The sequence below is a fragment of the Centruroides vittatus genome, unplaced genomic scaffold, assembly GCF_030686945.1.
Source record: "Centruroides vittatus isolate TY-2023 unplaced genomic scaffold, ASM3068694v2 contig_4, whole genome shotgun sequence".
Classification (NCBI taxonomy): Eukaryota; Metazoa; Arthropoda; class Arachnida; order Scorpiones; family Buthidae; genus Centruroides; species Centruroides vittatus.
In genome coordinates this window covers 1,306,356-1,435,406 of record NW_027122214.1, presented here as the reverse complement: position 1 = coordinate 1,435,406, position 129,051 = coordinate 1,306,356, and the positions used below count along the sequence as shown (strand labels likewise).

The following is a 129,051-nucleotide window of genomic DNA, read 5'->3' as shown; positions in this document are numbered from 1 at the left end:
TAAACTGTCACTTGATTATGCAGTTTGAGATGATGCTCTATCTTGCATAAAAGTGATTCTTTACAAGCATCCTCACTGTCATAATTTCAGACTAATGAAGCTAAAGAGCATACTATGTTGCTTCTTTGCAATAACAAAACAAAAAGAACTGTTGTAAAGATTTTTGTGAAACTACACCAACTTGTAACTAGATGTGTACAGTGGAATATGCTGCACATTTCAGATTGCATCTAAGATTCAAATTTGATAGTTCTGTGTGTTTACTATTAACCTTTAAAAAGTAACAATTCTAATAAATCTGTCAATCTGACATGTTTGGAGTACATAATCAAGCCACTTTAAGAAAAAATTCTTTCAACAGTAGCTGAGGTCGTTGGAATGCAAAATATACAAGAGATAAGTTTCTTCTCATGTGCTCAGCATGCTCCAAAATTAACATTAAAACAGTGTTGCCAGAATACTTTTAGCACTGCTCCAATGTGTAACATAAAATTATTTATTATTTTAAATTTTCCTAATGTTTTCACTATGGAAACTGAGACAAAGCCAAAATTTTCACTTTATGAGATGACACCAAGGTACTCCATTTCAATCTCAAGTTTTCACAAGACTATATTTAGATTAATAATATCTCAGCCCATCAGCTAGCTCAGCAGAGAAACTAGAATTAATATTTAGTGAAGTGCTTTTACATTCTCAAAATTATTCATATGCTACCCACTTTGTGCTGTTGACTGTATGGCTAACACAATTAAAGTGTTAGCCTATTGCTCTGGAGACCCAGGTTCAAACCTGTGACTCCACAGGTCAAAAAACCCAGGAATTTTTCTGGATATGTCAGGTCTCGGTTAGGTTAGGCAAGGCATGTTATCATCCATAAAACAAAACTTTTCACCGACAACACCTCAGAAAAATCGAACATGTGGGAACGGAACTTCATCATTGTACTGTTGGCCAGTCATGGTCCCTCGAGCAACCACATACAAGTCTGTATGACCATTGACCATGATGCCTGCTCACACCATGATACTACAAGTTGGATATTGATCACTTTCCTGAATATTTTTGGGACAATAAGCACTGCTAACCTCACGCCATATCAATTGCTGTCTAGAATCAGATGATAGACTGAATCTACTCTCATCTTAGAAGAGCATGGTAGCCCAGTCATTAGTCCAATTGTGATGCCGATGGCACCATTGCAAATGGGCGCTTCAGTGAACTCTTGAGAGTGGGACACACACAACAGGTTTTCAGGCATATAGTCCTTTCTTTCACAAACATCTTGCAACAGTTTTATGGCATATCTTAGTTCCTGTGGCTGCCTGTAAATGACTTGCCAGTTCACCAGCTGTGCTGTGTCAGTTCCTATTCACTGAAAGAACAATATACTGATCTTCTTGGGGTGTCTTACTGCTAGGATGACCTCTCCCATTGTGCCTGCTGCACATTCCGTTAGTTTGAAATGCTGCCCATAGTCTAGAAACGATACTGTGCGCAATGTTAAATTCACGCGCAACATCTGTTACATTCTGCCCTTCTTCCAGCTTTCTGATTATTCTTCCATGAGTAAAATCATCTAAATGATGCCTGGAAGACATGTCCAGAATTTTATTATTGTAACTTAACTTCTTCCCATTCAAATTTCACATCCAACAAAAACTGACTGTGTGTGCAGATTGCCTGAAATTTCTTATCTGTGCTGTCATGTGACTGACACATGTGGAACTCAAACATTTGCATAAGCTTTACTTAACAAAGTACATCACGAGTTCAAGCATATTTCAACAGGCTGCTGCGGTTCAGTTTCTAACTGTAATTGTTGAAAATAGCATTCGTCCTTAGGTTTTGTCTGCCAGTGTATAATTTGCAAGTACAAATAAAAAATTAGTAAACTAAAACTGATAGTAAGTACAATTGCTTCAATTAAAATTTAATTATGGCTAGTTATTGGGTAATCAGAAAAGGAGCCAAAATTTATCTTTGTGCCTAGGGTCTGACACACTGTTAAAATGTCTCTGCATGCAGTGATAAAACCAACATTAGTCAAGGCAATTGACAATAACTCCTGCAACTTCTGTAACTCAGAACAAATTTCCATCTTTCCAGATCTAACTGGCAAATAGTATGTTAAACTCCAGTCAAATATTATATAATATTGACAATAACTCCTGCAACTTCTGTAACTCAGAACAAATTTCCATCTTTCCAGATCTAACTGGCAAATAGTATGTTAAACTCCAGTCAAATATTATATAATATTAGATACACACACTGTCAGACGGCATTAAAACCCTTTTTAAAATGCAAGTACTTTCAACAATACAAAAATTGTCATCATCATCTAGTGAACATCTTGAATTTGGAACACGATGTTTAAATGTTGAGAATAAGTGGTGCTCCTTAGGTCCACTTCTTGTCAAATTTTGAAACCAAAGGTTTTTATGAATCCTTTTTCCAAGCCTTGAATAGTATGACTACATTCTGGTTGATAGATGAAGCACATGAAAACCCAGAATACTGTAGAAGTTTAATTATGGCCACCTACTGTAGTACATTTAATACTAAGACATCACGTGACTTTGTCGTATTGTGAAAGAATTGAAAACAAAGACATAAACCCCCATTTTTTATTGCATTTTTGGATTTTGCATCACAATTAATGGAAAATGATAAAGTTTAATCAAAATCAATTGAACGGATTTTGGGAATGAACACAATTCTGTAAGTCTCACAGAAGAAATTTTGCTAATGTTCTTCTTTAATAAATTTGATTATGGTAAGCTATTAGCATCATTATTTGAAAATAAGAAATAATAAAGCAATCACTTGTACAGTACAATCAACTTAAAATATTCCTATAAACAAAATTATGACATCTCAATGAAAACTTTTTATTTTCATTTAACTGTATAAGTCTTGTTGTATACAACTATGTAACAGGATTTGAATCTGCATTACCATTTATAATTTTTTCATTAATAAATATTTTTCTTATTTTTTCACAGATTGCAAAATATTAGTTTGAGTTTTAGTCTAAAGTTAAATTTTTAATCAAGAGGAAAAGTACCAACATGAATTTGAATGCAGTTTTAAAAATTATCTTAAATATTAAAAAGTGACTATCTGATTTTATGCAGAATTATTGATATGAAATTGAAATAATCAGTACCAACACAATAATATAGTTTTTGTTATTTTCAGATTAATGAATCAAATGCATGTTCATTTTATCAGTTTACTAATAATTAAAATTAATACAGGATTTTCCAAAAGAATACTACTATTTTAAATTATTGTAATTATTTAAATTATTATCTGAGAATGTTGTAATGTACATTAAAACATTGGAAAACTGTCCCAAGTTTTAATTTGACCATTACGATTTCTCAATGTGTGCACTTTGTGTCACATAGTACACATCCAACCAATACTCAAATTCTTCCTACACTCATTACAACATATCTGTTGTCATTCCTTCCAAAGTGGCCACAATGCAACAGCTCCTTCAGATTTTTCATGTTACACAATGTTGCAAAACTTTTCTGTTGTGGAGTCATCATTTTTGTTTACAGTAATTCCTAGAGGTAGTAAACAATAAGACATTTGAATGCAGATGGGAGATGAAATTGAGACAGTTACTCTATTGATTGATGTAGAATGAACACTTTTCAGATAATAATCAACATAATTATTAATTTAAAATGGTAGCATTCATTTTGGAAGACCCTGTATATATGATACAGGATGGTCTTAAAGTTTAACAGCAGTTTTCTATTTCAATAACTAAAGATGTACAAATGGTAAAATTATGCAGTAAATAATATTCGAGAACCTAACTTTTGAATTTTTGTATGTAATTATTTTATCAATGTAAATCTAATTTAATGTACTAGTACATTAATAAATTAGATCTTTACTGTTTTTTAGAAGTATTCTAATATATGTAAACTTCTACCTAAACAGTAATTAGGACACTCCCGAAAAGCGTTAAATATCTAATTTATTAATTTATGAAGGGGTGATCTATAATTTATTTTATTTACAGAATCTATTAGTTATTCCCAAATGATGACAGTCGAAGAAAAAGTAAACTGTATGCCAAAGCATGCAGTTTATTTTATTTTTTTTTTTTGACTATCATCATTTTGGGGTTACTAAGATTTAGCAGAATTTGAATTTGTAAAACAGGACAAGCGACAAATGAAACTACACAACTTTATTGCAAAAAACAAGAATTTCAGAAGAGCCAGGATCTTCATCACAAAAAAATGAATGTTACATTTCTGTGTGCATATGTTTATATGTATTTTAACATATTATTATTATGCAAATTAATATAAAAACAACTTAAAATTAAAGTAAAATTTGTTTATTTTTGGTCGTGTGTTTCCCTATCTCTATTTACTCTATGTTAAAATGACCCTGTTTAATGCTGTTTCACTTAGCGCTTTGTTGTCTAGGAACGCATTCCCCGCGTTAAGCAGGATCTTACTATACTTGAAGTATAAAACTGCACACACACTTTAGGACCACCCTGTATATTTATGTGATTTTTAATTCATAGTTTCTTATTAGGCATGTTTTCAAACTAAGGTTTTCTTTTTAAAATAAGAAAAAACATAAAAAATGAAAATAATTTATTATAGCCCAAAAAAAGTACACATTTTTGTTATTTTTTTACATAGTCACCATTGATTTGCATACGTTTTTGATATTGTGTCACCAGGATTCTTATATCATTGTCAAAGAAGTCCTCCATCAATGTGTCTTGATCCATTCAGTAACGTATTTTTCAGTTCATCATCTAAAAATGATGAACTGAAAAGTGACATTAAACAGAATGTGCTCAGCAAATAATTAATTTATTACACTACATCTTTTGTGTTGCCGAGATAGTTTTATTGAAAAACTAACATTTTCAGCCTACTCTATAGGCCGAAATAGAGGCTCTCAGGCTTAACAAGAGAAATGGAACATATCTCGGCCACACAAAAGGTGTAGTGTGATAAACTGAAAAATGACACTACAAGCCAACCAATGTCATAGTTATGTGTACATCTCTTTTGGCTATAATAAATTATTTTTATCTTTCATGCTTTTTTTTTCTTATTTCAAAGCAGGTCTTACTTTAAACACATGCTTTGTATATTATAAATCAGTTGTTATAAATGATCTGTGAAATAAATAAGAAACTATCTATATTATAAAATGAGAATCTTTAATTAATAATGTATTGAAAATCTTTAACTAATAATAATTTTACAGACTTTGTAGGAACACCTTTAAAAGGAGTTAAAGTTCGTATTGTTAAGGATAATCCTTCAAAAGTTGGCTATGATGTTATTGTAGAAGGTGATTATAAGAAGACTAATATTATTAAAAATCCAAGTGATGAAATTGGAGAACTTCAAGTTATGAGTGGAAGTGTATTTAAAGAATACTGGAATAAACCAGATGAGACAAAGAAAACTTTTACGTCCGATGGCTGGTTTAAGACAGGTAAATATTATTGATCTTTTTTGTGAAATATAATGCAGGATATGATGTGCTGCATAAAGTATATATTTGATAGAAAGCAATAACATTAAGAAATATGGCATAGGTAGAAAAAAATCAAATGTGAAATATTCTTGTACAAAACAAAAGTCGTATTTATATTTTTTGTGGTATTTATTAATTGTACAAAACATTTTTTTACATTTTTAAAGATATAGTTTAAGATCACTATTTTGTTACATACAAATTTTTCAACATTGCTTTAATTAAAAATAAATATTTTGTTAATTAAATGAAAAATTTATTAAATAGTTTTTATACAGAAATGCATATTCACTTATAATTCCATTGAATGTTGTATAAACAATCTTTTATATTTTTTATTTAAATATGTAATTTGATAAAGTGCATTATTAATGCAAACATTTAAATTAAGATTATCTAATATATAAAGAAGTTTGTTAGTTTGTTCTTTATGCATTTTGACATGATTTAAGCAAATGCAATGAAACTTTTTGGGAACCATGCTTTCTTCCAAGAGAAGGTCAATGATTATTTCTGCTCAGATTAACTTTAACTCCCCTTACAACACCCACTTTCAATCTGACCAGCAGGATGATGGCATTCAAATAGAAAAATTACTTAATACAAAGTTACTGGCAACACTAAATATGTTTTTAAGGGTTTTCAAGGGTGCCAAGATTAAATATTTGGTTCATTTTTTGCAAAATTTGATTGGTTGGCAAATTACCATTTCATATTTGACTGTGAATGGTATGTTAGAGTTAACATTAGAAAAAATTTAGATGTCTTGAGTTTGTGTAGGCAGAATTTAACAGCTATTTTCTGTTTAAAAACATCAATTCTGCCTATCTAACGAGTGAAATAAATGGAGCTATTCTGTATCATCTGAGTATCACAATAAACGTGACAATGGCAAGCTAAAATAATGATAATTGTAATATTGCTTAATATTGTTTTCATTTTAATATATGTTCTTACTTTTTGCCCAGATAATGCTGGACATATCTGCTAGTACTACACACACACACATATATATATATATATATATTTTATGTTGTTATTTCAAGACAAACATTTGATTTATGTTAAATAAAACAAAAAATCACTCATAAAAGTTTGACAAGTTAAATGTTATACAAAAGAAAAGAATATTACAGTATGTTTGCTTCTGTTGCATTAGAAATAAACAAGTCTCTTTTTTAATAATAATCGCCATTGGACGAAAATTTACAAAGTCTCTTTTTGCTAGTTTTTGCAATTTCTTATGTTTAATTAGTAGAAAAACTCTTCCACTAGGAAATTATTTTAACATTTGTATTTTATTAGATGTTAACAACAAATCTATATGCTGAAAAGTTTTACTTAAGAATTAATGTTTGTTGATTAATATTATTTTTATATTTAAATTTGTATAAATGTGTCTCAATAAAAAATGCATTTCAGTTAGTATATATTATACTGGGTGATTATAATTGAAGTACTTCTACTCAAAGCTGTTTGGAGGGATATTTAGTAAATCAAATGCAACAAAATCTGGTAAGATGACATTTCAGAACATGCCAGACATTTCATTAAAAAAATTAGTACCAAAACATACCACAATGTCACTTTTTGCACTGCAAATCAACAAAAAAAAAGTTTTCTTTGCATAAGCACATGTGTTGGAGCAAAAGCTCTTGGTATAAAGTTCAACTTCTACACCAGACTGGATTGATATAAGTGATAATTAGACATCAAAAAATCTTAAATTATCAGTACTTTAATATACTTAATTTTCAAACAAACATTTTTGATCTACTACTAAGTTCATCTTCAGATCTCTTTAATGTTCCAAAATTGGATTCCAATAATTCCAATTTTGGAACATTAAAAAGACCTGAGCTTCATAGATTGGTGAAGCTGGAGATTGAAGTTTTTGACCATGTCTTAAATCTATTAAGCATAGTTAATGATAGAATGATTGCATTGGAGCAACATGTAGCTCTTCTTTATATAAGAGATATACTAAGAAATTAAGATGGATTTTTATCGAGCAAAATCCAAAAGAAAAAAAACATGCAATAGCTGTTTAGTGTGCTGGGATTATCTCTCTCCCCCTCATAGAAATAGATGAAATGATAGAAATAGAAATGATGCAATAAACAAATATGCCAAATCCGTTTCTTTTCTTTCGAAGACACAATGTAGTGACGTAAACTTAAACACTGGGCGAATTTTTCATCCTTATTATTCGGTTGGAACGCTTTTTTATTACATAACGCGTTTCAGGCCGATGCCCCTCTTCAGCCAACTAAACATTAAAAAGTAAGAGATGGCTATATACGAACATTTAAAATAAATACCGCGACGGTATACATAATTAGTTTTTAGAGGTTATTACCTTCTAAATCCTGGTGGTGAGAGCTTGTATACCATTAAAAGCTGGTCCGTACCTCGTTCGGTAGTTTAGACGGATGTAATAGTCCAAGGGTACAAATCTTTATAAAATTCGGTAAAAAAGTTGAGTATCAGTCTGTAGAAGTATACTGGGTTATTCTTCACAAATCGTATTCGTGAAACCATACCTGGAATTCGTCTACCGGTGTGTTGTCTAACGCTGATCTCGTACTCCTCCACCTCAACTGCGGAGTACGATCTGTTTCTAATTTGCATATATCTGGTCAAGCATCAGCAGGGGAATATTCCTTTTAATAGGTTTCTTTTCCAATAAAATTATTCGGGGACCTGGCGGTGATTTTTTAGAACTCATCAGTACACAGCGTGTGGCCATTGCTATTTTTTCCGCTTTTAATATTTTTAATATCTGTCGCTATGCAAATGACGTAACATCAGATCTTAAAACTGTTTTTTATTTTATAGTATATTTTATAGTAGTTTAATCCAATTTTCATTAATTTTTATGCTTAGATTAGTATTTATACAGGTCTTATTTTTATTTTTAATGATTTCCACACTTTCTTTGAATTTCCTGTTGTATGTCTTCTTTTCTCTATGTAGAATGCTTGTTTTAGTATCATCGATTTTACAGTTATTTAACACACAATGGTCATGGAATACTGAGTTTAGTCTGTTGTACTTTAAATCGGCTATATGTTCTTTCACTCTTATTTTGAGTTTTCGTTTTGTTTCTCCTATATAGAAGTTGGTATTTTCGCAAGTACATGGTATCTTATAAACTATGTTTTTCATATCGTCTTTTTTTATCTTCTGTTTCTTTTTTCTTTGTTTGGCTTTAAGTCTAGATAACAAGTTTACGTATTTTGGAGCAAGTTTTATATTATTTTTCCTCATATCTATGTCGATTTCTTCGTAAAGGTTCCTAATGTATGGGAAGCTGGCATATTTTGGTTTCGATTCGGTTTTTTTATCGATACTACAGACGTCATGATAACAAGAAATGAAAACGAATTAGATTTCGAACCTTTTAAAAAACCATGTTCAATTAACACCACAATAAAATATACTTCAAATATACCACTATATATAAAACAAAACATCTTTAACATGGAATACCGAAAAATACAGAATAGAACTAGTAAAGAAACTAATAAACTCAAATACATCATCGAATTGAAGAAAAAGTTTGCCCTAGACGGGTACCCAACCAGACTGATTCATAAATGGGAAAATAAAATTACTAATAACCAAACAAAAATAAAAGATAAAAAAACCGAATCGAAACCAAAATATGCCAGCTTCCCATACATTAGGAACCTTTACGAAGAAATCGACATAGATATGAGGAAAAATAATATAAAACTTGCTCCAAAATACGTAAACTTGTTATCTAGACTTAAAGCCAAACAAAGAAAAAAGAAACAGAAGATAAAAAAAGACGATATGAAAAACATAGTTTATAAGATACCATGTACTTGCGAAAATACCAACTTCTATATAGGAGAAACAAAACGAAAACTCAAAATAAGAGTGAAAGAACATATAGCCGATTTAAAGTACAACAGACTAAACTCAGTATTCCATGACCATTGTGTGTTAAATAACTGTAAAATCGATGATACTAAAACAAGCATTCTACATAGAGAAAAGAAGACATACAACAGGAAATTCAAAGAAAGTGTAGAAATCATTAAAAATAAAAATAAGACCTGTATAAATACTAATCTAAGCATAAAAATTAATGAAAATTGGATTAAACTACTATAAAATATACTATAAAATAAAAAACAGTTTTAAGATCTGATGTTACGTCATTTGCATAGCGACAGATATTAAAAATATTAAAAGCGGAAAAAATAGCAATGGCCACACGCTGTGTACTGATGAGTTCTAAAAAATCACCGCCAGGTCCCCGAATAATTTTATTGGAAAAGAAACCTATTAAAAGGAATATTCCCCTGCTGATGCTCGACCAGATATATGCAAATTAGAAACAGATCGTACTCCGCAGTTGAGGTGGAGGAGTACGAGATCAGCGTTAGACAACACACCGGTAGACGAATTCCAGGTATGGTTTCACGAATACGATTTGTGAAGAATAACCCAGTATACTTCTACAGACTGATACTCAACTTTTTTACCGAATTTTATAAAGATTTGTACCCTTGGACTATTACATCCGTCTAAACTACCGAACGAGGTACGGACCAGCTTTTAATGGTATACAAGCTCTCACCACCAGGATTTAGAAGGTAATAACCTCTAAAAACTAATTATGTATACCGTCGCGGTATTTATTTTAAATGTTCGTATATAGCCATCTCTTACTTTTTAATGTTTAGTTGGCTGAAGAGGGGCATCGGCCCGAAACGCGTTATGTAATAAAAAAGCGTTCCAACCGAATAAAAAGGATGAAAAATTCACCCAGTGTTTAAGTTTACGTCACTACATTGTGTCTTCGAAAGAAAAGAAACGAAAAGAAAATACAAAACACGGTTTCCTCAAGATAGAACTAAATATGCCAAAATTTTATTTCTCAATAAGATTGATGTGTAGTTTTCTAATATTTAAGAAAAGTTAATATATTTGGATATAAAATAACCTAATTTAATCTAACTCATTTTATAACATTCTAAAGTCTTAAAATATAAATTAATAGTTTTAATTTATATGTCTCTATGTCCTTATTTTCAATTTGTTATATATTTTGTCTATGGGGACTTAGCCTATTAATAGGATGTATTGCACTGGTGTTATGGCTTGGCTTTAGCAATCAAGGAAAACCTTATTCAGAGAAAACAAACAATCTTTATTGATCACCTTGTATTATACCTGCAGGTATAACATCAATGCAATGTCCTATTAACAGGCTAAGTCCTCGTAGACAAAATATATAACAAATATAAATCAATATATCTTCTTAAACCTTTAACTTTCCGGTACCAAGACGAAAAAATTAACCAACAACTAACGTTTTCGATTCTCCTCCGAGATCTTCGTCGGGTTTTTTCGTCTTGGTACCGGAAAGTTAAAGGTTTAAGAAGATATATTGGATTTTATATGTACCGGTATGAGGATTGTTTTAAATATAAATCAGTAGACTTGATTTTATGAGTTATTAGGGCTTCTTACCAGTATTAATACAAATAAAATTTCCCATGAGAATGTGTGTAATTTTGAGTAAGAGAATACATACATTTTTATTATTCAATCAGAAGCAAATTTATGGAAACAATATTCATATTCCTTTTGCATCTGGTACAGTTTTTAGTTAATAATAGTTATTGATAATAAAAAAGTACAAAACAATACTAAAATTTTATGGCTAAAATTAACATAATTTACATTAATTAATAATTTTCAAACTTGCTTTATATATAATGTCAACCAGACAACTGAAATGGTAAAAGTATCAAACTACATAAAATAATTTATATATTAAATCATATGTAAAATTAATATATATTTAACCTGAAGCATTTAATTTTTTAGTTTTGTTTTTATTAGACTAAAACTGATACTTTATTATAAGTTGTAATTTTGTAAATAAAATTTAATTATAAATAAATATTACTATATAATAAAAATATTAAATTACATTTTTAAAATTTGCAGGTGATACTAGTGTTTACAAGGATGGTGCATATAGGATTTTAGGACGTACATCTGTAGACATTATTAAAAGTGGAGGATACAAAATTAGTGCTTTGGATATAGAAAGCCATTTATTAACTCATCCCAATATTAAAGAATGTGCTGTTTTAGGTTTACCAGATATAACATGGGGTGAGAAAGTTGCAGCTGTATTAGTTACTGAAAATGGTGAGGAAATCAATACTTATGACCTAAAGGAGTGGTGCAAAGATAAACTACCTACCTATCTTATACCTTCCGAGGTGCGTTGTGTGCCTGAAATACAACGTAATGCAATGGGCAAAATAAACAAAAAAGATTTAATAAAAATAATTTTTCCAAAAGTACTAAATTAAATACTGTAATTTTAGTTTTCAAATATGTGTAGGTATTATAGATGATGATAATTTAATTTTAAAAATTGTATTAATAGTATTTTTCAAAAATGAATGGTTTATGTTCAAATGTAAATTAATTTTTAATAGTGTTTGATTAGGAAATTAATTTATTTTTTCCTCTTTTATTCAAATATAAATTCATATTTAGAAATGTAAAAAATTTTAATCAAAAACAAAAATTTATTTTGTATAAACTTTATCACATTGTTAAATTCATATTTTCAGTAAATGAGTATAGTGGATGCCAGATTGTACGTCTACTGTACAAAGATTAATAAATTTCATGTAAATTTATGAAAGTGTAAAGATGAAAATCAAGAGTTTAAAGCTTGATTTGTATGAGCAAATACAACTAAATTGGCAGTCAGTGTTTCAGATTTTTCCCCACTAGTACTCAATTGTCAACATGCAATGCTTTTTTTTTTTACCAAACACCATAATTTTTTATATGTATAAATTTGAATGTTTTGATAAATGAGAGTAATATTGCATTATAATTGTAATTTTAAATTCCATACTACAGTAATTAGGTAACTTTAAAATACTAAAAAATAATAATAGTGTAATTATATTTCTAATAAAGTCTATTTTTTTAGGAAATTAACTTTCAGATTTTAAATCAACTTATAGATTTTTTTTTACATTCTATATGGAAGAAATTATCACAAATTGCTTTCTGATTGCCACTACAAAACACCAGAAATTTTATAACATTCTAATCAGATCATTATTGTCATATGGACAATTTTCATTTGTCTTATAATTTGTTCTATTTAAACTTAAGATGTTTTTGATTACTTAGCCTACTTTTAACATGTTCCGTATATTTATCTCTAAGAAGTTTATATTTAAAGGCCAATTTTGGTAATTGATTGTTATCCATCCTTATTAGATAATTTTTTAATTTTATCTAGTATGATTTAATGGTAAATGTTTTATTTTATACTTTTAATATCAAAATTTTATAGTTGATTTAATTTAGTAATCCTGTCAAAAGTCTTACATGAATAGCTTCAGATTTTTGAACATTTCTTTATTAGAATCAAGCCACTTTCCATTTAGCCAAATGAAAGAACTGATTAGTGAAGGATAAGTCAGCATGTACTGGAAATTAAACACTATTACAATGCTGGGCTGCAATCTTTAATCATATTTTTAATTTATTTCATTTAAAATATATGCTCTCCACCTCAAATTAGTAGTGGCTTTCCCCTGTACATCATACTTTTCCTTTAACATTAGAGTCATGCTGGTCATCTATCTAACACCTTTCAGGGAAAAACATTTGAATTGAAATAACATGACTTATGGCTTGCATCAGAAGTACTTATATAGTTAATTGGGACCTCCTGCCTCTAAGGTTTCCATATCTGATCTCGTCTTTCATCTAATTCCATTCTCAAGATTAAGAAAAGACAAATGGGCGGGCAGACAGCTGGACAACAGTAAGAATTTATAGGTCTACAGTTTTTTCAAATTACAGCCTAATTATTGAAAATAGTGAGGAAATAAATATTTTTGACCTAAGGAATGGTGCAAAGATAAACTACCTACCTATCTTATACCTTCTGAGGAGCATTATATGCCTGAAATACAGAATAATGCAGTGGACAAAATAAACAAAAAATATTCAATTAGAAGAATAATTTTTCCAAAAGTACTAAAATTAAATATTTTATTCTTAGTATGCAAGTATGCATAGGTATTATAAATGATGAGAAAGATGTTATAAATGATATATTATTATAAATGATGTGTCAAACTATTTATGAAAAATTCCTGGCACTCTGCATTGGAATCAAACTCAAGCCACTCAAAATAGAAACTGACATCTGTATAACTCTGGTCATATGATCATCAAATATTGATCAATGAAAATATCTTCTCTGCAATTGTGTTTATCCTGTGCAGACACATTTCAAATTAGAGTAGAGTAATCAAATTATTCATTGCAACATTTTTTTTTCAAATATATTCTTTGCATCCTTTTATTTAGTCTCAATTTCATTAACAGTCCATTTGTTAAATTTGGAATCATCACAAAATATTTTCTAATACAGTAGAGCATCGTTTATCCGAATCAATTGGGGACTGGGTTGTTTGGATAACTGATTTTTTCGGATAACCGATTATGTACAAAAAATTATATTAACCTATCCCATGTTAAAATTTTTCTCCGTCGCGTGTCACTTCGTGTTGAATTTTCGTCGATTTTAAGCCTAACGAAAATTTTTATAATAATCGAGGCTACTGTATCGTTAAAAATTATTTCTTTGTTTTGTACAAACAAAATAAATATATTGAAAAATATAAAACAAAAAAAATTATACTTTAGAAGTTAATCTAGTATCAAAAATGTCCAATTCAGCATGACACAGTCCGACTGGAAAGCTTTCAGTTAACCGGTTTTCGGATAAACGATGCTCTACTGTAATATAATATTCTATGTCTGTATGTATGTAGCTCTTTGAGAACTGTTTTTTATTGGAAGATTGTGCATTTTTCAACAACTGCACTCAAATTCAAGTTTTTTAGAACTACGTAATAGATCTAACAAGATAGCAAATTCCAAACAGTACTTGTGGCCAGGACTTTGGAGTAGGTGTCCTGATCATAGTTCCAGTGTCTATTCCAGATGAATTTTTGAATTTTCTATCTTTAGCCAAACATTTAGTTCATAAGTGCAATTGTCTGAGATAGGAGTACATTTATCAAACTATTTTATTTTATAAATTTATTTATAATCCATTTTTATCACTTTATATAAATTTCATATAAACAATAGAAATAGATTTTTTGATCACATATAACAACAAGTAATTTTAACACTATTCTCAGATAGATCAAACTGTAATTAAAGGGCAGGAAATTATAGAAAAGAGAAATAGAAATAAACCAATAAAAAAAATGAACTAATTACCATTTACCAGTTATTTACTATTATTACCCTTGCATCTGATATAAAAGTGATACAGTTTGTTTTTACAATTGCCAACTTCAAAGGCATAACCACATGAGTGGGCTGCATTTCCAAGATGAGTGAGTCCCCCAATCGGACTTCATATTTTTTTCACGACACAGCCTAATATCTATAAAATTATAAAGTGGTAAGTAATTTATTTATTTTAAAAATAGGTCTACAGTATACTATTGTATTTCACTATTTACTTTATGATGAATATTAATTGCCCAAAATTTTTTAAAATCTTAATTACACTGCATATCCACTGCCTTGCAGTTTCTTTTTTTCTGAGTTTTCAATAGAAAGTACTGTACAGTAATGCTCAATAACATAGTCTGTCTTCTTGAACTCCTCAAGTAGTCTTTGTAATTTTGGTTATTGTGACTATTGTGGCCGTATACAACAGTAGGTTGTATAAATCGTTGGTGCACAAGAATAGTGACACAACTCAAAAAAATAGTTCCTCCAGAACAGCCACTTGAAAGTTTCTTGTTTCCTGTAAGGCTTTGTCATGATCTTGAATTTTTAAAATTTTTAAATCTATTTTGGAAATAAATATTAGTTTGTTCTTCCACATAAAAATATGGGGCGTTTGCTGTACATTTCTACAATAAACTCGAAATTGGAAATTTTTGAGTTGTGTCACTATTCTTGTGCACCAACGAAATGATAGTTACACTATCAGCCATCTTATGTTAGAAAGATTACAACTTATAACAGTACTTAGCATATTAACATAATTAATGTTGTAACATTTTAATTATTAATTAAAAGTTACTAAAATATTGTCATTACTGATTACAGTTCATATAAATGAACTTTATTCAATTCTAAAACCTAAACATGATTTGTCAGAAATATAACTTCAGTTGTAGGCCTATATCAGAAATACATTACAGTGATACCTTGTACTTTGGACGATTATCTTCAAACACAAAATTTGGCAAAAATTTGTTTGTGTTCAAACTGTGCACACTGAAAAAAATGTGCTCAAAGCATAAATTCAATCCGTTGTGTGTCCAAGTCATCTCTCGCTCTCACACTTGCATGTATTTTTTCAGTGCTTTTTTTGCTTTATTTTTGGTGTGTTTGGTTACATATTAGCGTGTCCCTCATTTTCCAACTTCAAAATTTTTGAATGCCCATCTGCCCATTTCTTCTTTTCACTCAAAAACGTGTCCATGTTTAATTTCTTGGCAATCGATGAATATTAACCTGTGCTGACTTGAGCATCAATGTATAAAAAACAAATTGGATGTGCTGTGCTTTGCTCAGGCCTGGTCTAGTCATTATATGTGGACCGCTATCAGTTTGTTTGATTTCTGACTGTGCTAGATGTATTTGTGTGCCTTTACACTAACATTACACAAATTGCTGTCAAATAGACAAGTTCTGGCTGTTTTATTTTGACATATGAGAGATTAAAGCTAACTGTATATGAGAGTGCAAATCTTGTTGTTCATGAGTGCATGAACTTTTGGAAAAAGTGAGAAGGATATACATTAAACTCAATGGATGGCAAGAGCAATTTATTCCCAAAAAATTAAGTTCTTCTAAGGTCAGAATTTAAACTATCCATTGGAGATGATGAAGCTTTACATGATATTTCTCTGTTGTTGTAACAGTTGATGTTAAATCATGACTTAAGCACAGTGTAAAAGTCCCTAATCAAGATCTCTGCTTCTTGAAGTCATTAAAATCATATGAAGTGATAGATACAACTGCTTCTAAAGCAGTTTTAAAGAAGTATAGTGTGCTATTTATCCAAAGAACTGGCAGTTCTCTCTCTCTCTCTCTGATGACGATGTTGACCATCAAACCAAAAGCAAAATGTTGGTCAATTTGGGTAGAGAACATTGATGTATGGGGAGGAAATTCATTCCTCTGAGAGAAGAAATGGATAGCAAATTATTTGGTAAGTTTAATTTCTGTTTACTGTAGTAGCATACTTTTATTTATCTTGTTTCTCATTTTAGAGAAAACAATTGATGATATTGTATCAATTCAAAGAATAGGATTCTTTTCTCGGCTACAAATTAATACATGTTTTCTCCAAGAATATCCTTCAATGTGGATAAACAATACTTTGTATTTAGCAGCCCAAGGACAGTCAAAATGTTAAGAGCTGTAAATAACTACTGAAAAAGCTGTTAAATTGTTGCAAGACTTTTACAGATTATTAACAAAAGGAGTTTGTGTTGTATTGTGTGGAAGACAATCAAAGGCTATTTCAGATTGCAAAAAAAAAAATTGAAGAGAAAGTATGCACAGTAGTTTCTAATCTTGTAATTGAATGTTACAGAGAACTACTATATCACTAACTTAATAAAATGTTATATTTCTTAGTTATTGATTTTTTACTGTTACTTAATATCCCTCACGTCAATCATTCCGTCTATTCAAGTTTCGGGCTCAGGTCAGCACGAGTTAATGTCGACCTATCGAGATGAAATTTCATATTTGAGTAATTCTGGCCGTACGCAAAAAATTTAAGGGATGGCTGCAAGCATTTTGACAAAAAAATTTCGTGAAAATTAGGGACATCCTATTATATAAACTATATTGTGCGCGAGTCGATTGTTAACAATTTCTTCCTGTAATCTTTCTTCGTCCACAGCTTTTGGACGCCCCGTATGTTTTGTATCCTTTAGTTTAAAATTTCCCAAACGGAACTTTTTAAACCATATTTGACATGTTCGAAGTTTAGGAGCATTTTCCCCATACACATTACAAATTTATTATTATTTTTACTGTTTGTACGGCGTTAAATCCTTTTCGAAATACATAAAGCCCAAAATGCTTTTTATCTGAAAACATTACAACTTGATGTTGTTCAAACAAAACATGAAGTTTAGAGCAAGCTTCTAAACGAAGAATAAAATCTCACTTCTATATGTTAAATTTTACAAGTGTTATAATTAAATCACACAACTATGTTAAGATGCCGAGGTCCACAGTGTACGATCAATAAATTAATTTTTTATTTTATTACACACTACGTATTTTATTTATGGTTTTCGTGTTTTAATCCGTTATTCGGGCATTTAATTATGTTATTTTTATCTTAAATTATATGAATTTGCTATTTTATCAAAATGGTTTTGTTCGGAATCTGGGAATTAATTCACTTTCCACTTTCTTATGGGAAAAATTGATTTGGAGTTCGAACTACCTTCAGTACTGTTGCCACCTTTACAAAATTGCTGACCCGGACAGTCCTCCACCCGATTTCCCGTTTTTTTTTTTTTTTTTTTTTTAACTCTCCGCCTTGTGGGCACTAAGAGGGCAAGCCCATTATGGGTTCGGCCAGGCCCACAATGGGACGGCCGGGTGATGAGGGACGGGACATTTTAAAATTAGGATGTTATACTTAGAAATAAAAAAAAATAGATTTTTTTATTGTGAGTAGAAATAAATATTTTTTTATTAGAAGGTAAACATGTGCTGTACATGATATATTATTAAAGTAATACAATAATCACATGGCATGTTCAAAAATAACAACAGTCCGATGTCGATATTAATTGCAAAAATAATAGATAAAAGTAAGAATAATAAACATACCAACTTAAGTTACAAAAGATACGATATATAATATAAATATAGAAATTTGAAAAGTAACATGAATAATGATTATATGTAATAATAAACTACATGAAAATAATTAAGAAAAATTATATAAATATTACATTACATTATTTTTTATTTACCGCCTTAAAAGCGTATTTTTGGTTGCTTCTAGCTGCTGCTAAGAGTTCTTTATTTTTTATTATTTTTTCGTAAAAATTTTTATATTTAAGTAGCAGTACCCGCCACACATTGCTGTGGCTCAAAATGTATCTATTATAAATGTATAACACTTCCCCCATGGGGAAATTTTAAAAAATCCCTTCTTAGTGTACAGTACATTCTCTCGACGTACCCTATCAAAAACACAATCAAAAACGCAAAAAACCGCATGTAAAATAGTAGAAATAGAAGCCGAGTTCTTCACAGTAAGCCTTAATCCTGTCCATCTCCCCCAGTGGGGGAATTTCGTTCAGCGCCGTAACTAGCCTTTTATGCGCCCGGTGCGAGCATCTGCAACTACACCCCAAAACTATGACCCAAAACTTGGTCCAGGTCATTTGTGCGCTCCCCGGGTCTACGCCCTGTGCCTGGGCACCGCTGGCACCGCCCTAGTTACGGCACTGATTTCGATATGTATATTATAAGAACACGTGCGTATTCGAATGCAACGTTGTGTCAAAATTTCAAAGGAATCGGTAGGAACAAACGAACATTATATTTTTATTTATACGAATATAGATAGATAGAAAATGATCTGCTTTAGTTCATCCTCACAGAAAAGTAACTTAGGTCGTCGTACTCGCGGAGTTAGCGCCATCTGTTGGACATAAAAGCCTTAATCCTAGATGATATCTTTTAATTTATACGAATGTTTAACGGAATAATATACAGCCTATGTTCACCCTGAAGGTCCATTCTAAATATTGGTGAAAGAATTTTTGAAATCGGATGAGTAGTTTCGGAGATTACCTGCTACATCCAAACTTACCTCTTTATAATATTAGTATAGATTTTTATGTTACTGCAAATTAGTAGTTCAGCTTTAACATTCTCCGGTGTTAATTTGTTTCTTTTATCCCACCATAAGTTATTTATTGAAGAGAAACATCTTTCAACGTACGCATTAGAAATTGAATGCTAAATATGAATTCAATTATCCTCTGAACGTTTGGAAAATTTCCTTTTAATATAAATGCCCATAACTGTGAATTATTTTTTCTGCTTTTGTCCTCCAAATTTTCTACTCTCCTTTATTGTGCAAAGTTCATTAAAAACATCGTCATCTTTTACTTTGAAGTCAATTTTGTTTATATATTTATCAAGTTCACAGCAGTCTTGTATAGTTGGAACGTTATTTTTTAAATTAAATTTTTGAACTAAAAAAGTGCATTTTCGAAATGATAGCAGTCATTTAAATATTTCAATGCTCGTGAGTACACCTTATCGGCTTCTTCTTTGAATGTTTTTTCCTTATTCTCTGGAAAATCCAAAAGAGCCTGATTAACGATGAAAAATCCTTACCAGAATTGATGTTATATTTCGTACATTCCTTTTCACATATTTTCTAAATACTGTATATTAATTTTTGAAGGAGAAAACATTGACGTCACTGAATTACATAGTGTTTTTACAGATCTTAGAAACGATATAGTGCAGAGAAAAGAACAGTGCTTTTATGGTTTTATAGTTAATACTATTTTCATGATCTTGCACAAATGTCCAGATTGTAGGATTATATTCTCCCTGATTTTATAAAATAAAAGGTAATAGCAGGCCAATTTTTCAGTAACCTATCAATAGCTTTATACAAGCTTACCCATCTAGTAGAAATATGCTTCAAGGTTTCATAGTATGACTGTTCCAGGAAATCGAAACAATTTCTTAATTCTTTGATGTTGCAGGTACTCGATGAAAATTCGCTATAGACTTTTAATACTAAACTTTGCACATCATATTTCATTGTTTTTAATTTAGGTTTTCAGGATTTATTCACTAAAAAAAGAGAACCGCAGCAGGTTGCAATTTTAAATCCAGTAGAGACCCAGGCCATTCGAAAGAGCTCTTCAAGTGAAAAGGTAGAAAAATTTTTATATACGATAAAGAGGACCTCCAAAGTTTTTCCTCAAATTTTTATTTTCTTACTAAATGCTACTATATAAAGCCACAACAACCGATTATATGAAATGGACAGAGAATAAGCTATCCTGTAGAGTGAACTCAATGTCAGTACTGCTTACGTCACATATCGACTTTTTGAAAAATTTAAATATGTAATATTGTTGTGAAAAAATATAGAGATATTGCATGTTTATGTTTTAAGTTTTCAAAAATATTGATATATACATTTGCAAAAATGCATATACTATAGCTACTGATGGAGCCGTAAAGAAATTACAAGAGGTATTTCCTCTAAATGGCAGAACATTATCAAGTACTGTACATGCTAAATTTAAAGATCTTCACAAACAGCTTGATTGATTGATTGATTGAGTTGCGGTTGGGCAGTAGCCCTCTCTAGTATTGATAGCATTTTATAATGTACGTAATTTTATTACAGTGGACCTTCGTTATAGCGCTGCTCACTATACCGCGCACTCGGTTATAGCGCGGGCGATGTTCGCGACGCGATAAGCTCAAACACGTTTATACAGTTACGTTACTGAGTTAGTGAGTAGCGCATTTTATTGAGTAGCGCATTATTGAGTAGCGCATTTATACAGCTACGTTAGTGAGTAGCGCATTTTATTGTTACTGCGTATTGAGTAATTGTGTATGTATTGAGTTCCTGCATGTATTTTGAATAGTGTTTAATTATTGTATGCATGATGAGTAAAAGAAAAATTTACAGTGTGAAAGAAAAGCTTGACATTATTGCTAAAGTAAAGAGGTGAACCGCGTTACACCGCGCCGCTCGGTATAACGCGGTTCACCTTATAACGCCGGTGTTGTTTCCCGCCCGACATGCGCGTTATATCGGGGGTCCACTGTATTTATTTTTTGGAGGAGGCAGTCACTAATAGTGTCGATGCTGTAGTATTATTAGCAGATGGAACAGCTTACATCTGAAACCTTTATTTTCAATTTGGCTCTCATAAAAGAAAACCTGTAAGAACTTGAAATACTTTCAGAAAGTATGCAGTTAGAAGACTTTTACAACAGTTAAATCTGATCAATGATTGAAGCAGACTGTTAATATTTTAAAAGAAATACAAAGAGTAACTAAGCGGAACCGTCGAGCTCCAAGTATTCCGCAGTTAGTTCAGAAAATTAGAATTTGGGTCATTTAAACAAATTCCATTAAACACTAGAAGAAATCAATCCAAAGCAGTATCACCAATTTTGAATTGACAATCTGATAAAACGGTTTCCAGAAATTGAATTTGTTGAAATGGGCAAAGACATTATATAATGAATAATGGCCAAAAGATAACCTTGTCCTATATAGAGAAGAAAATGTTTTAAAATTAGCTAAGAGTCAGCTTGGACTAGCTCAGCTTAAAACAACTCATACTTGTGTAGAGAGTTAATGGAATAATAATGTTAATTAAAATATGTGGCTAGATGCTAAAATAGCTGAAAACAAGTTCAAACATTGCCAGTGAGCACAGCGGAAAAGAAGTTCTATAAAATAGATTTAATTCTTACAGAATTTCGAAATGGATTACTCATTGAGAATGTTGATGCATGCATGTTTAAAGCATTAAATAAAGCACTTAAAAACGGAATGTAATACCATATGTAAAAGCATAGCTAAAATCTGGAAATCGTTTGGCAATGGATCCCATTAAAAAGACTATCACTACATGCACAAGAAAATAATCTTTAAAATAAAACGTTTCTAAAGATTATTTTCTGCTTTTGTAAGCTTGTTTTATCAAAGTGGCAGCCTACTGCTTTGGGAGATCCGGACGGGTCGAAAAATCGCCTGAATTTTTCGGGGGTGGTCCGTCCGAATATGTCGGGCCCCGTCCCTCACCATCCGGCCGTCTCATTGTAGGCCTGGCCGAACTCATAATGGGCTTGCTAAAAGGGCCCTCTTAGTGCCCACATGGAGAAAACAGTTAATAATAAAAAAAGCTATTGAAATAAAAAAATCGCATAAGCTTCAACCATTTTTAAATTTGAAACTGATTTCATTACAAGTGCTTAAAAGAAGTTGGAATCTTTTTTGCCTTGATAATCTAATTCCCTGAATTTCTACTCTTGCATTTATGACGTGTTTTCACTGCCTTGACACTGTTTGCTTGCCCAAACACTTTCTGCACATCAATGATACTTTCGCGTTTGAAATTTTTGCATTACATTACGTTTACACTTTAATAGCTTTTTCCTGTTTCAGAGATGCACCTGATTTCAGCAACAAATTAATTTTATAGTTTTTCGAAAAGACCAGGTTTGGTTTGGCCGCTTTTGTCCCCTTAGGTTAGGTTAGGTATATAATATTCTTGACAATATTCTTCCCTTGAAACGCATATTTATATTACGAAATATTCAAAATTATACATTTAATTATAATTATACATCGTTGTATATATTTATTTTTTATTTACAAATATTAATACAATTTATCTTCATAAAGTTATGACGTAATTCCGTTAGTCATATTTCAAAAACATCATTTCCGTTGAATCACTTTTACTCACCAGAGTTCGTAAAATCATGCACAGGGATTTGGAGTTGAGTTTGAGTCGCCATGTTGTTTTGTTGTTGCTAGCGGTTATATTAAGAAAACGGAGGAAATTGGACAGAGACCGGTCGAGGAAGTGCGGATATCCTTGCCGTAATCATGTATCCTGTAGGACAACGTATGTATTAATTTATAACTATCAGCTCCTTAAGGAAATGCATATCATATATACATATGACGGTTAGGCCTAACTTAATTTTTGTGATAATATATCGAGACTAAATTTGTTTTTAACTTTGTTTTTCTAACAGAACGATTTCTGTTTCTCTCGCTTCGATCAAATAGGATGTTGCTTTAAATAGAATAAAGCAATTATAGTTCAATTAGATGTTTATCCTATGTGCGTACTTTCAACCATTCATTCATTTGATGGAGCATTTTTCTAGTAATTAAATCGATCAATTATTAAATTTTACATTTTAAATCCTGATAAGTAAATTCGTGTAAGTGATGAATTTAATGTTAAAATTATACGATTCAAGAATAAAATTTTTTTCCATTTTTCATTAATAATAATAATAATAATAAAATAATTTCAATTTATTCAGTTTTTGAAAGAAATAATGCATTTAATTCTGAGTTTAATTTGTTAGAAAGAAAAAGTGTATTTGACTCTTAAGATAATTTATTTAATTTTTTTTTCTAATGAAAAATATTTGTAATTTATTTTATAATTTTTAACTTTTTAACACAGAAAACAATTTACAAATCATATTTGTAAAATAATCCATAAAATTGCTATTCAGAATTTAATCAACTAAAATATTTGGTAACAGAAACTTTTAATAAGTCAATAGGCTAAATTTTTACATTGTGTACTATTATTAAAGTTCTATATAAAAGTTAAAGCTATGAATAATATAATAAGTTACATAAAATAACCTGCTGTTTCTCAACCTAAATGCATTAATAGCAATTTGTGTGAGCAGTAGCTGTTCTTGGAAATAATAATATTTTTCAATAATAATTTTAATATTATAATGTTATGAATATATAAAAATCATATAAAAAGCACTTTGATTTAATTAATAAAAATTTAGTTTTAAATTTTTATTAATTTTTTATGTAAACAAATGGTCAATATGTTCTTAATGAGTGGGAGTTAGAGAAGGTGTTTAGAATATTAAGTAACTCTTAGGTTTTTCACTTCCAAATAAAATAATGATTTGAAGATCAAGTGTTTTTTTACTTAAATAAGTTTAACAAACAGATTTTGATATTTTAAAATAAATCATTCAATTTTAATATCAAAACATTATTTTTCAGCTTAAAAATTTTTCTCTGGCAGAATAAGTCCATTTGAAATCTTTTGTATTACATTAATAAAATAGGAGATTTTATGACTGTTCATATCCTAAATATTTTTTGATTCCTTTGATGTCCTGTGTTAGATGTCTAAGACCCACAATTTATTGAATATATAACAAAATATTGGTTCAGAATACAAATTGTGTTTAAAATGGAAGGTAAGTTGTTTACGTTGTTTATAAACAGTAATAAATTTGTTAATATCTTACTAACTTACCACCAAATAAAAACAAATTTTTTTAAATAATTTAATCTATTTTGATTAATTTTTATTCTTAACATTCCCTTACATTTCTATTCCATTTTATTTTACTAGCTTCAGAAATCAATAAAATAAATTTTTACATTTTATCAGTTTATTCTATAAAATTATATAAGAATCCTGAACAATCTGCCATATTATTTGGGCTATATTATGGTTGCATTTAGTAATTACATAATTTTGCCTAGATGTAGGTGATTAAGTCATTAATTATTAAATTTATTAAAGCCAAACAATTGCCAGATTATATTAGGCTATAATCCAGCAATCATTTGGCTTTAATATATAACTATTGGGTTTTATTTGTTGATATTTGTACTAAATTTATTACACAGTGGCAACTTAATTGCCTACCTCTAGGCAAAACTATGTCTAATTATTAAATGTAGCCATAATATAGCCTGATATAATCTGGCAGATCATTTGGCACTAATCAAGAATCAGGTTATTCAATGTTTATATTTGTTTATATAAGAATCATCATCAAACCAAATCAAATAAATTATCTCACAATATTAAAATGTTTAGCTATGTAAATATTCATTTGCATTAAGCAATATAGCATAGACAAAGAAATACACAAATAAAGAAACTAGAGATTCAAAAATTACTGAAATGTATTTTTGAATCTTTAATCTTAGGTTTTGCAATTACAATAAATAAGATATAGAGTAAATGGTAGTTATTGGCCACTTAAGGAAATTTTTATTTAAAAATTCAATTTATTTAATGTTATTAAACATTTTATGACATAACAGAAAGAATAAATCAGGAAATATTATATACTTACTGATGAATTTAATTTTTGTATCGTTTCTACTATCATCATCTAGAAATTACAAATTCTTTGTACAGTCAAACCTGTTTTTATGCGCTCTTTTTATGTGTGATTTTTATTTGTGCGATTTTTTTAATGCAAATTTTTAATTTGTGCGATTTTTTATTTGTGCGGTATAGTTGGCGACTAGTCTCGTGCGATTCGTCATGTCTCACGTTGACTTATTATAGCTAAATAAACTTATTATAGCATAAATGCACTTATTATAGTAATATTATTGCATGAATATGCGAAAAATGAAATAATTTATTTTTTAAGTCAACAAAACACCACCTGGACAAAAATATGTAAAACAGACGATAGACCAGACGATGCAGTCAAGTGCTGACATCTGTTGTCAATAAATTCTATTTCATACGGTTTTGAGTTATTTTCTATGTGAGACTTTTTTTATGCGGTCTCTGTTGACCGCATAAAAAAAATATTTTTTTAATTGTGTTGCGAAAACTATTTTTTACAGCCATTCGTGAAGTTTCCTGCGATTTTTTTTTATGCGTTTTTTTTAATGCGGTCCCTATCTCCCGCATAAAAACAGGTTTGACTGTACTTTGTTTTATGAACATGCAAACTATCACAATATGAAAATGCAAATAATCACATTAAATATCATTAAAAAATATTTAAACTGTAATTTATAGTAATTAACATTAACAATGTACTGAAAAGAGTGCAAAATCATTTTTTATAGAAAAATAAACAAAACTAAGTATAAAATTTATCCTTAGTTTTAGTTAGAAATAGCATTTAAAGATATGTCTTCATAAGACTAATAATTAAATTTTTTTAATATAAAAAGAGGAATATTGTCATATTTGGATTAAGAAATTTATGAAGTAATTAATATAAGCCTAGATTATCCATCAAATATTAAAAAACAGGATCTTTTAGTTATGATGAAACATTTTAATATTACAATAAACTGAACATTATCATTTGATATAAATGATCTTTAAATCCTTTGAGAGAATAATAATTACTTGAAAACTGCATAAGGAGAAAGTGCATTCTACAAAATATTACATAAACAAAATAGTTTTCACTTTCTTTACTGCTTTTGATATGAAAGTCTTATTTAATTCTTCTGCAGATATAATTTCTAGTAATTTCATCTTTATGGAAAATATATTCAACCCAAAGCAAATTATACTTAACTATAAACATCAAACATTACTGAAAATATTAATTATTGTTTTAAGTCTTGTTGAAAACCCATGCTTAAATTTAAAACAATTGTAATACCTTAATTTCTCTTAAACATTTAGTCAATCAATATTTGTGATACAAAGTATATTTTAATGTTAACAATTTAGAAAAATTTAAATAAAAAACTGAAAATTGCTAATTTTTTTTAATTATTTACTTTACATCCTATTAATGATACTGTATTTTGCATATATTTTGGTATTACTGTAAAAAGTTTAGATTCACTGTGAAAAAACAAATTTTCCTATCTTAACATGAGATTATGTAGTTTTCAGTTTAGTTCAGAGGGAAGAAAACCCCTTTTTTATAACATGCAGTACTACTTTTGTATATTTGGTTGTTAGGAATGCATTGTATCCAAAAGTTGGAGCCTGCTTGTATATTTTTACACCTCATAACATGTTGAACTTGCAATCATTAAATTAATACAAAAAATGCTTTTTTCTTCAGTTTCTAACAGTGTTTCCTATCCTTTTTTGAGTTATGACCTATAATAACTAAGAAACCTGCTGCAACACCATGTCATATTTGTATAAAAAAAGAAGTTTCAGTAGGGTAAAGAAAACACATTTAAAAATAAGTTTTTTAAAATATAAAATATAATATTTAATGAAATATTGTAGTTTCATCTGGGCAATCAGTTTCAAAATTTACAGCTGAGTATTAAAGTCAATTTTGTATTATCTGATAACATTTGGATATGACTACCACTAGTGGTAATCACAAATTGAATATTCAAACGTAGCCATATTTAAATAAATAAGCGTTGAATGTTATTGAATACAGACATCACCATGAATACTGAAAACGTTCATGGTGATGTCTGTGTGACTGAGGCAGTTAAGGCATCAGCTTATGTTTTTTGAGAATCTAAGATTAAATCTGGGCAAACAGATGCTCAAGAATTTTTCATGAATCAAGAATATATTTGGCTTCATCTTTCACCATCTGTCCATTCCCATTGTTGGCTTGGCTAAACCCAGATGATATGGAAAATTAGGCCCTCTTAGTGCTTATAAGATGAATAGTCAGAAAAGAAAAAACAAACATGGTGAAATTTCCTATAAAAATAATTTCAACTAAAGATAATTGCAGCAACATCTCAGAAAACACTTTAGGATTGCAACTTACAGGTTGGGAATTTGGGTTGTAGTATTTGTCTAGTGTGAAGTTCATTAACACTAAAACAAGTTTTTAAGAAATCCAACAGTTCATTTTTTATTTTAGAATTAGATCCTTAGATCTTTTTTTGGGATACTATTATCAGATTCCATTGTTGTCCAAGATTGGAACAAGAAAGTTTAGAACAGCTGTTTTTGAATATTTTAAAACAAAAAATGATTCAAAATAGGCCATCCTTAGGCTGCATTTTCTTGGAACATGAAGCCTAAGGATGGCCTATTAAACTAGGTTGAAAAAGTTTGCAAAATAAAACCAATCTCAACAGCCAAAAAAGTGTTTAGAGATATATTTTGAATTGTTCTGCTGAGGGAGATTTAGATTATTGATCAAAAATGATTCATAAAATGTTTGAAAAAGTAATCAAAAGAAATAATGTAGAGAATCTATTTGCTGATGAGAAAATAAACTGTTTAAATAGTTCTATTAAGTGTTAATAATTAAATTTTAAGTGAAATATTGATAGTAAATTTTCTAAATGTTTGGTTTATTTAAAATTTTGAAATGTCATGAAAAACATTATTGCACACAGCAATAATTTGATGATAATAATTAAAGTGGTAGTTGCAAAATTTAATATGAATTTAAAATGAATTGTTACATTTGCTAAATGTGTGAAATCTTTAGTGTATAGGCTTAAATAAAAAGTAACTAAATTAGATAAGAATATATCATATGGACTTTGTTAAAAATATACAAATTTTTTATTGTTTGAACTCATTGTGAATACTACAGTTTAATTAAGGAAAATCAATATATTTTAACATGGGCTTGGACTCATCTAAGTCTCAAAATACCAAGTTTTGTCAAACACTAGGCATGTTAGATTGCATCTATAACTCATGTCAACTGTCTATATTTTGTATTACTGCATTGCTAGGGGCAGTTGTTTTGAATATCTACTAGAACAAAATAAAGTAAAGGGTTTTTATATTAATTTATGAAATGTTACTTTTTATATGTACAGTTACAGATTCTTTGTATATTATGCTTAATCTTAAAATGATTCCCTTCCATTATCATCATGTTTAGAAGAGAGATGAAAATTTACATATTGCTACAGACTACTATATAATTTTCACATGTCTCATTTGAGTGAATAAATTTATTTTACAGTAAATGTTACAGGGAAACATATACATCATATGCTTAAATGTGCATTTATGCAATGATAGAAAGACATATCCTTTGCCTGAATAAATGTTAAAGCAAACACCATGTATAAGTTTAGAAAAAATAATCACTTTTCATTTCTTGCTATTCAGAATTTTAATTTCAATATCTATTATAGCCTATTATTATAACCTTTCTTATTATAATACAAAAATTAATTTTTGATACAATGTATAATTTCAAATCATAATTTTATAATTATTTATAATTAATAATTAGACACTAAGATATAACTGTCTAATGCAGTGATTTAAAATTATATATTTTATCAAAAATTAATTTTAAATCCCTGCATTAGACAGTTATATTTTCTACAGTCTGTTTATCTGGCTCTTTATAGGACCAGGTCTAATCCAGATGACTGAAAATCCAGAAAATTCCCTTAAATACATAGATAACACAGTTTGGATGTGCAATAAATAAAATATAATGTACTGTACATTATATATACTTTTACAAGAATATTAACAGTATAAAGCAAAAGACAAATACAGTTTTATATATACAGTATATCTATGTATGTAACTAGATGATATAGGCCTATATATAAAACTTCCTGAAACCTGATGTATAGATACTAAGCCAAACAATTGCCGTAATTGATCAGGCTATTAATATGTTATAATTAATAATTAGACACTAAGTAATTTGGTACTAGAGGTTAAAGTTAGGTGTCATCTCTTATCTAAATTAATAATTATAAAAATTTTATAATTAATTTAGAACATTCTGGAACAAAAGAACTAGCCCAGAGTGAGACTTGAACCCACAACCTCTGATTACTGTGCAGTGTAGAGGTAGTGGGTTCAAGTTTCACTTTGGGCTAGTTTTTTTGCTCCAGAATGTTTTAAATTAATTATAAAATTATTATAATTATTAATTTAGATAAGAGATGACATCTAACTTTAACCTCTAGTACCAAATTACTTAGTGCCTAATTATTAATTATAACATATTAATAGCCTGATCAATTATGGGAATTGTTTGGTTTAGTATCAGTTCGTTGTTCTCTACAGTACATGTACATAAGTTTCCTGACCACTTGTGAGTAGTAGAACTTCTCTGACCTTTTTCAAGGTCAACTTGTAATTAGGCTTGCACTCCATAATGAAACCAAAGGAATAATTTGAACCAAAGTAATTGTGATATACTGTACTGTATTTTTGTTACCAGATCCTTGGTTGTAAAGTTGCAGGTGTTCAAAATTGGCATTGAGCTAATGGAAAACAGTATTCTTACAGTTACAAAATTATACTCAGGCAAGAATGTACAACTTAGAAGTTAGTTCTTTGATTTTTTGCATATATAGGTTTTCTGAGTGTCTGTCTTTCTTATTTTGGATAAACTGGAGATTTGGATTAACAGGATTCAAGTAAACATGGTTTCACTGTATATATTAATTGAAAGAGGGAAGGTTTCAGTTTTCCAACTTAGTTTGAATAAACAGCTGGGGCTAAAAACACAATTCAGGTATCAAATTAAAGCTCTTTCCCTGTAGATGATGCCACTGAAGATAGATTAGAGAAAGGTGTAATGGAGTGACAAAGATACAATGTTAAGTCTATGAGAAGGCAAGCAACAAACATGTCAGGCACTTGCATACCATCTGGCAATTTAGATTTTCTTAACTGTTTCAATAACCCATTGCTTACCATTACTGTGAATTTCTGCTTTGTTTGCTAATTATGCATTAATTAGAAGACATTTTGCATTATTTTTTCAATAAATTAGTTTTGTCAATATTGACCACAGATTTATAAGAATTATTTTTAACTTCTACACAAACTGGATATGTATAAATGTTAATTACACATCTTTAAAAACATTAAAAATTTCAGTAAATAACTTTAACAGCCAAATGTTTTTGATCTATTACTAAGATTGAAAACAATCTTAAATGTAAAAATCTATTATTAAGATTTTTTACATTCCAAAATTGGAATGTTAAAGTGACCTGAAGACGATTTTAGTAATAGATCAAAAACATCTGTCTATCTATGAAAGTTATTTACCAGAATTGTCTATCAACATCAGCATCATCTATCAACTTTTAGCACTATTCTGTTTTTACTGTACTATACTCAAACCTGTTTTTGTGCGGTATATAAATTTCAATCAAATTGGTATACCGCACGAAAAAAATTGCACAAAACAAATCGCACAAAAACAGGTTTGAGTGTATTACTACATGAGACCAAAATGTGATTCTAACCATCCAGTTTGTTACTTAATGCCAATTGATGGCTTTCTCTTTCAGTTTCAAATCTTGACAAATCTATCAACCAAAGAAGAATAAACTTGAATATATAACTATTGATAGGTTAGTTAAGAGTTTATAACAGCTAATGAGATTTTCATGAGGTGGGCTCACCATTAATCTGAAATCCCATTAGTTGAAGTTTGTCTGCTTTAGGAATGCTAAATTGCTCCTGGAATCTGGATGCAAAATTGAAAGAAGCCATTGAGAGAAAGAACTGGTGGGAGATGCTTCATGGTACCAGAGAACAGATAGAACCAATTACCTACAAATGATCTGGAAAACACTTGCTGTACTGATGTTATTTCTGTAGAATTCCAAAATTTAAATGAGCTCATTGTATTTTAATTGAATAAAACTGCTGATTTTGATGTGTTTCCGTTGTTATAATTATTTATAAGTATAGTGGTGTTGAAACTTGTCAGGGCTATAAGTTTCACATATCTGACAATACACAAACTCAAAATAAAACATTTAATAAGTACTTTTAATTCAGTAAGTTAATGCATATTTATATTTATTCACATGCATCAATTTATTTATTAGGAGGTTTGTATTATCATGTAACCTGATTACATAAATATATTAATCAGAATAATATACAATATATATTCACAATTCCAGACAAATCAGTATCCCCTAGCAGCAAAAATTCTAATTAATGCAGACATTTGAAAGGCAGAATAACCTGTTTTAAGAATTTAGAATGGTTGTGTCATTGTGTCATATGCCATAGTGTATATCATATAGATAGAAAGATAAAACATTGTTGCATCATTTCACCTATTGAATATAATTTTCTCTATCAGCAAAAGTTGTAGATACTTAAATTTTGCAAGTTTGTATTGATAGCCAGTAAGTTTTTATAATGCTTTATGTTTATATGATAATACAACGTTTACAGTATTTGTGTGTGTATCATTTTAAAATAAATTATTCCAATGATTTCTCATGTACATTCAATATCAATACAACTTAACTGATTTAAAGATTAAAATCAAAGTCTAAATACCACTAACTTCATACAATATGAAGGCTTCCTATAAAATCTTATGTTAGCTTCCTATAAAATAATATATAATATAAAACAAGTCTTATGAGACTAAGAATCATTACAAGAATGGAGTACATTCCAAAAACTAATAAATCTTATCAAATTTGTAAAATTAGAAGATCCTACAGCAATAGCAATTTTCTGTTCATTTATTTACATGGCTTCATTTAAACTTTTTGCAACCCATGATACAAGTGAAATAACATTACTTTTGAGTGGTACTTTAAAATTTTACTTTCATTATGCATAATTTACAACTGGAATTTAATTCACAACAAAGAAATTATTCTAGTAAGATTTTTAGGAATGAAGTTTAGTGATACATTCCCAGAAAAATTAATAACCAGTCAAATAAAACCAAAATAACTAACAAAATCTTAAAATTCAATCTGTATGCTTTAAAGTCTATTTTTAGTAGTCTCAAGCACATGTTCAGTAACCAATAATCTAACATGAAAATAACCTAACAAAGTAACAAAAAACCGTAAAAAATTACATCCAATTTAATAGCAGAGTTTTTCCTACATCCCAGAAATAACTGAGAAATAAAATAGAAGTATTTTGACTCTATGTTGGAGAATGGCCCTGCGCATGTTCAAGGCAATCGATGAACCTGGATAGGAAATTCTGAGTTGTGTGGCCTTATAAATTGAGCTCTTTAAATGAGTCATAATGAGTAGGCATGGACCAATGAGTAAAGCATCAGCTTGAAAAGCTCAATGTAGCTGATTTGTCTTGCTACCGGAAAAACAGGACTTATATGTCAGGCATTTGCTCAAGTTGCCAAATGGAACTGGGGCCTCAATTCCAAGGCTATGTTGGTTATCTATGAAGGCATTTATGTACCAATTACAACCTATGTGTGTGGTATGTGGGGGTGGGCTGTCACCAAGGTTCACCCCAGACGTAAACTATACTCCTCACAGAGACGAGCTCTGCTGTTAATCTCAAGAGCTTACCGCACGACCAGCAACATCTGTCTACAGGTTCTGTGCAAAAAACTGCCATGCACGTGCGCATTCGAACAGCTGCGGTCAATCTGGCACCAAATTAAAAAATTAATTTGTAAATATTTAGCGTCGAAAAACCATTATTTTCACTTTAATCTAGCTTTTTGATATGCTTCTAGTCGAACTCAGTCAAAAAATTAATTTAATTATAATTTATTGAAGATTTTAATTTTTTAATATTAGAAAGTAATTAGCATAAATTACATGGTGTCACGTCTCATCTTCGCTCCCGTTCAAGTTTATTGTCCTATACATGCGCCGATGTTTGTTTTTACTTCTGCTGGGGTTTTATTTCAACTTCGACCGTTTGGTTACGCAAAGTGGGGAGACGGGCGTCACGTGATCGCATACCTGACTTTTTACAAGTTTCCTTACCTCGAAAGAAACTTATATTTTTTCTCGATTTTAATTATTATTAACTAACTTTTTTGATGGATTCTTATATCCTTGTATTATCTAAAGTTGCAGATATCAATGCGTAAAACTTTATTTAAAAAATTGTTTTTCTTAATTTAAAATTAAAAATAAATTAAATATCGGAAATGCTAAACTATAAGTACAGTGTGTTTTACATTATCATTGCAAACAGATACAGCCAATTATTTTATAAACGTATTTATTATTTTAATTTTTATAAATTATTTAATTTGATGCAACGTGATCAATTAATTACTGTGGCGCGTTAACATGGGCGTAACCAGGAAGGGGCATGGGTGGCCACGCCCCCCCCCCAGTTAACCTGGTGCCCCTCCCCAGAAAATTCTCTCTTCTTCTTATTCAATTTAATATGGAGATTATAGCCTTTGCGGCTCTTTCTCCGACCGACGTTGCCAGTTGCTAAGCGAAACGGCTAGTGAGGCTAATGTAGCGCTCCAGCGCCGCCACGTGTTGACTAGGAGTGATGGAGGCCGGCGGCCAGTAGATAGGTGTCAGCATGCGCACCAGAGACATGTTTAGGGTCATCGTGTTGCCTAGGTCCTTGTGGGCTATAGTGTATTTGGGGCAATGTAGCCAGTAATGAAGTGTAGTTTCCGCTGCGCCACAATGGGGGCACCCCGGGGAGTCGTGTAGATGCCGTGAGTAAAGGAAAGCATGTAACGGGGCCGTCTCGGTCCGGAGCCGGGCCAAAAGCGTCTCCGCGTGGTGAGATGACGCATAACTGTACCTCCAGGGGGCGAAAGGGCGTAGGTGGTCCTGGCCTTTGTTGCGGAGCACCGCTGACCAGGAATCCGTCAGGGTGCCGATGGTGGTGTCCTGCAAAGCCCGGGTGAGGTCACGTGGCGTGAGGGGTTTACAGATGGAGCCACAGAGCGGGTCCCCAGAAAATTACAGCCTCTAGGCCCCCCATAACAAACTCTGGCTACACCAATGCGCGTTAATTAATATGGAGGCGAGACTCAATTCAATTACTTTTTCATTTCAGACGTTAATTACAGTGTTATTTTAATGTAATTTTATACATAATGTATGTTTATTATAATTAATAAATCTATATAAGAATAATATCTGTGTCTAATAAAACAAAGTGATTATAAAAATAAAAAGCGTGCGTTCCATCTCGATCTTTTGTAAGCGAAATTTTATGATTTTAATTTTTAAAAAATGAGATTTTTATTTATAATTTCTGTAATTTGTTCTATAAGAGCAAAAAACTAAACTTATCAAATATCAACTCTCTGTAAATAATTTCATCATTTACTTATTAATGTCAGATTTGTTAAATTTCATGGGATTGTATTATTTTTCAACTTCAGGGTAGTAGAAAGCTTTGTATATTTTCTCCCATAAAAGTAATAGACTCTGCCGGTTCCCCACTGTGAAGGACAACAAACTGCTAAATGTTTAATTACATTGTTTTCATAAACTCTCTTCTCTGTCAGTTGTGGGTCGAATGACTAACAAATTGTTTTATTGTATTCAGGGGAATAGATTTGTGAGACTAGTATTACCAGTAATGAATTCTGTAATTTTATTTTTAATCATTTAAAAAATATTGATAAAATTACCAAATAAATGATTGGGTCACAATTACTAGTGGTATTGCTATATAACAGACATGGGCAAATGCGACTCCGAGAGCCGCATGCGGTCTCGGAGTCGCATTTTTGAGTTTTATGTGGCTCTTGCCGAAAGTGTTAATTTCTGCCTTTTATTATTATTTTTACAGTTTTATTTCCACAATTTTGTGAAAATATGTTTATTAAAAAAATTCAATACTTGTTTTATATTATATAATAAAATCAAGGTACAGAACTGCAGTACAGAGTAAAAAAGTACAGAACTGCAGCTCCCATGCATTTTGCAAAACCTACATTTCGGCTCCCACTGAACTTTTGCTTGCCCACCCCTGCTATATAATGAACATGCAACCCACTGATTCTGCCAGAAGTTGTTTTTTTTCTTTTTTAATTACATTTTTTTTATGAAGAAATCAAAAAATGTACCTTGAAATAAATGGCATTTGAAATTTGGCATGTTATATGGAAACACATTCTGGTAGTTATGTTACTATTCCATTTGCTTTGCTGTGTAATGGTGGGAATTCTGTATGGGGAACATGAAAACTTAATGCGGGCCTGTTCTGGCTTAATGCAGTCTTACTGGTCACTTTTCTGGAGTATAAACTCAGCCTAACTATTTTCATATTTAATCTTATCAGTCCACTTAATAATCAATCTAATATTATATGCAATGTTATTGATACAAAATATGTGTGCATTTGTGTGTTTTTTTAATAATGCCTGTTTTCATTCATTTTAACACTATTAGCTTTTTTAGCTTTTTTTCAGTGTGAACTCTCTTTTCTCACTTTTTTTTATTGCCATGACTGCTTTAAGCCCTGGCTGTGGAGCACATCAGCACTAATTATAACAATATGCATGTCTCTACTATCTTCACCGACTCACTATCTGCACTTAACCTCTTAACTAGCAGAAACCAACATCCAACTGCAGAAAAAATCAGAAGGGATTTACATGCTTCCAGATGACACTTAACTGGATCAGAGCACACCAGGGTGAGCGGGGAAATGAGAGAGCAGATACTCTGGCCAAGGAGGCTGCCATGGACAAATCCCTCTCCATTTCGTATTGCAAACTGAGTCAACGCACGCTCCGCAACTTTCTGCATAAGAGACTCTTACTCTCTGGCAACAAAGCTGGGACCAACATGAAGATCATATAACTCACACCTTTATTCCTAACCTCAAGACATTCCTGCAAAATAGTTGGTACACCTCCAACTACTATGATTCTCAAGTATTCACAAATCACGGAAGGTATGCTGCATATCTGGTCAGGTTTGCTCACGGCACATCGCCACTATGCCCGACTTGCAACGTTGGGGATGGTACTTTACACTACCTAAATGACTGCATGATATTGGATCAGCACAGACTCGAGTTACAACTCTTACTTGTTATGAGTTGTTTATAGAATATAGTATATAATGCATACAGAAAATTTAAACAATTCCTCATAAACTATTGCTCATTGGCACAAGTTATGTTACTTAGTGTTACTTAGTTTAAAACAAGGGGGACATGCACGTACATCTAGACCAGTGTTTCCCAACGTGGAGCCCACGCCCCACAGGGGGGCAATTCGATTTTTAAAGGGGACAATTCAAAATTGGACTCGTCCAGAGTTTAAGTTAACCGTATAGCCTCTGTACGCTATATTTATTGTAAATATTAATTTAAATTAGTTTTAGTTTTCTTTGTTCTTTGTTTTCCTTTCCTTCTAGAACTTTCCTTTTTCCTTGGGGTGGGATTAACAATTCTGGGAACCACTGAGAACAAAGAGATGAATGAATCCCTGATGCCGGTGAAAGAGGAGAAAGGACATTCTTTGCCCAGACCCCGAGGTGGACATATATGAATTGTGGTGTTCCAGGTCACGTTTCGCAATGACTGAAAAGTGCAAGAGACTTTGATGAAAGGATCGGGTTTTATTGTGGTTATGACAAAACAGTGTGGCAATTAAGTGTATATGTTGGGGGGGCATAAGAATTTTAGAAAGGCTTAGGTGGGGCATAGCACAAAAAAGGTTGGGAAGCACTGATCTAGACTATGTCAATCATTAAGATGGATTGTGCTGCTATCTAATGACAGTTTTAGGAATTAACTGCCATTTTTAAAATGCTCTTATTTAACTTGCTTTGTATCATATCCTCAAATCTTGCAACTTAAATTTAATTCACTTCTAATTAAGATAGGTTATGTCCTCAAAGTTTCATCCTTCTAAGTCCAATGACAATGCATTTTAATGATGATTTAGGAGTGACCCCACCTCCACCATCCTCTCCATCTGAAGCCCAATAAACATAACCAAATATATAATTTAATCATGATGTATGCATGTAAATGCTCTGTAGTCATGTATATAGTGGAGGTGGCTGTATCTCACATCCCCATCCTTAATCTAAAAAAAAGCCTAATAAGTATTTTTAATATATCAAAATTATAAGCTTTTACATATGTTTGTGACCTAATATTACTCAAACTCTCAATTTACACCATACTTGTACTGTGTAAATTGTACTATATTACATGAGTTCAGAATTGTGTGGGCAGAAAAATGTGAAAGAACTTTGTTTTATATAATAATTTTGGTTTAAAAGATTTTTTAACTGCAGCATTAGCATTTTATTTTAAGTATTTTATTGATAAAATTAATGTTTGTCTATGTTACCTATTATTATGACATTGCAATTATGTCTATTATTTTTACCTTTTATATTCAAATTACAATAAAGTAAATTTATTTTACTGTAATATGTTTAAATTTATTTATTTTAAATAAATTTAAAGTTTAAATAAATAAATAAATTTAAACATTTCCAGATTAGAATTAATATAAAATTAATTCTAACCTGGAAATGTTTACGATAATTCAGCATTTTTTTTAAAGTTGTATGGATCTTAAAATCACTAAATCTAGAAATAATTTTCATTGACATCACTTGTAATGAAGAAGCTATTAATAATTTTCCTGAAGATAAAGCTTACTAACAAATTTGAAATAAACAGAATATTATGTACCCAGAACCTTTTAAGGTGTGATCACGAACGTTTTGAACTCCCCTTTCGAACAGAAGGAGTTTGAAAACATTCATCTGTCAATATTTATACATGATCACACCTTAAAAGGTTCTGGGTATGTAATTTTTGAAGTAATTCTGGTGTGATGAGTAGTGTTATTTATAAATAGAATAATATATTAATTCAATTAATAATAGTATTATTATTACCCTGTTTTTAAAAGGCTAAGCTTTAGCTAGTACGATACATGATTATTTTAGTGTTGCAAATAGATATAATTAAATTATAAAATTAACAGATCAATTTTTTTACACTGGTTTTTTTATCTGATTATCAAAAATACATTATTTAATAGTAATTAAAAATGAAGTTTGTTCAATGTTTATTGACTTATACATTTTATTCTAGTCTACCATTGATGACATTTTAATATATATTATTTAATATATAAACTCAAGTCATCTAATAAATAAAGTTAATAAAGTTGTATTTTCTTCATTGACTCAATCACTCACTGACATGAATTGTTTGAGTAGAAGCAAACTTAAGGTACAGTCAAAAGGAAATGTCAAATACATTATTATAAAAATCTGAAATCTCAGATTTTTATAATAAAACAGAAGAAATATTTTGTACACTAGATGTTAAACTGAAACCCTCAATGCTCCATAAAATACCATTGTGTCCTTGCAGTTGATTGAGAATTATCTGCGTATTTGTAAATATTAATTTACTCTGTATTATTTTAAAGTATTGGGCTGCAATTTGAAAAAATTGTAGACTATAAATTCCCACTATCGTCTGTCCATCCACCTGTCTTTCCTTAATCTCAAGAATGGAGTTAGATAGATGAAAGACGAGACCAGATATGAAAATCTTAGGGGTGGAAGACCCCAATTAACTATATATGAACATCTGATACAAACCAGATGTCATGTTATTTCAATTCAAACATTTTTCTCCAAAAGGTGTTAGATAGATGACTGGCATGACTCTATTGTTAAAAGAAAAGTATGATGTACAGAGGGAAGCCGCTACTAATTTGAGGTGGCAAATGTATATTTTAAATGAAATAAATTAAAAATTGCAGCCCGGCATTTGATGATATCACAATAAATAATTGCTCGTTTTCTTTTGTCTTCTTATCAATTACTTTTTACTTTATTAAACTTTTAAATCAAACTCATTCAGCTATTTAATCAATAAAATAAATGAATAATAAAACTAAATATCTAAGTTTCATCAGAATTTCTTGGAAACAAAAATTAGCAGTAACCTGCAGAAAATTTGGAAGCATTTGGGTGGTAGGCAACTGTCATTATGCCTCTGCATTTATTTTCTGTGTTTTGGGATAATGAGTACTAGGTACTATACATACAGTACAGTAAATGAAACTTTGGTATTTTTCTGTGTATTTACAACAAATGTTTGAAGCAATGACCACCAATTTCATTACACAGAGCACAATGATGAACCACATCTTGTTGTAATCTCTTGAAGAATGTTTGTTGTTTTCTGATAGTATCAAAAGCTGAAATAATACAGAATAAATCTGCAGATATTGGAAGTAAGACACCCTCTCAAACCCCCAGTTATGGGCACCAACTCAAAGGGGTCAAAACACATTCAGACTATTTGAATTGGTACTCATGCCCCTAGTAGTTTTTTCCTCAGTTTCATACACCATACTCTTTACATATCCTCAGAAAAAAGTTGGGAAGTAGTGAGTCTAAATTTTCTTCAAGCTGTAGCTCCACTAATATTTATTTTTGATCTCAGGTTCCTCATAAAAAATGCTCACCTTATCAACTTCTACCACCCCCTAAATTTATGGCACATTAAACATCAGTGTTGCCACTTTTTTAAAATTGCTGACCTGGACATTTTAAAATTAAGGTGTTATACTTAGAAATAAAAAAAATTAGGTTTTTTTTATTGTGAGTAGAAAATAAATATTTTTTTAATTAAAAGGTAAACATGTATATGATATAATGTTAATGTAATACAATAATCACATTTGGCATATTCAAAAGTAATTAATAACAGTCCGATGTCAATATTAATTGCGAAAATAATACATAAAAGTAAGAATAATAAATAATACCACATACCAACATTAATAATAATGTATCTGATACAATATACAATATAAATATAGAAATTTGAAAACTAGAAGAACTGAACAATGCGCATGCCAGTTTTAAACCAGTTAGGGACTTGTGTTGGAACAAACCTAATATTTGCAAGTTAGAATTTTAAAAGTACATTTTCTGTTGCTCTTGACCAGTAGTCAAGTGGTTCTGTTCCCTGAACACTGGAAGTTTGGTTGTCGGTCTGTGCCTGGCCAGGATGGGCTGGTTATGTGGTTTTCCAGGTTTTCTCCACATCTGTAACACCTAAATAGGGGCTAGTTACCCTTAAAAGACCTCCCAGAAGGCATTCCCCTAGGTAGATCGCTCAAGTGTTGCATTGCCATAACTTAATAAACAAACTGTTACTCTTAACCTAGGGATAAGGTGGGATAAGTTTGGATGGGGGTGAGTCTTTAACTGTTAAAATAAAATAGTCCCAAATATTTTTATAAATTTATTTTGTTTCATCATAATTTCACAATTTCTATGAAAACCAGGCATATTAATAATTAATCCAGACCATGAATTTAAAAACTGGCTTGTCCAGGTGAAAACTGGCCTGGTGGCAATGCTACTAAACATCAACACCCTATAATAATATATTTCTTGAATTAGCACCCAGTGCTTACTCATTTCTATAGGTCAAAATCCCTTCCACTTATTCATGGAAATATCATATATATATATATAAAGAAATACACATTGAAAAGTCACACACAACCAACTAGAATTTATGATATGTGATTTATATTCTACAAATCATATATCATAAATTGCACTCTCCCACCACGACCAGGTGGTGACCACGGGAGAGTTATTATTATTATTATTATTATTATTTTCTTTCTTTTGAAGATTTAATAAAAAATTTCAAGTACTTACAGCATTATTTTGATTTAAAAAGATGTCTTAATCTTCATGTACTGTGATAGTAGTTATATATTTATTAAATTTTTAAAAATTATTTTCATGTTTAATAGTTTGAAATGAAAATGGTTCCTATCTGGACCATAATAATGGCAATGCATCAGGTTCCATTATAGGGCAATTCTATTATATCTTTTAAAATTTACTATCTTAATTTGTCAAAGTAATTTTTTTTTAATTAAAAAATTTTTAATTTTATAAATTATCAGGAGTGAAAAATATTTTCAGGACTTAACATTTCCCTAGAACAATACTCAAAACTTTTTTGAAAATTATTGCATATTAATACACAAAATAAAACATTTTTTTACAAATGAATAATTACTATTATGTAATGTAGAGAAATTAAATTGAATCATACAAATAATTAATAGGCCTGCCATACAATTTGCTGTGCAACACTAAGCTAAACTGATAAATTAATAAAAAAAAATTTTTAAAGTAAAAGAGAACTATTTATAGTTATAGGACATCATATACAATTATAAACTTGATGTAATATGTTGATTAATGGAAATAAAAATGAAATCATCACTGATGCCATGAATAATATATTTCTAGTATGGGGGCACCAATTAGCAGACGTTTTAACATATAAGAATGCAAAATTTCTTGATGACAGTGGTTAGGTAATTGTTTTCTGAAAAGTTAAAAAATTTCTTCAAAAAGTTGAACTTTTTTTAGAGGTTTTAACTGATATTTTCATTATTATTATTATTTTTTTAAATATGACTATATTTTTATTGTTTTAAAATATATTGCAAAATAAAAAATACTAACATCAAAATATATCTACAAAAAAATATAAAAAATAATAATAATTCTTACAAAAGGATGATAAAAACTTCTATGTAACTAATTTATGCTAATGTAATGTAGATAAAGGCTATGTAGCTAAAAACTTTTTCTGAATTGCCTTGTTAATCAAGGCAATTCAGAAAAAGTTTTTAAATACAATTTATTAATTTTCTAATTTTCTGTGTTAGAACAAGAGAATATTTTGTTTTAATTTGAGCTGACACAAAATTTCACTCATTAAACAATGTCAAAAAGAATTTTGAAATAAAAAATGAAATTTTCTTTTTTGTTTATTTTTAAAGCTTTGATTTAGTTTCTATTTTTAGAAAAAAAAAACATGGTTTGGTAAGCAAGACCAACTTGTCTTTATGAAAGTAAATAACCACATAAGTAGGCAGTGATGTATAACAATTGATCAAACTGATGGGAAGTAATTAACATTCCAATTTTACTTTTAAAATACAGGATTTCCATATTTTGGCAAATTTCCCAATTAATGTCTATAGACTTAACTGACATATTACTCCAGTTTATAATGTTTACAGTTACTGCTGGGATACTATTTTTTTTTATTGCAAAATTTCCTCTGAACTCATTTGCATGATTGGACATATTCTACACCCCTGTAAATTTTTTGTCCTAAATATTTGTTTCACATGTAGGTGTACCTGCAGTTTCACATCAATATAATCATTTGAACAAATCAGATCAATATAATTGGTTATTGGATATTTACTTAAATTGTTGTTTACAACAATTTAACTGTACTCAAAGAACTATAATTAATAAACACAAAAGTGCTTTTTCTAAAAAGATTTAATATTGATTTTATAGCTTTCTGCAGGTACACCTACAGAAAGTATAACATTACAGGTGTGTAGTAATGTTGAAGAAAAATCAAATAAAGTTTATGTTTTAATTAAAATGTTGTAGTTTGAGCATCATTTGAACAAGTCAGATCAATATAATCAGGAAGATAGAGAAATCATTTATCAGACAAAAATTCCAAAAGTAAACAAATTTGAATTAGTACTATACAAATGTTTAGAAACTTTACTATAAATTCTTATTCATATTTACATTAGAACTCAAAATTTCATCAAATACATTCATTTGTTAAGAATTTTCCATTATATTAATAACAATTCTGTCATTTCTCATTAACATTAAAACACGCTAGATTTTCCAGTAGTGATATTTGGTCGCCATCTGCATGTTACGCAAGCGCTTCACATGTAAGAATATAACTCAATTAACAACTTAACTTCAAAATTATACATTTTTGAAGTCTGTTATAACTGGACTAATTTTGATAACATATATAATAAACTTGGTAGAATCATGTCGGCACTCAGAATAACACTACAACTTACGTTCAGCACAACACCGCTGAAAGGTTGCCAACCCCTGGTTTATATAATTATGTTAATCTTGAAGTATTTTAATCATGTTTTTCATATAATAATGTAAAAAATAAGGGAGATTATAAAAAAACCAAAATTTTTAATTGTGTTATGTGTTAGTTGAAAAATTGTAGAATTAAAATCCAGCTGAGGAGGACAGCATTGTTTTCTTTGTTGTCAAAATGCATAATGGTCTTTTGCATGTTTAATTGTTTAATAAGTTTAATTTTTGAATAAACGCAGGCTAGTATATGATATGTCTATTGGTTGTGTTTTGAACCAAATGTTTAAATGATTATTTGTGAAATATTTTTAATCTTTTAACTTTGTTAAAAATAAATGGTAAATTATTTCAGAAAATAATGTATTTCTGAAAGTTTATTTCTTTTGAATTTAATTAGATTGAATTGGATACACCATAGGAGGAACATCTGATATCATTCATTTGCAGCAATTCAACACTGACATTTCCTAACAAAAGCTAACTTTCGCTTGGAATTAAATCACAATATATAAAATATTAATAATTTACTACTTATAATTTTATTTTTTTAAAATTTACTGGTAAATTTGACAACTTATCCAAAAAAACTAATTGTTGCTATTTTAATTTGCCACCATTTGCAGTAATTTTACTTTATTTTTCAAAGGAATGACTCAAAGAAATCTCATATTTAATATATTTTTAATTAAAATTGTTTAAATGGCTTTTTTCAATCATTACTACTACACATTTTCAGAAAAAAAATCAACATATTGTCAAACCTAAGATTGTACCTAAAACAAAAGTAGTGAAAAATAAGACCATTCTTAAAGAACGTAAATAGTCAATTATACAAGATGGTAAGTTACAGTACACATTTTAGTCAATCTGACAATGTTGGATAATTGGCTATCTATTAGAATTTAAGTTTTTACATATTTTAAATGTAAACAGAACAAGAATATGATTAAAAACAATATAATTTTATGCTAAAATTGCTTGAAATGCATATGGTAGTTCATATTCCAATGAAACTTAAATAAGCAAGTAAGTATGCATTACACTATAGAATATTGCAATGCTAAACACAAGTCACACAGTCAGAAATTTTTAAACACAACTATATACAGAAACAGCAAGTAAACTAAATTGTTCTGTAGGTATGTCTTGACCCTGGCCTGTCATAGCACTGGGACCAGTGTTAACTGAGTTGGATATATTTCTCCAAAACTGTAACAGTAATAATACTAAAAGATACTGAATTTATTTTTCTAAGATGTAAGAAAAAAACACTAAATCTCAATTATTAATTCACATTATCTCTGTTTATTTAATTAACAATGTTTGGAAATTTGATGATCTGCTGTATTGATAAGTATTAAATAATAACTAATTTATTAATCTAAATTAAACTTATTGTTTATAAAATTTCATAATAAAAGAATTTATATGACTGCTTTCTGCATTAATTTTTAGCACCAGGACCACCAGGAGGTGGACCGCCTACAGGTCAAACTGTTCCTCGTGGTCCACCAGGACCTTCTGGAACTCCTGTGACAACTGCATTGGCTCCTACTCAGACAGGACCGTCCATGGCAGTGGTGCCTCAGGGGGCTCAGGCCTCATCTCCAGATCTTCCTGTTTTCACTTGTCCTCGTAGACCTAATGTGGGTACTGAAGGTAGACCAATCATGTTGCGTGCCAATCATTTTCAAATCACTATGCCTCATGGCTTCCTTCATCATTATGATGTCACTATAACTCCTGATAAGTGCCCTCGTAAAGTTAATCGGTAAGTTTAGAATATTTTTTTTCATTTACAAGAATTATTTTGGTTTAAATAGATATTAAATCAAACATAGTAGTATCACATTGATATTGTATTGTACAGAGTGGCCTAAAAATCAGTCAGTTGAGATATAACTTAAGAATGATTGAAACCAGTATGAAGAAGCTGCATGTTGTTTATGATTTATTATAGTTACTATTGGAAGTGAATGAATTGTGAACAACATGTAACTGCTTCACACTGGTTGTAGCTATTCTTAAAATAATTTTAAAAATATATAACAGTTTATTTTATATCTATACTGTATTTTGAGCTGTATTATGAATTATTTTGTTAAGAATTTTCTGTTTCACTATCATTTACTTTTATTTTATATGTGCTGTAAAGTTCATGTTTTTAAAATGAAAAATTGTCTCATCATTCAGCTTGAAACTTTAGTCAATCTGATGATATAAATGTGTAATATTAACTTATTTTATCATCTTTTGTTTTTGAAGGAGCAATTTTGATAGATTTATTAAAGAAAAGAACTCTTAACTACTTTTGAAGTTCATAAAACTTTACACTTTATTATGCACAAAAAATAAAAATTGTTTTTTAAGATAACTTATTTAATTATCATAAAGACATTTTCAAGCTATTTTTGAACCATCATCAGTTACAAGAAATACTTCTAGAACAGCTTTTTAAACTTTCATAGTTTGAAAATTGAATAAACATTGTTATGAAGTCAAATAATTTATTTTTTTTTTAAATTTGTTTGAAATAGTTATAATAAGATTTTACAAAATATTTGTTTATTTAAATTAATAAATAATTTAAAATTTATATATACAGTAGAATCTCGTTTTAATGGATCACGAAATAATGGATTTTTTTCTCCGGGTCCCATCAAATCAATGTAATTTTACCTCTTTTTAGCAGTTCCGTAACTTGGAATAATGGATTTTTTCTAGCTCCGTTTTTGGTAAACATCATATTTTTTTCAACCTTTAAGTAATAATTGGATGTTTCTGGATTCTGAATTAAAAAGAAAAATACATTGCACACTGAGCAAACTAAGCACATAATTATCATGATTCTCACTGATAACGTTGCAACCAACCACTAGTGCCCTCCTGTAGGGCGTTGATTAGTGGAGAAAAACTACTTTCAGCTTAACACTTCCAGATATATGTGTGTACAACAAAGGTGTGCTGCACCTTTGTTGCAGACATGTGTTCAGGAATATTGCATCTTGAAATCGTGCTCACGTAACAGTAACATTTCATACTGACAATGTCACCATAAGAAGCCCAGAAATGTTGTCATCAAAGCAAACCAAGTCGCTTTGTCCCTTATAATGTGTAGTTTCTGTCAGCTTTGTTACAGCATAATGTACAATTTTGTAATAAATATGTTTATATAAAATAAAGAATAGGCATCTCAAGAGACTGAATAATTTCAAGTACGGGTGTTTTTTATGGTGGGGTTTAAAAAACGAAAATTTTTTCAAATAGCAGATATTTTCCTGGGAGTGTGAGAAGTCTGTTGTTTGCAATATAATTGATTTTCAGAACAACAGATGAGTTTTGGTGTCCTGAGCAATCCATTAACCTATTAATAACACACTTAAAACTGATCTCCAGCAATCCTGCAACACTTTTGCATCATTGGTATTAACTTTTGTATATTGTTATTTTGCTATCACATATGTATAAATTTGTTATAAAACCCGTAGGAGGAAGTTCACACTACATTTTTAGATAATTGTAGACTTATCCTGTGTATCATTACTGCTGTTTTTGATACCCATAACATTAACAAGTATTGCAAAAGCCAACATTAGCAGTTGGCTTTTGCAGTAGCTTTATAATGTTCCTTAATTCTCATTTCTGTAATCTTGAAGTGGAGCTTATGTAAAAATAATTCTTTATTTAATGATAGTCTTATCATATAAACTCCTGCACTTGACATTTTATCTAACATTCATTTATCATTACTAATTTTCCCCATTATCATATTATTTCTCATAATTAAAGTATTTTTTAATTTGAAAATTCATCATAAAAGATTTTTATTACATCATACTGAGATACAAAGCTGATTTTTATTTTTCAAACAATTTCTTAATGATTGAAATAAAAAAATTAAGTTGTGCTTATTTAAAATATAAAATCTGAATTTTTATATGTGAAAATGACCTTTTCTTTGAGGCTACAGTCCAGCAACATCATGTAAATGGAAACAATGCCCTTTGGTAAATTAGCTAAATTCACAATAAAATAATTAAATGAAGTAAATGTTTAAAATCTTAGCAGACGGTATTTAATTTAAAAAAATTATTATTTATTAATTTACTTCATTCATTGTATTTATTTAATTTTTTCCCATTTGTATTAATTATTAATATTTTCATAAAAATATTAGAACTTAATGATAACTTTGTAGTAATAAAATTGTCCTTTTTAGTTTATTCATAAAAAGTCTTTTGAAAATAAATTGCAGCTAGCATATTTATATTTGATCTTTTGTTGGAGTGCAATTTGAAAAAATTATAGATGTATAATTGTGAGGTAGGTTTGCTCTTTCAAAAAGCATTTATGGAAAATGAAATTATAAAGAATTTTTTTTAATAACTGTAATAGTTAAGTAAAAATTTTTGAAAACATTTAAGAAAACTGAATATCTGTTGTCATAAATGGAATGCAGATTGAAAGATGATATTCATAGTGTATCTCTAAACTTTTTAAAATAGAATTCAACAATTTTATAACTAAATTACAAATATATATTATATATATGTGATAATAAAGTCATACTCCTACAGTCCTTATTTGTTGATGATTTTAGGTAAAGTGTACGTAATACAGGAAAATCAAAGCAATTCTTTGATTTTGCTGTATTACATGCACTCTAGGTCATCAACAACTAAGAATAAAAACTGTTTTCCTACATTTTTAATTCTAATCTATAATTAACATTATTTTTCTTCAAAATAATTTGAAATTATTTTATATTAAGTGTATTTTAAATATAAATTGTTACACACTTGTAGAATAGTCTCTTTATATTATTCAACTAAATGTTTATACTAAAACATCTATTAAATTTTATTTAGGGAAATTATAGAAACCATGGTTGGTGCATACATAAAAATATTTGGCAACCAAAAACCTGTTTTTGATGGAAGAAAAAATATGTACACTAGAGATGATCTTCCTATTGGAAAAGACAAAGTAAGTTTAACCAATTTTTAACCAATGATATTATATATTAATATGTTGTTTAAAGAAAAAATTTTTGAATTTTATCACTGTACAATTATTTTTACAATATCTATTTTAGATAATTGAGTCTATCTTTTTATGTTTTTAATTCTTTAATTTGAAATTATAAGAAGTCGTCATTGATATTCAGTAATGCAAATAAAATTATGCAATTATCAACTAGTTAGTTGTATAATAAAATTTCAATAAAATATTCTGTATTAATGCTGTTCCACATTGCAAAGAAATACACATTGATCCTATTAGAATAATTAGGATAAATATTATATATATATATATCAGCAGTGGCCAGACATTTTAGAACTTGAGCCATATATTGTAAACAGAATTCATTGAAGAGCCACATATACGTATATACATACTTTTCCACAGCTAAAGACAAATTTGGTCAGTTCTTATATAGTAAAATAAACAGTATTAACAGAATTTTGAAAAAATCACATTTATTAATTAACTTGCATGACAATAAAAAAAATCACATTGATACATAAAGCTTTAAAAGATTGCACCACTATTAAAAATAATAACAATAAATCGACTGAATAATGCAAAAACAAAATACAAAACAAAATCATTTAATATTTAGTCTTTACTAGTTGAAGGTTGAATTTGTAAATTGGAAACTAATTTTGGATAATTTGGTGTGTAATTTGTAATGGCACTTCCGAGCAATTCATTTAAATGGGAATTGGTAAGCTGCGAACAAAATTTCGATTTAATAAATTTCATATTAGAATATAAAGATTCAACTTCATACGTTGACCCAAATAATGATAACAGTCGACATGCTGCATTTTTTAAGTGGCCATAATTACAATTATTTTTTCTATTAATGTTTTTACGTATTATGTTATTTAATAAATATTACATTTATTTTTTAATAAATAATGTATAACGCTGCCATATTTTTATTTCAAACAATATATTATTTATTTTATATTATCCTGGAATCATACATAAAAAATAATAAAAGCAAAATTAAAATAAAAACAAATTTGGTATAAATTTAAGTATCTTGCAGTGAGCTGCAAGTATACTAGAAAAGAGCTGCATGTGGCTCAAGGGCCACAGTTTGGCTACCGTGGATATATATATTGATTTATATATTGATATAATATTTAATTATATTATATATATAAATCAATATTTATTACAATTTATATATTTATTTAATCAAATATCTAAAAGTCAAGATTTTCTTCATGCTATATTTTGACTAGACTTTAAAACTAAGCACAGTATAGTCTTTAAGCTGAATTTCACTTAGTCCAAATCAATTTTGTTTGTTTTTCTGATTTATTAGTTCATTTTTAATAATTGTATAATCTGCAATTTATATTTGTTTAAATACAGTTTGAAAGGGATGCATATTTTATATATAAGAATATAGTAATATATTTCAAAAAATTTATTTAAATTTTATTTTTGAGTTAAATGGAAAAAAAAAACAAAAAATTTATTAATATTTTTACACTGTAATTGTCTTATACTTCAATTAATAAGTGGAATAGATTCAATAAATATATTCTTGATTTATTCAGAAAATTTCAAATAAAAATAAAATTTTCTTATACTTGTAGCAAACAGTATCTGTCATTTTCTATAGTCTTTATTAATAAGGTAGTAGACTCAGTAAAATAATAATTCTGGTTTTAAAATGTATTTTAAATGTATGAATAAATCTTTGCAATTCTTTCATTTTTAGAGTTTAGGAATTTTATTGATTATATGCTATTATTGTCAAAAAAGTCAGTTATATGCAAATCTAAAATAAACTCTCATTAAATCACTGTTTGATTATTTGAGCAAATTTCAGAAGCTATCTAATTATTTAATTTAGGCCTTTTAAGTTTAATTTTCTATCATTATTTGCTGTAATACTATATTTTCTTGATTAGACACACTATGACAAATTAAATTTTAAGGTTTTCTTTTTAATAGAAGGAAAAATTTGCTGATAATGAATTTATATTAAGTTTTGTTAAGTAACAAAAGTTAGAAAAATGATACAAATGACATGAAATAAGTAATTTTTGCAGCTGTATTCCATTTTATTATGTATATATGAGGGGTGTCCAGAAAATAAAGAATATTTGCACATTGTACTTAGCACAGGTAAATTACTGCCATTAATTCAATGGTCAGTTTGTTCTGTAATGTTTTAGCTTAGTACCTGTAGAGTTTTGATAACGGCAGGCTTATTGTTATTGTTTTGTCAAGGGTTAAAATGTGTACAAAAATTGAAAGCCCACCAAGTGTGTTGTTCATTTTCTAAATGCAAAAAAGTTTATCCTGTAGAAATTCATAAACAAATCACAGAAGTGTATGATGAATGAAACAAGTCTGAGAAAATGGTGTAACGTTTAATCAAGGAAAATAATTTGCAATCACACTCTACTGCAGCCACTCAAGCTGTGCTCAGAAATTTGGCTGAGATGATTTTGACCACTCACCATAAAATCCTAACCTTGTTTCTAGTAACTTTCACTTCTTTCCCAAGCCAAAAGAGTTTTTGGGTGGATTTGGGATGTTTTGGAATGGATGAGAAGTGAAAACTGGTGGTGGAAGACTATGACAAAGAAATACAAAAACTAGTGTCATGCTATAACAAGTGATTTAATTGTAATGATCACTATGTAGTAAAGTAACTGGTCTTGTACTAATTACTTAGTAATAATAGAAAAAAGTTTTATTGTCTTTTTTACTTTTTTATAGCCAAACATTCTTTACTTTCTGGATGCTCCTCATATAATAATTATTCATTCATTATATCCTGTATCACAATGTAATCATGAAGACATCATAAATGTTAAAAGAGGAATCAGTTTGAAATTTCTTTCTGCATAGAATTTAATATATTTTTATTAAGCATTCATAAACAACAAATATTTGAAATATTTGTAACAAAATAAGGAGCCTATATGATTTCACTTTGTATTTTTTTAATTCAGTATTTTTCAGGTACAGTACAATGTATCAGTGCATCAATATATGATTAAAAAATTGTAGACAAATTTCTATTGTTGTCTGTCTGTCCGTCTTTCCTTAATCTCAAGAATGGAGTAAGATAGATGAAAATCAAGACTAGATATGGAAAGCTTAGGAACCAGAGACCCCAATTAACTATATATGAACTTTTGGTTTGCACTGGAAGTCACATTATTTCAATTCAAAAATTTTCCCTTGAACAGAGTTAGATAGATGACTGGCACAACTCTCTTAACAGGAAAAGTATGATATACAGGAGAAGACACTACTAAAAAATTGAGAACATTGTGACAAAAAATTGCAATTCAGCATTGTGACAATGTCACAATAAATAGTTGCTCGTTAGTTATGAGAATTTATAAAGGTATTTTAAAAATTAATATTAATCGTTAAAAAATGAATCACTAATTTTGATAATCACATATAGAAAGGTATAGCATATCCATGGCAGAAAAATAAGTAGGAAGCAGATTCAAAAATAGGAACAAAAGATGATTTGTTTTAGTATTAGATTTTAATAATTTTAATTTTATTTCATTTTGTGTTTCTAAAATTTGCAAAATATATTTCTTTAGTCAACAGTGAATTTTAATTAGTAGAAAAACATATCAGTAGTGTGACATGTAATTTGGAATAAACATTATTAAAAAGACATTTCAGTTGCTAATTAAAATTGACATCAACATTTGTTTTTGAATTATTATTATTATTTTTTAATGAAGCTAATTACCCTCCTCCTAATAATTAGTAGTTACAACAAAATACAAGCCTGATGGAACATGAATAAAATAGAAACTTGTTAAAATAGAAAAAAAAAAAAACTTTGGAAGAGTGATTTTCTATTTTGGAGGCTTGTATATTTTAGAAACAGAAGAGATCTTTGAGTATGAAGAACACAATATAACCTGTATAAAGTGGAAAATTAAGATTCCACTTGTGGACAAATAAGTAAAATTTCCTTTAGGTATAATGATCACTGTAGAATGTGACAAACCTTTACAGAGAAATAAAAGTAAAAATAAGTGAGAATAAGCTAAAAGTTAATTTGTCTTGTATTGACTAAAGAGTAGTTACTAAATAACTAGTATCTACTATTTAAGAGCAAGTTGATTAACATTGTTGGTAATTACAGAGTCTGTATATTAAAATTTCTCAGTCAGATCTTAGAACAACCTGGCCTCTGTATTATTGTAATGCAATTATAATTTTTGATGGTAGAATGAGACACTAGTTCTTGGATCTCAAATCTAATTTACTGTTATGTAAAAGAATCTCATGATTTCAGTATTCAAATACTTAGTGCAAGTTCTTGGAAACTACAAATATTTTTTAGAATTGAATTCTTCTCAATTCTTGCATTCAAATACCTCAACCTTTAGTTGAAATTAATTAATGCATTATAATTTATTAAAATTAAAGTTACATAATGATATAAAAGTATGTTAGGCTGTTTAAATTTTTGGTGAATAGAAATTTGTTTTTCTTTATCTATACTTTTCAAAATTGGGATGAATAAATTAATTAATTGATCCCAATAATCAATTAATTAATTAGTTAATGCAAAATTTTTAAAAATTGTTTTTTATACATAAATATACCATATAAAACTTTCACATTTTATATCCAAATGTAAAAAATAACAACTTAATTTGTTACCTTAATTTAATATATCATGTTATTTTATAAAGTTATCAGGTAAACTTAATATTAATATTTAATATATAATTTTTACTTATTTTGAATTTTATCTTATTGAAAGTAAAAATTTTAAATTCATTTTCAATAGGTAGAACTTGAAGTTACACTCCCTGGTGAAGGCAAAGATAGAGTATTCAGAGTGAGCATTAAATGGATGGCAAAAGTTAGTTTATATGCTTTGGAAGAAGCACTTGGTGGAAGGTCACGACTTATGCCTTCTGATGCCATTCAGTCATTAGATGTAGTTATGAGGCATCTTCCCAGTATGACGTGAGTTTTTAAACAATAAATTTCAATATTTTTTAAATATATAAATCCTATTTTTAAGTTGCCAGTCTTTTAGAATTTTTTTTTTCCATAAAAATTCTTTTTGCCAAAAATTTATGAATTAATTTCAGATCATTCTTGAGATAAATACTGTAGATCATTATCTATAGTCATTTATATATTTCCTTTGATTGTTAGGATATATAAGTGGTCCTGATTTTGAACAGCTTTTCTGTACATAATACCTTTATAATTTAAATCACTTCTCCTATGTCAAATTCACACTTTTCTGTAGTTTTCATCTAAAGCTTAAAAATTTCAAATTATTGTGCTGTAGTGTTTCCTGCCACATTGCCACAGTTTTAATATCTTATTGCCATAATTATTCATGGAAAGTGTAAAATTTAATTTTAATATCTGTCTTTTGTTTTAATATGTACTTTTAAAATTTTAAATGTTTTGAGCATTGTAATGTATTCACTATAAAAAAAGAAACTTTTTTGCTTTAATGAGAAATTTTATCCTTTTTCTTTTTAACTCTCAGAATAGGAATGCTCATATAACTTGCTGCTTTATTGTTCAGTTTTTGGACATTTGACTTTTGTACACACTTTTAGGAACACTACATTTGAAAGTCAAAAGCAGTTAATCAAATGTTTGTCTTAGTGTATAGTACATATTTTAACTTACTATATATGTAAAACACTTCCAAATTACTTCTAGTATACTAAAACATCTTAAAAACAATGTGGCATTAACAACACAGTGAACTGAGAAGAACTGGACTCAAATTGACAAACTATGATAGCAATGGTACTCATCCATTTTCACCAATATCATATGCTGGTCTATGTTGTATATTAGCCTGTTTTTGTCAGTAATGTTTTTGAGTAATTATAAGTTATTTTTTTCTTTTGAACACATTGTAAATGGACAGTATTTGATATTTTTCAGTAAATTTATCTGTAGTGAAAGATCCAAACTTTGTTCCAAAGGACTCAGATAAGATAGTGGTGTTTTAAAACACCAGAGAGTGAGTGCCTAATGAAAAATGCGAATATCAGTTTAAAACTTTTTAAGTCTAATTTGGCAAATATTTTTAGATAGTAGATAAATTTCTCTATAATTAATTATCCAATGTATACTATCATTATCTCAAGGTATTGAAATTAATTATAAAACAATTCTAAAGTTTTTGAGTAAATTTATTTATGAAAATCTTTAATATATAAAACTTATAACTACTGACTAACAATATTGTTTGAGCTAATATAGAGAAAATAATAGCAGATACTTAACATTTTGTTAAATTATTTTATATATTTGTTATTTCATTTTTAAAATTCTTAATTTTGTGTTTTAGATATACCCCTGTTGGAAGATCCTTTTTCTCATCTCCTGATGGCTACTACCATCCTCTTGGTGGAGGACGGGAAGTTTGGTTTGGCTTTCATCAAAGTGTTCGACCTAGTTCATGGAAAATGATGTTAAATATTGATGGTAAATTCTTTTTCCTGATTTAATATTTAGAATTTGAATTATATGAAGTTCTGAATTTGATTAATATTTGAGTTTTTAACTTTAGTTTCAGCTACAGCTTTTTATAAGTCACAACCTGTGATAGAATTTATGTGTGAGGTTTTAGATATTCGAGACATTAATGAACAACGAAAACCATTAACTGATTCTCAGCGTGTTAAATTTACCAAAGAAATAAAAGGATTAAAAATAGAGATTACTCACTGTGGAACAATGAAAAGAAAATACAGAGTATGCAATGTCACTAGACGTCCAGCACAAATGCAATCGTGAGTTTGTATAATTTTAAATTATAACTTTACTACATTTATCTTTCTGTTTTCTGTATAGGAAATGAATTAGTTTAGTTATTTAAGTATAAGTGAGTTGCTAGATCTTACCAAATTATAAATTTTTGTTTTAAAACCAGCAAATTACTTTTTTAATCATTTTTGTTAACTCATATTATTAAGATATATCTGTGGTAAAGTCAAAAATAAACCAAATTTTCATTTGACTTTTATTACAATAATAATAGATGTATTTATAAAAGAGCAAACCAAAATAAGCATCTTCTGAGCTATGCTTTTTTGCCAATGTTTATACCACTTATTAAAACATTCTTGCAGTCCCATTTGTGTTATTTCAAATGCAGTCATTGCAGCACTTTTTATCTATTACGTTAATTTGAATCTTTGATAGAACTTTTTTCTAGTGAAGATATTAAATTCTATAGGAGCAAGGTTTGGTGAGTAAGGAGGCTATGGAAGTACAGATATCTGGTGTTTTGCTGTATATTCATTAATTAAGTAAACAGTGTGTCAGAGCATTAACATGGAGTAGGAATTGTGACAGAGCATCATGATAGTATAACAATGCTCTGTCACACAATGTCACATTGTGTTGTCATAGTCAATATCTGAAAAGCGGAAGAGATGAAAAATGTTTTGCTTATTATACTTGAGGTTAACACAAAATGGGCTGCAAAACTGTTTTAAACATTGGCAAAAGTGTGTAGTAGCTCAGGTGATTATTTTGAAGTGGTTTTCTATAAATACAGGTACTAATAACATAATAGAAGTTATATCAAAAGTTCGGTGTATTTTTTATTTACTACATAATTTTTTTGTTGTTTGATATTTTAATTGTCAAATTATTAGCCACAGAAATATATTCTGTATCATTATTGAAAATTTTTTATTTTTTTAGAATTGAAGGAATGACAATCAAATTTTTATTAGGAGATATTACTTTGCGTATAATTTGGTTATCTAAACTATTGTTGAATGGCATTAGCTGATACTCCAATTTATTATTTTTGTATAGTGTAACTTTCTGATGTTCATTAATAAGGATTGTTACTTAATTCTTGTACGACTCCGGCTGAAGTGTACAATTTATTTTAAAAGACACGAGAAGGCAACGATGATAAAACGACTGAACTAATTTTTAATTATAACAAAAAAGACTATATACAGTGACTAAGCAGCCATCTTTCTTCTTCTTCTTCTTGTCGAAAAAAAAAACAACTAGTGCCCCCTGCTTTTTTTTCTCGCCTCCTCGCGGGATTTTCTCTAAAAAACTTCTTACATCTCGGCTACGACTGCTTTTATACAAAACAACAGCTTTTGTTTAAAATTATCTTCTAGAGACATTAGTAACAGTTATTTTTTGTTCGTAGCTTCATTTCCACGTTGTCCTTCTCGATCGGTTCTTTGATGATAAGGACGGATCTGACTCACGTGTACGATCCTGTTGTCATCATCTTGAATTCCCTCAATAAGATAGGTGACGGGATTTACCATCTTCTTTACTATATATGGGCCTTTCCATTTGTTCTGAAATTTATGTCTGTTTAAACGACGGTACAATACTAAGTCGTGTTCCTTAATCTTCGATTCGTGCTTATTTTTGTCAAAAGATGTTTTATTCTGATCATGAGCTTGAGCAAGATTTTCAACTGCTTGTATCCGATTAATAAACAGTTCAGTCAATCTATTCTCAGCTTCTTTCAGAGTTTGTCCTTCCCCTAATCTTTGTGTTTCTGGTGTTCTTGGCTCAAAACCATGGAGCAAGTAGAAAGGACTTTGTTGAGTTGACTTGTGCTTTGTTGTGTTATAAGCAAACACTGCTGTTGATACATGTCTTTTCCAAGCTGTGATATCGTCGTTAGAATATTTCCTAAAGATGTCTTCTAGAGTACGGTTTGTTCTCTCCACAAGTCCGTTTGCTTGGGGGTGGAAAGCGCAAGTTCGGATATGACGAACGCCATGGTCCTCCAAAAAGTTCTCAAAATCTTCGGACACAAAAGACGTTCCTTGATCCGAAATGATCGTCTTTGGAAATCCATACACATCGAATACACTCTCTTGTAAAGCTCTCAATGTAGTTTCTGTGCTTAAACTACTCACAGGGATAGCGATTAAATATCTGGTAAAATAATCTATGCACATCAAAATCCATCTTTTTGAATTTCTCGATCTTGATGGGAGTATTCCAATATGATCAAGACCCAACATTTCAAAGGGCCGTGACGGTACGTCCTTTGTTTGTAAGAAAGCTTTGTTTTTTGATGGATAATCATTATTCATTTGACATACTTGACAACTGCTAACGTAACTCTTAACCTCTTTCACTATATGTTCCCACCAATAGTGATCTAGGATTCTTGACAAGGTTTTCTCTGCATTAAAATGGCCAGCTAAAATATTGTCGTGATTGGCTTTCAAGACTTCAGGCTTGAGCTTCTCTGGTACAACAAGTTGTAAATGATTTCTATCTTGAACATCGTAATGATATAATATGTCATTTTGTAGCACAAAACGATTCTTTGTAGAAGTACACTTACGTTGTTCTTCTAGTGAGAGATTTTCGTCTTTCAATATTCTAATTATGCTATCTAATTTTGGGTCGTCGCTTTGATGACGTTCGATTTCACTAGAGATTCTCCTCTCCAAGCTCAGCATTTGTACGTTTAATTCTGGGATTGGATTTCTAGATAAAATGTCAGGTAGTACGTTGGTAGCTCCTTTCTTATGCTTAACGTCATATTCATATTCCTGTAACTCTAAAGCTATGCGAGCGAGTTTGCGTCCAAGTTTTCTTTTAGCCTTTAAACAACTGATTGCCCAATTATCAGTGTATAGGGTAAATTTCTTTCCAACCAAATAATGTCGAAATCTTTCACAGATGGCCCAGTGTACTGCGATCCCTTCGAGTTCGGTCGAATGAAGAATGCGTTCTGTATCACTGGTACTTCGACTTGCATATTCCACAACAACTTTCTTTCCATTTTGTTCCTGCACGAGTACTGCTGCGATACCTTCTTGAGAGGCATCAGTGTGTACCTCAGTTAGAGCATCAGGGTCAAAGTGGGCAAGTATAGGTGCTTCCCTCAGACACTGAATCAATCTATTAAAGCTATCTTGAGTTTCTTCGTTCCATTCATAGTTGTTTGCTTTCATCATTCGTCTTAATGGTGCTGAAATCAAGGCATAGTTTGGAATAAACCTCCTGTAGTACGACATAAGTCCCAGGAAAGATTGTAACTGTTTCTTGGTCGTAGGAGTTTTTATGTGACTAACAGCCTCTGTTTTCTTTGGATTCGGTCGCTTGCCATCTCCATTCACAAGGTATCCCAAACAAGAAATTTCCTTTAATCCCCATTGGCATTTCTGTGGTGATATCTTTAAATGAGCTTTTGCTAGTATTGTTAGTACTGTTTTGATTAAGTTCTTGTGGTGTTCGTAATCTGATGAAAACAGAATGATGTCATCCAGGTAAACTAATATTCCTTCTTGTCCTTGAAACAATTCTGACATCGCCCTCTGAAAAGTGGCAGGAGCGTTACATAACCCAAACGGCATTTTGTTAAACTCATACAATCCGTCTGCTGTAATGAACGCTGTCTTATGTATATCTTCTTCTGCCATCGGAATTTGCCAGTAACCACTCTCAAGGTCAAGAGACGAAAAATATTTGGCGTTATGCAACTTATCTAGAATATCATCTATTCTTGGTAATGGAAATGAGTCGCGTTTTGTCTTGCTATTCAGATCCCGATAATCAATACAAAGTCGTATTTTTGTCGTAACATGGTGAGGTTGTTTGGCTAATACGACTGGAGATGCATACTGTGAATTTGACTTTCGTATAATGTTTAACGAAAGCATTTCCTTTATTTTTGCATTAATAAATTCTCGATCACTCCAAGAATAATGGTATGGTGTTTTTCTTACCGGCGTTTTGTCTGTCAGTTCTATACGATGATGAACTCTATCATATTCTCCCGGTTCATTTTGCAATATACGGTCATATTGTCTAATTAGCAGTTCAATTTCCTTCCTTTGTTCTTCATTTAAAATTAATTCCTGGCTCTCTGTACTCTGAAGTATGAACTCTTCTGGGTTTGGTAGTTCGTCAAATTCTTCAGAATGGGGATAATAGTTCCACTGATCTTCAAACTTAGTCTTACTCTCCGTTGTATGTATTGCTACAGCACTAGGAAGTAACAAGCATAATTCTTGTGTTGATTCTTCAATGGGAGGTTGTGCTGGAATCACATTACCATCTCTTGTGACTATTTCACATTTATCTTCCTTCAATGTCATTTTCACTCCTGCTTGGCCAATCCAATCTACTCCCAAAGTCAAAGGGACTGGGTTGTTCTCGAACACTGCTGTTTTCACTGTGGTGACTTGTCCTTGCAACCGAATAGGTAGATCAACAAATCCAATTGGTTTCACCTTTGTCATGCCGATACCAGTGAACTCAGTGGTGTCGTCATCTAACATCCTTATACCAACAGGTAACTGATCCCGACGAATTATTGTACGACATGAACCTGTATCAACAAGGGCTCTTATCTTTCCTATCATTAGCACTTCAACATTAATATATGGGCTATGAACTTTAGAACTGTTAGCATTGACGTTTAAAGCGCTGCTCGTTTGTTTTTGTTTCTTGCTGTCTTTAATCTCTTTTGTACTTCCTCTTTCAGCTTTGTATTCATTGGCCTGTGCACTATTTTCATTTGGACATGTCTTGGCTAGATGTCCTAACTGTTGACATTTGTAACATCGGGTCATTTGTAAAGGCATCTGAGCATTCCACTTGGGGTCTCTCCTTATTGACTTCTCGTCTGTACGTTTAATAGCATCACCTGCAATAGCCGGATCCTTTACTCGAGCATTTGTATTATTTGGGAACTTATGAGGTTGTTGAACTTGAGTCTTCATATGCATCCTGACCTCAGTCTCTTGCTCATCTATCTTGCGCGCTATACGCTGTAGTTCTGCAATACTGTGCACATCATGAGTAGCAATAGTAACTGTGTGTTGTTTATTTTTTATTCCATCCAGCAAATAATCAATTTCGTCAGCTTCAGTAACATTTACAGGACAGTTGGTACGTAACAAACACAGCTTAGCATAGAAATAATCTGTGAGACTCTCATCATGTCTTTGTTCTCTTTCTTTCACTCTGTCACACCACCTTCTCAACGTCAGTCTTTTACCAAATTCGCTTTTTAGGCTTGTTTTCCACTCAGTCCAATTGTTAAGCTGGTAACCCATTGCTTTATGCCAGTTTTTTGCTGCTCCTCTCAGTTTGCTGATGGCTAGCGGAAGAACTTGGGTCTCAGTTAGTCTCTGTTGATTTCGAGTCAATTCAATATAATTCAACCATTCGTCAGCACTCTCTGTAGTAGTACCGCTAAATTCAGGAAGAGAACTCGTCAAATCAGGTACAGTTTGTACTTCGATAACTGTCTCCTTTGGGTTTCGCACTGTCTGTTGCTGGTTATCTATTAATAATATTACTTTTTCCATTAGCGTTTGCATCATACTCATAGGATTTGAATTTACAGCTTGATCTTCAGAAGGAGATTCATTAACGACTTCTTCCTCCGTTGCCTGGCTAGCCTTGTTAACATACTCTTCTTCACTTAACATTGCACTAGTTAGTCGTTCTATTAATTCAGATTTTTTACCGACTCGTGATAATTGCCTTTTCTCCAATTCCTCTCTCAAATATTCAATGGTCCTTCCTTCTAAATCATGTTTAATTTCTTCAACCGTAGACATGTTAGCTTCTAACCAAATCACGGTCGTCAACTTAAATTCTTTACTTTTTTCTAATATCGACGCTAAATCTTTAAGCTATTGCTTCCTAGAGTTAGCTCTTAAACTTTTCTATAACTTTGATTCGGTTACGACCAAAATTTTACACTTTTAGCTTCAATCTTAAACTTCAAGACTTCCTACCTTCATCTGTGCGCCTTACTCGTTTCGGCTCGTTTCTTGTAGACGTGGTTGGTAGTGGCACATCAGCTAATCCTGTCGACTGCGCCAATTCTTGTACGACTCCGGCTGAAGTGTACAATTTGTTTTAAAAGACACGAGAAGGCAACGATGATAAAACGACTGAACTAATTTTTAATTATAACAAAAAAGACTATATACAGTGACTAAGCAGCCATCTTTCTTCTTCTTCTTCTTGTCGAAAAAAAAAACAACTAGTGCCCCCTGCTTTTTTTTTCTCGCCTCCTCGCGGGATTTTCTCTAAAAAACTTCTTACAATACTATTATATCATACATTCACATTTAGGAATATATACTTTTATAAATGATTAGAAATTAGTATATTCATTCATTTTTTGTGTGTTATTTTTTAATTATTATTTTAATATAATACAGCAAGTCCTCACTTAATGTTACTTTGTTTAATTTGTTTTGCTGAGTAAAGATACAAGTACATTTGTAATCATTTACAATTATTTTGAATTTTCTTTATTAATTGTAAAACTGATTCTTTGAAGTAGGAAATAAATGCTGGAGGTTGCAAACACAATCCAATTAGAATATTAACCATTTAGCTTATGGCAAAATTGTTTCATTGTGTCAGTTAGCTTAATGCCTTAGTTTCAAAGAATGCATTGACTGCATTATATGAGAACTTGGTGTACAGTCTTTTTATTTATTTAATGTTAAAAAATAATACATTATAAAATCCTTTTTTAAGGGATTTCTTTACCATTAATTCTTTCCAGAACTACTAGTTGCTGATATATTATATCTAAAAGTATTATAAAAGTTGTTTATTCAGTTATTAATTATCTGATATATATATATAATATAAGAAACTTCTAAAATTTTAAAGTAATATATGAGCCATTCACAGGCCAAATCGATTAACTCCATTTGTAAATCCTTAACATAATTGTTATTTTTTTACATTTTTCATGTAACTAATTTTTTATATTATGTTAAAGCTATGCTTTAATATAACAGTATATAAAAATACTTTCTACAATGTTTATTTAAATTTAAAGTTTAAAAAGAATTTTAAAAATTAATATATTATCAATTTTTATACTTCTTGTTTTGTGGAGTTAATCAATTTGGCAAGTGAGCAGCTCATATATTGAACAAAAAACATTATGTATAATTATATTGCAGAAGGCTTTTAAATATTTTTTATGTTAATTTAAAATATAAAATTATATGTGTGTATGTATATTATTTTTCTTTATAGATTTCCTCTTCAACTCGATAATGGACAAACTGTAGAATGCACAGTTGCCAAATATTTTATGGATAAATACAAAATGAAATTAAGGTAATTTTTTAAATAATAATGTAACAACTAATTAAACTAATTGTAATAGACAATTTTTATATTTATATTTATAAGTGTTGTGTAGTATGCTGCTATTTCTTCTTGTTCTTTAAACAAATTTAATGTTTTGGACACTTTCCTATTTCAACCCTTAACTGTTAATCTTTATTATAATTTGTATTGCTATAGTTGAGGTTTTGCTGTTTATTGGGTTGCAATTTGAAAAAAGTGTAGACCTATAAATTTCCACTGTTCCTCTCTCCATCTGTCTTTCTTTAATCTTGAGAATGGTGTTAGATAAATGAAATTCAAGACCAGATATGGAAAGGTTAGGGGCAGTGGACCCCAATTAACTATATATAAATTTCCAATGCAAATCAGAAGTCATTATTTCAATTACAAAATTTCCCCCTGAAAGGAGTTAGCAATGGAGTCATGCTGGTCATCTCTCTAACAGAAAAGTATGATGCATAGGGGCAAGACACTACAGTACTAATTTGAGGTGGACAGCATATATTTTAAATTAAATAAATTTAAAATATTATTAAAAATTGCAGCCCAGCATTGTGATGATATCATAATAAATAATTGCTCGTTAAGTATAGATTAAATATAGATTCACAGTTAACAGATTTTTAATTAATCCATTCTTATAAAGAATTTACAAAACACATTTTATGTGTTTTACAAGAGAGAGAATCACCTCAGTTTCACCTGAAGAATTAAATAGGGTCTTGATCTTGGTGCTTGATAAATGACTTTGACCTTGTAATGTTTGTCTAACTGGGATGACATCCACATGTTAAAAAAGATTGGAAAAGTTCTAATAATTTATGACATATTCAAAGGTTGTTTGATGTCTGGTTCTCTCCTCATTTCTTTCTTTTACTTTTTTCAACCTTGTGGTTCTCTTCTAAAGGCTAACCTATTGAAGTTGGAATTTTGGTCAGCTTGTCCTTTTAGGCAAATGAGACAATTTTGTTATTTTTTCTATTTTTGGGTAAAAGAAAATGGATGACACAGTCAGTTGTTATCTGGGATGATTGTTTTAACCTGCAGAATAACTTTTGCATGGAAAATCAGATTAAACTTAGGACTTGGTTTTTGGTTAAAATCAAATTAAATTATGTTTGCTTAAATTCTTAAAATTAATAATCTTAAAATTAATAATCTTTAAAAAATTCAGAGCCTCACATAGTTGCACTTTAAGTGAAACAGAAGTAGAAAATTAAATGCTAAAATACAACCAGTCTTATTTATCAGTTAAATGCATGATTAACATCAAGTTCATTTGTGTAATGTGGTTCTTAATATTTATGGTTTTTATTAGCCATTAGAATATTACTGGTTTAAATTTATATTTTGAGCATAAAAATTGTGTTGTTTTTAATTTTGAAATATAATAATGTTATTGATATCAATATAGACTTTTTAAAATTTATATAGAATGTTGTTAAAAAGTTCATATGAATGAAACTTTTTATAACAATAGTAATACCATCATTAGGAAGAATTAATAGCAAAAAACAAAAATCTGTCATTTGAATTTTAATTATTTTTTTTATAATTGTATTTGTCAACATAAAAGTACAGGAAAGAATATGAAATTATTGCAGTCAATAATAATATATAAGAAAACAGTAATTTTGTTAAATGAAGCATGCAATGCCATAATGTTGTAAATGTCAAAAAAAAAACTTTTGGAAGAGATAAAAAACATTTTTTTAGTGAATGAATTCATTTCAATTTTACAATAAAATGGTAAAAACTCAGTAGGTTACAAATTTTCTGGAATATCAAAATGATGTAAATATAAGCTGTAACATTTTAAGCACCTAAAGCCATGTGACTTGCACTTTGGCATTTTAATTTGTCCCTTGGTATTCCTAAAATATCTCGGGTCAAAACATAATGACCTTGACCTATGAACCCAAGATATCTCGTTTCTGCATAGGGATGTTTTTGACAGTAAATGTCCCTTAGTTGGCATAATTTTTATATTAAAACTAACTTCTGAAATATAATTTTTTTTTGTTTTTACATTTAGTAATATGTCTATTTTGTTTGCAAAATAAAAAAAATAATTTTGGATGATACAATAGCCATGATAATTTTTTTCTAAAATGTGGAATTTTCATTAAGCTTTGACATCTACAAAAATTCAGTGTGGAGTGACATGCGATGGAAAAAATTTCAACATGGGATAGGTTAAACGTTATGGCTTCATATAAATTCAGCATCAAAATACAGCCACTTACAGTGCCAATATTGCCACAATATTTATTTTCATCAAAACACATTGCATTTATAATTCAATTCTTCAATAAAATGTATTTAGAGAAGATTGTCATTTACAATGTTATGGTATTGCCTGCATCAAATATTTACATTTTTATTTTGTTAATAATTGTAATAATTAAAATAAATGTGTGTGTAATTAATATTGCTTACTATCTTCAGCTATATTTCTATAATTTTGCACAATATATTTGTAATATCATAATAAAAAAGTTAAAATTTTTAAAATAATGACAAGAATACTGGAATTCTGATACATATTTTTCAAATTTTAGGTTGGGTCCAAATAGCTCATTAATGTAATGCTGTGATTATTTTAAAAAGTAATGAGAAGTTACTCAAAAAATAAATTTGTTTTGAATTTGGATAGCAAGTTATATATTACCTAAATTATCAGTGAAAATTCAAGAAATGAAAAACTTAAAACATGCTGGGCTCACAATATAATAAAACAAAAAGTAATTTAAAAAATCAATAACTTTTTTTAAGTTTAAAATTTTTTCAATTATACTATATTCTTATTATTTAGGATAGATAAGACTTGAAGCTTGTGGCAGCAGTTCTTTTCAAGATTGAAACAGCTGTTTGTCTAAATTTATTTCTGTTGCTTATACTGATGTAAGATACAAGTAGAATAATGAATTTATTAAAACTATTAAGTCACTTTCTATAAAATTAGGTTTTAATAAATTGGAAGAAAAGGCATACACGACATTTTTTCAAAATTCAGAAAAAAAAACAAGCTAATTTTGACAATTGTTTGCTAATGTTATAATTCTGGTAAATGGAATTTTTATTGGATTTAGTAATTATAATAACACCAGCTAATTTTTCAAACCAAAAAGTAATGAACTGTCAAAAAACTTTCAAGTTATCTAAACTACTTGCAACAGATTTTGATTTCTTAATTATAAAAGCTTAAAACAGATTTTAAAAAAGCTGAGAATCATGTGAATCATTAAATATTTATATTCATGTATAAAATCACAAGCAAAATTACCTCTATGGCATAAATATGAAAATTTAACTTTTTATTTTTCATGGCTTTTCTGTATTTTTTTTTTTTTTGGAAAAAAAATGCATATCATTAGTATATATTATTTACCAGCTAGCTTTATATTCACCTATTCTTGGTAAATCTTGGTAATTAGGATTTGACATCATTTGCTAAAACCATCTGTATTAACAATATGTCGCTGAAAGGAGAAGTCCTTCTTCCTTTTACTGATATATTATTAATTAATCTAAAATTTGGGGCTCTGCATCAGTCATCAATGGTGTTGGCATGCTTTTTATTCGAATGTATTGGCTTAGACTTGTTAGAATTGACAAATGCCAAAAGTTTTGCATGATGTCCTTTGGAAAATGGATGTATGTTAATAGATTACCTTTGATTTTGATTTTTTATTTGTTAATTATGGCCGGGATAGAAACAAATCCAGGGCCGTTGTTCCGTTTGCCACAACAAATTGGTCAGACTATGCAAAGAAGGGAGTGCGGCAGGCCACACAAAGACTATTCCAAAACACTCAATAGAGATAATCAATTAGAAGTGTTACTAGGTGAAGAATACTATCAAGCTGAGCAAGAATATTATAATTATGACTCCAATGATGTGAGAAATGCCAAAATACAGGACTATTTTGAAACAATTTGAGAAACGAAATTACAAGTGCCAGAAGAACCTCAATACTCCTTGAAATCAATATATGAGTTAATACAAGAAAAATTTACACAATTAAATACAGAGCTTCTAACAATAAAATCAGAAGTCAACTTATTGAAAGAAGCATATAGAATAAGTCAAAGCAAAACCATGAAAATCATGCAAAAGTTAAAAGAAATGGATGTAATTACCAAAAAAAATTGCCAGATTAAAAGTATGTTAGAATTCGAAATTGACCAATTAGTTAACGAAAAAACTGACGAAAACATTGTAATTGTAAATTACCTGTTCAAATCTACAGAGTATTTAACTGAAATAGAACAATTTATTAACACAGATTTGGGTATATCAAATAACAATATAGAAAGTTTAATCAAGATAACAAATAGTGATCTTAAACCAATCATGAAAATCATACTAGACTCTGTATATGTTAGAAATTCCATTCTTAAAGAATTCTGGGCAAAGAAAGCTAATTTTAATACAGAAGAAAAATGAAAAATGATATTTACAGCAGATCTATGTAAGAGATCGCGGCTAAGAAAGAAAAAATTACATACAATAGTCCAATAAGAAAAGACAAAAGGAAACAAAATAAGAATAAGAAATTATTATATTAGTGGAGAGAATATTTTTATATATGATCTCAATTTAGATAAGATAATTCAAATAAAAATTTTTTGGAGTAAATTAAATAAACCTTTGACTACGTACTCAAAAGCACGTAATGACATTAGGAATTCTCTCAATTCACACAATAAAAAAAAAGAAGACTGCCAGAAGTAGATAACAATCAAGAATGTAGTACACAAAACCAGATAGATACTAATATTGATTCATTCATACCTTCCAATCTAGGACTATCTACAAATTACCTAGGTGCCAAAGTTCTAGTAAGTTTTTGGAATACCCAAGAACTTCAAGGAAAGATGTATAAAGATACCCTACAACAACATATGGAAACTAATTCCGTCATTAGCTTTTCGGAAACCTGGTTAACAAATTTGAAAATAGAAGATAGAGAATATTTGGAACAAAAATTCATAGTAATAGAAAGCAAAGCATGGAGATCTAGTAAGTTTGGTCATCCTTCTGGAGATTTATTATTATTAATAAAAAGATACCTTGGTGAGCTAAAATTATACAAAATAGATGACAATTATATATTTGTAGAAATTGAACTCAGGTGGTGTTATAGATTAGTTTGGGATGAATCACGTTTAGGCGTCATACCCATATATTTCTCACCATCTACAGATAAAAAAAACTAAATTATATGAAATCCAAAATATTATGGTCCAGAAACTGAATATAATTAACTTTTGGATTATGGGTATAGATGCTAATGCCCGAATAGGTGAAGAAATGGATACAAAATATAAAAGTAACAATATAATGATGAATAATGTTAGAGTATCCAAAGATGATAAAAACAAACATAGAAGGAAGAATACTACTAGAATTTGTACAAAATAATGCTTTATATATTTTGAATGGCAGGTTATACAGTGACTGTCCTGCTGAATATACCTTTATATCCCATTCTGGTAAGTCCATAATTGACTATATTATCTGCTCTGATTTTATTTTAGATCACACCAAAAAGTTAAATGTTTTAAATAATGATGAATCTGATCATTTCCGGTACAGTTGGAACTATGTGGAATACTAGATGGAGATAATGAGTTACATATTTGTGCCAAAAGTCAAGGTCAAAGTAAAGGCACTAGTCGATGATTCAATAAACAGAAATTTATGAAAGAAATCGATAATAAGGTTAGCAAGATACTAGAGCTAGAGTACAACAATATACCTATAGTAAACTATGACAATTTAATGAGACTAATTTATTTGTATTATTATAAAAGCTGTATAACCAATAAGAAAATAATATATAAACAATGTTGGTTTGATAATAACTGTTATTTTCATATAATTAAAAAACAGCAGAGTCTACAACATTTCAGAATTACAAACTCGGACGTATCTTTGAAGATCTATTTGGAAAATAAGAAAAGATACTTAAATCTAGTAAAAGTAAGAAAGACGAAATATTTTTCCAAATTGAGTGGTATATTGTTAAAATCAAGAGTATTCAAAAAACTTTTGAAACATTATAAATAAATTTCGAAAAACTCCACGAAAAATGAATGATAAATGTTGTGTGTTATACAAAAGTCGGTGCCAATATTTTATAGAATTTTCAGATAAATACAAAAATTATAATAAAGTGATAACCAATCAATTAATTATACCCTTGAAGCAGCCATTTGAAGAAGTATTCAATTCGGAAAATTTATACAATTGTATTAAAAAAACGAAAGAAAAATCAGCGCCTGGTTTCGATACAATCACTAACTATATCAGACATGGGCAAATGCCGCTCTTTTTGAGTTAAATGTGGCTCTTGCTGAAAGTGTTAATTTCTGCTTTTTGTTATTATTTTTACAGTTTTATTTCCACAATTTTGTGAAAATATGTAATTATATATATGTAATATTTAGTAATTTATTTCCAAGTTGGTGCAATAAATTAAATTGACATTTCAAATCTATTCTTTGAAACAAGTTCTCGACCCGGATGGGGAACACCCTATCCTTCCCTGCCTTACCATACTATCTGCCACGACAGTACAGAACTGCGGCTCCCAATCATTTTACAAAACCTAATTTCGGCTCCCACTGAACTCTTGCTTGTCCACCTCTGAACTATATAATTAAAAACCTTCTGATAGATATCATTAAGTTTCTGGCTAGACAATTTAATGAGTTTTATAAATCAGATATAATTCCCAAAAATTGGAATATAGTAATTTTTCGCATGATATTTAAAAAAGATGAAAGGAACCTGCCTGTCAACTACTGGCCTATTGCCCTCCTGTTGGCATTTTGTAAGCTGTTTACATCAGTGTTGTTTAAAGTTTTCTGACTGGATAAATAGAAACAACTATAGAAATAATATGCAATTTATGTTTATTAAGAATGGTGATACCCAAACAGCTCTTTTCACATTAATTGTATTGGTCCAACTGCAACTATATAAGAAGAGAGAGAAAGTTTTTACACTATTTCTGGACATAGAAAAAGCATTTGATTCTGTGGTAATTACAGCATTAAAAAGAAAGTTGACTAAATATGCTGATCCTTATGTAGTGAGAATAATAGGAGAGTTATTTGGCTGATATAAAGTAATAGTTAAACAAGACATCGGGGAGTGGCCATTGTTGGACATATAGAGAGGTTTATTACAAGTGACCCCTGGTCTCCACATCTCTTTAATTTCTTTGTTTGATTTAAACGAATGTTTTGAACGGGATGATGATGGCTTTACCATTGATCGACAAATTATCCACTCGATATCATACGCTGACTGTGTCGTGATAGTAGTGCCGACAGCTGCAGCTCTTCGTAGAAATATTAAATCTGTGCACGATTATTTTGATAAATTAGAACTGAAAATTAATCCAACAAAATCATCAATAATGATATTTCGGAATGGGTCCAGACTCCCCAAGAAATCTGCTTTGTTTTACCTGAATAATGAGCAACTTATAATAGTACAAGAAACAAAGTTTTTAGGAATAATTCTGACTCCAACTTTATCTTGTGAAAAACATTTCAAAAAAATTAAGGCCAAATCCAATGTTTTAATCAATAATATGGTGAGATTGTTTACCAAAACTAAACTAAAGAATATAATTGTTCATTTTAAACTATTTAATTCGATAATCATTAATGCCATAGGATATGCCTCACCAATATGGAGTCTTGCAATCCAAAACAAATTTGTCCGTAAATCTTTACACTAGAATATAATATCCTGGGATATGCACAATATGCACCCAGATTAGAACTTAACAGATTTAAACTTACTCCTTTCTTTATAAAAAGATTTATTAAATTTTTGACTATGATTAGAGATAACGGAAATTTATCTACTAAATTGCTGACTTTGTTATACAAAAAAAATCTGTCAAGATATGCAAAGAAGATTTTGGATAGACCAAATGAAAAGTATTGTTAATAATTATGGTGTTTCTTTAGGACTGGTTTTGGAAAAATTTGAAATTAGTGATCTAATTATATCCCAATTAATCCAAAGTACTCTAGAAATCTCATTGTCACAAGAAATTGAAGAAATGCATAACTGGAAAAAACTGAAATGGTATAGTATTATCCTCGAATATCCATATAATAATAATTATATGTTAACAAATATACTGTTTGTAATTAAAAAATTTTTTATTCAACTCGCACTAAACAAAGAGATGATCATGTTAAATAACAAAATCTAAGAATTTTCTAAATCTCACTCCTTAAAATATAATGAAATATTAACTAAATTTCACATGTTCTATGAGTGCAAGGAGGGTCAAGAAATAAGAATTAAAATGGGTCTGAGTCAGCTAAATAAATTTAGGGAGGAAAATCAAATGTATTGATTTTTCCATTTAGCAAATACTTGTACAATATACAAATTGTACAATTTTGCAAAAAACTTTTGTAATCATTGCGTTAACTAAAGGATAATTAACATTGATATATAAGGAAAACGTATATCACGTGTATAGGTTACACTAATCTACCATCTACTGTGCTGATAAAACGTATTTCTATTATATTGTAATTATAACTCCCCGATGTAACAGGCTACAGCCTATTATGAATAAGGATAATTTAAATTGAATTGATCTAAAATTTCTAGTTTAGATGTGAATATGAGAATACTAGAAAGTTATTTGAATCAAGGGAAATTATTTTTTAATACTTCATAGTTATTGTTTTCTATCGTAATGCTCATTATCTTTTTGCTTTCTAATTTTCTTTGGATGGAGTCAGAGCAAAGTGATATAACCATTTTCTAATTTGTAATAATTCAAATAATGAAAATAGAATTGATTTTTATGTGAAGGATATAAATAATAACTTTATATAGAATTATTATTTTTATGTATTTGTTTTTATTGTTTAACAATGATAATTATAAATGCTGTTTTTATTTATATATGGTTATACATTGATATTTTTCATGTACTCTAGCTTTTATTTTGCATTTCAGGTATCCTTATTTACCTTGTTTGCAAGTAGGTCAGGAGCACAAACATACATATTTGCCACTTGAGGTGAGAAATTTTATTTGATAAAATAATTATAAAATTTTTAATGATTGTCAGCATTGTCTATATTTTTGATTTTTTATTTTTCATTAAATGAAGTATTAAATTTTATAATAATTAACTTATTCATTTTTATTTTGTTTTAATATTCTTTCAACATCAGTTGGTTAAAAATGTGTAAATATTTGACTCAGTGATTTGAATTGTAAACATTATTTTTCAGTGTGAACATAAGAAAATTTATAAAAACTATCAGGTCAGTCCATAAGTTCCTGTGCATTTTTATGACCTTGAGAAAAATCTTGTTTTGCTGTTAAAAATGTCAGTCTAATGTGATAATTTTTACATCGAAGTGTTAAATTGGATCTCATTCATATAATACTGTTCAGAATTGTGAACATTTCAGTTGTTTATTTTCGTTAAAATGAAAGTAACGGACGAATACAAAAGACACGTTTTATACTTTTTACTTTTAAGTGGTGAGAATGCTACAAATGCAGCCAAAAAAATAAATACTGTACATAATCAAATCGTAATTAGTTCAAGGACTGCGCAGAAGTGGTTTGACAGATTTAGAAACAATGATTTTAGTGTGGAGGATAAGGCTCGTACCGGAAGATCCGTCGACTTCGAAGTCGACGGATCTTCCGGTACGAGCCTTATCCTCCACACTAAAATCATTGTTTCTAAATCTTTCAAACCACTTCTGCGCAGTCCTTGAACTAATTACGATTTGATTATGTACAGTATTTATTTTTTTGGCTGCATTTGTAGCATTCTCACCACTTAAAAGTAAAAAGTATAAAACGTGTCTTTTGTATTCGTCCGTTACTTTCATTTTAACGAAAATAAACAACTGAAATGTTCACAATTCTGAACAGTATTATATGAATGAGATCCAATTTAACACTTCGATGTAAAAATTATCACATTAGACTGACATTTTTAACAGCAAAACAAGATTTTTCTCAAGGTCATAAAAATGCGCAGGAACTTATGGACTGACCTGATAATAACATTTTATAAATATACAATCTCCACTCTATTCTGAATATTTGTAAAATAAGGATGATTTAGAAATACCTTAACTGAAGATGATTCACTGCTATCCTTAAAATTTTGAAAATATGATTCAAATACAAACATAATTAGCCTATGATTATTGTTATAACGAATACAACAACAATAAACATATAAACATTTTTTTTGCTATTTAGATAATTTATATATTTTCCAGAGAGTATAAAATATAAAAGCAAAACTACTGGCTTTATTTGATTTCACTGTGTAAGTAATAAATAGAAAATTTGTTACTTACACAGTTGACATAATTTCAGTTGAAACCATAGTTGTCATATAGTTATTGAAAGTTATTGATCTTAGCAAAGTGTCAGTGCATTAAATGATTCAGTAATTATTTATATTTGGAGTCAATTCTGATATTTTTTCTGCTTCTAGCTAAGCATTTGAAAAACTAAAGCAAAGATAAGTTAGCTAAAGTAACAAACAATTTATTATTATTTTACATAATAAAAATATGTCTGCAGAAATTTTTTAATTGATTATATTGCAAAACTTTTTTAAACACAAATGAATAATAAATAAATAAAAGATAAACTTTTTTTAAAATACAAACAAAAAATAAATGAATAAGAAATAAACATTTGGCAAAAATTAACAAATTTTTAAAATTTGTTTAGAAATTTAGAATTTATGATAAATTTAGTGTAAATATTAGTTTGAAAAAAAAAATTTTTTTTAAACTTTATTTTATCTTTATTACACTTTTAAATAAAGATACTGAGTTATTTTTTCAAATGTTTGCTATTCATACTCATTAGCTATCTTTTTCAATAACCAATGGAAATAGACAGAAAATAGTGTATAATTACAGTTTAAATAATTTAATCATAATTTTATCTTAATCATACAGTTTTAAATTAAAATTTGAAAGTATCAAAATATAGTAAATAGCACCCAGTCGATGATTCAATAAACAGAAATTTATGAAAGAAATCGATAATAAGGTTAGCGAGATACTAGAGCTAACCTAGGACACTCTAGGATACTAGAGTGTCCTAGGTTCACTATTATATAATTAAGCAATGATAGTGATATATACATTCTGATATATCACTATCAGATATTTTAAAAAATCGTTTTTTACTTTTATTTTGATAAGTTTAATTTTTCAGATTTGATGGAAATAACAGAATAAAACAACACTAATGCATTGTGTAAATTTAAACATATATAGTTTAGTAAATAAAACAAAATATCTTTCTTTGCTTATTACCTTGAACTCTGAGATAAGTCAAGAAAATATTAAGATTTATAAATAAATATTCAAATGATGAAAACAGTAGTTTTATATATTCAGGTTACATTCTGAAAAAATTGCAACAAATATAGAAAGGATAAATACATTGAAAAAATATATGATTGTATGGAAATGTGATTTTATTTTCTAAAGAAATTATTTTATTTCAAGTAAAAATTAAAAATAATTATTAAAGCTTGAATGACAGTTTTTAGTTTTTAAAAAAATTAATTTTTGTTTTGTCTTTGTTTGGAAGTCATACAATAGTTTCTAGTAACATGATTTTCATTCAATTTTTCTCTTGAATTTTACACTCCCTGCCTACAATCTTTACATTGTGTATAGCATTCCTTTAAAATTTTTTAAACCCTCCTTCAGAAGCATTGTGTAAATTTAAACATATTTGTTCTAGAGTAGGAATTAAAGGGATTAAACAAACACTTTTAGTTCTTTTATTATCCATAGAAAAACAAAAGAAAATAGAAAAACAAGAATTTTTTGTGATCTGTAGTTCATATGCATGATATGGGTTTTTTCTGATAAATTTTTGACACTGAAGTTTGCTATTTTAGACTATGATGATGCTACCAGACTTCTAATTTTTTTTTCTGTTTTTTGTTCTTGATATATGGTTGATTCATAGGAGCAAGCAACTATAGTTGTTTATTTTTCCTGCGGATAATCCAAGCCCTAAATTTTGTCTTGGAGACGCATACCTTTATCCTTTTTTAATATTTTGTCAATAGAGTCTTTTTGTTTAGATGCTTGTTGATTTGTTAGGAAAAACTAACTCAAATTGTTTGAAAAACACACATTTATATTGCATACTATTAATAACATAAAATACTGTTTATCGTCTGTATAAGTGCATGTGTTAAGATAACTAGAAAGTATGAAACAACACTAATGCAATCTAATAAGTCAATAATATAAATTGAATAGAGTATGTATAAGGTAAGTATTAAAAATTGTTTAATCTCTTACCTGTTACTGTTATTTTTGTTAATTGTTTTGTAAATATGCAAATAATTATATCACTAAAAATATTTTTTAAGGATTGAAAATTTTGTATTTATTAAATATATTGTTGTTATAAAACATTTAGCTATTATATAATTTAAAAATAAAACATATTTTAAAAAATAAATTTTGTGCTGTGTGTAAGTATCTGTTGTCGTAAATATTTAATAAATTAAAAATTGTGCTTTTTTAGTTTAAAGTTAAACAGAAAATAAATTTACTTTTGGTTTGTTTTATTTTTAATTTTAAAATTTTTAAAGAATAAACCTATAACTTTTGATATAGAAGACTTAAGAAACAAATAAATAAATGTAAAAACATGCATTAAATTCATATGAGTTTTTGATAGATACAGTAGGACCCACATTATGCAGACTTGAAACATGGTTCAGGTTTACACTATTAACAATTTGAAAAAAAAAAGAAAAGGAAAAATATGTAAAATAAAAATTCTTAATTGCATGCTAAATCTGTGCTATTTTCCAAGATGTTTGAAGTCTTGCATCATCTTGCTCATAATAATGCATTCCCAGAATAAAAATAACTCATTTTTGTTTTGTGTTAAAACACTAGGACCCACTTCAGTCTTTGTCTGGTAGTGCTGCTACTCCTGCATAATTTAACTGCCATGGGAGAAAAATGTAGATCAGTGGTTCCCAACCTTTTTTAGGATGCGGAACACTTTTGTGAGCAATTTTCTTTAGTGGAACACTTACTTAAGTTAATATGAAATACATAAGCTTGTCATCAGTTATTTTATTAGAATTGAGCAGTTATAATTCAAAATATCTACTCATATTATTAATGCCAATTCTAAGACAGGAAAAAATATACCTAAATAACTTTAATGGGAAACTTGTGCCTGATGTTTTTTACATATTTCATTCAGTTTTTATCATTGCCTTTATCTTATTCGAAACAGTAGTACACTCCATAAGTACGAGTCGTACATATATATTTAAGTTTATGAAAATTTTATGATTTTAATTTTTTGATATTCGGCGGCTCGAATACGATTGTACACTTTCCGATTTGCGACTAAATCTGCAGAACACTTGGGAGATGCTTATGGAACACCAGTGTTCCGCGGAACACCGGTTGGGAACCACTGATGTAGATACTGAGAAATTGGCAGGTATTTGCAGATATGAAATAACAGAAAAATTTTCAGTTTTTTTCTATTTGTTATTTCATATCTGCAAATACCTGCCAATTTCTCATTATCTACATTTTTCTCCCATAGTATATATACACACTATGTATAGTATATTTATAGGTAAAAAGTTTTAAAAAATTCATAACTCTTGAAGTAGATATTGTGGAGAATGCCTACTGACAACATTGTTATCTGGTGTTCTCATTTGGAATACATCATGTTCATGTGATATCAGTGCTTCTCTTTGTCTCATTTACATAAATTTGAAAACATTAGAGAGAGAAAAATATGAAGGTGTTTTAAAGGTATTTTTTATGATTTATGGTATCATGCTATTTATTGTTAATATAGTGTTTACTGGCATTTGCTTTATTTTATATAAAAAATGTGTGATAGATAGGCTTGTATATGAAATACTTAATAATTAATGAGAGTTGGTTATGTAATGCAAATTTCAATTTATGCAGGGGATCTTGGAACATATTGCTTTTGTTAGTGACCTGCTATAAATGTATTATACAGAAATAAAGTACCAATTTGATGGAAGTGCTTAAATTGGAAAAATATTTCAATTTGCTTTTGCTTCTATATGTATACTGAGTGAGCATACAGACAAATAGATTTGAATTTCAAATAAATTTATTTTAAAAGATTTCAGTTAAGAAATATGTTTATACTGTATCAATTAAATCTTATTATGAAATTCTATTTCTTAATTGTATTTTCCCCTATTGAAATTATCATAATTTGAATTAGGTTTTTTGAAAGATTTGAATATTTTGAATAATTCACTCCCAACAACCTTTGAAAAAACCAGTAATAGTTAATTGAAAACATACGTTGAGCGCAACAGAGACACCACTGCCCTGTCCACGTATGCCTCGACCCCGGGCATAAGGGCTGATCTGCAAAATGCGAAATTGATTAAACTCTCCCACCAATTGGACCATCTATGATCCCTGGAAACTCTGGAGATATACAAAGCTGGGCTGCGCACAACCTGCATCAATTCTAAAGATGCGTGTAACATTTCTCAAGCTTGGAAGTTCTGTTACGAAGGGGAAGTTCCCCACAGCTCTATTTAACATACATCCCTATCCCTTCATTTATATATGGAATATAATTACATTATTTTGTTGCGCCACGCGCGTTACATATGTCAACAGCACCTATGATTCCATGGCAACACGAGCGCACAACAGTTCTATTTGAAAGTTTGAATACATTTTGAAAGAGTTTTGAAGTTGTAACGAATCTCAATAGTTATAACCTGATGAAGACCAAGTTAACAGTTGAAAATGTTTGTTTCAATTAACTATTACTGGTTTTTTCAAAGGTTGTTAGGAGTGAATTATTTACTACACCAGTATACAAGTGGATGATTAATCTTTAATAGAATATTTTGAAAATAGATTACAATAATTTTAATTGTGTTGTTATTGTTTTAGATAGCTTTTATGAATGTATATGCTGATAGTGATTAACTCAACTTTTTCTTTTATATTCAGGTTTGCAATATTGTAGCTGGACAGAGGTGCATTAAAAAATTAACTGACATGCAGACTTCAACAATGATTAAAGTAAGTAATTATTCTAAATAAGTGATAAAAGCTGATTTTTTTTTTTTTTTTACTTTTGTTTTGATAAGTTTAATTTTTAGATTTGATGGAAATAACAGAATAAAATTACCAAATGATTTTTTAAAATTAATATTGTATTGAAATAAAATGAATGGTTTGGCATTAAAAGAAAAATTAAGTTTCAGAATTTCATTCATCTATGAAACTGTTCTTTCATAAAACTATTGAATTTATAACACTGACATGAATTCAGTTTATAGTTATCTTTTTATTTTTTTATTCTTAATTCATTTTAAAAGAAGTAAAGTGCACTTGAAAATATTTGCAAGCTACAAATCACATATTCATGTTGTACAGTACATACAATTGTACATTCCTATTACATTCAGAAATATTTCAGAAAATTATAACTTTTTATTAACTTATTACATTCAGACATGATTTATACTGTTGAACCTGTCTATGTTAATCTCACAGAACAAGAAAAAAAAATTCAGCTGAACAGATTTTGAGATATATAGGGTCCTACACAGTAAACAGTAATAAGTTTGATTAGAGGTATGACACCTTATTAATACAATAACAAGTATAGTACAGACTTGTATCATGTATAAATAAAACATTTTTGACATACCTTAACAGAAATAGTGTGTCAATAGTTTCTGATGTTTAACTTTCTTCAACCAATAATACTCAAGCCAAACTCATAGCCAATCAGAGAAAAAGCAGTGTTAATTGCAGCTATATACTGTATTGCAAGAGATATTTCTCAACTTCAGTTTATGCTATGAGAATGTAGTTGCTGAGTTTTAAATTTATAATTGACACTTCAGTCCATAATTTGAGATATAATGTTTTGGAAGAAAATTATTTGAGACAAACATGGAAAATTTATTGAATTTATGCTGAAAATGCAGGAGGAAAATAAATTTCAAGATAAAGGGGTTTTTAAGTAAACGTATTTGAGACAGACAAATCCAACTGCGTTTCATTTTAAAAAATATCTAAAAACAAATAATAATTTTACTTTTTAAGTTAACAAAATCAGATGATAATTTAGTATGCTGTGCAGTTAAAAAATATGAAATGAATCTTAACTGAATGTTAATCTTAATAAAATTTTGAAATAATTAAAAATTTTATTGTTATAACTTTTGAGTTGTGTATGTAACTTTGTATGTACTGTACATTCATAACTTCAAATTATGATATATATCAGAACACAAATAAATACATGCATACATTTATACATTTATCATCAACTGAATTTCAATTAATAATTAATTTTTTTTAGGCAACAGCTAGATCAGCTCCAGATCGTGAAAGAGAAATTAACAATTTGGTAAGAGATGCTGGATTTCATATAATTTATTTTACATGATAGATATGGTGTTAAAAATAACTTTTCTGGAGAATGTTTGTCAATAAATAAGAACTATAAATACAAAGTATTGTTATGTTTTATGTGTTAAACTACTGTTATATATATATATATTTTTTTTTAAATAGTTTATTTATACACTCCTCAAAAGTGAAATTGCAACACCATTAAGGAATGTACATCATCACACGAAAATTTCAGAACCAGTAGAGGTGATGGAGATATGCAAATGATTAAGTTTGCATATGCATTGGATCATGTGGTACCCAGTTTTGGGCTATAAACACCAGCAGCTGGTGTGGGCCATAAATTTTATCAGTGATGGTTTACATCAACTGAACTTTCAAAGAAGTATAGAAAATGACAGTGAGCTGAATACCACCAGTTAACAGCTGAGGAACAAGAATGTGTCATGAAGCTGCACAACTTTGGTTTGTCAGTGTGTGCAGTTGCCATGACAAACTGAGTTGGGCATGACTTGAGTACCACCCAACAATGTACAACATGATGGATGCAGGAACATCTGCAAACACACCAAAGAGGGAATGAATCTTTTCTGGAGATTTGCTGAACAGCTTGTCAGGACCCATTTGTCACAGCACATGACATCTGAAATCACCTGTCATCATCATGGGTGCAATATCTGTGTCCATCCAAACCATTCACAACAGGTCACATGAACTCGAACTGCATGCATGGCAGTCAGCAATAGGAATGCCATTAACCACAGGGCTTCATATCTGGCATGGTGTCATTGTCATCACAACTGAACCACCGAATAGCATTAGGTATTGTTTACAGGTGAATCCACTTCTGTTTGTGGAGGAATGATGAGTGTGGCAGTATCCTGAGGAATGCTATGTGCCAGTTCTTTTCTCCAAGTATCATACTGGCTCCACATCAGGCATCATGTTTGATCCATGGACAGCCCTGTTGCACATTTTTGATTCTGTGACAGCAGACCAGCATGTCACAAGAATTGTGGGGCCTGTGGTTTGGGCACTGGTGCACCTGACACAATGTTCTAACAAGACAATGCCTGACTGCACATTGCATGGTGAACTCTCATCAGCCTGAATGTAATTTACATCCATTCCTGGCTGACAGCCTCATCTGATCTCTCACTCTCCCATCAAACACCTGTGGGACCTTGTCTGATGTGAGATGCACCAGGAACCACTGCCAAATACCTTAGATGATATACAAATTACAGTGGACACAGCTTGTCAAGAGATACCTCAAGCAATCATTAATTGCCACATTGATAGTATGCCTTGTCATATAGTGGTCTATATAGCTACTTGAGGGGGCCATATTTATTACTAATTAAACAGGTGTCTGTTGCATATCTTTATTCTTTTCATCATTTGCATATCTCTGTCCCTTCTACATGTCCTGCAATGTGCATGTGGCTAGGTGCACTCCTTTGTGGCATTGTAATTTCACTTTTGAGGAGTGTATATTAATTCAATTTCTCTTTTTAGGTTCGGAAAGCAGATTTTAATAATGATAAATATGTTAGAGAATTTGGTTTATCTATCAGTAATACTATGATGGAGGTGAGAGGAAGAATATTGCCTCCTCCTAAATTGCAATATGGAGGACGGGTAAGTTTTTATTATGTTCTTAATCAGTTCTAATAGAATAATACATTCAGCTTAAAAATCTATTTTTGATTTCAATAAGTATATGGAATGGTTATAAAATCAATTATTCTAAAATATGACTGTAAGATATTCTAATAGAAACATATTTTAAAATAATTATGAAATTGTATATAAATTCTATTAAGAAATGAAATAATTTTCAGTTTCAAAAAGTTAAAGTTGTTGTTAGTCCAAACAAACATTGCAGATGGATTAGGCTTTCATTCTATTAGCTAATAACACATAATTTTTATGCTAAACATTGTAAGAAGCCTAAATAGATTAGAAATTTCATGGAAAGTGTTTTGTTAGTTTGATTTGAATATTTACCAGATATAGTAAATAAAATATTAATTAAATCTGTGAATGTAACATCTTTGTGTTGATCTATATTCAAATTTGACAAATGAACAAACAATAGTTATGATTTAAAAATTATAATAAAGGTAAAGCCATTTCATTAATTGAAAATAAGTAGAAATATTAATGTTTATTTATATAAAGATTGAAGTTTGGAAAATAACATATGTATTGTATCTGTCAGTTTTATTGTATTGATGTTTAATAGTTGTCTCCATTCAGTCAGAAATTAGTCTTCTGAGACAGAGAGAATAAGTAAAATTGGATGAATTTTGAGAGAAGTGTGATCCAAAATTATATGTACACCATGATGGAATCATTATAGATTACATATAATTTTGGGGCTACACTTTCTGGGACTGGGTGTTTCTGAAACTCCTGAACTATTTGTAATACATAAACTAAATTTGCTATTATATTGCCCTAATAGAAAATTTAAAATTAACAATATGTACAGGAACATAACTAGGCATCACTGTAATTTTTATATTTCTAACAAAATGATGAAAATTATTTGATATATACCTTATTAAATGGAAATACAGGTACAACTACCAACATAAGGTGAGGACCTTATGTTGGTAGTTGGTTCCAGGAGAGGCAAATTAAGTCGAAAAACGACTTAAGTTAAATTTACTTGTCACTAGGCTAAACCACAAATAACCATTTGCAGTTCTGTATTTTCTTTATAAATGCATTTTTAATAATATATGGTTAATAAGAATCTATTCTAAGCTTACAAACAAATAAATTTTATTTTTTAATATAGTACAGAAAAAAGTAATCTAAATTTATGAATACATGTACATACATACTTGTAAATGTACAGTACAGTACATGTTTACAGTACATCGTAGACTCTTTATTTGTGAATGTGGTTTGCTCTAAGACATTATAAAATAAAATGATTTTGTAAGTTTAAATAACAAATACAGTTATTAAAATTATTTTGTGATAGTAGAAAATAAGCTAATTTATGTTAAATTTACTAATATTTACATTCAATTTGTTGAAATCACGAGTGGTGCTGACAACGATGCCAAATGGTAGATATTGGAACCACTGTGGAAAACGCCAATATTCAGCTCTTAAAGACCACTAAATAAGATGACAACACAGAGTCACAGATATTTTCATATTTCATTGTCTAGGATTTATGATTACATTAACATTTACTGTAAATGTATGTAATTCTAGTGATATTACGACTTCAATATTTGTGGCGGACAGATGTAAAGTCGAATAAACTGACTTAAACTTGATTTTTATTTTTCCATTAACATTAACACTTAGTGACTAGTAAATGGAGTGAAAGTATTGCATGTTTCATTATAATCAGATTGATCCTAATACTATAACAGGACAGAAGAACCATAGCTGATAACTACAGCTTTCTCTTATTGAAATTGTGTTAAGAAATACAGATGAGCATTATTAGAAGTTTATTAGTAAATTATTAATGGCATTAATATGATTGTGTAAAAAAAATACATACAATACATAATTCCAAAAGTAAGGTCTTCTATTTTTTTAGAAATACAAAATGTTTATTTTCAATAATGTATTTAATATAATATATATAATATAATAACGTTTTAAAGCTTGAACACTTATCTATTTTTCTACATAATCGCCATTCCAGTCAATGCATTTTTGTATGCGCTGTGGCAGTTTTTGTATGCCTCTGTCATATCAGCTCACCACCATGTTGCAGGACCCATCTTGCACATACCTTCCAATATTCCAACTTTTCCATTAAAATCCTGTGAATGGTGCTTCAGGAAACCCCCAGGAACCAAAATGCAGAGATCATCCAGAGTGATCCACTGATCTTCACACACAGTTTGCTCAACATTTGCGACTGTCTCATCAGAAGTTGGTCTCCTGCTTCTTTCTTTGTTGTGAATTTCAGAGTTTGTATGACCAGATACAAACTCCCTACACCACTTGTGGACATCCATGCACAACTCGCCATACACTTTCGTCAATTGGCAATGAATTTCAATTGGTTTAACATGACATGGCGGCAAGATGGTATGACATGAGTATACAAAAACTGCCACAGTGCCTACAAAAATGCATTGACTGGAATGGCGATTATGTAGAAAAATAGATAAATGTTCAAGCTTTAAAATGATGTAAATATTATCGAAAACAAACATTTCTTTGTATTTTTAAAAAAATAGGATATCTTACTTTTGGGATTACCCTCGTAAATCTAAAAGCTTTTATTTTTGAAAATCTAATAAAAAATTTTCACTTTTATTACAATATATAAAATTAAATTGGGAGTACTTGTTTTCCTGCAAATGTATTCTATCAACTTTCCATGTGAATAATAGCTTTGCAAAAATGTTAATATAAGTTCTTAAAATGAATAGAAATTATAAACAATAGATTTTTGAATATTCTGTTAACATTTGTTAACTATATTTTAAGTGTTTTCTTTTATTTCATACCTGAATAATCCCATCACCTTGTTTTGTCATCTCTTATAGAATGTGAGTAATTATTTCTTTCTATATCATATTCTTGTTAATAATTATTTATATTTTTTCATAAATCATACTTTTTTAATAGACCAAACAACAAGCCATTCCCAATCAGGGTGTATGGGATATGAGAGGAAAACAATTTCATACAGGAGTCGAAATTAGAGTTTGGGCAATAGCTTGTTTTGCTCCACAACGTTCTTGTAGAGAAGATGCTCTAAGGTATTTTTGATTTTATTTTTACAATAATTTTTATTATTATTATTAAAATAATAATATTAATTTTTTATAAATCTGTAATTTAAGTAATATATTACTATATAATTAATGTATTACTTTTAAAGCATTTTTATGAAATACATTTTGTTTATGTAAGAAAATATTGTAAATATAGTTTAAATTATTATACATGAAAATAGTCATTAAATGAAAAAATGAAAGATTTGTTGTTGAATAACATGTACTATTAGATAGCTAGTGGTATTTTAAACATAACACAAGAATCCATAAATGTAAAAAGTGAATTTCAGTTACCAAATCATAAGTTATATGGATATGATATAAAGAAACTGTTTAATGGCATGATAGAAATAAAAATAAAAATTTTATTCTTCAGATTTTTGAAATGTCTATATCAGACTAGCATATGTACTGTACCTATTCTTTGCATTAGCATTCAAAAAGAAGTACTGTTATGTATCACACATATAAAATCATAAATGGCTAACTCTAAATTTGTAATTTTTCAATAATTCCTGTTATTGAATATTCCTATTTTGTTTAGCATGTTCTATTTGGGACCATAAGCAACTGGGTAAAATTCTAAACAATTAAATAATATAGCAAAGTTTCAATGGGCAATAATCCATCAAAAATTTGCTACTTTTGGTTGATCCAATTTTCAAATTTTGTATTCTGAAAACTGTGGTTCCAACAGTTAGTCATTTATGGTTCTATACCAATGATGTATTGTAGGAAAATTGAATTGAAGTTATGAAGAAATATGTAAACTGTATGGATTGAGAAGTATAAGAATACACAATTCCAGTTTTATCAAATACAAATATTTTATAAGCTGACAAGTGTTAGTTGTTTTCTGCTTTTGACCTTGACATTTTTCAAATAGCTTTTAATCAAATATTTTTTTTGATCATTATCTTCTATCTTCAAACATATTTTTCCATTGCCACATTTTCAAAAATTGATGTCTGGTAGCCCAATTTCTTTGTTTTTAATTTTAAGCCTACCAAGTAGGTAATACTTTAGCATGTACTTCAATTTTTTTGCCATAATGGAAAATAGCAAAATGTGTTTGAAAGCATGTTGTGCAATCATCTTGTAAAAAATTTTTGAGATTGAGAATTAAATAATATAAACCAGTGATAACATCATAATTTAATATGTTTATTATAAATCAATTATAGACAATACTACAGTATAAACTATCCATGAGGTTTAAGAATTGCAGATGCATTGTTCTTGGCTATACCAATTTACATAATAAAATGTTTTGACTTTTTTGAGATATTGGAATTTTTCTAAGAAGTTTGATCTAATAGCTAACAATGTGTAATTTCAGAGTATATAAGACTCTTTGAAGTGGTTAAAGAACTCAGGCATACAACTACAAACTTGAATGTGTGTGTATATATAGATAATAAATAAATAACACTGTACTAGCAGTGTAGTAGTATAGTTAAATGATGACATTCTAAGTGTCTTTAATAAATTATTAAAAAAACAAAATTGTTATATTGTATGTGTGTATAATTTTGATTATATGATGATGTACACATCATTTTCTAATTAACAAGATTATTTTATTTAATACAAAAAAATGAGTTCATATGTTTTAAAAATATGGAGGTTTTATGTTACTGCATATCTAAAAATCATTGGAGACATTTTATAATAAATGGGTTATAAATCCTTATTTTGCAGTTTCCTTAAAAAGATTAACAATTAATTTTTTTGTTTGTTTGTTTAAAATAAAAATTAAGAGAATTATTATTTACAGATTAACAGTTTTGTTACAATATAGTAATAATTTACTATATTTGGTTGCTTCCTTCCTGCATGGGCTTTTGTTTTATCTCAATATTTACTGATTGATTTATATATCAATCATTTTTGATTCATGCATTGAATATAATTTTTCAGGTGTGATATTTGTATGAACAAGTAAAAATAGATTACTCACCAAAAGTATGAATTGAATGTTCAGCAAAGGGTTTATAATTCAAGGTTTGTCATACAAATATTTCAATTTGTAGCAATTTAATACCACCTCTTCAGTCCAATAATTGGGCATTGATTGGGCAAATAAGTTATAGCAATATCTGAAATTTTAACATCATAGTTTCAACATAACATTAGATTGTATTTTTAATATAAATTATTTAAATATAAACTGAATCTTCCCAAATATTGTTAGTTGATGATTTTATTAAAAATTTTAATATTTTATGCTGTAAGTAGTATTTTTTATAATCAACTCTGAACTTGAAAATTTTTTTTTTAAATTATAATTTAACACTTTTTGTTTGTATATATTTCCATTTTGTTACAGAGTTAAGAAAACTTGATTATTTTTTTGTTTATATTTTCAAATGCAATGAAATATTTTTGCTTGGAATTTTGGATTATCAAACATTTATTCATTTAATGTTAGCATTAAAATATAAAATTATCATCATTATGTGAAAATAACTGCAAATATTATTGCATTAATTATATAATTATAATAGATTTTCATAGAATATTTAATAAAATAAAAATGAAATTTATTGTCTAATATTGTTAAAGTATAATTGAACTAATTGCATCATTTAACGTTTTATTGTCAGTTTATAAATTATAATTGATGAATTTTGTTAATCAATTAATTTACATGATCATTATGATCTGAGAACATTGTTTATACAATAAAATAGTTAAATGTCTTGTCAGTACAGAAAATTTATTAAATTTTATATCTTTCAATTTTCACTAAGTAATGTAGATTTATTATATGTAATTAAAATTTAAAAAAATAATATATGTCTACTTGAATAATTATTTTTAATAATGATTATATTAATAGCTTTATATTGAATTTAAAATTCATAAACATTACAATAAATAATAAATATTTATCTAAAAGAATATCATCAGTTCTACATACTGAAAATTTAAACTAAATTATTTTTAAAATTCAATATATCATAACTTGGTGCGTTTTTTGACAAATATTATTATTATTGTTAATTTAAATATATATTTAAAAGTTTTTGAAAAAATTATAATTTGGCATGTTAGATATACTGTAGGTAACTGAATTAATTTTGTTTTGTATTAACATTTATCCCTAAATGTAAAAATGATTTTTCTGAAATTACATATATATTGAAATGTTATGAAATGTGTATTTTTGTATATTAAACTTTATTAAATCAATTATATAAATGGTTTAATAATATAAATTGAATTAATGACTCAGATTAATTATTTTATTTTAGAAACTTTACACAGCAGCTTCAAAAAATTAGTAGTGATGCTGGAATGCCAATTATTGGTCAGCCATGTTTTTGCAAATATGCCACAGGTCCAGATCAGGTTGAGCCAATGTTTCGTTATTTAAAAAATACATTCCAAGGACTTCAGTTAGTTGTTGTTGTTTTACCTGGAAAAACGCCTGTTTATGGTAATTGTCTTTTCATTTAAAAATTTATAAAAAGCATTAAAATACTACTATAATTAATTTTAAACCCTACCTTACTATTACAAACTCAGTGTTACTCATAAAAATCTAACATTTATTATATTGGGCTGATGCAAAAGTTTCTGGAATTTGCTAGTTTTATAGTACATATATTTAAAAAATAAAAAAGAATTTATACAATAAAAAACTGCCATTACTTTCAAACACCTTCTTTCACCAATTGGATAGGTCATGGATTCTTTCTGAATAAACTCAGGCTGTTTTTGACTCAAAGAACTTTGCAAGTGTGATTTTCATCTCCTCATCATCAGTGAACTGCTTTCCATCCAAGTGTTTCATGGTGTAGAAGAAATGGTAGTCAGATAGTACAATATCTGGATTTTTTAATATTTTAGAAGGCCTAAAACAAACTTTTGCATCAACCCAATATAGTATTTTATTTATTACTTAGAAATAAAAATAAAGTTAATATATTATATAAGATGAGTGGAATAACTAGTATTTAGTTCTTTCAGCAGTACATACAACATATCTTTAAAAATAATAATTTAAATTTTTGTAATCACGGTTGAATTTATAAACAATGACTATATAATTTTTAAAATGTTTTTAACATACATATTTTACAGTATAAATTTATATTTATGGAAAATATAAAACGTATCGTATACCTTGTATCATAAACTTATGAACAGTGAACTTAAGAATTTATGACAAAATTATATTCAGTTCTTAAGCCTTGGAGATTATAATTTTTATCCTAAAACACTATAACTAAGAATATTATTATTATTATTATTTCTTTCTCCCATCTTTTGGGCATCAAGAGGATCCTTTTCCATACCCATTGTGAGTTTAATTAGGCCCAAAAAGGGAGAAACAAAGTAGTGAAAGATGGGGTCTTGACATATTTGGGACAAATTGCCTAAGCAAAATTTCTCCAGTTGCTTATCCAGATTTAATCTTGGATTCCCTTGACACTTTAATTGCTTTGTCCCTATGGCCATCTAAGCAGTATTATATGAATAGATACATATATATTTGAATAGAATGTGTTGTAATGAAACATTAAAAAAAAATTATATATAAATTAATAATCACAATATAACCAATTGTAACTTCTAGCTTATATCAAAATCAATATAACTTACTAAAGAATAAAATTATAAAATGCCTTTAATTAGCTTTATAGAGATAGTCTTATATTTGCCATCCAGGAAATCCAAATATAATAATGAATGTAAAGAAATTTGAAATATAACTTAGTTACTATAATGAAAGCAAAATGATCAAAAATTTTTACAGAAGTCAGAAAATTATAATTTAACCTCAATTTATGCCAAATTCTAGAAGTTCAAAACAATATATTTCAACTTTTGTTTTTTATTTGATTTTCATAAAATAGAGAAAGTTGAAAAGTAAATATTTTTTGTAGTTTTAATTTAATTCTTAAGTTTATTGGTTAAGTTTATACCAATTAGAAATAATGTAACATTTCTTCTTTTGAGACGTGAATAAATAGATTTTTTTAATCTAAAATACAAGAAAAACAAATAATATGTATAACTTAAGTAACAGTTCAATTTATTTGTATTACCAAATGATCTATCATATTATTTAATGAGCTATTTAATTATTTACTAGCCTTAAAATATCAATAGTCTGATAAATAATCTGATGGGTTGTTTGGTGATAAAAATAATGTTGCATGTTAACAAATTTAGACATATTGAATTTACAAAGATGGACAGATAATTTGCATTAAGTTTTATTGAAAAAATTAAGTAAATTTCTGTTTTAACTGCTATGGCAATCATATTTACATAATAGTAAAAATTTTACAAATTATAAAAATAACTTGTGACAGATTCTGATAGGAGTTTAACTACAGAAAGAAAATGGTAAATTATATAACAATATAAATACATTCAGATTTCTGCATTGAATATATAATTAAAGTTTTCTGTAATTTTTCTAAGAAAACTTTGTTATAAATATGAATTTAATATTCTTAATCATTTTAATATTATTTAATATAAAACATATCTATGATTTATGTTACCTAAACAGATAATATAAATTGTTTATATTCTTGATATTAAAATAAGTTTTATTACCTACATATTTATGATGGGGTTTCTAAAAATAATGAGTAAATCATTTACATTTACAGAATGACTGGCATGCCACATAAAACTGGGAGAGACCAGCATGCCAGTTAAACTGCAACTAAAATATAAAATTAATCATATCTAACAAAACTAATTGTTAATTAAACATTAAAGAAAACATTCTTCCAAGTACAATAAAATAATAATAAGTTGTAGCAGTAGTAGTAGTTGTTAGTTAGTTAGTTAGTGTGGCTACTGATCATCTACCTGTACTTTAAAAATAACACCTTCTTCTCAAATTTCGCACAAAGCTGATGTTAATCCTGTAATCCTGAGATAATTTACAGGGTTTCTTAAATTTAATATGTTTATTTTTGCTTTTTTGAACCAAATAACAATAAAATGCACACAAAAAAACACTTTTATACTTCCAAGAGTATTTTGCATCATCAGAAAGAGGGCATAACAAAGAAATCAAACATATAATCACATTTTTTGATTAATGCTGACAGTTTCACAGTTTTAGAATAAAAACTCGTTCATTTTTACACGATTTTTTTTTTTTTTTTTTTTGTGCCCTCTCGAGAGGGATGTATAACCTCACTTAAACCAGCATGCTGGCTTTTACTGTAAGGAAATTGCTGATTTAATGGTCTCTCCCGGATAGACCAGCATGCCAGTCATTTTGGGAAAATATACAGTAGATTCTCATTTTAACAGATTGTGGAATGACAGAGTTTTTCCAGGTCTTGCCAAATCAATGTAATTTTGCCTCCTTTTATCAGATCCATAATGCAGAATAACATTTTTTTTTTCTAGTTCCTTCTATTGTAAACTTTGTTTTTTCATTGTTTACCAGAAACTTGTAGCCTTTGATGATGCACTTGTTAAATCTGGGATATGTACAGTTGAAGAATTGTACAAAGAGAGTCAGCAGGCTGATAAGATTTAAGAGTAGCCATCAAGTGAACATTCTAATACTGGTCCAAATGTAGTGCCAAAATTTAATGAGACTATTGAATCTTTCCAACTCATTCAGGTCTTTCTGACAAATTTCACTATAAATGAAGTAGCTGTCCATGATATTGCTAATATCAAGCAGTTGTTGTATTCAACAGACAATCAAAACAAATTAAAATGGATGAGTTTTTAGCAAATCATGAAATCAAGTAAAGTGCTAATAAGTATATGTACTTTGCCTGTTTTGTGCTTACAGTATACAGTAGAACGTTGTTTATCTGAATCAATTGGGGACTGGGGTTGTTCAGATAACTTATTTTTCGGATAACCGATTATGTATGAAAAAAATATATTAACCAATCCCATGTTAAAAATTTTCTCCGTTGCGTGTCGCTTTGTGTTGAATTTTCATCGATGTTAAGCCTAACGTAAATTTTTTAAAATAATAATCGTGGCTATTGTATCGTTAAAAATTATTTTTTTATTTTGTACAAACAAAATAAATATATTAAAAATACAAAAACAAGAAAATTATATTTTGGAATTTAATCTAGTATCAAAAACGTTCAATTCAGCACGACATAGTCCAACTGGAACTCTTTCGGTTAACTGACGTTTCGGTTGATCGACTTTCAGATAAACGACGCTCTACTGTATATAGTTTCTGTCAGCTTTGTCTTACACACACAAGGCATAACATATGATCTTGTAACAAGCATGTTTCTATAGAATAAAGGCTACAGGTCTTAAGAGATTGAACAATTTCAAGTACAAGTATTTATGTTTAGGGGATTAAAAAATGGAAATTTTTTCTAATAACGTATTTGTTTTTCTGGGTATGTAGGAAAATCATTATTGGCGATATAATGAATTCTCGGAACAACAGATGAATTTTGGCAGCTTGAGTGATTCATTAAAATGAGATTTTACTATATTTTTGACTCTGTATATTTTGTGTATTTTACTAAACTGTAATACAGAAATTAATTTATAAAAAGTTTTATGTAACAACTTTATATTTATTTATAGCGGAAGTAAAAAGAGTAGGTGACACTGTTCTTGGAATGGCAACGCAATGTGTTCAAGCAAAGAATGTTAATAAAACCTCACCTCAAACACTTTCCAATCTTTGTTTAAAAATTAATGTTAAATTAGGAGGCATAAATAGTATACTTGTCCCAAATATCAGGTATTTAAAATTTATTTGAAATTTTATATTTAATATTGATTACTTTTTATTTGAATTATTTATAATGGTAAAAGAATGTGTATTTGCTGTATTTTTGTGTGTTTCTTTTTTTCAGCAAAAAGTTTTAATAATTCAACAAATGTTTTTGGCCTGATTTTATAGGTCAACATCAAGCCTGAAGTCAATAATAATATATGAGGGCTATTTTTTTTCAAGCTCCAATGGTTCATAAAACAAAGACAAGTGTAAATAACAAAATGAATTTATTACCAAAAGTTAGGTACAAACATGGTTACTTTTTGACATAATCACTGAGGATTGAGGCATTTGTCATATCTGTGGACAAACTTTTCCATCCCCTTGTTATAGAATGTTGTTGCCAATGACTTGAGATTGGCCCTAGTGTTGTTTTGAAGATCGTCGTTACTCTCAAACCTCTGCCGTGCTAGCCATGTTTTCAGTTCAGGAAAGAGGAGGAAGTCTTCACCACCTTTAAACACCAGTATATAGCCCTGATTTAGCTCCGAGCAACTTCCACCTCTTTCCTGAACTGAAAATGCGGCTAGCAGGGCAGAGGTTTGAGATTAACAACAATCTTCAAACCAACGTTGTTAAGGCCATCTCAATTAACTGGTGGCAACATTTTATGAAAAGGGGATGGAAAAGCTTGTCCACAGATATGACAAATGCCTCAATCTTCACAGTGATTATGTTGAAAAGTAACCATGTTTATTCCTAACTTTTGGTAATAAATTCATTTTGTTATTTACACTTGTCTTTTTTTTTTTATGGACCATTGGAGCTTGAAAAAAAAACAGCCTATGTATATTATGTTTTATTTTGGAATACTGATTGTTCTACAACATATACACCAAATTTTAAAAATTTTTTGGACAATGCAAAATACAAATCCTTAACTTTACATATACAGTTACACAGCTTATTAATAAAGAATTACCTCATTATATAAAAGGCTTGACATGTAGATGCCAACCTCTACTATCAATGAAACAGCATGGTGTATAAATTATACACCATAACAAAGATAACAGATTTATCAGAAATACTGGGAGTATATTGTGTCCAAATCATGGATGAAAGATTTGGCTGTAGTCTGGTATATATTAGCTCTACAGATAGATCAATAACCAATAGAATAAAAGAGCACATGTAGAACATTGAGAAAAATAAATCTAACACTGTATGCCAGTGAAGTAATGGTGAAAACTCAAAGAAATATTAAATTTCTGTTGAATTAATTCTATTGACCACATAAGAGCAATAGAAATTCTAGAAGAGAATTTAAAGTGACAATGAAAAGGAACTGCATCAATCACAAAGACTGAATTGTTATCAGCAGTGTGACAGTTGTTTTACGACAACCTCCATACAAGATTTGAAAATGGTGGTTAATTATTACTTTATTATGGACCTTATATAATACTAGCTCATTATATATTATATAATGAGCTAAGTCTTTATTAATAGGCTGTGTAATTATTAATGTCTGTAAATTTATGGATTTTGAATTTCGAATACTATCTAAAAAAATTTTTGAATAAGGTTCTATGAGTTGTATAACTAATTGATGTTCCAAAATAGAATACACTATATATTATAGTTGAATTTAGTTTTGACATTGTTCTGTGTATAAATCAGGCTGAACATGTTTGTTAAATTATTTTAAAAATTTTTGCTGGAAAGAAGAATACGTTAGTTGTTGGACATCCTAAATACTTAACTTTATTTTATAAATTTCATGAAGTATTAAGATTATGTATTTCTAATTTTATTTTATTTACATGGTTTTCCATAAAATTGTATATTAAGTTATTGAATACACAACTTAGAAAACATTTTGCAATCATTTGAGTTTTATATTTTTTTATTTATATTGAAATATTGTAGAGTCGTTTATCCGAATCAATTAGGGACTGGGGTTGTTTGAATAACTGATTTTTCAAATAACCGATTATGTACGAAAAAATATATTAACCTGTCCGATGTTGAAATTTTTCTCCATTGCGTGTCGCTTCGTATTGAATTTTCGTCGATTTTAAGCCTAATGAAAATTTTTATAATAATAATCGAGGCTATTGTATTGTTAAAAATTATCTCTTTATTTTGTACAAACAAAATAAATATATTGAAAATATAAAAACATAAAAATTATACTTTAGAAGTAAATCTAGTATCAAAAAAGTTCGATTCAGCATGACACAGTCCGACTGGAAAGTGTTCAGATAAACGACTCTCTACTGTATTTATATTTATGATAACATATATTGAAACAATATTTGAAATATTTAAATATAAGCATATTTACAAAAAATATCTTGGGCATACTTGTAAAAGAAAGCAAAAATAATGTATTTGAGTTATAAATTATTGTATTGTTTAATTATATTGAATTTAGATTAAAGAATAATTTTAAATTAAAAGAGAAGAGAAGAAATTGTTTTATTGTAATTTTATGTATAATGGAAAGCTTTCAAATTATTAGTAATTAGAATTAGTTTACATGAAAAGTATTTTTGTTACTTATTAAACTTAAAAATATATCTTTTAAGGCCAAAAGTATTTAATGAACCTGTGATATTTCTGGGAGCTGACGTAACTCATCCACCAGCAGGTGACAATAAAAAGCCATCTATTGCTGCGGTAAATATTAAAATTAATATTTAAATTTAATTAATATTAAATTTTATTATTCTAAAATGAAATTACAGTTGCCCCTTGTTATATCATGGATTCAGATATATTGCATGGTTTTTGGCCCCTAAAATTTTAAAAGCACTTGAGTCAATAAATTTTTAAATATCGATTGCTATTGAATTTTTACTTGCAACAAAATACTTATTTTTTCCTACCATTGTCCCTGAAATTACTACTCAAGCAGAACAAGCAATAAAACAAAGCAATGAATTTGACAGAGATGTAAACAAAATGTTCTGCTTGTTTAGATCTCGAGTGGACAGATTAATTATCATTGGTCAGCCAGTGTGATTGTGTAAACTTTCATTAAAACATTTTAAAATTTGTTGAAACAGAAGAGTTGTGTGCTTTAAGACACTATAGTAAATGTCTTGGAATTGGCTAGAAAGTCTTTTTATAATAAATAAATTTAAAATGTAATCTTTGAATCAATATGTCTTCAAAATGCATGAATGTTTTTGTCAAATTGAAATTAGAAGCTATCAAAAAAAAAAAAAAAAAGCAAAACAAGTTACACTGAGCAAGTAGTGAAAGCAAATGAAAAAATCAATTGTGAATTTTAAGCAGCTAATCATTTGCAAGCAAGAGAAAACATTATCTCAAAAAACAAAACAGCTTTCAATATTCTATTGTTAACCACATTTGTTTATTTATTGAGAAAAAAGAAAATAATGCTGGTTGAAGGGAATATTAAAAAACTGTGAATTACAAATCTACTCTATTATATGAGAAAATTTCTGTAATCATCTTGAAAACAACAAGAACCACATGACAACTAGTGGAAAAACAATTGGTGGTGAAAATTTTTCACTAGTGAAAAAGCATTACAGTTCCAAACTTCAAAGCATTTCACCAAAATGGTAAAATTCTCTGGAAACATCATGCGTGATGTGTAATATAAGCTCAGAAATTTTAGTACTTGGTTATATTGCACTTTTTGTTCCGACAAACATGATATAATGAGGGGCTACTGTATTATGAATAATACATTGATCATTTTCAATATGATGTAAATAAATTTAAAAATTTTTTTATTGATTTCGAGGAGTTAATCCATGTTCTCATTTATTTTGGTTGGGGTGTATTTGGGTGGGATAGTGGTTTGGCTCAGGATGTTGTTTCTGCATTTACCATCATTGGTGATAATTTTTATTCTTTTAATAATTGGAGGTGTGGAATTAGTCCAGGTCCAATGTCTCATATACTACCTTCCCTTCTTTTATGGAAGGAGTTTACCATTTACCAGCAAGTGTCAACATTTACCTAGTAAGCCAGTTCTAAAGACATCACTCCTAGATTAGTTTTTGTCACAGGACATGAATTCTCTGTTTCCTCAGAGAATCTTTTCCTTTTTTAAACATTGCTTCAAAACCATTTTGTCAAAGATAGAAGAAACTTTTTCTAAATGTGACTGGTTAACTAATTGGCATAAGGAGCATAAAGAATGACTGACCTGCATTGGAAGGGAAAATTACTAAGCTTACTAGTTTCAAGTCAGTATGTATTAATAATTTTTCCTTAGTCTTACTTTTTAAACTCATTTTACAATAAATTACAAGGAATAATGTTATTTTTGGTCTAAGAGGTGGCAATGAAGATTTAATAATACTAGAAATGACCAATCTTTTAAAACCATTTGACAGTTGTATGGTTTGATGTGCAATGTTGTAAAGTACTATTTTTTTAGTAGCTTAGGAAACCGACTATAATTACGGTCGGTGAAACTTTTGTTAACCTAACGGGTACTTTACGCGGATTCGAGATTAGTTTGCCAGGCCTGGGCTTTTAAGCGTGCACCGAAAAATTAGTAATAATAACGATAAATATCAAGTCAGATCAAAAGTTCTGATATATTTAATTAGCAACTAGAATGTACTACGTACAAATGTCAATAATCCAAACAAAATTTATTAACGAAAATCAACAAGTCAACCCGACAATAAACTCAGCTACTTAGCTTAACTTAATATTAATTTCCCCTTTGAAAATTCGACAATCAAATACTTAGAAACTATGAACAAAATCTCTTACTAATTAAACGTCTATCCGTCACCTCACTATACCAAGAAAACTATTTCCTCAATCCTTTCGATATCGTCAAATCGTCAATCAAACTCCTCTTTAACACCTTGGATCGTCCAACTATCAATCTGGACTTCTATCAGAAAATACTTCGCTTTCGAATTAACCTCTCTCTCAAAGTCGCCTCGATTTGGAATTCACCTCGGTTTGGAACTCACCTCTCCTTCTTCGGTTAACATACAGGTTTTATACTGTGAGGTGACGTCACACTTGAGCTGGGTTACTCCTCTTATTTACATACTTAGTTGCTAACATTAACTTTCTGTTCTGGCAGCTTTAAGTTTCCAACAAAGCTTATAAACCATTTACAAAATATTTATCATAATTTTCTGGGATGTTTAAGACGGTTTATCAAGTATTTCTCTACTAGTGATTGTGGGGACTCCCCCTCCATTTTTTTTTCTGCGGACTGTTACTTCCGCCGGGCAGCGCAAGTGCACAAGATTTTTTCCTACGGCGCTTATTTCTCCGTGAGTTGTTTTATCTTCATTTTTCATTACTAATAAGAGAGTGGTGGGGAACCTTCGTCCTAAATAAACATAAACCCCAAACAAAAGATAATAAAACGGAAATAATAATAAAATAAAAATAACGTTCGGACTCAGTTCCTTACAATGTTTGCAATTAAAGAAAAACATCAGTCTTTGCAATTATTCCATAAAAATAAGACCAGAGATTTGTTAGATGAATATTGCAAATTAAACGAAAGCTATAAATCATTATATAATGCTAATAAAAACTATTTAAGGCTAAAATTAATCTACAATTACAATGCACCAAAGATACAAAAGAATTTTGGTCATTAATTAACAAATTCAGGACCATGAAGAATTTTGCAAATGTACTTTTATGTGAGGTCTGGTTCAGTTTTCTGAGAGAGAATTTTTCTGGTACTTATATGATTATTTTTTAAAAAAAACTTCTCTGGCATATAATTCTTAGATGATTCATTTTCTCAATCAGAATTATATTATGCAGTCAGAAAATTAAAACTTGATATGTTGCCAGGTCTAGATAATATTCAAAATGAAATGACTAAAAATCTTCCCACTTAAATACTAAATGATATTTTAAATGTTTAATTTGTTTAAACCAAGCAAAGAATTTCCTGCAACTTGGAAACAAATTAGCTTTAAAATGTTATATAAAAAAAGATTGTAGATCAGTTACAAATAATTATTGGCCAATAGTATTAATTAGTGTACTAAGAAAATTGTTCTCAACTATATTGGCAAGTTGTCTTCAACTCTGGATGGAAGAGTACAATTATCTCTTTTCATGAAGCTTTTGTGAAGAATAGAGATGAATATAATTTGTTTATTTTAAATGGAATTGTTCAATCCACAGTTTCAAGAAAATGGAAAAACTGTATGCAGGTTTTATAGACTTAAAGTTTTTGATTCTGTTGATCATGACATACTATGGTTTAAACTTGGATGAATGGGTCATTCTTTAAATTTCATTAATTTACTAAAAAATTTGTTTTTGAACATATGTTATTTAATAGAAGAAACATCTTTTTGTACAGAATTTGTTACATCGAACAAAAGATGCTCAAGAAGAAGCTTTAACTATAATTCTTTTTCTGAATGATTGAAATTTCTGCAAGGTCAAAATTCTGAAATTTCTTTATCATCATATGTGAACATAAATTGCCTCTTATGTGGGCAATGTTTGTTTGTTGACTAACAAGCATAACACAGCAGTTGCTCTTCAAGAAAGATTAATTTGATCTGTAAATACTGTCAGGACAACTGACTAATCATTAATCTCAAAAAAATGAAATAATGATTTGTTGAAGATGTGGCAAGCTTAAAAAATTGGATAAATTTTATTTAGAGAATCACAAACTGGATATTGTTTCAAACTTTAAATATTTAGATATTGATTTTACCATTTACTGTTCATTTTCTTTTCATTTGGAAAAAGTTACACTAGATGCTAATGCAAAAATTTTGAATCTAACCAAGCTTCTTGTTAAATTGAGAATCTCTTTGCTTAATAACTACTTTAGTTTATTTGATGCACTAATTAGATAGAATATTTTATATGCATTTCTTATATGGGGAGTATTATTGGTAGACAAAGTTGAAAAAATATAGAATTGTTTTTCTTCAAACAAGTTTTTCATTTAAATTGTTCTATGCCAAGACCTATTATAAGAATGGAATTGGGTAGGCCACCTCTGGATGTTAATTTATCAGTGGCGTGCCGTCATTGGAAGCAGTGGAAGTGCCACATCCACCTTCCAATGACCTTCCCTTGTATCTTCTAAAATATAAATTTTCATTGTGAATTAATTAAAATTAATATTTTATTATAACTGCATTATGTATCTTATTAAAAAATTCTGTACTGTATGTGGAAAAAAACAATAAGATTGCTAATGTATATTCGAATGTCAGTGATGGAATGGAAGCGCTTCTGAGACAGCTTTCATGGCAAGAATAACTGAATGGTGTAAACAGCCAGAGGGCATTGGCGCATATGCTTTACAGAGACCAACCTCAGCTGGTGTGTAGTTTCCACCAGCTAAAGCTGGTGGAAACTACACACGTGCAACGCTTCCAACGATTCTATTCCTTAGCCACTGGGTAAGGAGCTATCTGACTAAGTGAATTGTTTGATTTAAAAAGTAAAGAGTATTCAATGTTATTTTTATGTACGTTTTTTTTGCAAAGTTATATTTAATTACAGTATAATTAAAAGAAAATTATAATTATATTGACAGATTTTCAGACATAAAATCTTTAGAATTTTTATCACTCTTAGATGTTTTTCATAATATTAAAATTATTAACAATTTTTCCAAGCATGTTTTAATTTTTTAAATGAAGTAAATTTTATGGGAAATTTTTTGATTTATCTAAATTACGTAGTGAATCGCAATATTTATATTCGTGTCCGGACTATATTGACAAGTAACTCTTAAACATAAAACATATTATAATTAATGTCGATCTGAACAAAGACGTACTAAAAGAATTATATGATTTAATATCATTAATTTTTATGGCACCATCTGCCAGTGGGTCTGTTGAGTGCAGTTTTTCGACCACGGAGCGAATTCATACATGGCCAGGAACATTCGGTCGGAGGAAAAATTGTCGTCGCTGGCGTTGCTTTCGACAGAAAAAGTGCTTTTAAATACGTTGATGGAGTCAACAACCAGCAACTTTTATGATAAAGTAATTAACGACTTTGCAGAAAAAATCGGCAAATAGAGTTAGTTTATAAAAAATTAAAAAAACACAAGTTTTTCTATCATTGTTTGTATTGTATCAATTTGTATTATGTATGTATTATTTGTATTTTAGAACTAAAATACATAAATTGTTTATTTTTGTTATTTCCAGTATTTGTTTAAAACTTTTATGGAAATTTCATGTACCGGACAGGTCTGACTTGTCACGAAAAACGCGAAAAAACGATTAATTTAGAGAAAAATTTATTAGTTTAAAAAAACATAGGTAAAAGTCGTTTGTAGTCGGACACTCATTGTTTATATCAAACTGCCAGGCAGAAACCATAAATCGTGGAAGAAAGTTGTCCTATGATCGGTGGAAAATCGAATTCGTCTTCAATTTTGACTTTTCTCACTCTCCAGGTAAGAGTCTCGTTATGTTTAGTAACAAGGGACCAACCGCTCTGGAAGCGTGATTGAGGGAGAACGATCAATCAAAATGGATGAAAGAAACAACGGAGATTGATATAATCTCCGACAATCGAGGACACCTGGCACTCGGTTAATGTTCCGAATAACCAAAACGTAGCGTGTGAATGCGCAAAAAAAAAAAAAAAAAAAAAAAAAACAATTTCGGGTCTATTGTGCCAACCTGTAACCCTTGCCACTTTGAACTTAGACAGTGTCTCTGACTCCAATGGACGAAGTCTCCTCATGCCTTAAAGACTTGTCAACACCACTATCCCGGGGCCACCTTCGATCGACCATCGAAGAACCACATCGACGCCCAGGATGTCCGAATGGCTGATTGTTCTAAAGCAAACTATTTTGTACATAGTATATGTTTATTTTATGTTAAAATAAACATAGTATATGTTTATTTTATGTTAAAATAAACGGTTTTTGTCAGATACTTGTTGTATTTGTCTCTACAGCCACCACCCATGTACGAGTGGACTTTAGACCATTACTGACGCGCAATTAACTGATTGCCCCTGGAAGTCGGCTTTTTACAGAAACACAGCTTCCCTATCATCAAATGTCACGGCACGCCACTGTAATTTATCACTTTGTTTGCTACAATTCTGGAATAAAATTATCACTTTATTGAACAATGATTACTGACAATTGATATACGGGTATCCCTTCTACAACACCAGTTTTGCTCTAACACAGTTTGAGAATTTGGAAATCATATGTGCAAAATTTCACTTTTAAGTGCATACTTCTTTATTCAATATTTTTTATTCAAATAAGCATGCATGTTATCTCAAATTTGCCCTCGGATTTTAAAATATTAAAATTTTCAATTTGTTTTGTGCCTTTTATCAGTTTTAATAAAAATTGATAGTGCAATTTCTTTTCTCTTGTTCTAGCTTTTTTATCAACCAGGTGTTGCTTTTAGATTTCAAGCTTTAACTATCACTTTGTTTTGTCTTTAGAGATTAATGTACATATTTAGTAAAGTTTATTTAAATATTTTTAGTTAAGTACTCATTTGTAAAAATGACGAACGAAATATGGTGGTATTTCAACACTTAACTGTTTCCAACTGGAACAATTTGGTGTTCGAACACAAATTCTGGAAAAAATCGCTCGGTCCTTGATTGAACAAATGCGACCCACTAGAAGAAATTTCAATTAATAACATATTTTAATTTTTTTGTCATACATAAGAAACATTAATATTTTTTTATTAGTATTCATTTTCATGTGTCTATAATATACTGCAGATCTTGTAAAAATTCAAGTATGCATTTTTTACAAGATCTGCAATATATTATAGACACATTGCAAAACTGTTTTTTAAAGCAAACATATCCACATAGCATGTAATTCAAATATTAAATTTCAATTGAAATCAGATTTAGAGGACTAGTATTAAATATAAATGTTAACATAAAATTCCAAACATTCATTTTTTACAATTAAATAAATATTTATCTGTTTGTTAAAGGTTGTTGGTAGTATGGATGCTCATCCAAGCAGGTATGCAGCAACTGTTCGTGTGCAGCAGCATCGCCAAGAAATTATACAAGATTTATCTTGTATGGTTAGAGAATTGTTAATTCAGTTTTATAAATCAACCCGTTTCAAGCCAAATAGGATAATTTTTTATAGAGATGGGGTATCGGAAGGCCAGTTTCATCAGGTATATTGTTTCTTTTTATATAAAAATAATCAGTAATTTAGATTCTTAAAATTTTTATTTATTAAACCAGATATTAATATGTTTTATGCAATTATAGTCAAATATATTTTAATTTTATTGTTAGAATCAACTTTTCTTAATCTCATTTATTGACCTTGAACTGGATTATTGTAAATACTTAAAGACGAAAACCCTATTCCAGCAATTATTTTTAAATTTTATATAATGCTTTTGGCTATCTATGTAGCCATTCAAAAGTGTTCGATCTTGACAACGCTACACAGATAGCCGAAAGCATTAGATAGAATTTAAAAAACTTTTTTAAATGACTTTACTAAAAACTTTATTTTGATAAACTATAGGTTCTTGCTCATGAATTATTAGCTGTTAGGGAAGCCTGTATGAAATTAGAAGTGGATTATAAACCAGGTATAACTTTTATAGTAGTTCAAAAACGTCATCATACCAGATTGTTCTGTTCTGATAAAAAGGAACAAATTGGAAAAAGTGGTAACATTCCAGCTGGCACTACAGTTGATGTTGGTATAACACATCCAACAGAATTTGATTTTTATCTTTGTAGTCATGCAGGTATACAAGTAAGTAATTTTTCTCATCATTTTAATTAAAACTACAGTAGAACCCTGACTATCCAAGCCTCAGTTATCTGGGACAAACCTGCAATCAATACACTATTTTTCTTATACGATAATTCATAAAAGAAAGTTTAAAATGGTACATGTATTAAAGTAACTACAATAATTTACATAATTCATGTTTTTGTTCTTATTGTTCTTAAAATTATTGTGCATATTAGCTGTACAGTAAATAATGTAAAATTACTGTTCTTTTGTATGATTAAATTCATTAAGATATAAAAAGAGGCATAAAATAATACCATATAAATCTCTTATATTGGTAATTTTTAGTCTGAAATGGTTGGTTGTTCATATCATCAAAGTTTTCAGTTATCTGAGGTAACATTGGTCCATATTTACCTTGAATAATTGGGGTTCTGCCGTAAATAAAATTAATATGAAAAGCAATATGTAAGTTTTTCTGTCAAATATTAGTCTTTATGAAAAATATATTTCTCAAAATAATTTTTTTTTTGTTAAATATGTTATTAGTTATTGAAAGTAGAATAAAAGTTTTATTTAAGAAGTTTTATCTATTTTTTCATAGTAAACAGTCAGGTTTTATTTGAATAATTGTCTATAAAGTAAACTTTTAATGATAGTAGAAGATGGATATCAGATAGTTATGACTAATGAAATTTATTTTACTTTGTAAACAAATAATGTTAGAATTAATTCTATACTTTTAAGTTAGAAAAATCGTTTCAGATTATTGTGTACTTATAATTGATAATTCATTAAACAGATTAATTTATATTTATGTTGAAAATTTTACTTTTATATTGAATTTATTTTGGTAAAGTTTTAGTTAGGTTTTTTACAAGAGCTTATCATTTTAATAACATAGGAATAGGAAGGAAAGGTAGTGTGGCCGTCCTCACAGATATAGCCACCGTGAAAGAAGGAAGGAGGGGAGGCATGGTGCTAGGGGAGGGGCAGGTAGAAAGGGAAGACGAAAGGGGGAAGAGGAGAGATCATAAGTGCTTGCCAGGTTCCATTGATAGGGACCACTAGAAAAATACAGGCCGTGCAAGTTATACAGGGTAAAAGTAATCACATACATAAACAACCATGGTTTTATAAAGAAACCCGTAGGTAATACAGAGAGAAATTTGGATATTACGTTGTAAATAATACTAAAAGTACAAATAAAAATACAAGAGAAATGTGGATGATTACATACAGGAGACCGAGTCATGATACATAGTACAAAGAACAATGCCCTCCAGTGATAGGTAATCCAATTAGTGGCTGCTTGACCGCTAGAGAACGTGACGAAATGGACAGAAAGGACAACAAAGGTAGCCGTGCCTGGTGGTTGGGTTGAGACTGACAGCTAAGTCATAAGAAGAGATGCCTTCTGGGGATGCAGCTTTTTAGTCCTGATTATTAGTGGGTGTTGTCACTTGTCAATGGTTGAACTTCAGTTCCTTGTGAGCCTTCCTGGTGAATTCTACGAATACCATGCAAATATTCTTGTTGTTAATGTTTTCAGGTGAGCAAGGCCATGCAATTCCCTCGCTGATTGAGGTGGAGATGAAGTGGTTCTGGGTGTGGGAGAACCATACACAATCATAAATGATGTGCAGAGGATATCAGTTGAGACGTTATTGTCCCATCCCCTTGATTAAGAAATCTAGCAAAGTAGGATCGTTTCAGATCCTACTTTGCTAGGTTGGCACCCATGCCCAGTTATAAACTGGATGGAATTGAAGTCTGGGGTGAAGTGTTGGGGAAGCTTAATATTTTGGAGAAACTGGTGGGTAACCCTACCCTTATTGCTTGATGTCCACTGCTGCTGCCAATGTCATGGATGGTGTTGTTGATTTAGTGATAGACCCAGAAAGGTAGAATACAGTTGTAGATTTTCCCTTCATCATTGGCCGCCTTCTTTACCAGAAAGTCAGCACTGGGTTCAAGTACGACGCCAGCCAATGGGTAAGGGGGGGGCAAGATGATGTAAATTGATAGAGGATATGAATTGTATGTAGGTAAAATAGAAACGATTCATAAAGTTTTAATCATTTACTATGTACCGGAAAAGAAATATCTCAAATAAAACATTTTCTTTAACTTACAAGAAGCCTAGAAGATTATTTTAATTAAAACTTAGCATTTAAATAACTTTTTCGAATTTCCAGGGGAGGGCAACTGCCCCTCTGCCCCTCCCCCTGGCGACGCCCTTGACTGGGTTGTTGCTGTGACCTCATATCCAGCAAAAACCTTAGATGAGTGAGGGTAGCTATCTCAGCAATAGCATCAAGGCAATCCCTAATAATAGGAAGGTGCATTTTTTGAGCCCTAATCTGATAGAAGGCAACTCTACTGTCTGAAATGATGTTTATTTGGCAGGCTTTCTTGCCTAAGTTATGGTGGGTAATGAGATGGAGGGCCTTGAGGATGGCTAAGGACTTGGCCTGGTTGATGCTGCAGTGTGCAGCCAGAGAGGATTTTCCCTGGTAGAAGAAATCCCTGTGGTAATCCACCGCCATTGTTACACAACTGACCCCAGAGTGGTTCCTCAACCCATCAGTGTAAATATTGAGCCCCTTTGGGGAGCTTGCCCCCTCAAAGGAGAAGTCCACAGTAGAAAGCATTGCAAGAAGGTTTGAATGATGGTTAAACATTAAATTGATGTTCTTATCCCTAAGGTTGTCCCACACCACCTGAAGGGGGGAGGAAGATCATCGAGGAGGATAGGATATTTGCCATCCCAGGGAGATGAGCCCTGAGGAGGTGGAACCTCCAGTACATACCCCTGATGATGAGGTCAACAGGGGTGAGCCCAGCAATAACCAGAAGGGCCTCTGTAGATGTAATTCTATAGTCCTTAGTGCAGCTTGCCTTTGGATAGGTAAAAGCTTTCTCCCTGCATGGACCCTGGTGATCACCCTCCTCCAGACCTCGCACCCATAGGTGATCATGGGAGCAATAGCACCAGTATAGGGGAAGTCTTTTTAAGGGAAACTGGCCTGTATTTAGGTGTTACAGACGTGGAGAAAATCCGGAAAACTCCATGTGGCCAGCCCGTCTGAGCGAGGCGTGAATCCATGACCGAACTCCCAGTGTTCAGGGAATGAAGACCACTTGGCCATTGATGGGCCTAGTAAAAAAAAAAAGAAAAAATATAATCATACATTATGAAATAGTAATTGTGTTCTAATAAAATATTGTATAATAGTGATGCCTATGTTTAGGCATTCAAAATTCCATATTTCTAATTTATGATTTAGTTTTATTTACTATCTCTCTCTTTTTAAATAAGTTTAGTTAGTTATAAGAAAATTAGAAAGATAAAATTATTAGATTCTGATATATGAAAATATAATATAATAGATATATTAGAAATATTATTATATGATGGCATTATGTAACTGATAGAAACATTCAGTTTCTCAATTTTCTAACATTATAGTATTTATATTATTATATTTATTATAATATTTCAGATTGTTTTAATTAATACAGGTTAGTTGAAGAAATAAATTTCCATAAATAAAGCTTATAAATTGTTATTTAATGAATGATTTTCATTTTATTTTAATGTCTAAATTTTGAAGTATATACCTGTATATGTATATATTGTTACAGGGCACAAGCCGACCTTCACATTACCATGTTCTTTGGGATGACAACCAATTCACAGCAGATGAATTACAGTGCCTGACATACCAATTGTGCCATACTTACGTTCGTTGCACCCGATCTGTCTCAATTCCAGCTCCTGCTTATTATGCTCACTTGGTGGCTTTCAGGGCACGTTATCATCTTGTTGAAAAAGAGCATGATCGGTAAGATATTTTGGAGTAATTACTGATTTGATATTTTTTGCATTATAAAATTTAAGCACCATAATTATTTGTGAAAGTTTTAATTTTTCTCAATTTTTATAATCTTATTTTAAATAAACCAATTTTTTTTCCTCCCATACTGAAAATTGGAACACAGAGTAGATTTTCTTAAACTTCTTTTTTCTTATAATAATTTTATTTAAACTACTGAGATTAATCAATTAAATATTAAATTTTTTTTTTTTGTTCACTCAAAGCAGGTGTAAAAATCAATCATACCATTCATCTATTATACAGGGTGTTTCAAAAACTATATGTCAGAAATGTAAAGGCAGGTAGAGGGGACCTAAATAAGCAGATTTCATAAATGAATGTGAGTGCAGAAATGCAGCGAGAGGGTGCTGTTGAGTTCGGTGGATTAAAGCACTTCGCTGGCTTGAATCATCATTCCCAAACAGATCTTGAGCAACATGCATTGTTACACCAAGACAGAGCTTGTCAACATGCATTTCATGTATGGGGCTACACAAGGAAATGGAGATGCTGCTCACTTCAGCAGGATCATCAGGAATCACCTGGACGCTATCTACGGACAGCATTGGATAGGATGGGTGGACCTATTCCTTGGCCACCGGGCTCCCCAGATTTGACATGCTTGGATTTTTTTTTTTTTTTTTTTTTTTTTTTTTTGGTGTCACATTAAGAGTATGGTGTACGATAGTCCCATAACATCTGAAGAAGATCTGGTTGCCCAATTGTCTGTTGCTGCTGAAAATGTGCATGACATGCCTGATGTTTTTACTAATGTACACCAATCCATGCACTGCCGCTGTGAATCTTGTGTTGCTGTTGGTGGTCGCTCTTTCAAGCAGCTATTGCAAAATTTTTGATAAATAAATTGTTGCTTTCCTTTGTCTATACTTGTCTTTTCACTTACCTGTTGTTAATACTGCCTTATGTGCTAGCACTTCAACGCTGCATTTCTGCACCCACATTCATTTACAAAATCTGCTTATTTAGGTCCCCTCTACCTGCCTTTACATTCTGACATATAGTTTTGAAACACCCTGTATATGTATGCACTAGCAAATGAGCCCGGCATTGCTTGGGCAAACGATTTGGATGATTTGGTAAATATTGTATGTTTGGAAATTAAGTTATTACTATCAATGGTAATCTTCAACAACCATAGTATTTGTTATATAACACATACATACCTCTTGTTGCTCAGAATCATTTTACTTCTTCAAACAAAAGTTTTCAACCTGATCAATTTTCTGGAATGTTTACAATCATTCTATAATTGAACTAATATGCAATAACAAATTTGAATTTAAAAGGATTTGAACATATAGTTAAAAAATCAAAATATATAAAAATATTTATAACACTGTCTGAAATGTTATCAATTTAATACAAATCTCAATGAAGACTAAATGTAGTTAAAAACAAAAAAAAAATGCCTCTAAAATAGTATAGTAGAAACTGTTCTTCAGGTTAAGCCTTAATAATCTCCCTCTCTCTCCCACAGGAGAATTTCCAAAAATCCCTTCTTAGTGTGCATTTTCATGATGTACCCCTAACTGTGTACCAAATTTCACCACTTTAGGTTCGGCAGTTTGCTCTGGGTGATGATAAGTCAGTCAGTCAGGACATGTAATTTTATATAATTAGATTTAGTCTTTCTTTTTAGGGTAACTTTTAATAACTTTTCTTTTATATTAGCAAATGATATGTAGGTTTCTGTTTGTTCTTTTTTTTCCTATTTCTCTATCCATATATTTATCATCTATTTATCAATATTTATTATATTTTAGTCTATCCTTATGTCACTGGATTTTCATCATTTTGAATTGATGAAATTTACTGTTTGAGAGAAATTATGGTAATAATTAAAAAGCATTGTAATACTTATTTTACAATGTTTTTTAACCTTCAAATATCAAATGAATAACTGGATTCCTTTATCAGGCTATTAAAGCTAAATAATGTACTAAGTGATTTGGCAGGAGGTCATCTCTTGTTAAAATTAATAATTATAAATAAATAAATTTAATTCTAGAAAATTCTAAAAGAAAAGAACAGCCCAGACAGGGACTTGTGCCTGCAACTCTGTTTACCATGCAAAGGTGTTATCAGTTACATTACCTGGACCTTTGCAGACTTCTGCACAGTAAGCAGAAGTTGTGGGTTTGATTTCCACTCTTGAGTGATCTTTTCTTTCAGAATACCCTAAAATTAAATTCATATACTTATTTTATATTTATTAAATTAATCAAGGTGGTAACTTAACCACTTACTTCTTACCAAATTTCTTAGTAATTATTTAGCTTTAATAGTCTGATTAAAGGAATCTGGCTGTTTATTTGCTTTTTAATCTTGTTAGAATTTTTTGTAAAATAAAAACTAGTTCAAATCAAACCATTCATTCATTAGAATAAGTCTCTGAAGAATTTAAATTGAGTTATTTGTTTATTTTTTAAAAATCTTAATGCAATAATACAAAATTAATTTTAAAGTATTTTTTATTGTTGTTTTAGAGCTAAACTCTGATAACCCTACTCTGACTAACAGGAAATATTATTATACATATAATAAGGGAAATAACTAAATTTTGTTTAAAAATTTGCATTTAATGAATGAATAAATAAATAATTCTAATATGTAACTTGAATTTTTTTTTATCATGTACTTAATATTAATTTTTAATAATTAGGCAAGAAATGGCAGGAGGAAGTCAGAGTTTGAAGAAGTAATAATTCATTTAATTTTTAAATTTTTCAAATATTTTAGAAAAGTTATAGTACTTTGTTTTTTCTTATTTTTTAATATAATGTTTCATTTTTATTTAGAATTATATTTACTGTAGATGATTTAAAATATATTTATTATTTAAAATCTAAAATTTATATTTTTTTTAAATATATATATCAGTTTATTTTGATTTATTTTTATAATTGAAAATTTTTCATATTCATTGTATGTATTTAGAATTAAACATCTAATTAATTTTTAATGTTAAATAATTAATACTATTAATATAATATAATTACCATATCTTCACTTTACTTTTATCATCATTATATTTTATGTGATCATATATAAAAATACTAGCATTTATCTTTCTTAAAACATGCTTTTAAGTTTGGAAACAAGTGATATTTGCTTTCAGGCATGAAGTAAGGTAAATGACTTACTTAGTTCCTAAATTATAGTGATTGAAACAGTTCAAAAGATTCAGAACAAAAACATGCACTCCGTAAAGATTTCATGACTTATATGATGATGATGATACTTTTTAAAATGTAAATTAGTAATTCATATTTTCTTTTAAATTTAAATTCTTTAGTAGGAAAAATTTGTTTAGAGCAGTAATATCAAATATTTAAATTAAAATGAAACTTTATGAAACAAAGTGTTCATATAAGATATTTAAAAAGACTTATAAACTACTGAATTCATATTAATATTTTCTTATATATGTACATGTACTGTACTTTATTACAGTATAAATTTTTTAAACAGAATTTACTCTTAACTACTTTATAAAATCTGGAAAATTTTAAAACAATAATTTTTATTAATAATATGTAATAAAGAATTCATTTTTAACAAAATCTTTAAGGCATGACTTGCCTTTTAGTAAAAAGTTGAGGCAAAATCCATCAAATTGAGTCATGTTTATTTCTAATCCAATACTTTTAATCCAAGGAATAACATCACTGCACTGATTTTTTTTATTTTTAAAGGAGGTTAGTATTACTGTTGTTCTTACAATTGAAAATGAATAAAATTTGTGACTATATTCAATGGATTTGTCTCAACTTTTTACTAGTAGATATTGATTGTCAATCTAGTATCAATATATTATTATTTTAAGATTAGATTCATATTTTATTTTGATTAATAATTATTATATTTTCAAATATATTGTGTAAATATATTTATATAAAGATAACAAATTTTATTAAGTCTTCAATAAAATAATAATCATCATCTAAAACTATAGTTTTTCAACAAAACTTATTAAGATATTTGATTATAAAAGATACTTTAAATTTTTTAAAGTTCATTTTAATGTGAAAGTTTCCATTAATGTACAAGTGGCATTTTTCTGTTAAATATCATACAATTTAAATTGTATCACTAATAATATATAGTATAAAAATTTTGTATTTGAATTTTAAATTAAAGAAAAATATTTATGAATAAATTATTTGCTGATATTTCTTTATTATTAAAATGAAGATTTAATATTTTATTTAAATGAAATATTGAGTATTTTGTTAAAATAATCATTCAAAAAATCCTCTTGACAGCTTAAAATGTTTTGAAATAATGAAATGTAAACATGTAAAAAGTTTTAAGAACTACATTTTAAATTATATTATAATAATTGATTTATTGAGTATTGAGGTTAGAACTCTGTTACTATATTTTAAATTATTAAACTGCAAATAATAATTTACAATATAAAATTTTCTGAAGTATTTCAAAATTTTATTGTAATATATTTCAGAAAATTAAAAATATAAAATTGTTTACTTAAGCTGCTGAGAAGATTGAGTAATTTGTACTTTTTAATTTGTTTTTGTTATGTTTGTTTATTTAGATATTGCAATTTTCTTAAGTTTGGATTTAAGTTCTTTTTATGTTTTATTTATATATTTAAAAGTTTAAAAGTCTAGCATTTTATATCAAAGTAAAAAATAATTTACTCTGGTTACTATATTTATTTGATATAGTTAAGAAATATTTAAATTGATTCCCAATAAATTATAATGAATCTATAAAAAATCTCTGTGGCAGATTGCTAACTGCTGTTAGTCGATGGGTTATGTATGCCTTTATTTGATCCTTTACATCACATATAAATAGATCATTAAGAAAAATATAACAAACACATACTTTCAGAAATATATTTTTTTTAACTTACAATAAATAATAAATACATTAAAGAAATTTTTTTATTCAATAAAATCTGTATGATCTGTGATACATAATTATTATATTAATTATTACTACTAGTTTTGTTCATTTTCGTTATTATTTGGTATGTAGTTTTTTTTTGTTTTTTTGGCTATTTTGCTTTTTCATTTAAATTTTATTTTGATGATGATTTAATTCTTTGATAATCATTTTGATTAGTCTTATAATTTCTTGTTTAAAAGCATATTATTAAAATTTTAGTTTTAATAGATTCTTATATATTTTTTCAGAATATATTAGTTTTGAGAGTTATCTATAAGAACATAGGAAAATAAATTCATATTTTTTAAAACAAAAATGCACTGTACATATTCTCTGTTGTATTTACTCAAATTCAGCATTCAAAATTAACAGAAGAAAAATACAAATATCAATTAACAAGTTACTATGAGAGCTTGTTAATGATTAATATTTCATTATTTAATATATACTGTTCATGTATTACTTTACTTTTTCAATTTTAAGGCAGAGATGTAGATTTACGTATGTTATATAATTGTTATATTACATTCTTTGCTAGCTTTATTATGAATTTATTTTTCTGTTTCAATTAGAAAAATTCAAAATATGTATATTATTTGATAATGACTGAAAGATTATAAATTGTTCATAAAAATCAAGTAGGCCTAAAAGAATTTTATATTTACTCTATGTTAAGTTTTTTGTTTCCTAATGATTGTTTTGAAATATCCACATCTAAACACTTAAGAAGCAAAACTTAAAATTATTAATTTTATCTAAAAATAGTGACTGAAAGTAAGAAAAATGTTTTTAATTTTTAAAATATAATCGAATTTTATACTGTATCAGATCCTTCTCAATGTTTGATGATGTGAACAATTTTATCTAGTCAACAATACATTTATTAAAAATATTTTAATTTGACGAATATTAATATAACAACTTATTGAGTCATAATATTTATCAAAGCAACATTTACTAGTTATGGGAATTAATTTTTGGGAAAATCAATGCTAAATAGAAACATTTTAAAATAGCTAGTTATTAGAGCATTGACAGAGAGTTGATAATTATATATATATAAATAAAATTTCAAAGTCTGCTTTTAAACAACAAAATAATATGTTTATATATCTTAAAAGTATTTAAATCAAGATTAAAAAGTAAAACTTTTTCATACGAGAACAAAACTTTCTGAAGGATTTCTAGTTATGTTTTTAAATTTCTTTAGAGACTTCATATGATATATTTCAATTTGTATGTAAAATAATAAAAATCAAAAGAGGATGATACAAACTTTTCTTTAAATTTAATAAGTATACAAACTGCTACAAAATAGCTGCAACAATTACTTTCTACATTATTTTTTGGATTTTGTAATATAAAATCAAGTTGAAATGCTTTCAACTTAAGGTTGATTGTAAGGTTGGTTGTGTTGCTTGTTTGGTTATGCATGTGATCTCAAGCAGATGGTATTAAAAATTTAATGCTTTTTTTATGGAAAAGTCCTTTTTCAAAAATTCTTGAAAATGAAAGTAGATAGAACTAAACAGTTTTTGTGTTAGAATCCATCCACTTTCATTTTGAATAAGGATTTTTCCCATAGAAAAAGCATTACATTTTTAACACCATCTGCTGGAGATCACAATCAAAATCAAAGAAGTTAAATTGTTATATCAATAAAAAATTGATTTACTTCTGCAGTAAATTTTGAGAGATGAATAGTTTTAACATAAGTCACATCCACACATTCATTATTCACTGAATGCCAAATATTTGCTTTTCACCAAATGATTTACTGAACTGATTGTTACTTGGCAAACATGGAGGTACACACATTTCATTATTTGCCAAGCATTGGTTCATTGCAGGAACAATCTTGATAAATTGGGAAATGGCAAATGCTAAACATTCATCATGAGTAAAACCATCCAAGCAAACATTTAGTGACTATGTATTCACTAAATGTTTGCTTGGCATTTCGTGAATAGCAAATGTTTTGAATACTCTAATTAATATTATAAATAAGTGTGATTACTTGATAAGTGTGACTTGTAATCACATCATATTTTACTTGATTAAATCTGATGTGATTACAATGTTTTTCAAAATCACTTTTACAAGTAATTTTCAAAAACTATAACAATTACTTGTAAAAGTGGGTATGATGATAAGTAGTAGCTTTATTTTAAGACATTTACACAAACCTTTATATTAATACTGTTAATCAATGTAAGCAAAAACTTCTTTTTTTATTCATTTATGTATTTTTAGCAGTTTGTATGCTAGTGTGAACATAAATGATGTAAAAGATATTTAAGGGTTACAGGCATAAAACTGGAAAAAGATAAAATAATAATAATAATGACAAAAAATTGATTGTTTTGCCTAAACTTTTATTTGTCCTCTTCATCTTTGTATATAATTTGATAAAAATATTAGAAATTTTTATTCAAAACAAGAACTAGCCAGAATTTCTGTAGTAAATTATTAAGGACAAAGTACTATACTACATGAATGTTAAATTTAATATGTAATATCTAATTGCATAATTAAATTAACAGAAAAGAAATTCAGAAGCATGATTTTCTGGTAATCTATCATGCATGATATTAGCTGATATGTGAATTTAGATATTACTATTTCAGTTTAAATTTTTAAAAAAGTAAAGGAATATTGTTTTTTTACATTTTTAATCTCAAATTTAAGAATATGGTAACTTAGTTTTAGAAATTACATTACTTAAGATTTATTTTTGTTTATTTAATGTAAAATCATCATACAGTATATTTAGAGAAAGTTGATGAAAATGAATCTCTCATGTTATGTAAAGAACTATAAATATTTCTAGTTATCAAGGGGCATTATTTTGAGTTAAATGTTTACAATAAAATGGAAAAATAACTAAAAGCTAAGAAAAAGGAAAATACTGTACATACTGTGATTTGAACTGCTGTCATAGAACATTAATATCAATAGGAAGATTACTTATATGTATATATGCATGTATTATATAAACACAAACTAGATATATGAACAAGGCAAACTATTATTTCATATCAGCAGTCAAATTAATGTAAAAACAAGCATTTTCAGTTAATGTAAACAATATAAATATGATGTTAGACTAACATAAGTATGTTATGAGTTATGACAACATAAATATGATGTAAGCCACCATATACAGTATATTCTACCACTGATAAACTAGCAGTACAAGAAGATGAATTCATAAGAATTCATCATTTTGTACTTTTTGTATAAAGTCAAGATTATCAGTTTTATTTGAGATCCACGTTTAGCTAATTATCCAGATAACATAAGAAACTTCAAATAGAGATGCATTGGACACTATAATGTACTGTACAGTACAAAATGCAACCTCCCAGTCCAGTGCATAAAGATTTTGTGGGGGGAAAAAACTTGTAAATGGACTGGAACTTCTATTGATATTTTATTATTTTAATTATATTTAATTATCTGTTTTTGCATGTTTTTAATATGTTATTTTTATCAATTTATATTAAGAATTTTGATATTTATATATTGTTATATTCTTTGATCGTTATAAACATGCAAATTTAAATGTATAGAATGTTATTTGAGTTTCATGTAAGTGAAATTTGATAATGATTACTAAAAATAATTCAAAATGTTTGTTTTTACATTAAATTGACTTTTTGTATGAAATAGGGTTTTTTTTTTTTTTTTTTTTTTTTATTCATTGAAGGTGGATTATTCTAGTTTTTAAATAATTTCAAAAATTAAAATATATTTTTCTATAAAATGATTTATTATTAGACTACTAATTTTTAATAGGGATATTTTATGACAAATGCTATTGTCTTAGAGGTGCTATGATCTTTCTTACGAGTATGAATAAATTATAATATTGAAATAGATCTAGATGATATGATTATGCCAAAATTTTTTAATGCAAAACTAGAGTTGTTAATAAACTAAATTGTTACAAGTACAGTGGAACCTCTCTTAATGAGCATTTGTTCCAGAATCTGGTAATGAAAAACACTTGTTAAGCGAAACAATTTTTTCCATATAAATTAATGTAAAATATGATAATGTGTTCCATGCTGAAAAAATATTCAAATATTTTATAATGTTTATTCAAAGAAAATTATACAGTATACATTGTTAAGAGCATAAATCATCACGATCTTTTCTCCTAGGGCAGAATGAACCAAGCTGAAATGCAAATTCAATTTGCAGAAAACAAAAAAAAAAAAATTGAAATTTAATTTGGAATCAGTCATTAAATTTAATACAAGATGGCAGCATAACTGCCTACCTCTAGTCAAATTATTTGGTTCTTTTCCATTAACTAGGCACCAGTCATTTTTACTACTATTTTTAGCAAAATCAATATTTTATTTTGTAATTCACACATGTTTAATATTACAATAAATATGTTTATACACATGTTTAATATTACAACATTTTGCTAAAAATAGTAGTAAAAATGACTGTGCCCAGTTAACAGAAAAGTACCAATTCTTTAAATTCTAATATTTATAAATCAGTAACTGCATACCAGGTTGTATAACATAAATTCTATCTACTTGAACCTGTAACCGGTGTGTATGAAGTTTATTCTTCCAAAACAAATGTTTTCCTAACCCCTTCTGGGTTCTTATTCAGGTAAAACTAGCTGGATTGAAATTGGAATAAGAAAATTTGAAATAATCCGAACGATGTTAGTTTTCAAATGTCCGGTTCGTTTGCGTATTCAGTCACGTGATGTGTTGAAAAGCATTCGAATTTGACCATCAACATCCAAACGGTAACAAAAGTTTGGTGTGATGGGGTAACAATTAATTGCACACAAGCACAATTAATTGTTACCACACCACACATTGACCACCTAAAATGATTAGAGGAAATTGAAATTTTTAAAGCTTATTGCGCATCCACATGCATTAATACGAGGACGAAATTAGCCTTTTCATGGCATGGCAAGCATTACTACATATGGAGAGATAGCGTTATATCAATCTTGGTAAAGAAAAATGCTTGACAACGTGTGTGTATTTTATCAATCATTTTATCTTTTAATCTCGTATTTTATGTATGTTGACCTAACTTTCATTACCATTTGGATGTTGATGGTCAAATTCGAACACTTTTCAACACGTCACGTGACCAAATACACAAACAAACTGGACATTCGAAAACTAACATCGTTCGGATTATTTCAAATTTTCTTATTCCAATTTCGATCCAGCTAGTTTTACCTGAAGAACCCAGAAGGGGTTAGGAAAATGTTTGTTTTGGAAGAATAAACTTCATACGCTTCATACGCAATACGAATTTGGCATATCGCTTGATGTGTTTATTGTATAAACGGACTATGGTTGCTAATGTTTATATGTAATATGTCTGAACACGAGTTTGGAAAAATATGTGATCACAAGCAACACTAAGATGCTAGCAGAACAAGTGCTAAACACAGACTGAGGTAGCATGGCACAATCAGGGACTTCCCCTCTTCTATTCACTCTTTATGCGAAAAATTGTTTGTTAAGCAAGTCATTTTTTTACAATCTGTTTTGCTCATTATGCAAATTACTCGTTATGAGAGGTGCTCATTAAGCGAGATTCTACTGTAATAGATAATAAATACACATTAGTTAAAAGTAATAGATTCACACAGAATTTAAGTATCTAAAATTTTTAGGCAATTTTATGTAAAGACAAAAGAAAATTAATAAAGAATTAATACATCAAGCACCATGAGTTGCAAATATGTAACATACCTCAGAATTTCACTAGTGCTTGTTGCAGAAATGCAACACACAGCCTAAGTGAAATCCTATAGATTTCAACTCATGCTGTATGTTGAAATCTGTGCTGTCTTACTTTGAAGCAACATGCTATCCATATAAACATAATGAAAATAGTGCAAGTCCTGAGGTTATGGAAATTCCACTCAAACCAGTAAATTTTTTTATGATATATTCTACTATTTTTTAGTAATAGGAACTTAATTTTTTTCCTCTAAAAAATATGAAACAAGCAAAATTTGCCATTTCTAATGCTTTTCTTGCACATTGAACATGAATAAGTACAATATCATGTAAATACATAACACACAAACAAATATTGAAGAAACAATTTTTATTTCCTTTCGGTGGACATAAACGATAAAAAAAACAGTAGATATATTATTGTATTGATTATTGTATTTTTTTTTATTATTTGTATTGGTCTATTTATGCAACCTTGATTATAGTAGAAGTTCTATTGAATTCAAGACCTGATGATAGCATACAAGATGGCATAACATAGTCTGAATGATTTTTTTCTGATTGTGTTGCAGCATGTCTAAAAATTAAGAAAAAATGGTTTTTTAATAATGCAGACAAAATTATATTAAATGGCCATCCCATTTGTGCTATTTTGTGCATAAATTGAGGATAGCCCTGGGTGATAACTTAATCCTTTCTATTGTGGTGCTTAATGTGTTAAATGAGATATTGCAAAATGTGTTATAATTTTCAGAAATTTAAAAAAATACTACATTTTTATAGCTAAATTATAAGAAAAAGTTAGAGATACTAACTGTTTTATATGTTAAAAAATGAAAATAACAACGAGGAAAGACTTAATAGGTCATTTTTTATGGTATCCAGAGTCCATTTTTATTCATATGTATGTAATGTTCTTTTTATAACTTTTAGGAAGTTATGTTTATTTTGACTAAACATGCTTAGATCTATATTTTCTTAGCATAAGGAGGTTGCTGTTGAGAACAAATCACACAGGAACACTTTTAGTGGAAAAAAGTTGGTTTATTGATAGGAAAGGATATGCATTTCGGGCTTAATGCTCCTCTTTAGTCCTATTATAACAGATTTATCAGCAAATTATTACATAGTTACAGATTTACTGATTGTATTGAAATATTTAGGATATGTTTACAAAGGTTTATACAATAAAACATAATTACCTGAGATTATAGTGACAGTTAGGACAACACGACTCGTGAGAAAACATAAGTGAAGAAAGGGAAAGAAAATGGAGCTAAAATACTTTTATCTCCTTTAAGTTCAGCAAAAATGATTAAAAAACTTAAAAAATCTAATTATATTAATACAAAAGATGTTAATAATAATCTTGATTACAACTGGAGAATACCCAGGTTCAACAACAGTAAAAACCCATAAATTAAATGAATCTTACTGCCCACTGGTTGACTTTAAATTTTATGTTCTTTACAACTTAGAGAAATTCCTTAAAAATAAACTAAATATATTTGATAATTTAATTAATAGCATTAAAAACTCTGACCAGTTCATAAAAAACCTCCAAAATCTCAATATAAATAAAGATATGAGACTGTTGAGCCTGGATATAAAAAACATGTATCCCTCCATCCAAAAAAAGTTTATAATAAATACATTAAATAGTTTAAACTGTGACAATGGATAACCCAACTCGTCGAATTTGTTTTAGTCAATAATTATTTTATTTGTAATAATGGTTTCTTTAGACAATTAGATGGTATCTTTATGGGCTCTTGCATCGGTCCAAAATTTGCTGAACTGTGCATGGTTAACATCGATAATATTATCCATAAACTACAGGGTATAATGTTCTACAACCTTTATGTTGATGTTGATGACTGCCTTGTCATTTATAACAAACATTTAACCAACCCTCAAATCATACTTCAATACACCAACAATATCCATAAGAATATATGTTTCAAAATAGAAAATGAAAATAACAGCAAACTTAATTTTTAAACATCACTATACTAAGATATGATAATTTCTTTACCTTTAAAAAATATATAAAACCCTGTGATGTCAGCAAAGTAATCAATTACTACTCCAGCACACCCATGTATATTGAAAAGAACATTTTCAATATGTATGTCAACAAAATCAAAAGTGATGCTACTAACCAAAACATAGAAATAGAGCAAATTTATCGCACCTTTCAATTAAATAACTGTCCAGACAGAATTATCAACAAATGGCTACACAACTGCTCATCAGGTCAACCCAAACCAAATAATTTACGAAAAATTAGATTATACCTCTACTAATTTTGAAAACATCCAAAGAATACTAACACCATATAATATCATTTAACACCCACACTAAACAATAAAATCGAAAATTCCTTAAAAGTCAAAGAACAAACTAATAGTAATACTGATGTTTTATTAAATAATAATCTTGTTTACAGCTTCACTTGTACGTGTTATCTAAAGTGTACTATTACATAGGTGAAACTAGCAGAGCATTAAAAACCCGTATAAAAGCATATAAGAGCAGTCGTCACTCATTGCAACCAAGTTGGCTGTGAGATCTCACTCGACAGCATCAAAATTCTTAAAAAAGAAAAAAATATTATTAAAAGAAAATATTATGAACACATTGAAATTACTAAAACAAATGAAATACACAGAATGAACATAAATACATGTATAGTTATCAATGACATCTGGCAACCATTCTTAACTAAGTAGCAAAGCCCATTAAGATGTACACCTCCCTCCCTCCATCGTATCCCACTGTGTAGGTCAACACACCAAACATTCTGTGAATGATACAGGGAATACTCACATCTTTTTAACCTCTCCTATCTGGTCTGTTTTTGTACATTTCATCAGAATTATTTCGCACCCTATAGGTATTCCCTTATTAATTTTATAAAAATTTTGCCTCTTGATTATGTATTTAATTTTACATTTAAGTTTACCCCTTTTTATTCTAGCACATATTGTTATACTGTTCTTGCGTGTATAAGGGTAGAGCTAAAAGTATTTTAGCTCCACTTTCTTTCTCTTTTTTATTTATGTTTTCTCACGAGTCGTGTTGTCCTAACTGTCACTATAATCTCAGATAATTATGTTTTATTGAATAAACTTTTGTACACGTATTCTAAATATTTCAATACAATCAGTAAATCTGTAACTATATAATAATTTGCTGATAAATCTGTTATAATAGGACTAAAGAAGGGGCATTAAGCCCGAAATGCATATCCTTTCCTATCAATAAACCAACCTTTTTTCACTAAAAGTGTTCCTGTGTGATTTGTTCTCAACAGCAACCAAGATGCTTAGGTCTGTTTTACAATAGAAAATTTAACAGTGATATTATTACAGAACAAGTTTATCCTTGTTGTTATTTATTAATTTTGTAATTTATGTATAAAAATTACATTAACAAAAGAACTAAATATGAATATCATAATACTGTAAGTAGTATCAATTATATAAATATAGAAAGAATACATAAATTTATTAAATATTGGACTTTTTATTTAAAAAATTAACATTTTATAACATCTTTGTATATGATGAAAATGGGATATTTATTCAAGTTTTATTGGATTCATTCATGTTAGTATGAGAAAAGATTTATTTACATTGAATTAAATAAATCATTTGCAAAATCTTTATATAAATGAAAGTTACTATTTTTAATAAACTCTAAAAGTGTTCTTAATTTTTAAAATAAAGTAGTTGACAAAATAATTATATCACAATATAATTTTAATTAATTTGTATTATAATATCTTGCAATGGAAAACATTTCAGAGTCCACTAATCAGCCTGTTCCTATTTATGTAAATATTTCTGTACAGTTTGGCTAATCTACATACTTGCATTCTTAATCCATATATTTCTGTTTCAGAAAAATGTTGTATGTAAATATAAAACTAGTTTTGTTGTTCACAGTTGTTGCCTATTTTAAATTTGATAAGTAACAGATTATAAAATACAATAGAACTTGATTAAAGAGTTTTTAATGGCCAATTTAAAAAATTTATTAAGCAGAAATATTAATATAGCTTTTTTTTCTTTCAATAATTCATATTTATTTAACAATGTTCCACTACATTACATTAAATTAGGCTTATCAGTATTTATTTAGACATTTGTCTAATTTAGCCTGCTTTATTCATTGTTGTGTAAAAGAAAAATGTTTTATGATTCCTACCAACAAATCCAAAGATGTACAGTACAAATAATGTACTAAAATTTGTTGGAGTTTCAGTGTCACCCATGTGTTGATGGTGCTTGTCAGAACTTGCTGTTTGTTGCAAGAAACTGTGTAAGAAAATTGTAATTTGTGTCAAAGTTACCCAAAGATGTGTATACAATGGTATCCATGCAATTTTGTTCATAAAGTAATTTTTTTATTTATATGCAATTATATGTATAAAATCGACTATCCACAAATTAAGTAATGTAGATATGGGGGTGGGTATGCTGGTAATCATTATAATATTTTATAAGGAGTGGAAGTATTTACAATAATGCTAGTGTCTTTAAATTGCTGGTGTTATTTGTTAAATGTATAAGGATTAAGCTACCAGTAGTATTTTTAATTTTCCAATAAATTTTACTTGTTTGGCAAATTAAGAAATGAAAGTTGTAGCCAATCCTAGAAGTTGCCATTCAGCCAAAAACTACTGGTAGCTTAATCTATACGTTTATCAAACAACACCAGCAAAGTAAAAATGAAGTTTTAATTTAAAAGAAATTACATTTGTAATTTTATAATAATAATGACTAAATTAATAACCGAAATTTAAAGTTTATTTTCTATCTATTAACAGTCAAATGATTTATAATTGATTTTGGTTGATTCTTGTCCAATTAGCATTTGGAAGTTGAAAATATGTTTTTGATTGGCTATCAGGTTTCAACAGTGAAACTTTAAGAGGTTGATTCAGGATATGCATTGCATAATTTTGGGGGTTGGTATGTGCAACGGTATTGCATGTCCCCACTTTAGTTGTATTGGGTTGTTCGGAAAGTTCGTAGCGATTTTTAAGAGAAATAAATGAAATTGTTTTAAAACTAAAAATATACTTTTATTCCATTATGTATGCGCCATTGTTTTTAATGACGTGTTGCCATCTATGGGGCAGCTTCATGATACCCTCTTCGTAGAACTTTCCAGTTTTTCCCGTGAAAAACTGATCCACGTGGTTTTTGCAAGCTTCCAGAGTATCAAAGTTTTTATCATGAAGGGAATTTTGTACAGAACGGAACAAATGGTAGTCTGACGGGGCAAGGTCGGGTGAGTAAGGGGGGTGGAGTAAAACATCCCAGCCTGGTTCCAATAATTTTTGGCATGTTCGTAAAGATGTGTGAGGTCTGGCATTATCTTGGTGAAACACAATGCCTTTTTTTTTCTATTGGCCAGTTCCGGACATTTTTCTTTAATTGCCATGTTCATCCAATTGGGAACAATACTTAGCAGAATCAATTGTTTAATTCTGTGGAAGCAGCTCGTAGTACAGGATTCGTTTCCAATCCTACCAGACAGTGAGCATGACCTTCTTTAGATGAAGACCGACCTTTGGAGTTTTTAACAGTGATTCATTTTTCTTACCCCATGATCGTTTTCGGCTGATGATGTTATAAATGATCCACTTTTCATCAACTGTCACTAAACGCTTCAGAAAAGGGTCATTTTCATTTCGTCTTTCAAGAGAATCACAAATGGAGATGCGATCCAATATGTTTTTTTCCGTTAAGTCGTGAGGTATCCAAATGTCGTAACGATTCACGTATCCGAGCTTCTTTAGATGTTGAAATACAGTACTGTTTGATGACTTCACTATGTCTGCAATCTCTCGAGTTGTGTAATGAGGGTTTTCATCTAATAATGCTTTGATCTGGTCCTCTTCAATAACAAGAGGTCTTCCTGAGCGAGGAGCATCTTCAAGGCTGAAATTGCCCGTTTTAAATTTTGCAAACCACTTTCGAACAGTTGATTCTGATACAGCATTCCCACCATAAACATCACATATCTTTTTTGCTGTTTGTACAGCATTTTTGCCTTTACGAAAAAAGAAAAGAAACAAGTGTCAATAATGCACGTTGTTTGCATCCATTTTTGCAATGAGACAAATTAAACGCTATTTGAATAATCTTAACGTTTTTTTTTTTTGTAACGGACGCGTCTCAAGGTTATTTATCGTAATATTCATTGGTTTGTACAATTCTAATAATTTTTGTGTCAATCGGTGTCTCAACTGTCGGCTATCAAAAATCGCTACGAACTTTCCGAACAACCCAATATTATTATATATTTTCAAATTTGGAAAGCTGATAATTTCTCCTATTTCCCCATTTTTCTATAATGCTTCTCGTTTAGAAGCTGACTGACAATTTTTTGTTAGTTCTTTACAGTAAGTAAGAGCTAAGCAATTGATTCTTGTTGGATATTACTGACATTAAATTTTTTTTTCTATTTAATGCTTTTGGTTTAATTTTAATATATATATATATTTATTGAATATTATTTTATACATAAATTAGAAGTGAAATGATGGTTGAAAATATCATTTGGTGGCTATTTTGTATTTTCAACACATAATGCACTTTAGCTGGTATTGTCTCAAGTATCTCATTTGTTTTGTTTCGCTTATTTTATAATTACAAGTGCAATGACCTGTTAAATAAGTAAAATGAAATAAATGAGAAAAAAATAGAATGTTTGAGACTTCTAAACTAACAAGGGAACTGTCAGAATGTTCTTTTTAGAGGTACAGATATAGGGTGGTGTTGATTATATGAAAGTTTTACTTTTGTTCTAGCAATTTTTTACATAGTACTATGTATATACCACTCCAGATTATACATAGAAAATTGCATCTATAGTATCATTTCATTTAGTTTTGTAAATTTTTAATTTTCAAACAGAACTACTAATATTTTTTAAAATCTGTTTTAGAAGAGAATACAAGCAATTCTATTGTTTGTTGATATTGCTTGCATAACCATAACTATTAAATAATAAATGACTCTTTCACGTTATTACATTGTATCCATAAGTTTTGTACATAACAAAAATTTATAATCTAAATTGATATATATCTAGGAATATTCAAGTAATATAGGCAATGCATTTGTGTGTTGAATGGGAAATTATGGATTTGAATTCTCATTACAAATTGAAATTTTTCAGGACTTTCCTAAATTTACTTAGAATTATTCTAAATTATCTGATTATTAAAGGTAGTAAGCCTATTTATAGTCTCAAATTATTTTATTAAAATAATTTAATAATTGTTAAGTAATCTAGTTTGATTCAATCATTATTAAATTTGATATCAAAATTAAATTATTTGGTAGTTTTTTATATATCACATTTGTCAGTTATTATCAGAGTTAATTCATAATTTTTAAATGAATTGCATTGATGATTATTTCAGTAATACTGACATTTATTTCTGAATGTTAATTTTCCTTAGCTAGTGTGTCCAGAAATAAATTAATTCCAAGCATTATTAAAATTTAATTTTATCATTATCTTTATTACAAAAAATCTCCAAGACTTGACAAATGTGTGATGTGCATATCTTAAGAGTAAAATATGCATATTAAATTCTACATATTGATACATTGTTTTTATTGTTTAAATTGTGAAATATGTTGTAGATTTTGTTTGTGTTATAAATTTTTATTATTGTAAATTTGAAATAAATATTCTTTCTTAATGAATATAAAGGGATAAGAGTAATACTGTATTTTTATAATATTTAAAACATGAATAAATTTCCCATTTTCACTCAAAATATTCTTAAAATTCAAGTATTTGTGATATTAAAGATTTTCTTTATCTTTATTTCTTAATTTTTTTACAGTCATTTAAAAAACATATTTTTTTCTATACACATTTTAATGTACATAATAATCCACAGTCAAAATATTCAATTAGTTAAATACAAAAATATTATATATAAATTTAGCTCATTAGTTTGAAAATTATGGCATACATCTAGAGATCTATATGTTCTCTTCTGTTCTCAGTGGCGACGGCAGTCATCAATCTGTCAATGGAGAAGATCGTAATCCAATTGCTATGGCCCGTGCTGTCACAGTACACACGGATACTAACAAAGTTATGTACTTTGCATGATGTGGTCCATGACCTTTGGAGAAACATCTGAATGAGCATTTATTCAAATGCTATGATACACTACTATGCTAGACAAGTTAGACTGTGATGCCCATGTATTTTGTGTTATACCTGGAAGCTTATCATATTTCCTTCCCACAGTGGTGATGGTAGCCATCAATCCAGCAACGGAGATGATCGCACAGTCAGTGCCATGACGAGAGCAGTTACAGTTCATCCAGAGAACAACAAAGTTATGTACTTCACTTGATCCTTGTTACTTGTAAGTTGGAAGTTACAGACTGTGATTTGCAGTGAAATATTGTTATTTTAGTGTACCCACATGGTGTATATGCTTGTGGTGCTGGACAATGTCAACCAAAAATATCGAGGGTAGGATTTGAGCATTCCTCATAGACTGTTGTTGCTTCCACTGTAAAGTATCTTAAGTAATGTTTGAAAGCCGTTATTTATAATTGTGCTTCACGGTGTTTTATATAGTTTATTGACAAAATTGGAGCTCCTTAAAGCAGTGGTCAGTTTAGTCTTCCTGTGCTGCAACTATTCACATGCATTAGACAAGTGGTAAGCAGCTAGCATATGCTTTGGAGGCAGTTAGCTTCCAAAGCATATTATGTACATCATGTACAGTAATTGATAACTATCTCATCTGCATAATGTGATTTTAGCACCTAGACTATCTTTAAAAATTTTTTACACTTACCCATGATAGTTGTTTTATAACTGTCTGATGGATATTATAAATATCACCTCATGTGTTCAGAGGGATGACAGAGTTGCTTGACATAAGAATTGTATGAGATGCAATAACTTTAACAATAGGAAAAAATAAATTGTCCACATGAAATTAGTATCATATACAGGACTTTTTAAATTAGAATGCTTTATATTTTTAGATAAAGTAAAAAGAAAAATTAACAATGCTGACTTAAAAGTAATGAATTTTGAAATAAATTATTACTACTTCTTATTTAAGGATTAGTGTTTGACAATTGATTTCATTATACATTGTGGTCCTGTTTATGATATTATTAACATTAGGAGTACCTGATTTTATTTATATAAAATGCTGCTTGATAGCAATAGATCTGTGAGTACAATATATTATTCTGTAAGGTATTATATTTATGTTTTCCTCTTTCTCTCTCTCTCTCTTTCTAAAAGACTTGGGATCAAATGTGATTTTTCTTTTTATACTCAAAATGTTTTAGAGCCAAATAAGATGGTGACAATGATGATACTTTGACAATGCAAACATTGTAACTAGTCATTTGGCATTACTGACTTTGATCAAGTTAAGTGTTGCCAAAATCTTTATTGCAAATTAAGACAATGATGAAATTCTAATAAATGAATTGGGGAAGTGGTCTTATTTTGTAATGCACCTTTACAGAAGTTATACAAAATTAATTTTTATTCATAATTTGAATAGATTTCTTTTTAATATTTTTTAATTTTCAGAATTAAATTTCTTTTTGGAAGGTTATTTAAAGTTTTGATGAGATCCTATAGAGGCCAAGGATCCCATTATTATGGTTAATTAATAATAATTTTTTATTACCACCATTATTATTATCACCATTCTTGTTATTACCATTATTTTTAAGCACGTGACATTGTCAAGCTAAACAATATGCATCTATAGTAATTTGAAATTGTTATAGTTAATAAAAATCCATTTTGAATTATACTCATGGAAATGCTATCCTAATGATAAATAAGTTAATCTGGATCAGTGATGTCCTTGTTTGTTTTTGTTTTATTGCAAATTCCACATACAATGCTATAAAAATGTAATGTGCTTTCATCATACTTCTTATGCATTCTAAAACCATAGTTATTCTCCTAATGAAATTAATTTAGATATTGTACAGTTCAAGAGTTTAAGGATGTTTTTTCCTTTTGTACTTTGTATAGTGAGATATCAATTACTGTCTTGTTTTTCAATCATAGATTCCACACAGATTTGTTTATAATAAAGACAAATAAACTAAATTGTTCAAAATAAGTGGCTTGTAGGAAAATTGATAGGTTTACTCCTATTCTAAAGTTAAGAGATGATTTAATATTTTTCAAGTAATCTAGGTGAAATTTAATTTCTGTTTATGACATTAATTTTTCAAAGAAAATTTTTAAAAGTTAATACAATTAAATCATTAGTAAAAGTTATATTTGATTTAAAATCTTTCATAAGAATCACTAACATCCTTTGTTTGTGTGGTATAGTATTGAATTTCCCAATGAATTCTTAGATGAAGAAAATGAGTTGAATGGCAATTATTTTCATTTAAAAATATATGCTATTTGATTCTTTCCTGTTATGGAGTTGTCTTAGGGCTTAACAGTTAACCTATTTATAATATTTATCAAGCTTGAAATGAATGTATAAATTTATGACATTTTTTTTTTGCCTGGAGCTAATAAGAAGATTCCAATTTGTCAATTCTGTACTCTTCAGAATTATTTAAATGTATGTTTATTTATTTTTTTCATTTATTCATTTTGAAAACACTAAAATCATAAATGTTAAAATCATTTATGATTTTGTTTATTAATGTATATTTTGTCTATCATTTAAATGTCCCTTAATAATAATTTAAGAAGAGTGATTGTTTCTTTAAAGTATGTTCAGACTTTAAAATATTGTTTTGAAAAAATTTTTCTAGACTACTGAACAACTTAAATTCAGATTAATAAATGCTGTTTATCTGCAGTTTGCACTATGGTGTTTTCCCCCAACTGATATAATAATTATCGTATTTTATGGACTATAAGACACACCTTAATTTTTAAGCAATTTTTAAAAAAAATACTTATAAGACACTACAGACTATAAGACGCACCTGAATTTTGGAGGCAATTTTTCGAAGAAAAAAGTGCGTCTTATAGTCCGTAAAACACGGTAGCTATATAGTTATGATTTTAGTTAGAAAATTATGGATTCTAGATTTAAATATATAATAAGTTTTAAAGTATATTAACAAAATTGAATTTCAAAGTTAAAAAATTTATTAATTTAAGATTTTTATTGTTTGTGCAAAGGTTTTGAGCTAGTTGTTTTACTGTAGATAAACTGAATAGAAATACAGTAGCGAACCAAAAATCGGAATCAATTGGGGACTGGGGTTGTTCAGATTAGTAATTTGTTCCGATTACCAATTATGTACAAAAAAATACATTAACCTGTCCGATGTTCAAATTTTTTTCCGTTGCTGTCACTTCATGTTGAATTTTCGTCAATTTTAAGCCTGACGAAAATTTTTATAATAATAATCGAGGCTATCGTATTGTTAAAAATTACTTCTGCATTTTGTACAAACAAAATAAATATATTGAAGAATATAAAAACATGAAAATTATACTTTAGAAGTAAATTTAGTATCAAAAACGTTCGATTCAGCACGACACAGTACAACTGAAAATCGTGCCAATTACCGGGGTTCCAATTAACAAGTCTCTACTGTAATTGCAGATTTTTACATTTTATTTAAATCAAGGAAAATTGTTTTTCTTTTTTTTTTATGAATATGCTGCTCATTGTTGTCTTTTTTTTTTCCTCCTTTTTTTTAAATTATCAAAAAGAAATATAAATAAAATAATGGTTAAAAGTCTTTAGATTTGTTTAAAAATTTAAAATATTTAAAATAAGTTTATAAATAATTTTTTAAGATTTTTTTTGCAAGATTTTAAAAAACTCCCCGCAAATATATAGATTATCATATTTTATTTGTTAGAATGTATTTTAAT

At 28.9% G+C, this 129,051-nt stretch overlaps 2 protein-coding genes across 2 annotated transcripts in view; both read left to right on the top strand.

The window, feature by feature from the left end:
- Nucleotides 1-12,690, top strand: part of LOC136976248 (malonate--CoA ligase ACSF3, mitochondrial-like) — a 24,225-nt gene extending 11,535 nt beyond the window's left edge. Inside the window, exons 4-5 of the mRNA XM_067271470.1 lie at nt 5,269-5,502; nt 11,536-12,690. Coding sequence (XP_067127571.1) covers nt 5,269-5,502; nt 11,536-11,909 — 608 coding nt within the window. The 3' untranslated portion in view covers nt 11,910-12,690. The remainder of the gene's footprint in view (nt 1-5,268; nt 5,503-11,535) is intronic.
- Nucleotides 12,691-23,134: 10,444 nt separating this feature from the next.
- Nucleotides 23,135-128,097, top strand: LOC136976253 (protein argonaute-2-like). The gene is made up of 20 exons (XM_067271476.1): nt 23,135-23,288; nt 45,215-45,530; nt 48,628-48,745; nt 53,571-53,752; nt 55,113-55,249; nt 55,335-55,557; nt 62,801-62,884; nt 71,907-71,970; nt 77,969-78,040; nt 79,335-79,382; nt 80,906-81,028; nt 84,008-84,141; nt 87,417-87,601; nt 91,720-91,879; nt 94,450-94,540; nt 101,818-102,012; nt 102,375-102,611; nt 106,242-106,441; nt 109,158-109,190; nt 125,196-128,097. Exons 1-20 carry the CDS (start codon nt 23,270-23,272, stop codon nt 125,302-125,304), a joined length of 2,730 nt encoding a protein of 909 aa, XP_067127577.1. The 5' UTR covers nt 23,135-23,269; the 3' UTR covers nt 125,305-128,097.
- The last annotated feature ends 954 nt before the right edge of the window (nt 128,098-129,051 follow it).

What these genes read in the sequence shown, in the direction of transcription:
- LOC136976253 (XM_067271476.1), top strand. An exon ending in ATACTTGTCCCAAATATCAG is followed by an intron (nt 91,880 to 94,449) that starts GTATTTAAAATT and finishes ATATCTTTTAAG; the next exon opens with GCCAAAAGTATTTAATGAAC. An exon ending in AAAAGCCATCTATTGCTGCG is followed by an intron (nt 94,541 to 101,817) that starts GTAAATATTAAA and finishes TGTTTGTTAAAG; the next exon opens with GTTGTTGGTAGTATGGATGC.